We start from the raw sequence: 144179 nt of genomic DNA on the forward strand, positions 1-144179 counted from the left end.
CAGGGCGCGGGCGGCCGCAGCTCCCGGTGGCGGTGGTGGCGGCGGCGGCAGGAGAAGCGACACGTAGAGGGGCGGCACACCCGGTTCCCGGTGCATCGCCTGCCCTGAGAGGCCCCAGAGGACCCGGCCTTGGGTTCGGTGCGCTGGGGTTTCTGCCTACCTTCGTCTGTGACCATGGACCACCTAGTCAAGGCGGAGGAGCCTCCGTTTCTCGCCTCTCGGTCTTTCCGTTCCCTACTTTCTTTACCTTGGGCGAGACAGGGATGCTGGTGTGTGTGGGTGACGGGGTGGGGGGCCCCTTTTACCCAGATCTCTGCTTTATGCGCCACCTCACCCTCAGCAGAGTATGTGGCTGTCCCTTCCCAAAGTCTGAGGATGTGCAGAAGGCGGATTCCTGGTGCCTGGGACTTTGGCATTCATTTAGGGGTGCCGGGGGCGCGCGCGCGTGCTCGTCCACAGCAGTTGTGAATGGACTTGAATTGCCTAAAAGAAGAATGAATGAGATGTAAAAGTAAATGATCTTCCTGCTTCTCAAAGATCCCGGGAGGGCAGAAACTAATGAACAGTCTGGATCCTCACGCCGAGGGATGCGCCTCTGGATGGACTTAGCCCTTGCTGGCATCTGAGCGGTGCTGGGCAGGTGCTCAGCGCGCCTGCGCATCCCAGGCCGCCTCTGTTCTCCCTCTAGTTGGCACGTACTGGTTGGTGATCCGCTGCTTTCCGCCTGGTGACTGGAGCCGAGCCCAGAAGTCCCATCTCCTGGAGGCTTGCGGTTGTTTTATTCACAGTGTTACTGCCAGGAAGTCATTTTCATCTTCTGTAACCGGACTCGACTCAGGGAGCTTAAAGAGCTTGACCTTCTTTCTCTCAAAACTGACTGACTGTTGCCCCCACCTGGAAGACACTGAAAGCTATTTACACAGAGTTTAAACTATAGGCTTCCTTTTTTTCCCGTGACTTACCCCCCCACCCCCACACTCTCACATTTCACTTAAAAATAATTTATTTTTGAATATATAGATCTGGAAGTTTTGCACATTAAGATCTCTAGAAGCTGTTTTGAGCGTTTCATTTCTGTCTTACCTCTGATCCAAACACATTTCAGAACAAGAAGCAGAAAACCAAGGTGTGTTAGTAATTCAGTCAAGATTTTATACTGTGAAACAACAACTTTCAACTCTGTGAAAACATAGAATAATGCCCAAAGATGAAACTGAAAAGTGTCTCTGCCTCTGATGATTATCCAGAAAATGTACATTTATCATATTTTGAGTTTGGCTTTCTGCTATCATGGAAATCACTGAAATGTCCACACCCAGTGGGGGGGGGGAATACATATCGACCTGATTTTTGAGACTAAAGGGAATGATTTGTGAGTGTATACTTCACATGATGTAGTTGCCTTTTTAAAAGAAAAACGTGGCTCTAAATGTATTTTGTATGGAAACAAGTGTCTTATTCCATCTTTTGAAAGTTGGAAAAAGATAGTTTTCATGCTTTGAAGAAAATCAGAGATGTCATTGGGGGGGAGGTGTTGTTTTTCCTCATGTATTATGTCGTCTGCATGATGCCTTGACACCCTCCTAGTAACTGAACTTGAGTGAAGCATTTATATGTATCATATGAGTGAAATAATTTATTGGCCATCCATAAGTAGCGTGGCTACAACTTAGGAACCACAATATGGTGTGTTAGATGTCTTAGTTGTCTTAATAAAAATAGGAAGTGTTTATAGAAAATAAGCCACACTGGGTTTGGTACAATTTTATTTCATGGTGGAATTGCTCCAAGCAATTTGCACAGCCTTTCTTTTCCTTGAATACACATTTTCATCCAAGTCCCAACTGCACATTTTGAATGAGAAGTAACTCCCATTCTAGAGTGTGGCTGGTTAAGATGAGCATTTTGTGTGTATTTTTGAGCTTTTTTTTTTTTAAGAAATTTTCCTATTTTTTTTAAATGTGTGTGGGTGCATGTATGTCTATGTAGCATGCATGATCCTGGTGCCCATGGAAGCCAGAAGAAGGCTTTGGAACCCCTGGAACTGGAGTTGTGAGAAGCCATTGGTGTCACCATGGGGGTATTGGGAATTTAACCCTGGTCCTCCAGTGCTCTAACCACTGAGCCTCTGGCCCAGCCTCTGTTTCTGAGCTTTAATAAGACTCCCTGAAGACTCGCTGAGAACTGTTGTAGTATTCTGGAGAGAGAAGAGTGTAGTCCCTGTAGCTGTAACATCCACAAAGACTCCATGCTGACATCACATCACTCTTGGTTTCTGTGAGCTGTGTCAAGTCCCAAATAAGAGTCACATTCCAGAGATGAGTTGCGATTTGTTTATACCCCAAACAACTTGTGTTGCTTTTATATTTATTTATATGTTTTATTCACCCTTCCCCTCCTCCCATGCCTCCATTCTGTTTGTAATCACTGTGACCAAAACGCATCTATACACTTATATCTGTGTATGTGCAGATGTATATATATGGCATGCGCACACTAGGAACAGACCTTGGCTTTGCGGATGTGGCCATGCGTACACAAACATGTGTTTGCTATTTCATTCCCTTCAACTGGCAGCCCCGAAGTCTGCCCAGAGTTTCTTGGGGGCCAGCTTGTTTCTTACTTACAGTTTATTTATGCTCCACAGAAGTGAACCAATGATGTAGGATGAACTGTTCCTCACACAGAAGGAATGCGTCTTTGAGTTGCCCCCATCACAATGAGAGCCACATTTTTGCTTCTTTCATGGATTACGCATGTAGATTTCCTGTGAAAGTTGAGTTAAAATCGTTGGAAAAATCAAATAGGTACCGTTAGAGGCTCCATACTTAGACGTATTTTTCACCTTGGCTGACCTTGCTTTGGTTGCTAGTTCCTAACTTTGTCACCAGAAATGGAGTGGCAGCAAAATGAGGTGGCAGAAATGTGTGTCTGCTCCTCCAACATTCAGATGTGTGAACCCTCTCCCATTTGATTTAACCATACACCTCTTGCTATTTTTATATTTATACACATCCTTTATCCCCCCTTTCTTTACCTCCAGTGCAGAGATTGTTTGTAATTACTATAGCAAATTCCATCTCCACATGCATATGTGTTGTGTATATGAAAATCTCTCTCTCTCTCTCTCTCTCTCTCTCTCTCTCTCTCTCTTCGTTTTTCAAGACAGACTGTATAACAGCCCTGGAATTTGCTTTGTACACTAGTCTGGCCTCTAATTCACAGAAATACAGCCTCCTGAGTGCTGGAATTAAAGAAAGGTGTGCACCACCATGCCTGGCTTGGGTATGTCTTAAATATGCACACTAGTAACAGAACTTGGATTCCATATGTGGAAAGGTCTGGCATGTAAGCATCTTAGAAAAAGCAGGGGTTTGGAAAGTCATTGGTGGAATAATATCTGAACTGTCTAGAGGGCTTCTGGGATAATGGGAGGCAAGTTCCCATCTTCCCATGACAATTTTCCCCTCAGCATTTGTTTTTGTTTTTCCAGACAGCGTTTCTCTTTGTTGCCTTGGCTCTCCTAGGACTTGCTGTGTAGACCAGGCTGGCCTCAAACTCAGAAAGATTCACCTGCCTCTGCCTCCCCAGTGCTGGGATCAAAGGAGTGTTCCACCATTGCCCAGCTTCCCCTCAGCATTTTAGAGGACAGTGACTCAATCCTGGATAAGAAGGTCCAGTTAATCTCTATGTGGTCTGCCTTGCACAGCCTCTCAGGAACTTGGGGATCCCATCACTCCACTTGTGCCTAAGTGTAAGGCTGCAGATTCCCCTAAATTTCAAGCGAAAGCATTTATCCTGAGAGCAAGAGGTTGGATGCCTGCTTGCCCCCACCCAACACTACCTGATTTGACAAGCAGGATCCATCTCCAGAAAGCACATTCACACCTGCAGCCAGGAGATACCTTCTGAAGATCACTTTCTCCTTATTTGGAAAGATGTTGGGGAATCATTTGACCTCTTTCAACTTCAGACTCTTCCTCTGTAAAATGAGAAGGAAAGTTCATCAGTGACCCACCTCTGCAGGCAGGCAGGAGGATTTGTGTTCACAGGAGGACTAACAGCTAAAATGCTGCAGCTTCCTGCACCCACGTTACCGCTTTCATTCAAGAATTTAATGTCCCTTTCGCAGAGAGTGCTGTCATGTCTACTATCTGTCCCCACATACCGGACCACTGTCTGCCCTTCCCGAGGTTTAAAATTGCCTACAGAAGTCTTGTTTGTTTGCCCCGTTGGGTGAGGGGGGAGTGCCATTGTTTGTAACCAGAATGTAAAGTCAAGGACAGAAATCTCGTTTTTCTGGTCTTCCCACAAAGCCTTGGTGAGTTCTCCACACAGAGTAAGAGGCTGATAAATACAGTGTTGAGTTGGCAGAAGGAAAACTCTGAAATAAATTTTGGACAACTTGGCTTCTCGACTCAATCTGTCAGTAACTTCTGAGATTTGAGGGCCATAGGTAAGGGGGGGGGGCTTTCCTCTGCTTTATAAGGATTTTTTTTAAGGGTGGAAAAACTAAGGGCCAAGGATTAGCACAGTTGGTGCAAAGAAGGCATAGGTCTGATCCCCAGCGGTGCCTAAAACTGAGCATGACGGTGCATGGTGCCCTCCCGTCATGCCAGCCCTGCCTGAGGAGGGGGAGGCAGACCGATCCCGAGTTCAAGTCACCCTCAGCTCTATAACCCGGGCTACACAAGAAACCCTGTCTCAAAACAAAACAAATGCATAAGAAATATATTTACAAAAAGCACTCGGAGTCCTGAGGGAGAATGAGACCCTGCAGGGGACCTCACACTGCCTAGTCAACAACGGAACCACAGTGAAGACAACTGGCTTCTGTTTCTAAGAGTTTCTGCATTGTGACATTTAGGATATGTTTATGAGCATGTTTGTACTGTGCTTTCTATAGCGAGTGGCAGAAGGGTCCCCCACAACACCAAGAATCAGTTCTGTTACATTGCGCATTACCTGATACTCCCTGTTTTATGAACTCTCAATCCTGTTCACTAACCTGCAAATTTTATGGATTTCTGTAGCTTCCGCCATCTGATTACTCTGATGCGACCCAACTTGTACTCTCTCACACAACTTAATTCCTAATTGTTAATATCTGTTTACTGCTAGTAAACAGATTGGTAGTATCTTTATGTTTCTGCTTTCACACAAACGAGTAGATTCAAATCGTGGGCATGCATCTTTGTTAAATATACATCTCTCTTCCTTTGAAGTCCTGTTTTATTGGGGATCTTAGCGTGTGGCTTAAAAGGCTCCTATTATTCCAGCAGCCACTGTCTCATCCCTTAGATGAGTATTAGAAACAACTGGACTGGACCTTAGTTTGCAGTTCCGTGGATGAATCAAGTGCAGCGGAGGTTTTATCCGTAATTCACCAGGTCTCTTGATTGTCTGTGTAAGATAAGGCTTGTAAGGACTACCCCGTCCCTATTCCCTTCCATCAATTTTGATTCCGAGGTATCTGCTCTCTTAAGCAGACCTAAAATTTGCCAAAGAGAAGCAATTTTGTTTCCATGATAAATTTGCAACCACTCCTGATCATAAGACATTTGGGGAAGTGAGTGTTTATAATCCAATCACCAAGAATATTCCTAGGAGCTTCGGAAGAATGCGGGCATTTCCTTTACAAAAACAGTTGTCTTTGCATGTAAAATTGGATTATCTTTGGTTTAGAAATGCCAATTTCTAGGGGGTCCAGCGTGTGTGGGAGGGGCTGGAATGAGAAGAGACGGGGTGGAAAAATCTTCCTAACGTATAATATTTCAAAACAAATCCCAACATAAGCATAAGAAAGTGTCTCATCTGTGCAGAAAGACACTTTATTTCAACAGCTTTTTCAGAAACCATGGACTGTGGTCCCCGCCGGCACTGAGTAGTTTCCATCACCTATAAATTAATATTTCTTTTTTGTTTGCTTGTTTGTTTTTCCAAGACAGGGTTTCTCTGTGTATAAATTAATATTTCTATTGTGTGCTCGTTGACAAAATAATTTTTCAATCGAACTTGAGGGGTCGAGAGGGTGTTACATCTACCCTTACGGTTTCGGGGGGGCGGGGGGGGGAATTATAATTCCCAGTGAGAATTATAAAGCTTTTGTCTGGGGAAAACTATTGGAGGAGCAGACTCAGCAAGGAAGATGATTTGTCTGCAAAGGCCTATTTCTTATGAGACACACAGAGCGAATTTATATCTTATGGGAGCCTTTGGGCAGCATCTCCACGCAGGCCCAGCTGTACCTGGCGGGCTGGGAGAAGTATGCGGAAGCGCCCTCCCTCGGAGACCGCTGTTGATTGGCCGGGGCCGGGAGGGGGGCGGTGAGGTAGTATTTCTAAAAGGCGCCCCAGGTGATTTTCTAAGCTGTTAAAATTGAGAGCCATATATTTCACACCTTAATGAAACGCCACTGTCTCCCTAATCTCACTTTAATGAACTCGACCCGGCTACTTTTGTTTTGTTTTAAATAGAAATTCCTTGAAGGAGATGGGCAGTTAGTTTTTGGATTTAGGAAGTGGTTATGCTTCGGAACTAGAGGAAGGCTATTTAATAGTTGAACCCTTGCTTTGGCTCCTCTCTCTCTCTCTCTCTCTCTCTCTCTCTCTCTCTCTCTCTCTCTCTCTCTCTCTCTCTCGTGCTGTGATTATCCTAACCTAGGTGCAGTGCCTTCTAAATTCAGACTTTTCTGCGAACTTTCTTCCTACCCCGGTCATGGTGTCTGTGGTCTCAGACACTCAAGGAAACTGAGGCAGGAGGATTGCCTGCGTCCAGGAGTTGGCGACCAACCTGAGCAATCTAGTTTATTTGCTATAAACAAGCAAAGATTGGGAGCAATTTCTTAATAACAAGGGAAGTCTTTCGGATGTGAGCAGACTCCAACGACCTGTGTAGTTGAGGCCAGGGCAGCTGAGGGCTAGCTACATTTAGCTCCTCTGTTGTTGGGGACAGGTGCCGATTTTGGCTCTGGCTTCGGTGTCAGAGCTTGCTTGCTGAGTCTTGAAATAATCACTGGGAGGGCTGTTAAGTTCCTTTATCAAGTTGCTTATGCACATTAATTCCATGCCCTTGGAACCAGGTGTAAATAGATTTGCCCTGACACAGATCCACCTTCAGTCCTGAGAAGCAAGGCAAGCCTTGATTTTTCTACCTTTGAGTGCAGTCACCTGCTGGGCCTCTGGATGAGGGAGAGCATGTAGAGGCTGGCTCAGGGATCCACAGGCGTCTTCTACCATCGGAAGACCTGGGGGCAGCTGTTGCGGTGAGGATGGAGAGGGTGGAGAGTGGGAGAGGAGGGCAGTTGCTGCCTTAGAGTCAGCAGGAAAGAATACAGTATCCTGGGGCTGGGGTCTTCTCTATCGCCCCACTGGTCTTAGAAGAATCCTTGACATACTTGGAGGCAGACTGGAATCTGCAACGCCCCCTTTCCAGCCCAGGTACATATGCGTTCGAGATCCAGAAAGGAGAGGACCAGGAGAACTCCAAGTCTCAAAGGTACAGTCCAGAAATGCGTGAAGGGAGCCGGCAGTCTCAATATATGACCTTTTCTGCAGAGATAAAAGGGGAAGGGGAGGGAGAGGAGGAGAGGGGAGGAGGGGGAAAGGAGGGGGAGGGGGAGGAGGGGAGAGAAGAGGAGAAAGAAAAAAAGAATGAGAGGAGAGGAGAGGGAGGGAGGGAAAGAGAGAGACAGAGAGAGAGAGAGAAGGCATCTCACTAGCCCTGGCTCACTTGTTTACTACTTTATGCTGGTCTACAGGTCACGTCACAGCCACCACACCAGATTTTATTCGGTGCTGAGGGTCGAACCCAGGCCTTCCTACCGGCCAAGCAAGTAATTTACCATTTAAGCCCTGTGTCTGTGTCTTATCCACTCTCCCAGCCCTGTGTCTGTGTCTTATCCACTCAGGCAACCGCGTGGCTAAGATGATTGGTTTAGTCTCTCCCTGCCTCGGCTGGCGGTGATAGCCCAGGCTTTCTGCCTGCTAAAGCCTCGAGCTCTCCCACAGCCACACCTAGACGCTTTTTGTGTAACCTTGGTTTTCAGACCCAGGTCTCTCCGGTGACATTTCCCGACTTCAGGGTCTGAAGAGTATTATTATTTACGATGGACCAGATGGAGTTGTTGTTGTTTGTTTGTTTGTTTTGTTTTTTGAGACAGGGTTTCTCGGTGTAGTTTTGGTGCCAGTCCTGTATCTCACTCACTCTGTAGATCAGGCTGGCCTCGAACTCACAGAGATCCGCCTGGCTCTGCCTCCCGAGTGTTGGGATTAAAAGCTTGTGCCACCGCCGCCAGGCGACCAGATGGAGTTTTTAACACCCCTGGATTCCCACCAGCTCTCCAGCAAGTTCTCTGTCTATTTGAACTAGCACAGGTACCTAGAGCAGGAGTGAGATGCGCAAGGGGTCGTTTTCCCCTTGCTGGGCAGGGATCTAGGGTTGTGGAATTGCTGCCACCTGTGGCTGGGGAACCAGCCCTTGGTGAGTGCCCAGCTTCAGGTTTGTGTCTGCCGCCTGATAACTGACCACGAAAGGAGGATTGTGGAGCACATCGGTAATTCTAGCACTCGGGAAGCACGGGCATAAGGATGGCTGCAGGTTCGAAGCCAGGCTGACCTACAAGTTCACAAGGTATGAGGTCCGGTGTCTGTCACCTGGGAGCGCAGTGGGGGATACGGTTGGGAACCTTAGGGTTTCCGTTTGTAAATCACTCCTCGACCCCCAAAGGGGTCGCGCCTTCCGGCGCCTTCGTGCTGGCGCCTAGGACCACGGTCCTCTCAGCCCCACAGTCCAACCATGCCACCCGGCTAGACCGGGATGCAGAAGCAGGTGGGGAGGTGGCGGTTAGCAGGGAAGGCAGCAGGTGCTCAGCACCAACGAAGACCTCAGGAAGCCCCATCCAGCGCCTTCCAAAACCAGTGCTGTTCGCTGCAGGGAGGCCGGAAGACGCGAAGTCTTTGAAGTCTTTCTGCAAATAGTCTTGTGCCTATTATGTGTCTCACCTGCCTACAAGGAGTCTCGCTAGAATTCTCAAATCCATCTTGGCTAAAACGGGGTCCCCAGGGAAACAGAAACGCTTGTGTAAAATAAACAAAAAGTTTGTAGTGGCTTTACACCAGGAGATGTGTTTTCAAAGGTTACTGGCGCCCTCCCTCCCTCTCTCCCTCTCCCTTTCCCTCTCTTTCTCTCTCTTTTCTGAGACAGGGTTTCTCTGTGTAGTTTTGGTGCCTGACCTGGATCTCGCTCTGTAGACCAGGCTGGCCTCAAACTCAAAGAGATCCGCCTGCCTCTGCCTCCCGAGTGCTGGGATTAAAAGCATGCACTACCGCCGCCCAACGCTTTCTCAAAGCATCAAAGGCAACCTTTGGCAGAGGGTGATATCCTATGTTTGGGATCCTAGTAGTAGAAAGACTGAGGCAAGAGGTTGGTGAGTTCTAGGCCAGCTTGGGATACAGAGTGAGTCCCTGTCTACAAACAAACAAACAAACAACTAAATAAATGTGCTGAAAATTATTAACAGAACAAGGCAAACAAGGAAAAAAATGACAATTTTAGGTAGCTTCCTGATCTCAACTCTTATGGATTTTATTTGATTGGAAATTGAGGATTTCTGGCTGCAGAGATCAGCAACTAAGGTTGTTCTGAGCTCAAAATAGTACCCAAGTTTCCTAGCTGTGTGTCTTTGGGCAGGCTTATTAGCATCTCTGTGCTCTTCATCATCACTTAACAGGCTGTTTTGAGCTGTAAGTGAATTGAGAACATTGCCAGCTTAATCGATGCAACCACTAAACATATTAGTCTTATTATCTAACTAGTATTGTCAGTACATACAGATTCCTGTTGTAGAGTATTATTTTAAGGTGTGTTACTTTTGTTTATGTTGCCTTTGTTTAACTCTATGAAGCTGTGCTACTGTGCCTGTCTAAAACACCTGATGGTCTAATAAAGAGCTGAACAGCCAAGAGCAAGGCAGGAGAAAGGATGGGGGGGGGCTGGCAGGCGGGGAGAATAGATTGAAGGAGAAATCTGGGAGGGGAAGAATAAGTGGCCAGAAAAGAAGGAGGACTTCGGGGGCCAGCCACCCATCCACACAGCAAGCCACGTAGTAGAGTAAGACTTACAGAAGTGAGAGAATGGGAAAAGCCAGAGACAAAAGGTAGATGGAATAATTTAAGTTAAGGAAAGCTGGCAAGAAACAAGTCAAGCTAAGGCCAGACATTTATAATTAAGAATAAGCCTCCATATGTGATTTATTTGAAAGTTGGGTGGTGAGCCCCCCAAAAGAGCAAAACAACAACAGGTTCCCCCAATTCTACTGAGATGGTTAATTTGTTCGATAGAGTGGGGAACTTCAGGCTGTCTAAGCTCTTAGGCTGTCAATGCCAGGATCTGGACATATCCTTTGAGTTTCATAGAATAAGACAGAGGCTGAGACTGGATGACAGAGAAGAAGGCAGAAGAGGTGGCATACCAGGTTGTGGTACTGGAAAGGAGATGATGATGTTTTCTTCTGGAGTCCCCATTCTGACACTTATGTAATGTCTATTTTGTTATTTTATTTATTTTGACTCTTGACTTTTGTTGTTGAGACAGGGTTCTGTGTAGCCTAGGTTAACCTCAAACTTAATATGAAGCCTAGGTTAGCCCTGAGCTCCTGATCCTACTGGCTCAGTCTCCCTGGTGCTAGAATTATAGGCATGTGCCACTAGGCTGGGGCTCTATAACTTCCCCAAGGATAGATGTTATTCACATGTTTTTGGCATGCTATTCACATGCCCTCATTTTTCCCAAGAGCCTTGCATTTCATAATTTGAGATGGTACCATCCACGCTCTATCTAGCTTTTTTTTTTTTAAACAAAGGAATTTCTCAATCTCGAGAGTGAAACAAATTGAATTATTAAGTCAATGCTAAGTGAAGGATCTGAGGGCACAGTAATGTGGACTGTCATGTTTTCCTTCTAGAAGGTCCTTTCACCTCAGAGGTCTTGCTGTCCCCAGCTGTGCATTCCTTGGGCATGCAGGAGTGGTGTAAGGACTCAGTTCCTATCTCCAGACACTGGTGTGTTCTTTTAGTCATTCTGTCCTGCTGAGTGTGATCCCTCCAGGCTCTTCCCCTCTCAGTTGGGAATCATCATCATCATCATCATCATCATCATCATCATCATCATCATCGTAGCTTTGAGCTAGAAAAGGTCTTGCTTTCTCCTTCTCGGCCTGATCTGACATTCTGCTCCTGAAAGCCCCTGGGACTGGCTTCTGTTTTCCTGGGTCCCCTAAGGAAACCACACGGTTTGCTCTGCTCTTCTGACCTTTGGATCTATAAGCTCGGCCCCTTTGGATGATCTTGTTCAGAGACAGCCCTTTCTGTGACAAGGGGTGACATTCTGTGGGCCTCTCGTGACAGGGCTGCTGGTCCCTCTGAGAGTATCTCCAGCTCTGGAGATCTTACAGTGATTCTCTTTCCACGTGGAACTGCTTCAGTTTTCTGTTCTTCCTGCAGACATCTGGTCAAGGTATTGGGACACTTTGGTTCATCCATTGTTGGAGACAGATGAGAGTGGTCCCCTTTAGGGGAGCAGCTACTGTCCTAAGGACTCACAGCCTCTTTTCAAGCTGCCAATGTCAGCTCTACTTCCTCCTCCTTGGTCCCAAACTCCCAAGGCTTTTCAAGGATGCTCTGATGCCAACGCCTTCCTGTTAATAACTTGCAGAGTCCTATGTGCAGTGTTCTTCCTTCTGTATTTTTCCTTGTGTCTTTTCTGCTTGCCTCAAAAATACACAAGTGTGTGTGTGTGTGTGTGTGTGTGTGTGTGTGTGTGTGTGTGTGATGGCTGGCTCCTTAGAACCTCCATCTCCTCTGATTTTCTGGAGAGAATTTTCTGCTGTGTAGTGGATGAGAGCAACAGGTCCAGGGGAGTGAGGACCTGAACACTGTGTTTCATCTTCTGTCAAATAAAAACTCCATTTGCAGTCAGTGGTGGCCAAGATGAGGAACGAGGATACCCAAATGTTGTGACTGCCTTTGGTCCCAGAGGTGACCTGTGAACAAAGGAACAGGATCTCTTCTTAAGGACTTTCCAGTGAAGTAAAGAAAGGGACAGCAGCCCAAGTGTGACCTGGCCAATGAAGTGGCAGGGAAGAGGAAGGGACTCTTGGCATGACCAAAGGGGGAGCGGGGAGTGCTAGCTCTGGTTACTTCCCTCGCCCCCCATCCTGTCCTAGTCTTCTTCCCCACCCCCCTCCAGCTTTTCCAGCCAGTGGCTGCTCCAAGCAGGCCACAGGGTGTGTTTCTCTATGAGACACAGGTACCCAAGACTATGGGCCAGGGTGGGGCACCTCCCTGCAGGCCCTCTAAAGAGAACTAGACTTTTCTGCTTCCAGAAGAAGCTCCAAAAGGAATATCAGGCTAAAAGAGCACAAGGAATGGAGTAAGGCTGGCTAAGCAATCCTCTAGGGCAGGGATACACTGAGGGGTGTACTTCCAAAGCTGAGCAAAGCCAAGGAAGTCAACTAGGAACGGATGAAGTGTCCCTCAGGGTACAGGAAGAGGGATTTGCAGGTCATACATCATCCACTGAGGCCTTAGAGGTCATTATTGTGGGTTTGAGCCCTGAAACCCCCCCACACCTTTTAATTCTTACAGAAGTGGGGAAATTTCAGTCTAGACTCAAGATACCAGGAGGGCATGACTTGCTAGGGTAGTGTTGGACAGATGGGGTTCGAGTGGGGGTGGGCAAGGATAGGCCAAGATGCCAATTCCAGAGGAGTGGTCACCCCAATTACTTGCCAGGGCATCCTTCCATAAGTACCTAGAGGCTCTGCATCCCAGGAGCAGAGTGCCATAGGGGTGAAGAACCTGGAATTATCTCCCACCACACCCCCACCCCTGCCCCATTTCCAGCCAGCTTTTCCACTGGTTGCCTGGAAGCTGAGACCTTTCTCTCTGCCAAGAACTGGAGTGTCTCTGCCTCAGCACAGGCACCTGGCCCGGGTGCTATGTCCTTAGGGGATCAGAAGGCATTGAATGCTTGAACATCTAAAAACCCCACCGCTTCACTATTTAGGGAAGATCTCATAGATGTTATGGGGAGGCAGACTGGACTAGGTCTTTACTTCCTACCAAGAGGGACTAAGATGATCTGAAACTCCCAGGATCGCAGCTCTGCCAGAGTTTAGGCCTTGGAAGATTTTTATCAGGCTCTCCTGGCACACCAGGAAGTTGGAAGACAACCGGGAGTTGCAGGAGCCAAGAGAGGACTCGGGTGGAGGGTTTGGGCCAGGAAACGTTCCCGAACTAGTTGTGCAAACAAGCGCATACCCAAATAAGGGATGTTCTTGGGTGGAGGCTTTTCCCTAGCTGGTCGGGTGGCGGGAGCCAGGGGCAAAGAGGACTCGGGTTTGTAGGATGGCCTGGTCGCTACCCCACCGGAGCTGAGCTGACAGCCGCTGCTGCGGGGACAACCCAGAAAGATAAAAGCAGTGGTGACATTTCGGCTCCTCCAAATGTGCTCTGGGAAAGGATCTGGCGTGCATGGTACTTTCGCTTTGGGCGTGATTGATGCGAGCCGCGCTCTGAGGGCTGAGTAATTAATAAAGATTACACTCGTTTTGTCGGAATGTCTCTCTTAATTAATGGAGAAGGGGGGGGGTCGCTGAGGGTGATTTATTTGCATTGGGAATGCTCGCTAAGCAGTGCGAGCTGCGAGCTCCGTGTTGGAGGAGGCCAGAAGCACTCAAGACTAATTGGCAATCTGTGGGTGAGGGGTTCTTGTAGGGATCGGTGTACACCCCACCTTCATTTCTTTGCCCTGCTGTCTAGGAGGTTCCATTCCCGGAACTCAACTCCAACTCCTCTCCAGGCCCTCTGCTCCAGAGGAGCCTTCCTTTCTTCAGAAGAGGTAGTTGGGTTGGGAGGGCACTCGCCAGCTCCCTGCGGATGGCAGTAGCCTCTGAGCTGCCTCTGACCCACCCAGAGGGCACAGCTTGATTCCTACCCCTCACCCCGGATCATGTACTCCTGGTTTCCCCCAGGTTTTTGGTAGGTGTTCTGGGAGCCGAGGGCCAAGGAGGGCCAGCGCTGGCTCTCTGTTTCTAAGGCCAAGGTTTACACGGAAACTCACCCCCTGTATATTAGCGGGTCTGTGCTTCTTGGTATACGGGTGTGATAAGTTCACTCCCACACACCCGTCATTACAGTCCCTCTCCACCAGCCCAGGAGAAAAAGTGTCCTCCTCCACTATAGCCTGGCTGCTTAAAAACGCTCTCTCGTTGGCTCCTCTTGACTTTCCCACTCCCTTCGCAGTGGAATAAGCCGGTACTTCCAGCTCCGAGGAAGGTGGGGGAAGGTGGGGGTGACAGAGTGGCCCCTAGAAGGGCGGCAGAGCCAGGAAGCAGCTTCAAAGGTTTCGGTAACGACTCTTCGGCCTTTATTTATGTCCCTATTAATACAATATCCATCATATGCAGATATCGATCTTTATCCTTTAAACTGATACGCTGAGAATCAATTAGCCATGCAGATTACATTTCCTACGTATCCGAATGTTAATCTTTCAGACTCAGGGCCGGTGATATATATTTTTGCAGCCAGATAGTATTAGATTTCGTTTGGAAAAGAAAAGAAGAAAAGAAGAAAGGCTCTCTGGCGCGCATTCCTCTTGGGGCTACTTGTCTTGACTCTTGGCTCTATGCTGGGAATTGGAATACTCCCCGTGAAGGGTGTTTTTTTTTTTTTTTTTCTTCCCTCTTCTCAAGAAGGGGCAAACCTTCCACAGTGACTTTAGTGAGTTGCCACCATGCGGACCCAGGACAGCTATCTGCAAGATGACTTTGAGAGGGCCTTGCCGGTGGCGTCTGCACAGCAGTTGCACGCGCTAAATTCTGGCGTCTCTCTGGCTGCTTCTTCGTTTCGTTGTCCGAAATGGTCAGTTTTCATCTGTTCAGAGTTACCCTCGTGATTCTCCTGTTTCCCAAGCAGCTTGGGATTTAAAATAATTCTGCTCCCACTCTCGCCTAGAGAAAAAAAAAATTGTATTTTTAAAGGAGATGAGCATTTTCCTTTGACGGGGGGGGGGGCAGGGGTGAGGGTGTGGAGAAAAAGTTAGAGAAGGAGAAACTGGTTTAGAGTCTAGGAAGGAACTTAGCACTTAAGTCATTTAAGTCATGTCCAGCGATTCCACCACGACAGAGTGATTCTGGGTCAGAGCGGGTTGTTGTTGTTGTTGTTGTTTGTTTGTTTGTTTTTCTCGATCCATCTTTCTTTTCCTCTATTTTTTTCTTCCTTCTTTTTCGGTATCTCCCCACTCCACTCTTCTTCTCTCCCCTCCCTTATCCTCTTCTATCCACCCTCTTCACCATAAGAAAGTCTTAGGATCCTGAAAACAGCAGTCCCTCCCTGCCTAGCTAAGTTGCCTAGTCCGCCTCCGAGCGCACTCTCCAGCTGTGAGTCTGTTCCAGGCAGGTGCACGTGGCAGCTTCCGGTTGTCCCCCTCCTAGCTCCAGGCCTGCTCCCCGCAAGGCTTTAGCTAGATCGAATCCAGCTTAGAGGCTGAAAACCCTGCTTCTTCCACCTGTTGAGATTCCTTGGCTCAGGTGGCTGCAGCGGCTCCCGCTTTAAAACCCAGAGTCTCGGGGAGCTGGGCAAGATCGCGGCCAGCCGGCCTCCAGCTGCTGTGACTCCCCTGTGACTGGCGTCCAGGCTCGGCAGGGACACCCTGCCCGTGAACGTTGGTTTTTGAGTTTTCTTTCTTCTTGCTCCTATTAATCAACTGAACCTCATCCCTCCGATTGAAATCATCCGGCACAAAAAATCTCCTGTGGGTCGTCGAAGGGATCAGACCCAGAGGAGCGGTGTCACCCCTCTGCCCTGATGCCAGCACCGAGATGACTCAGAAACAAGTCTGCACTCGTTCCAGCGCAAAGGCCTGTTACCTCGCCCGCCACATCACCACCGCTTTCCTACTCCACCGCCCTGTCAGCCCCTAAAGCAGGATTCACAGTGCGGGCACTTAGGTCCAGTCTCCCTGGGACAGGAGTTCCCGGGAGGATCATTTGTCTACCTTCCTGTTCCAGTCAGCAGTCCTTAGAAAGTTTGTAGACCTCGCTTCTCTGACTCACTCCTCCGAACTACTCTCGCCAGAACTCAACCTCTCTGCCTGCCTCCACACAAAGGCGACCCGGGCTGCTCCGGGTACTAGTCAGGCAGTCCTCAGGCTAAGGAAAGCCCTTCCGCCTTACCCCCTAACCACAGACACACCAGAGCCAGACCTCCGCTCACAGGCAGTCACGGAACTGGCTCTTTTAGAGATCAAGTCCTCCTCCTCAGTTTACGCCCATCAACGCGTGCAGCTAGGATTAATGTATTATTATCATTACTATTATTATCATTATGATTATTTTGCAAGACTCCTCCGGCAGCGGCAGATCACCATCGTGTTTATATAAAGATGAATCTTGCAAATGAGCTTCTGTAAGACTAGAGAGTCGCAGGTTCTGCTCTTCTGTTGGCTTTCAATTTTGTTTAAAAAGTTTTCTCTTCCTCTCCTCTTTTCCTTTTTCCTCTTCCTTTACTCTTTCTTTCCAACAAACCATATGTTCTTTATTGCGAACTCGCTCTAAGTTCCCCCCAAGGACCCCTCTGCTACAGGGGCATGGCAGGGGCAAACCCGTGGTGGCTCACCCAGACATTTCAATGCGGGCGCCCAGATCTGCATCTTGTTTCTAAATCCAAGCTCACCCTGCCTGATTTTTTTTTTTTGATGGAGAGAAGAGAGGCGCCAACGCTTTTGACAAGCGACTGTGGAACTGGGGCGCAAAATGACCGACCTTGATGCTGTGGTGGCCGCGCTGCTGCGCGGATTTAAACCCACACGTTCTCCAAGTAGGTAACACTGTTGGTCAGGAAGCCCGTGACCCGGAATCTAGAGTTTTATTTTACTCCTTGTTGTAGGACTGTGGGTTCCTCGGCGGTTGTCCCACTGTATCCTGCCGCCCAGCGGTGCAGTGAAGCAACCTCTACCTCCCCACCCTCGTGGGCCGGTCCCTGCCTCAGCGACTCTCCCACCAGACCCAGCAGAAAGATCCCCCCCCCCCCCCCGAGGCCTTCACCACCACTTGCCTCCTCCGCTCTCTCTCTTTTAACATTATTTTACATAGATTATAATTCTGGGTTAAGACTTTCATCCTCCTTAGAATCCTAGATCATCTCTGGGAGGCCTGGGGAAGCTCCTGCGTGGAGAACCCCGCCCTCCAGGCCATGGCCCCCAAATGAGGAGGCTGCCTAGAGAAAAGTGTTGCCAAGCTGGGGCAGAAAGCCACTCCAGGCCTTTGGGATGTAGATTCCCAGATCCACACCAGCTCGCGAACTAAGAGCTGTGCGTAGTCCACTCAGGCTTGAACTGTCAGTCTAATCTGTTACCGGAAACATCTCTAAAGTGTGTGTGTGTGTGTAGAGAGAGGGGGATACAGGAGTCAACCACAACGTTCCCTTCTTCATCCCCACATGTTGCAAGGGTTAAATTATACTATTTTTGTCCTCAAGACTCAAATGTCATTTTACAAAAATGTGTGAATGGCAGGGTTGGATGCCAGGATCATTCCCAGGATTGTTGCAGGCACTTCCCTGGACACACTGGAGGTTGGCCATGCCCCTGAGGAACAGCGCTGCTGTCCAAACCTGGGTTCTCCCTCCTAGATCTACCGCTGGCACTCGTTTGTCTAATTAGTGGCTGTACTGTGGCCATATTGAGCACCTGGACTTGGTAGCCCAGCGGCTTCTAGCTGAGGCAAGCGCTGTGGGTGGAGACTCTTGACACAGGTTGTTGGGATGGGTGGTTTCAGCTTCCAGCCACACTGGGCAGAGAGACAGAGAGAGAGAGAGAGAGAGAGAGAGAGAGAGAGAGAGAGAGAGAGAGAGAGAGAGAGAGGTCAAGCCTTCTAAATGTCTGGGAACCAGGAATTGTCAGAACCCGTGGTGATAACTTGTTGTGGGCTTCTTCCAAGTCTGGTTTGCCTGGTTTGGTTTGGCAGGGTAGGTGCCACGGTCAGAAGATCCTCAGCCAATGTCACCCACCACCTTGGCCTTCACCATGGAGTTTTAGAAATGGTCCAGCTGCTGCATCCACTCAGTGCCCCCAGGACCTCTGGGGCCTTCTGGGCAGAGATGAGTTGGCCTTATCCTTTAGTTAGCATGTGAAACGGAGAGTGCTGGGCACGGGAGGAAAGGAACTCAGTCATTGCCCCTACCCTTACCTCATCTCCTCTGCCTCTGAGTATACATTTTCCTAGCAGGTGGTAAGTACTATTGAAGTACTATGAAGGTGCTGTTGAACTGGCACCCGTGAGCTGTTCAGCTGGCAATACTTCCGTGGAAGTGTCCCAGAGGACTCTCCGAACCCAGAAAGGAATCTGCAGCGACTTATTACAAACAAGTTACCATTCCTGGCTCTCCAGCAGGATCAGACCCTCTGGAGAACTGAAGCATACCACTAAAGCCTTGAACTAAAAAAAAAAACAGAGGAGACTCGGCCCCAGAGGGCTCTAACCCTCAAGGAGGGATCCCTTTTCACGGAGTGTGCAGCCTGAATTTATACCCTCTTGAAGTTCACCTTGGGTCCCTCATCCTCCCGCGGATTAAAGCCGACCTTACAAAGAGCAAAACCCGGCTCTGCTCAGCTATGGAGAGGGGGGGGGGGGAAACTTGGGAAAGTCTGGCTCCTCAGTTGCTATGGGTGTGCTGAGCTTCAGCAAACACGTACTCAGAACTTGAAGGACCCCAGTCCTGAAAAGGGGAGTGAGAAAGTTGTGTGCCCTGACAAACTGAATCATTTAATATAAAACTTGGTTAAGCAGGACTCCCGGCAAACAGCTTCTGGGCTTTCCACTGTGAACTCAAATGCTCCTCCCCCAAGTGTGGGTGGGTGGGGGTGGGGGTGTCCAGACATTTTCTGGAGTCCCCAGAGGCCTGTCTCGCCTGCTCCCAGGGTCAAGGAAGCCTTTTGACTTGAAGGGGAGCACAGAGCTACCCAGCTTTTCCCACTGGGAGTGAACTCTTAAAGGGCCAGCTCATAGACTTTGAACAGTTACCCGTACCTCCCACCCCCCACCCCCCACCCCCACAACCACCAATCTTGCCTCTTGAGTTTGCCTTAATTAGGGGGTGGGCAAGTAGGATTGGGGGCCTGAGTTCACGTCAAAACTGTCAAAGGAGATGGGCGTAGAGGGCCATAGAGAGAGGGGTGGAGGACTCAGGGGCAGGAAAAATTCAAATATCATAAAAGGAAAAAGGGGGAACTTGAAGCCCAGAAGTCATTGTTTCCTTTATTTCAAAGGGAAAAAACCTGCCTGATTCTCATCCTTTTGATTGATTAAGGCCCTGAATACCTCTCGGCCCCAGAGTGACAGTCCCTGAATAGACTCGAGGGAATAAAGAGCGGTGCAGAACGCGGGCCTGGCACTCGGGGGTGTAAAGGAGACGAGTTCGCTGGCACTTACCAAGTTATAAATAAAAGGCCATGCACAATGGTACCTTCTCTAAGGACAGACAGTCTTTACAACACTCCTGGCGTCATATCCTGCTGGGGACACTTCAGCTCCTAGCCAAGACTTTGCTCCTTTTATTTTTTTTTTTTTCCAGCAGTTTAGTCTGAATGCCATAATAAATTCCTGAGAACAAACGCCGCAGCCGGGCAAAAAAACCTCAACATATAGATGCATGTGCATCAGGGATCGATCTGTATGTGAGATTTAGAGTCCCCGCTTCCCAGAAGGGCTTTTAAACCGAGAAAAGGAGCCGAATCCCCCATCCCAGCTTGCAACTTCTAGTCCAGGGGGGCCTTGCCACGTCTGTCTATGTCTAAGGCTACCCCACCTATCCTTCAGTCCCTTTCTTTCAGACTAAGAAAGACAAAGGGACCTTCTGGGAGCATCCTGGACTCTCCTCTACAGGAGCCGGTCGGAGAGGCTCCCACAGCGAGCCCAGGCCCAGCGCAGACCAGGGAAAGGAAAACTAAACACATCCGGGACTCCTTATGCCTTTTTTCCCAGTTCCCCCGCCCTCATCCCCGGGTTAGCAGCCATGGAGAGAGGTCCGCTGGTGAAAAGCAGAGACAGAGAGAATAAAGAGACAGATAGCGCGAGCCTCTCAGGGAGAGACACGGAAAGATTGGGACAGGCAGACAGGAGCGGTAAACCAGAGATCAGAGGGACGCACACGTAGAGTGACAGACACAGCGAGCCCTTCTCCATCCTCAGCCGCTCTCATCACCCAGGCTGCCTCTTCCAGTTTCAACCTGTCTACGCTTCTCTCTCTCAGGTCGGGGGGGGGGGGCGGGGCGGGGAAGGGGCACAGAGCTGGTCCCCCTCCGGGTCGGTGGAGGCCTGGGCACCGTCAGGGATGGGAAGAGAAAGTAGCCTCCGTCGCCCAATCAGCGCGTGTCTTCGCCACCCGGGACGGTCTCCTCGTCGGCCAATCGCAGCTCAGGGCTCCTGACCGAAGCTTTGGGTGAAAGAACTAATAAATGCTCCCTAGTCCGGATCCCTGCACTCGGTGTCACTACGGGAGGAGACTCGGGCCGCGCTCCCGCCTCGTCGTTACCACCCTCCCGCCCCCATCTTCCTGGCGCCTTGAGCACCCTTGCCCGTGGCCCCAGCTGAGGGGCCTGTCTGCCAGACTCGCACCAAACTTGTCCGCCTTGGGCTTAGGATCCTTCATTCTAGGAACTTCTCTGGAGCGGGTGGACCAGGAGCTAGCAGCGCGCCCCCCCCCGCCCCCGCTCCCCCGCGCCCCGCCTCCCTCTCGTGCTTTCTTTTTTTTGGGGGGGAGGAGCTCTCCGCGATCTGGAGAGTTCCCGAGGGTCACCCGCCGCCGCATTGCGCTCGCTTTTCCGTCTCGCCTTCACCTGGATATAATTTGCGAGCGAAGCTGCCCCCAGGATGACCACGCTGGCCGGCGCTGTGCCCAGGATGATGCGGCCCGGCCCGGGGCAGAATTACCCACGCAGCGGCTTCCCGCTGGAAGGTATGTTAGGGCCTCAGCCCATCCGGATCCCGGGGCTTGGGATTGGCTGCCGCACCCGGTTCCAGGTCTCCAGGGCCTGGAGTCGCGCGGCGTTCCCGGGAGCCTCCTCCACCACACTTCCCATCCTAAGGAGCAATAGTGGGGACGGGGGTCTCGTGGAGGGGAGAGAAGCCGCATTTCGCTTTCAGACTGCAAACGCAGCACCGTACTCTCTGCAAACCCTCAGAGCTGGCCCGGCCTGCTCGGGCCGGTTCCACTTTTTGGAGTTGCTGTCGTGATAAAGGTGGATAAGCTTCGCAGCCACGGAAGCAAAATTCTGTTCACCCAAAGTTGCTACGAAATTGTCCCGGCTGCGCCCACTTTTGAAAACAACAACAACAATAACAACCAAAAAACAAACAACAACAACAACAACAACAAAAATCCCCAAACTCCTGTTAGTTCGGCAAGAATTTTCCTGCTGCGGAAAACTGAGGTGGTCCGTCCTAATTGGCAGTTTTAGTATGGAGTAATTAAATTCCAATCGACTCAAGAGGCATCTCAAAGTTTCTAAATATGTTTGGGAATGCCTTTTGGTTTGCTTGAAGGTTCTGGGAAATTTCTCGGGGAGGTAGCTACTACTGCAAACCCAAACCCTCCCAAACAGTTTGGGAAGTAAGGGCACAGTCCTTCGACCTTGGTCCAGAGGAGAACGAACCGTGGCTGTGGTAATCATAGCCAGGCTCGGGGCGCCGCCGCCGCCGCCGTCGTTTTTATTTCTGAGATGTAACAGGTGATACGCGCGCGCTGTCACCTGTGTCTCCTTTCCGGATGCTCCCCGACCCTTGCCTACTACGCTCTGATCCGGAAACAGTAAAGGCTGTCAGCTTGCTCCAGACTCAGCCGGATTTTGTGGCAGTTACCGCAAGACATTTTAGGCACCAGCCTAGTTCTCCCTGTAACTTGCAGCACCCCCTCTCCCCCCCCCCCCCAAAAAAAGAGAAAATACAGCTTTCTCTACAGCAAGTTATCTTATTGCAATTACTCAATTTCCAAAAGATTATATGCCCCTGCAGTGGGTAATTATTTAAACAATCATAACAGTCAGGGTCGGGGCTGGGGGAGTCGAAAGCCTGGTAGTTGGTATTGGACTGTCACGGGCGGGGGGTGAGGGGGGGGAGTGTTGGCCGGAAGGATGCAGAATTAGGTTCTTTCTGATGCTTTTTATTCTTCCTAAATGACTTTTGCCTGGGCTCCGTCCTTTGCATTCTCTTCCCAGTGTCCACCCCCCTCGGCCAGGGCCGGGTCAACCAGCTCGGAGGAGTATTTATCAACGGCAGGCCTCTGCCCAACCATATTCGCCACAAGATCGTGGAGATGGCCCACCACGGTATTCGGCCTTGCGTCATCTCTCGCCAGCTGCGCGTGTCCCACGGTTGCGTCTCTAAGATCCTGTGCAGGTACCAGGAGACAGGCTCCATCCGCCCTGGTGCCATTGGAGGCAGCAAGCCCAAGGTGAGCCTGGGGCCTGGTTTCATGGACTTGGGGCCTGTGGTCAGCTGGTGAGGAGTGGGCACGGCCTAGCCGGGAGCTAGGGACTTACTTCCCAAGGGAAGTATTTTTCATACCGAGGAAGGAGGGTTTTTGTGTGTGTAGAACTCAGTTGTTATGGTTACTAGTGGTCCTTGAACACTGGAAAAAGGCTAGGCATTTTTTTTTAATGCCTGGGAACCTTGAACCCTCATCAAATTCTTTTGATAAACACCTAAAGCAATCCCACCCGTGGCCGATTATCCCCGAGAGTCTTCTCACTGCTCCATCCTAGAATGAAGCTAAAAAATCCCAATTTGGTCCTTGAAGAGTTTCTTTCCCAGCTTTGACACACACACACACACCCCCTTCCAGTGCAAATTGTTTTTTGAGAAGTCAAAAGTCAGGGCTATTAGTTTTCTTTATAATAAGCCTCTTGACTCCATTTTATAAAGCAGTTGGGTGAGATCCTTAAATTATGTTAGTTTTCTTTAATAAGCAAGAAAGCCCTGCTGGTTAGGGAGTGGGAGGGGATTATACGGGGCCTGCCTTCTCTTTGGGTTATGTAGAGAAGTCAGTATGATTTTCTAGTTGCCAGGGGTGGGGGGCAAAACCAGACACTGAAGACTCCCAAACACAGTCCCCCTCCTTCCCCATTTTCTCTCTTAACCTGAGAATCTTAGGAGACAGTTTTATTCCAGTGGGTGAAAGAGTCATTCTTTCAAGTTATGTATGTTTGTCTAATTAAACAACAACAATAACAACAACAACAACAGTAACAGCACAACCTAGATACAAGGCCTTTGAAATCCCAACCTAATCCTTCTGTAGCACAGATCTGACCTCTTTGGAACTGACCTAATTTCATTTTTCTGTGCTTCTTTCAAGCATTCTCTTTTTAGTTTCGTTTTTGTGTGGATTCGGTGGGGTTTCTAGTGATCAGAAAGCACAGCCCTCATCTCCAAACTTATAATTTTTTTCTTAATTTCATCTGGTCACCCCCCCCCAGCATCTTCAGGCAGGTGGAGGGTCTCCAGGCTGCCCCGAATGGGATAATTTCCCGTCTGCTCCTTTCTAAACTGAATTAAAGTCATTTGGCTAAGCAGAGGGATATTCCCAGAGAATACGGGAAGGAGCATCCAACAGACCATGACGTGTGGGCACCCCATCTGGCTCACAATACTGGGTACCAACGCACCACCCGCCTCTTCTCTTAAAGCAGGTGACGACGCCTGACGTGGAGAAAAAAATTGAGGAATACAAAAGAGAGAACCCGGGCATGTTCAGCTGGGAAATCCGAGACAAATTACTCAAGGACGCTGTCTGTGATCGGAACACTGTGCCCTCAGGTACTGGGTCCATCAACTTTTCCCGGAGGCACCGACCGTCAGTCTCGTACTCCAAAGGGCCAGCCCAGTCATAAAATCACCCCAATGATCCATCGTGGCTATTGGGAGGCTGCCCTGAAATATTTACAAGCCAGACATTCTTCATGTTTTATGGAGCACTGGGTGAACTGCTGGTCCCCAGGGTGGCGGCTTGGGGGACGACCCGAAGTTTCCCCGCAAACGGATTTCTGCTAAGGAGGCTGGGACTGGGGCGGAAACGCAGGGCACAGGCCAAATGAGTATTAGTATTTGATGTTTCCTTCTAAAAGAGAAACAAATGTTTTGGTAACTTCCACTGAAGGGAGATCCAAGCCGCACTGGTGGAGAGTTGGCTGGGGGCAGTAAAGGGGTGAAAATTCGGCAGGACGCAATTTTCCCGGGAGTTTCAGGATCCATCCAGTATCCTGGCAGCTTGGGAGAGGTCCAGGGAAAGAAGGACCAGTGCTGGGCCTCCGCGCGGGAAGAGTTTGTTTTTAATTAAAAGGAAACTCCTTTTTTTCCCCTCTGTAAGAACGATATATTTCAGAGCATGGATTTGTTTACCAGACTGGAATCTGGAAAAAATAAATCGGAGAGAGTGCGTTTTCTTTTGATTTTTTACAATAGGGAATGATTCTGCAGTTGAAATTTAAACCCTTTTTATTCTCAAAACAAGTTGATTTGCAGGCGACAGGCCCTCTGTGGTTCTTCTTCCCAGGATTTTGGGGTCCAGTGTCTTCGGGTGGGGAGGGAACACTGTGAAGGGTGAGCTGGTGGCAGAAGTCTCTTAGGGTGTTCAGAGGCTGCTAGCCAACAGCTTCTCGGAGAGGGACAGAGGTAACATTCCTCGTTTATGAATTGGAGGTGCTGCGAGATTTCTAGTTTCCAGTTCCAGTCTAAGTAATTAAAACTCCACGGAAGTGTGAGGGGTTTTTTAAGACCCGAGAGAATGCACAAGGACCAGGATGCCACCAGATAGATGCTGGATGCAGCAATGAGCCTCTCCCAGGAGCAGGAAGCGGGTTGAGTGCCTCGGCTGGGCCCTTGAGGTCTCTTTTGGGATCATCCCCGACGCCTCTCAATCATGTGCGCTCCCTTCCTCCTCTTATCCCCAGTGAGTTCCATCAGCCGAATCCTGAGGAGTAAATTTGGAAAAGGAGAAGAGGAGGAGGCGGATCTAGAGAGGAAGGAAGCCGAGGAAAGCGAGAAAAAGGCAAAACACAGCATCGACGGCATCCTGAGCGAGCGAGGTAAGTGGCCCCATGGAGCCGTGCGCTCCACGGAGAGGGCGCTGGTTCTAAGACTTGTGGGTCTGCGCAACCGCAGACCACCGGCTCTGGCTTGTCTCAAAGCTTACCTCCGGCCTCGGTCACAGCTACCGCTCCTGGGGAGGACATTCAAGTGAAAGACCAGAGAGGTACTTGATATTAAAAATCCGGGACCTCATACACGCCCAGCAAGGGCTGTACTCTTGAGCCACACTCCGATAATACTAACTCTTTAAGTTATCGTGAGTTTTATTCTCCATCCTGTCTAGTTTCTTGGAGTAGAGAAATCTGAAATGCGTTGCAGGTGGACACTTTCCAGATGGAAACTAAATTTCTCTGAAAAAAAAAATTATATGGGCTGAGAATAGGGGAGTAGTTAGTGAAGTCTGAGGATCTTGAAGTAGTTTTTACACTCTGGGAACCACTGTGCGTGTGGGAGAGAATTAATGAGACTGTGATTCTTCTGGACACTGGGAGCCTAAAATTGTCCCACCTCTGCTGCCTTATACACGCGTGTGTTCGCGCACGTGTGTACATAAGCTGGCTACTTTTCATTTGTTTTCAAGTGGGATGAAGTATAACCTGTATGTGTCTGGCAACCGATGGTGCCCAAGTAGTGGGTTATAGGGATCTGGGTCAAAGGGATCTGTGTTCTTGAGCCCCCCCCCCCAGTGCCGGCCATCACCCTCTGTCCCCCCAGGGGTACAGACCACCCACTCCTTGTTGGCTGCGACCTGTCAGCACCAAAAAGAAAAATCTCCCTCCAGGGGATGGAGAATTACAGGCTGCTCCCTTATTACCTGCTTGGAGTTATCTTCAAAAATAAAGGTTTACAGAAAGAAAGAAATCCTTTCTACCAGGGCTTTCTGAGATGATCTAGAAGAAAGATGATTCTAGCATACAGATTGTTCTCTCTCTGTCTCTGTCTCTGTCTCTGTCTCTGTCTCTCTCTCTCTCTCTCTCTCTCTCTTAAACCTTCATTGTGTATCCTTGAGACAACTGCTGGCCTTCTAGGAAAGCTCCTTTGCAAACCAATACAAAAGCTGTACCCTCGATATTTAGAGTTGGGTGTTAGCAACCAAGTGCCTGACTTCTAATGAACCGGAAGCCCAGATGCTTTAGGGCACCCATATAATCAAGAGAAGGCACCCCGAATAGAAGGAGGAGGTTGATCAGGGAGATGGCCCATGCTGTTACTTCTGTGCTTACAGCAGGGGCTCGTGTGAAGTCTGTGTAAGCCTGGACAAATGCTTTTCTGGTCACCTCTGGTTTATCTTCCATCCCTAGCTGCAGGCTAGAGGTGCTAGGGTAAAAGAAGGGCAGAGAGCTGAGGACCCAGACTTCTCCCAGGCCCAATGGGATCCTAAAGCAGAGGCTAGTAGGTCCTCTAGTTATGGGAGAGGCCTTGCGGGGGAGGGGGGGATCCACAGTGTTGCTACTTGTTGCTAGAAGTGGCAGCCAGGCAGACCAGCGGCTCCCTGCTCCCTCGCTCCCTCGCAGCCCAGCCGCAACAACCAAGGCCCTGGAGACAAAACGTCCCAAATGAGCTGGTCAAACATTTGTACAACTTTTCCAGCGTTTACAAAGAAGGCCTTCTCTACACAATCTACACTTGGAGATGAACTTGGGAGACAAAGCCTGGAGAGTCCATTGAAACTCACACTTTAGCTTGGCCCAGACAAAGCTCCAGCTCCGAGCAGCTTGATGTGAACAAAGGAAGGCAGCCTTTTTATAATTCAAGGAGAAAAGAAGAGAAAACAGCCCCACAAAGGGCCCAGAATAGACATTATGGGCTTGCAATGAGGGATGAATTATTCAATGAGCCGCAGTAGCTGCTCAGCCAGGAAGTTTTATGGACTCTCCAGCGTGGAAAAAGTGGCCATTTCACCTACAAAATGTTTCTAGTCTTTTGGGTCGCCTGGCTGGGCCGGCTGCCATTCAAGGGCAATTGCTACCATTTTTAAAAATCAGAGTGTTTCCCCCAGTGGGGGCTGTGTCCTTGAAACACACACACACACACACACACACACACACACACACACACACACACCACACGCCCCTCCCTCAGAGGCTGAAGTCTAATTTAATTTGGGGTTGTCAAGGAAGATGCAGCCTGGGTCCCTTCAGTGCCTCCAGCTTCCTTTCCGGATGAACCCTGGAGGGCAAGAGGGGCCCAGAGAAAGGATAGAGTGAGATGCAGTTTGAAGTCTAGAAACCTCAAATATTCCCCTCTGTTGTTCGGGCATCAAAAGTCTCCGGCGGTCCCACTTGTAAAATAGAATGGATGTTGAGAAAGGGCTCTCTGAGTCCTGGCAAAGGGGAGGGAAAAACTGGCGGAGGAGGGCCTTTCGGGTGTCCCCACCACTGCTGTGTGCCCTTGCCAGATGGGCCTGGTACCTGCTGCTGAGACTGACTTTCCTGGACACAAATTTGGCCTGGGGTCTGCTTGGCAGACGCTTGGATGCGGGGAGAAAGGCACCCAGACAGAGGTCAGAGCCACGCTCTTTTGTTCAAGATCTTGTCCCTTTTTCTAAACGGTTCCTTTGGCCTTCCCCAAGTTTCCTTCTCCCTCGTCCAATCCAAGAGCTGCTCAGCCGGTGCAGCGGTGCATCCAGCCCTGCGCTCCCAGGGAACCCTAGGTTCTCTGTACCCCTGCTGAGTCCATCCTTCCTGCTCCAGGATATTTGGTGAAAGAAGAAGGGAGAGCGGCCGGGGACCTTCCACCGCAGTCCTTGGTTAGAAGTGCGGACACGGAGCAGGCGCAGCCGGACCTGCGGAGTCCGAGCTCAGGCACCCCGGGCTGCGGGAGCTCAATGGGCGCTTCTGTTCCTCCGCCGGCTCAGCAGAGCGGGCCCGCGGGCGCCGCCACAATAGCCCGGGCCCCCGCTGCTGCGCCCTGCGCCAAAGCGCCGCGCCGCCCCTCCCCGCTCCGGCCGGCCCGCAGCTTAGCTCGCCCGGCTGCAGCCGACTCAATTGCCTCCTTTATGTCCTCTCACTTTCATCTAGACACAGCCCGCCTCCCCCTTCTTCTCCTCTTTTTTTTTTTTCCTCCCTCCCTAGCCTGAGGCTCACATTAGTGAAATTTCTGCAACCTCCCCCCATTTTTTCCCCCTTATTTTAAAGAAAGCCCTTAACACAAAAGCGGTGACTAATCGATGAAACTGCTCCTTCATCATCCTCTCCTCCTTCTCCTCCTCCCCTCCTTCTTCCCCCCCCTTACCCTCTGCCTCTTCCTCCTCTTCCTCCTCCTCCCAACCCCCCTCCCTTTCTCTCAGCAGGGTGACGCTTTTCCTGTTTGTGAGTTTTGGGCAACATTTTTGCTTTGTGCCGTAATGGAATTACCGGACAGACGGGGACTGTAGATGGGACACGCGACGGCAAGACTTTCCGCTTAAATATTTAGATGTAACGTTACAATTACCGACTTGTTGCCGTGGCTTTGAAGTGGCCGTGCGGGAGCGAGCGCAGGGGGAAAGAGGCCAGATTGCCAAACTGATGTTTTGATTGGGACTGGAGACACACTTTCACCGGACTTCTCCCCCCTTTAAAAATAAAATCTTAAATAAGCACGGGAGGTTTGCAACAATCACAGGGATGAAACAGAGAAATCTGGCACAGGATGGCTGGCAGCCTATATTCCCTTCACATTTCTTCAATGTGTGAAAAAAAAAATCAGCCTTTTTTTTTTTTTTTGATTTTCAGAAAATGCAAGTGTCAGAGTTTTTCTTGAGACCGTTTTGTGGATAAGCTCATGCTCTTTTCTAAAATTAATAACAAATGACGTCAGATTAAAAATGTATGTCTATAAAGACCAAAGCGCGGGGGCGGGGGGGGGGGGCGGGGGGCAGGTAAAGTTCTTGGAATATTTCGTTCCCAGTAGATTGTTTGGGAGGCACTTTCGAATGAAGGGAGTCATGCTGTGAAAAGCAAAGCCATTTGCTTCTTCCGTGTTGGTGGAGACGGGAATTGTTGGTGTCCGGTTGGTTGGTGTGGTGTGGAGGCACAGGCTGAGCCTTCCCACAGATATAAATAACGGGAGCGGAGGATCACAGGTTTCTGGACCCAGATCTTCTATTACTGGTCACTTCCTGACCATTCTCAAGTCCATTTGCCAGGACAGGAGTCTACTCTCAACATCGTATTTAAAGTTTTGAAGGCTGTGCAATTCTACTCAAGGAAAGTGTCTCTCTCATTAAAAAAAAAAAAAAATATTGTCAATGACAGTGGGCCACTACACTGCAGTAGCGTTCCTTAGCCAGAATAAGGGAGACTCTGTCCCTTAGCACTTTCTTTTCCCCCTTGTTTGACTGGGGTAACTAACTGCTGTATGCTTGCTTCCTAGCTTTATTGAAAACATGCAGATTTTCTAATTAATGCTTGAAATCATATGTTTATTTTGGGGTTTGATGTGATTGTTGATAGCACCGGAACAGGAGGTAGGGGCTTCCAGTGTGTAATAATTACTGAAGGGTCATTTAAGAGTCCCCAGGGTTGAGTCATAAAACCCACCCGGGGCGGTGATGCGGAACCAGAAAGTGTGCCTCGGTGCAGGCAAGTGGAATACACAGAAATCAATCAAGTGAACAGGAGCGTTGCCCTAGCAGTTTCAACATCCATGGATATTCTCAGGACAGGACAAAAATCCTTCCTAATCATGAGATTAAATGTTCAAGTTATACAGAAATAAATGGCCAGCAGAATGAAAAGCTCAGTGATGAGTTGCCTGGCCTGGGACCCAGAAAGTTTCAGTTCAGTGGAACCCTATGACAGGTAACTTATTTATTCACTCCAGTAAATGAAGATTAAGGAACTATTAAGACCAAGAACCCACCATGTAACTTACCAGCCACTAAATGCCAATTAAGCAGTCAGCTTCGTGTCTTATCTCACTGGCTGCTCTAGGGTTGTTTTACAACTAGGAATTAAAATCTGAAAGGGGAGTTTTCTGCAGCTCTGGCCAAATATTGATTAAGTAGCCGTTTGTTGGTGCCATTACCATCCATTGAGAGGCCGGGAGCTCAGTCCCTCAGTGGCCACCTTCTTTTGTGAGGGCTTCTTAACCACACAGATCAAAGCAGGATCATTTCAATTTATCTGTCTTGGAAAATCCTCCTTTTCCTCTGAAATCTCTAAGGAGGAACTGACCAAATTCCCCTTCAAGAAATAGGAACTGAAACTGGTTTCGTATTGTTGTCTCACAGAGAAGGCTCATGGGGTGTTTTTTCAATTATCCTGTGGCGATTTCATGTTCAGAACTGAGGCTGAGATAGTGATTTTATCAAGTTGGTTCTCCTTTGGGGTGTGTGGGGGGGAGGGGCGCGACTATCTGTTAGGGGAAATTTTCTAAATATGAATTTGCCACTATAATTGCCTCCCAGGCTGGAATGTTATGCAGAAAAGATATCAGATTTTTTATCTGTAAAATTAGATGGAGAATAAATAATACAGAAGACTGTGAGATGTAGTGGCCACATCTATGTGTGGCGTTTCCATAATTTTGCACTTATTTTTAAATCCCTGTCATACAGGAGTAGATATGTGTTTGTGTGCACAACGTGTGTCAACAGGGTTTATTTGCAAACTGGTCACTGAGAATTAAGCTGGTCCTGGACTTTATAAAGGTGAACTTGTCCTGCAAAGTGTCCTTTAGAGGCATCAGAGCGGGAAGTAACAGCACAGATCTCAGTAACATTCCCAGATGTTGACTGCTAGGGAAAACACCTGAATCTCATCATGACTTCTGTAGTTGCTGATTTTTAGATCAACTATTAGGTTTTTGTTTGTTTAAGAATTTAGTATATTTGTATTGGTTTTTCCTTTCTTTAAGATGGCAAAACGTTCTTTCCAGGGCTCTTTTGGAAATATACCATTTCTGTGCTTAATTTGCAAATTCCAACAAATTACTCTGAGGTTCTCCTATTTATGCCAGAGTCAGGCTTGGGATATTTCCCTGTATATCATGTATGCGCCACTGTATGAGGTTTTGTGAACTCCCTTGCCATGTGCATTTTGATTCTAAATTATGATTTTATGAGGGTTTACTTTTTTATTATTTACCTTTTCTTTTTCATTATTAAGGTGTACCTTGACATGCGGGTACTAAGTTAATGCTGGCTATATTTATCTTTTAAATATTTTTAAAATCTTTGTGTCAGAATCCCCTATGTTAACTCATAATTAATGAATTCATTAATAATCTACCTACGTTCCAATACCCACTAGTATAACAGAGCAGTAATCTATCGTTATAATATATAGTATGACTGTCTGAAATAAATTAGGCGGCAAGCTAGAGTCAGTTAAGTATGTGATGATGATTTGCCTTTCCTGGGTCAGGTGCTTAATTATTCAATTCATAGTTCACATGTACATACATTTATTTTTTTTTTATACACATGCCAAGTTAAGGAAACTTTTCCCTCTTGATTGTTAGGCTGTGTGCTCAAACATTGCCAGGGAGACAGTAGATCCCAGATCCAAGTTGGGCCAGATCTTATTACCAAGGCAAGCTTGCTGATCTAAGAATGATTGCCTCTGTCTGGGGAGCTACGGCCTCAATACTCTCTTATATACTGTTTTATTAAAAATCCTGCAGCAACATTTACAATGTCGTAAACTTTGCAATGTGTCCTACGCAGAGAGAGAAAGCGAAAGGGAGCTTGGACTTTGCCGGTCTCTCTGCAGATGAACAGTGGTTCTCAACCTTCCTAATGCTGAGACCCTTTATATCGCGATGACCCCCAACCATCAAATTATTTTCATCGCTACTTCATAACTATAATTTTTGCTGCTGTTATGAATCATAATGTAAATATCTGCTATGCAGGATATCTGATATGGGACCCCTGTGAAAAGGTTGTTCCACCCCAAAAGGTTCACGACCCACAGACTGAGAACCACTGCATTAGGAAATGGCCCTTGTTGAAGGGAGACGAGAAAACGGAGCTGAAGACAATCACACAGGTTTTATGAATTCTTACCTTTGGGTTCCTGCTTTCCTTTGTTCCTGGTAAAAAGGAACAGATCATTTCTGCTGCGTAAATGGCCACTTCTCTTTTTTAAAAAGAAGAAATTACATCGCAATAAGGAGCATCTGTGTAAAATTTAGAATTTGATTTGATACACTTTTCTCCTAAAAGGGAAAATGTTGAGAAGGCAAATGAGTTTACATGGCAAATAGCAAAAAAGTTTACAGCGTTTAAAATTCTGCTGCAGGATTTTAAATAAAGCAAAAGAAAGGAACACACATCCCCTTTGGGCCAAAGCAACTTGATCTAAGTCATCTGAGTTTTTATGTCCTCCATCTACTGCAGTGGCAAATGCTCTTCTCGGCAGAGGCTAGAACTCACGACAGGCAAAACCAATCTACTGTGTGGCTATGTCCTTAAACCCATTTAATAGTTTACTGGCTAAACTTTCTTATGGACTTTTAGCTGTTTAGTTTTATTGTGTCTATAACAGCATATTAATAGCAATTCTCAATTCTAGGGGCCAACTCTTCTTGTTCTGGATCCAACCCAACACATTCCACTCAGAAATAGCCGGTTAAAATGCTTTTCAATGAGCAAGGGAACCTCTCCCGCACTGACCAACAAGGTTGAGGGAGGAGGGTTGCAACCGTATCTTCAGTGTGCACCATTCATAAGATCACAGTAAAAATTCAAAATGTATAGATTTGTGGAAACTTCAGTGTAGACCTTTAACAAATAAACTCAGTAAGTATGGCTATAGAAAGAGCGGCAGCATTAGATCTGCTTGGTCTTATACCATTGACTAGACACCACAAGTCAATTAGGGTAGACTAGCTAAGAACAGAAAATTAATTACTTTGCAGTTTGTATTACGGCATGGAAATGGTTCCATTTATTTTTGTTTTTATAGTGAACTTTGATACAGTCACACATTTGCACTTCAGCAGAAAGTCAGCATTTTTATTTTGTGATTTTTTTATGAGTGACATAGATATATTAAAATACAGCAGTCCATATCTCTCTTACTTCTTAGCCTAAAGTTCTAGAATAAACATGGAGTTTGTTTGTTTATTTAATTGCTCTGATGCTAGGGACTAAACCTGGGGATCTACAATGCCTTCTATTACTCAGCGTATCTCCCTCGAGTCTCAAACACATATCCTGAAATTGAGTATTCAAATGTGTCATTATCATTAAGAAAATTGTATCCAAAAAGTAAGTGTGTTGGTCTCTCTCAATTTTCACAGCTGAGCTTAATTTGAACTAAAGAAAATTAATTGGTGTGATTTATTTTATTGCAAAGAAAGTGGGAGACTGGACTGGACAGCTTCCTGGTTGAAGTTGTTGGAGCATTGAGTGTTTTTGTCCTGTCTGGTTCAGTGTTTTCCTGTACGTTTTTGTGCTCCAAAAGAACACAATACCCAAAGTAAAAGTGGCCAGTGCTTGCCTTACGGATGAGTCTCTGAGATTGAGACCAAGCACTATTCAGGTGCGACCTCTTGGGCTTCATTTTTGATACTTTTAAGATGAAGTGGGTCATACCAGTTTTCAAGGGTTCTGTGAGGATAAGATGAGAAAGTCCTTGTATGCAAATTATATCCATCCTAGCAAAACTCAAAGTCCTGGTGGAGTAGGGGGCCCAAACTCTGAACACTCTGAGAAAGTGACCAGCCCACAGACTAGCAGATGGGCTCTGCCCAAGGGCAGATAAAAGCTTAATTCAAGGCTTAGCAGCAACAATGAAGACCAAACACACACACCCTTCACACACAGCATACACATAAGTACTCCACACTCTCCACTTTCCGCATGTCAGAAACTCGACTCCATAAGCAGCTACTTAATATAACCACTTCACTGATTTCATAGGTATGGAAACATGATAAAATTCTAAAACTTTCACCAAATGTCAAAGAACATTTCTTAACTCCTCTTTCTTCCCAGGCTGTTGATTTTTCTCTGTTAGATGAACTGGTCGTTTGCAAACTTTTATTTGTTTGTTTATTTTGCTGGGTCAAAGATGGGCAAACTGCTCCATGAAAACTGATCTCGGCGTGTTTTCGCTCCTGCACCTCTGAAAACTTGTTCATTTGGTGGAGTTCCCCACCATTTCTCGTGACACCCCTGCTTCAGCCTGCCCATTCTTAAATGTCCTTGCAGTTTTGCATGTGGGGTTACATGCGTTCTCAGTTCTTTGTGAATGATTCTTCTTAAAACTGGAGCTTGGAAGTGTTGAGGAAACTTTCTAAAGTGGCCATCTTAAGCTGGAGGATAAATCACAGTGACCTTTTAATTTAATTTCCTTCCACTCAGCCCCACCCCCACCCCCAAAATGGGGGTGAGTCTGTGTGCGTGCACGTGTGTGCAAGTCCTTGTGTGTCCTGCATTACTGGCATGCGCTGTGAGTGAAGCGAAAGTGGCTTGCTCATGAGGCTCTGGGGACCCAGAACTCCTGCTCCTCTCGCTGGCTTGAGCTGGTTGACAGTGCAGCCCCTGGCTGCGTGGAAGGTTGTTTGCTTATCCCCGCATGCCCTGCTCTGACCTGTCTCAGAGATAGGTCAAGCTGGGGCACGGCTGGTTTATGCAGCTGTTGTGGCCTGGGCGTCACAGCAGGCAGTCTCTCTGCTCCTTGGCTGGCCAGGCCCCAGTAAACTGACAAAAACTTACTGGAGAGCAGGCCACCTTCCTTCTGGATGCCTCCTAACCACTCCGCCCCCGTCCCCACCCCCCACCCCCAAAGGCTTTCAGATGCGAGGGGACTTCTGGGTTCTGCGGGCCAACTCTCAGTTCCGTGGACAGGCTGAGGATCACAATCTCGACAAGTCAACACTTCAAATGACAGAGCGTCCCAGCCAATTTTAGTTTTCGAACCCCCGTATCTATTTTTGGGTGTATAAAACGCTTGCTTGGTACAAAGCTCAAAAGCTGTGAATGGAAGCCGGGTAACACGTTTCCTTTCCCTGTATACTAGGTATCCATCAGTACCTTGTTTTTCGGGAAACTGTGCACAAACATGCAATTAACTCCCACCCCCTGGATCTATGTACACAATCTTTTCACCTCTTGTAGACATGGCAATATTGTGTCTGCTATTCTGTACTTCATTTTTTTTTAAATTTTTTATTTTAAACTCTACGTTACGTCTCAGCAATCACTCTTCACCAGGGCTTTCTCAGCCCCGTTTGTATAGCTGTGTAGTAGTCCGTTATATTGACAGAGGGTGATTTATTTTACATTTAAAATGTTTCTCATGTAACAGCACCATTTGGCACAGATGTGAGTTTATTTATAAAATAAAGGGGGTGGCATTTGCAATTTTGAAAGCTTTGCTGGAATTTGGGTTCTACGTGGAGAGCAAATGGTGGAGGAGCTGGACAGTTGTAAGGCGGGAGAGTGTTTGCCTTGTGGGGGGACCCTGAGGTAGGCAGACAAGACACTTGCCTCTCTCCCAGTCTGTGAGTGGGAGCTTTGAAATGACTGCTGAGAGGTGTTCCACTAACAATGAATGCCTTCTAGAATCTTCTCCAATATTCTATTGTTTTTCCAAATGGAACATCTTCTAACTCTAAGCCAATTTTTCCCTGTCTACTTACTGATTCCTTTTAAAATTCCTTTTTTTTGTTTAACATTTATTTAATTTTACTCCTATCTAAAACAGTCTCCTAGTGTTAAGCTTTTTTGCTTACTTTTATTTCGTACTGGAGATATTATGAGAAGTTTATATAATTTAGAAGCAACTTATTCTAACCATTAAGTTATAAGAGAGAAATTGTCTTCCAAAGACCCCCAAGCTGGGTTCGAACTAGTAAGTCATAGAACATACTGTTGTGTTCTGACCTTAAGATGCGCTGACTTGGGGTTTCTGCACTTGGTAATGGCTGACTTGTAATGTTGCACATTTTAAGGGAGTATGTATCCCTTCCCTTCTACCCCACAAAAGACTTGTTATATTTTTCCACATACCTTACCTCTCTCAACTCATTTTGGCCTATTTCCCCTTAAATCCGATGCTTGGGAACGCAGTTGCTGAGACCCAGCTTACCTAAATGGAGAGACAGAGTCTGAACCAAGCCAGAAAGAACCGTGTTCCAACTATCCAAGAAAGCCAAGTCACCCCTAACCCCAGAGACAGGGAGAGATGATAGCAATACATATTACCCCTCCTAGGAACAGCCCATTCGGCGGCCCTGGGAGAAAGAAAGGGCTAGGGATTGACTTCTTAACCTGAAAGCCTTAACCCGTGAAAACAAACACCGAAAAGAAAAACAAGACTTCTCTCTTGACTCTTCTTGTTGCTATCCCAAGATGCTCAGCACAGGGTCTGTCCGCACGAGGCAGAAAGGTGTGCGTTCTGTAAGCCTAGAGAGACGCTGCTTGCTTCCTGGATCGCCTTTCTGCTTTCCCTTTGCCTGGCCTGTGAGATCTGAAGTGGCCAGTGAGGCAATGTAAACAGGCATGGTGTTAAGAACAGCTGTGGAGAGCTGGGAAGAATCAATCAAAAGCAGCCTTTCCCCCCTCCCAGCCCCGTGCATAATTTGGATTGACTCAGGCCGGCAAAGTGTGGCTTCTCATTCCTACCTGTAAGAGTATCCGGTTCCTTACATAGTAGGGAAGGTCTAGGGGTGGTTAATCCCGAAAGGAAGATCCTGATGTGTTTTCGTGTTGCTGCGATGTTGTTCTCAGTAGAAATTTATACCATATATCGTAAATTGTTTCAGGGCCACCATGTGCAGAGGGACAGAACTCTGGATATATGACACAGCTTCACAGTGCTTTTATTTGTAGGTAAAGAGATGGCAAATAGAGTCAGTCTCTAGGGGACTAGCTTCATAACCCCGAGCAGATGTCTTTTGCAAGAGTTACTTTTTTTTTTAAAGTTTCTATTATTATTTTATGAATATGAGTGTTTTTGCCTGCATGCATATATGTGTACTGCATATGTGCCTGGTGCCTATAGAGGCCAGAAAAAGGCTCCTAGTGGTCTGGGACTGGAGTTGAGGATGGTAGTGAACCAACATGTGGACGCTGGGAACCGAAGCCATGTCCTATCAAGAACAAGTGCTCTTAAGCACTGAGCCATCTCTCTAGCCCTGGGAGAGACAGTCTTTCACTTTGTGTGTGTGTGTGTGTGTGTGTGTGTGTGTGTGTGTGTGTGTGTGTTGTACACGTTGCATGTATGTGAGTGTTCAGGTGCCTGCTCCCATGCATGTGCACATGGAAGCCAGAGCAGGACATACGTGTCTTCTATTACACTCTACCCATTTCCTTGGGACAGATTCTCTCATCCAACCAGAAGCTTACCATTTAGACTGGTCAACAAGCTCTTAGGGTTCACCCGTTGTCTCTGTCCCTCAGTGCTGGGGCTATAGGCATACATAGCCATGTCTGACTTTTTAAAAATATATAGGTACTGGGGATTCGAACTCAGGTCCTCATGCTCATAAAGCAAGAGCTAAGCCATCACTAAGCCATCTCTGTACCCCTATTCTTCAAGTTCTTGAAAATAGGAAGTGACTCCTAAATCCATTTGGGAGGCGGTACACCTCCATTTTTCATTTCCTAATTCCTAAATAGGTGCGATCTCAGTGCTTGGAACTGCCGACTCTGTTTTGGAATGTTTAGGGCCTTCTGATATCCTCTCAGACTGTTTCTAAAAGGCCTGGCAATCCATTCCGGGAAGGAGAGCAGATGAAGTGGTGGGATCCTCACAATGCCTGGGGTGGACCAGTCATCTGCCAAGGCAAAATAGGACTTGGGAGCTCATCCAGCATGGATGCCTTCCAGGTGGTGGATTGCTTGGTTTGGTGCAGACAGGACACATCCATGGCATTTGTCTGTGCACAACACACGTTTATTACAAAGCAGTAGAAAGGCAACTTCTATAGTTTCTTACTTGAAGCCAATGTCTGCTTGTGGTCACTGGTCCTGCCAAGCTCTAAATACTTGCTGAGTGTTCGTCTGGGAGAAGAGGGCAAATGGACAACTTGGGATCGAATGTCAGGTCAGAAATCCCAAAGAACCAGACTTCAGTGTGCCCAGGCGAACTAGAGGGATACCCCAGTATTGGGAAATTTGATGGTAGGTGGCGGATGTTGCTCCAGTAGAAGATCAGCATGGCAACTCAAACTCTTCACCTGATGGGGATGAGTGTTGAGGCTTTTCTCAGCTTACTCAGTGAAGGTTGCTTCTTTGTGTCTTCCTCTTGCCTGTGCTGATCTTTTTTTGGGCATCCTTGAAGACAAAATCAGTGGATCCTTGGGAGGTAGGAGTTACCATAAGCAGTCAGGAGAGTAGGGGGATATAGTTCTTGCACGCGTCAGAGAAGGTTCTTATTCCTTAACCAGCATATCTCCTGTCATCTGTCGCTCTCCAAACTAAACCAGGCTTAGTTTGGAATGGAGAGCCAGCATATACCTTGGTCAGACAGGAGAGAAATCATTTCCTTGTTAACAAATAGTACACAGAACTGAACTTTTTCTGCATCTTCGTTGGATCACTTTCATTATTTTAGTCAATGACTACCATTTAACATCTAGTTTAATGATTTTTTTCTCCTGAAATGAATCCTTTCTATTTTCTAGAAGTGAAAACCCACATGAAAACCATGAGGAAAGATAATCCCTATCTTTCACACCGACATTTCTGTACATGGAACATCCTTTCGGAAAAACCTTAGGAAAAAGAAAACCAACTGTCACTCAGATGGTCCTTTATAGGAAATGATGTCCCCACAAGAAGCTTAGCTTTTTCACTGGCATGTTTGAGAACCCCCCCTGCCCTCCAATCTTCTTACCTAAGACGTTTGAAAATTCTTTCCTCTCGGGGGCTGGAGAGATGGCTCAGAGGTTAAGAGCACTGACTGCTCTTCCAGAGGTCCTGAGTTCAATTCCCAGCAACCACATGGTGGCTCACAACCATCTGTAATGAGATCTGGTGCCCTCTTCTGACCTGCAGACATACATGCAGGCAGAACACTGTATACATAATAAATAAATCTTTAAAAAAAAAAGAAAAAAAAAAAAGAAAATTCTTTCCTTTCTTCCACTTGCTTGTGGGTTGGGTAGGGGGAGTGATCAGTTTCCGGGCTGGTCCTTTCTCCCTTCTCTCCCTTCCTTTACTCCCATCTGCCTTTTCCTGTGAAGCCCTACCACACACATACACTGCCACTTAGCTTGCCCCTGTTCATACAGAAGAAACTCAAGAACTTCAACTCTCAGAGCTGCTGTCACTTTGCAAAGGATCTTGGGACTGGCCAATTTATTATAGAGGAAAGGTGAGATTATGGGTGTCCATGGAGGCAAGCCGCTGGAGGAGGCAAGGAACAGGTTTCTGATGCCCCTCCCATCAGCCCCCAGCAGATCCCATCTTGAATATGTGCAGACTGGATCAGTTCAGCCAGGAGAGCATTCCTTGATGATGAAGAGGACCAGAAGGCAGGGTGTCCCACTGAGCTATCCAAGAGGAGGTGAAACCAAGTTGGCCCCCAAGAATTCTCCACTCCAGGTGCTCTATCTCCTACTTCTTCTGTCGCAAGGAAGGGCCTTGGTTTTGGTGTTTGGGGCTCCTTGGCAAATAATGAACCAGAGAAGAGCACGCAGGTTCTTTTTGGCTCAGAGCCATAGATCAGGAATGCATGTGTGGGGCTCATCTTATCTCCGAGCTGAAAGCTTTTCCTAGGCAGCCAAAGGGATCTGAGCTCTCATACTTTCAATGGCTTCAGGACACTTGTCAGAGGTCTGAGGAAATGCATCTGCCCTCCTCCAGAGGACTCTTAAGATGTAAGGGATATTCTTCTTGGCTGCGGGCTCAAATCCCTAAAACCTCTAGAATCTAGAGTCTAGATGTTGGGTTATGCAGTGCTGGGGGCTTTATGCCTCCTAGGCAGTCATCCTACTGACTGAACCACACCCCCAGGTTCCAGAGAACCTTGAGAACCTCAGGAGCTCATCGCTTTGAAGGGCACAAGCCAAAAGGCTCTGAATTGAACAGCTGGGCTTTATTTTGTCTATTTTTAGTTTATGTACTATTAAATTTAATGTAGGCTCCTATTGGATCTTTGAGTTGGTACTTAGATTTTATTGGTATTACATGAATATTGGGTTATGTCAGTGGATATAAGACTCTTAAAAGCAGTCTACCTCCGTTAGGTGGGACTTGCGTCCAAAGTGGGTTCTTTCTATGTTTTTTTGGTGTTGTTGTTGTTTGTTTGAGACATGGTTTTATGTAGCCTAATTTCCTTAGATTTTTCGCAAATGATGCAAAAACTAAGACATGATGGGTCTCCTTCTCAAGATGGGCCTCTGAGTCTCAAATGCTGCATCTGCTGCCATCTGTCTTCAGCAGGGGTGGGGTGAGACGGCAAGCATCTGTGTGTGACATGAGAACATGGGCCCAGTGACACAGGAGAACAGATTAATCTCAGTGCTGATGCTCTGGTCCCCTCCATGTGTGCTTGGGACCCTTGAGCTTCCATTACGGCTCTATCGCGTGCCTTGTGTTGTTAACTCAGGGGGCCAAAGTGTGAGTCAGACAACTTATCCATATGCCTTTCCACTACGTAGCATCTTTGGCACTCACAGAGAACCCCTCAAAAATGTCTGGGACTGACACCTTAACAAGTAGATGAAGTGTCTTCACTCACTGGAGAAGAGCAGGCAGGCAGAGCTCTGCTTTGGCAGGGCCTTAGTTCCTCGGTTGTCAACGTGGCACGAAGCACTATGTAGATGCTTCTAGTAAGTTCCGGGAAATAGTTCTGCAGCCAGCTTGCTGCTGTGACTCTCTGGCCCCTAGTTTCTTGTCCTTTTGGAGCATGCAAATACAAAGCAAAGTGAAAGGCAAAGGCTTCGACTCTGGCAGGTAGTGGTGGCGCGGCCATGTCCCTACAGCAGAAATTCTAGTAGCTCCAGGCAGCTGCTCTAGGAAACAGTGGGGCCACAAGGAGTCCGTCCCAGCCTTCAGGACAAGGGTGGACAGACCATGACTCAATGTCTTAGGCAAGTGACTGTCCTGCCTTGTTTTGTCTTTGGGATGGGGGCAGGATGGCTTTAGGTACCAGAGGATGGTGGGTAGGATCAGAAGCCTAGAAAGCACATCTGTGTATGCTCCTACAGGTAGTCAGACAGCCCTGCCCTTTCCCTACAAGGGATGTGTGTTTTCTTGTTCTTACTGACAAAGCTTAGGCTTATAGAAGAGGCTGGGAAAGTATGGGGTGTTCTTTTGAGGCTGTGTACAGTTCTGTATTTATATAAAAAGGTTACTGCCTTCTGCAGAACGCTAGTGATTTCTTCCTGTTTCCAGAGAGGGACACAGAGATCATAGACCAAATCAGTATTTGAAATGATCTTGAAATAGAGAAAGGGAAGAGGGAGGGAGGAAGGGAGGGAGGGAGGGAGGGAGAATATATTAGACAAGGGTGCACTTCACTTACTCTGACTGATTCCACACACTATTTTAAGTGTAGGTTAAGTAAGTGACTAACTGCCTCATGTCTGGCACTGAACAGTTGTCAGAAACAGAATTAGGTAAGGAAATTTATTTTTCTTTTTCTCCTATTTTTTTCTTTTCTTATTTTGCCTTGAGTTGACACATAAATATACATCCAAAAATTCTTTGAAAATCTTATTTGAGTCAATGAACATTTTCTATACAAAACAATTTGAGAAAAAAATTTTGTAAAGTTTAAACAAGAAGTCGATTAAAATCAGGAAACTGTATTTTCTTTCTCTTTCTTTCTTCTTTCTTTCTTTCTTTCTTTCTTTCTTTCTTTCTTTCTTTCTTTCTCCCTCTTTCTTGAGACTTGCTGTGAGCATTTTAGAAACGTGGAAAGAATGGAAGACCTTTTCCTTTTCCACTGAAAACAACACAAGGTACAATGTCATGGTCTATCAAGAGGAGATTTTATTAAGTTTTTTTCCCCCTTCACCTTTTTACTGTTTTGTTTTTATGGAAATTGATTTCAACAGCTGACATTTAGCATATGGACTTTTAAGCTGTATGTTTTGAAAATGGACAGAAATTCATTCATGTATTTGAATCCTTCACTGCGAAAGCTGAATGATAAAATTAACAACACACGGGGCATTCTGAAATTTTAATATTTACACGCAAAACTTTTTAATGTATCAAATATCTCTGGTTCAAATTTTGTCATAGCTTTCTTTATCTTAAGTAGGTTTGTGGAAACACATGTAAGCGAATGTTGCCGTGTTTACTAATCTTTTGAAACCGAATTCTATATATAGAAGGAGACTACTAGGAGGAAAAAATATACCCCTTGTACAACCAAGATAATAAGCACTACCGTTTACCATATGAAAGAGTTTATTTCTATTTTTCTTACTGATTATCCCATACTAGGATCAAATATATTGCAATTTTGAGCTCTGAATTGCAAATTAAAAAAATTTTATTTGATAAGAGTGAAAAGCAGCGCTCAACCTTTAGATTAAAGAAGAAATCTGATCTTAGCCACTTCTAGCCAATGCTTGGCTCTTTTTTTTTTTTTTTAAGTAACTCCATACAAATCAAAACAATCAAATGTATTGAACTCCCTTTTCTGATCTACAAGCGAGCCTCTGCCTTACGCTGACACAGGGACCAGCTTCCAACAGGTTGTTGGGAGTTATATTTGTGAGAGTTAGGCACAAATTTGTGTAATATAGTTTGAATAGCAAGATAACCAGATAACTTTTAAAACGGCAGCATTCATAACACTGTGCCAAGTCTGGGGTGGTGCACAGTACTTGATCTGAGTATTTGATTTCCTTGACGTTTTTTTTTTTTTTTTTTTTGCCCATGTTTTCTTAGGGAAGTGCTAGTTGAGAGTCGAAGAAGAGTTGTTATTCTGTTTAACTATATAAAAACATTAAAACATTTTAGGGAATGCAAAAATACATATGTTTCAAATTAAAATATTGAGACATCTTGGATATTTTAATAACATTTCCACTCTAAAGTAGCAAAAGCAGACCTTTTCTTTCTTTTCTTCTTTTTACCCCTTCCTTTAGACAGGAGTTACATTCTGATTTAAGCAGTGTCCACATGTGGGGGGAAGACTTGGACTCCACAGTGGTGAAGCGCTTGGTACCTTCTTTGCTGTTAAAGGAATTTTTTTTTTTTTTTTTACTTTATAGGGAGGATGTACTTTGAAAGTTATTTTTGCAACAAATTATAAATGCAAATATAATTTTTTACCCACTAAAGAAGTCAGCAAATGTTAAAGTAAGAATGTTGGATGACATACTCTGGAAAAAAAAATATATATACACACACACACACACACACACACACACACATTTCACCAAGGTGATTCATATTAATCATTTGTAAAGATTTTTGTTCAACAGTTCATTTTGAGTATTAGGGACCTGGAAAAAATGGACCAGCAGAGCAGAACCCATGGTGGCCAACACTTATTCTAAATGTTCTCCAAACACCGAGGGACTCTGTATATTTTGTCTCCCGAGCCTTTTTGTGAAATAGATTTCTCACATCACATTTAAAAGTCCTTCTCCACAGGAACTAAATAAACACCAGACTCTGAATTCACTTGCAGGGCAAAGAACAGTTTAGATTGACTTCTGGTAGAAGATGGGAACCGCTTAACGAGAGAAATAAGTCAGGCAGCAAATTTTGAAGACATCCCAGCACCTGCTTTGACTTATTGAAGTCACATTTTTCTTCTGCTGTAGTCCCAAGACATGTTAAACTACCTAAGAGGGTAATAGGTTTCTCACGAGACACCCAAACAAACAAACAAACAAGGAAAGAAAAAGAAATGGTCCAGAAATGCTTCAACTATACAGCAGCCGTCTTTGCTAGGCTCTGCATGCCTTTAACCACAAAGGAATATTAGTTTTATGAGAATGAGTTGACTTAAAGGCTAGGGTGGATCAGGAGCTGATTTTTGGCATTCCTTCATTTTTCCCTTCACATTCTTTTGTTCACTTGACATTCAGCTTTTCATACATCAGCTTTGCAGGCACCTCTGATGTGATCACCGGACAGTCTGTTCAAGGAAGCTTGAAGAGTTTCTCTAACCAGCAGCCAGAGGTTTAATTACTTAGTATCCATCCTGCCTACCTCAGGCAGCTGAAGAAATAGCTGTTGGCATCAAGGTACTGATGAACTTATGTTCTCTGGTTGTTAAGGGGGCAAGGGAAAGTTCTTGGTGATTAAAGAGAAAGACAAAAAAAAAAAAAAGAAAGAAAGAAAGGAAAAGAAAAGAAAAAAGAAAGCCCTCCCCACAACACATCAGTCATGTGGTTATTATTACTGTTTGAAATTAAAAAGAATCATAACCTAATAGTTGTGTGCCGTGCGTGTGTCTCCTGTAGAGGATGCACAGGTTGAAGAAGTTATTTTGTTTATTAATTCTGCTTCCATGTCCTGCCTGGCTGGCTCAAGAGAGAGGAAAGAGAGGTGTAATTTTAAGCACACCCTGATTTGTTCTTATTACATAACAAAGGTCCATTTCTTTATCATGTTATCATTCCGTTAATAAAAATTAGCTACAATAACAGCATCAACTTTAAAACCCCTCCAAAGTCCAGGGGATTTTCTTTCACAATGAACATGAATACTGTTCAGAAATACAAACAGTCGGAGGATAACTTTAGGTCTGAAAGAGAAACCTGGCGAGGGTAATTGAATAAGCCTGGGTCCCCTGACCGTGTCATGGTGAAGGCAGTCAACATGTCATAATTAGGTTTATTGAGGGCCATTCCAACAATCTGCTTCTATTCTTCCTTCCTTATTGTCCACAGCTAGGCAAATAGCCAAGGGACAAAGGAACCAAGTGCTGACAAAACATGAAAGAGGGAAAAGATTTAGCTGCTTTTATCAAAGAAACTGAGAAGGACTTTGTGTAAATAAAATAAGTGGCCGGCCATCCTGCATTTAGGCAATGCCGTTTTCATTAGAATTAATTCTTGACATATTGGAATAGTTCCAAGGAAGGATTTCTACTTCTGACAAGTTTAATTTGTAAATTAAAAACAGTTGGTTAAACATGAGCCTCCATCAACAAAACTTAACCAAAGCCATACATGGTAGAGGCCTAAGCAGGTGAAAGAGAGAATGGCTTTGAAAACAGTCTTTCTCCCAAATTATGCAAATTCTTACTATTTCATAACAAATGTTGTCCATTGAAGCCTACAGCAGGATACCTGCTCCCGGAGCTCTGCAGAGACTCACCGTTTTCTTCCCCTGTAAACCTCTTTAGTTGACGGAAGAGCTACTCCAGGCTTGGACAACCCTCCAGTGCTTGGATGAAGTGGTGGAAGGGTTAGAGGAGGAGGGCTTACATTCTAAAAGGAGCAGGTCGGTACAGCTTCAGCTAGTGTGTAGACTCCTGGTCATTCTGTCGTTGTTTGCAATGGAAGCCGAGGGACTGTTCTGAATGTGCCTCTGCATCCTAACGGGAACGAACCCCGGGGGAATTACTGTGCAGTAGTAGCTTGAATATTCATCAGATCCCAGGTCAGTGCTGTCTGTTAGGGCACGGGCAAGGACTGAGACCCAGGAATGTGGAGAGAGCAAAGTCCATATTACAAGAGGTCCAGGGAGTGCCTGGACAAGGCTTGCATTGAAGTCTCAGAAAGTCTTTTACTCCAGCAGCAGCTACTTGTGAAGTCCAAACCGTTTCTGCTGCGTGATTATGGCTTGCAGGTTGAGCCAGGAGTAGGGGTGAGGGTGCAGGGCGGGGGCGTGTGTGGTAATTTCCCATGGTGCTTCAGAAGCGCTTTTTCCAAGCTGCAAATTGGAAGCCAGCTGGAGAAGACACAGCCATCACCACGAATGATTTGTCCTTTGGAAGAATAAGGTTTACTTGAGTATCAAATGGCCCTCAATTTTATTGATAGTTACATCAGAAATAAATGGATGATTTGGGTGGCTTCCTGGAGTGGGCTACTCAGGTTTACAAACTTTAAATTGTTATTTCATTTGACATTAAATCCTGTTGCCCCAATCCCTCTGCACTTGAAATTAAAGTGAAAAAAGCTATTTTCTCAAAGAATCAAAATGATGTCGGATACTGGATATGATACTTTTAAGAAATACAGAGCCCCAGGACTGAGGATGTAGCTCAACTGGTAGAATGCTTGCCTAACCTGTGTGTGTGCATGGGTTTGGTCCCCAGCACCAAATAAATGGGTTTGGTGGTACATGGCTGAAATCCCAGCACTTAGGAGGTAGATGCAAGATGACCAGGGCTTCAAATTTATTCTTACTTACATTTTGGGCCAACCTGGGCTACATGAGGCCATCTAAAAAAAGAAAAAGATGACAATGACAAGGAGGAGGAGGAGGAAAAGGAGGAGGAGGAGGAGGAGAAGGAGGAGGAGGAGGAGGAGGAGGAGGAAGAAGAAGAAGAAGAAGAAGAAGAAGAAGAAGAAGAAGAAGAAGAAGAAGAAGAAGAAGAAGCAGCAGCAGCAAGTGCCCAGACAGATGTAAGTTCTAATCAACAGCAACTTGGAATCACCATTATCAATGGCCATATCATGTATACATGACATGGGCAAGCATTCAATATGTGGTCCAAATACTTTTCTTGTGTCTCATTAAGTTGGATTTGCAGTGCTTTTGAGTCTGTGCCACTTGTGGATTTTGGTAGAGAAACCACAGAACATTGAGCTGCCAGCTTTTGCTTTTGTGTTAGTGGAACTCTGACTCTGTGAGCATCTGGGCTTGAGACTGGTTTCTGTCCTGCTTCATCCTCTGACTCCCTGTGTGATCAGGAGAAAGTCACTGCCCCTTCTGAGCTGGACTCTCAGAGGAGGGAGATGGCAGTGTTCGCCCCCCCTGTCCCCAGACATTATTGTGAAGTGTTGGTGACCATAGACACGTGACAAACTCCAAACAAATATAGAGTTACTATTTACTTGAGATCTGCTGTTCCTTTCGGCCTTTATTGAGGGAAAGTTTGCTCCCTGACTGATTGATTTACCTTCATACTTTCTCAGAGCCCAGTTTAACAGAGGTTGAGTAGATCTTCCCCTGGTAAGTTCAAAATACACTGGACTAATTCTGTATCCTGCAAGGATGGGAGCTTGTAGCTGGGGCTGGCAGTACTCTGTTTTAAAGCAGTACACTGGTGCACAGCCTGCAGAACACTGGGAGGAGTAGCCTTTGAGAGGCTGGAGTTGTGCAAAATAAGTCTTTTGATTTGTACAATGTTTTGATGCTTGTTGGCTCATATCAAAAGATTGGAAGGCCCAGCAGGGCAGGAAGGAGTTTCTTGGGATGAAGTTGGAAACTTGTACAGATTGGCTGACTCTCTGACATTTATTTGCTGCCCTTTCTCACTCTATTTTGGCAACTTTGAACCAGATAGACAAGCTCATGGAAAATAGAGCCACTAAGGAAGAGATGCCTTTGATTTCTCCTAAGATAAGTGAGCTCTCTTTTTCTCTCTCTCCTCTCCTTTTGCATAATGCTGGCAAGCTGGTGTGCCGGAATTTAAAATTGGCAAGGTGCTTTTGGGGATGGATGGAAGCATCAGAACAAGGTCTTTCCTTGTGCATCATTGAGAGTCCCATAAACTCTTTTTCCAAGGCATCCAGGGAAGGGACAAAGGTCTAGGCCTTGGTCAGTCTCAGTGTTATGTCTACAAGAGGCCAACTCGAGTGTAGCTGGGTCTCCAGGATGCTGGTCCAAGCTGTGGCTAAGATGGTAATTCCCCGGGACTGAATTCCTTCCTTAATCACCAATGTCTTTAGAAGGAGAATGAGGGAGGGGAAGGCTGGCTTACTATTTCACTCTGTAATCATGATGATTTGAGCTGAATTTTACCTTACATTGACCTTTGGGGCTGTGGGTTCGCTCATGCCTTGTGTAGTTACGGCTACAGTGTAACAGGGGATAAGGATGACAGTGGCCACTGACGGCTGATTTCTTGGGAAGAAATGTAAAGTATGGCCCAGGTAGACAGACAGGCAGACAGACAGACAGAATAAGTTTTAGTATTTTAGGCTTCAATAAAGTTCTCTATCTAAAAGAATCAAACGTGAATAATTTAAGCACAATTGCTTATATCAAAAGTCACTCGATTTTGGACCTTGGGATATTTGTTATTAAAAAGTAATATTTTCTCAAGATTTTAAGGTCATAAATTTATTTTCCCTCTGTGTTACTCATGGCCCAGCATTTCAGAGTGACAATACTTTCAGGCCTGTTTCTTGGAATTTCAATGTTGATATATAAGATTAAAAATGGTGGCTGGATTTGCTAATGAATTGTAGCTTTTCCTTTCTTTCCTTTGAATGGATCCGTGAGAGGGGATTGCAGTTTGGGATTTCAGCTTATTATTTATTTTGTGTTGTCTCTGTTTGCAGACTTTTTTTTTTTTAATTTGTTTACTCTTGTTTGTTTGAACTAATCACTACTTAAGGAAAAAAAAAATCCTCTCAGCCTCCCCTTCACCAAGCCTTTAGCCATGGTGACCATTCAGGCATAAAAACGTGCTTATCTGCAAGTGAATGGCAGTTCTTTGCTTCATTAAAGCCCCTTTCTCTTCTGGCACTCGCATTGTGACCCTTTGATAGTAATTCAAAGGCCAATTAAAGAATGCGGCCCATCTTTGAAGTAAGGCATTCAGGGCAAGGGTAGGGACGAACCTGGGCCTCTGATGGACTGCACATTCAACAGGCCCTTTTCAAGGCAGTTTGAAGAGAGTCAAAGAAAATGGGCAGGAGAAGGTCAAAGAGAAAAAAGGGGCTAAAGAAACAGTCTGTATTTGTTCGGAGTATTAGCCAAGCAAACTGCAAATAGCAACAAAATGAAACAGTTAATAGAGCAGCTAGACAGAGCCATGTCAATCACTTAACTTGAACAGCCTTAGGCTTACGAGGCTCCTTCCACTGCGTTACCTAATTATCTTGGGAAAGGCAGTAGCTGGAAGTAATGGTATTGTGTGTCTTTCTGCTTACTGCCCAGAAGAGGTGATAAATACCCACTACTCTATAATTATGCAACATATATACATAAAGGAGTGGGTGGGGGTGGGAGGGCGCCACGGCCGAGGAGGCATTGAAGTCCCTAGTCATAGGTCCGAGGATGGCACATTCAAATGTTAGCAGGCTGGAGGAGAGCTTAACTCATCGCATCTGGAGCTGGATGAAATATATACCATCTCTGCTGCAATAATCCTTAAAGGCAAACACCTTTATCCATCTAGAAAAGTTCTTTCTGAAAGAAAAAAAAAAATAGCCGTGTTCCAATCATAGAACGGACTTGGTGAATACATCCTTTCTGCCATTGTGGCAAAGAGGTGTGTTGTGAAGTTGAAGACTCGGTTCTGAGCATCCCTCACTGTGCCTGGCTTTGGGGACAGGCAGCTGGAGAGCCCTTCCGGCATGTGAACAAGGTTGCATGTGCGATCTAGAGATGGGGGTGGGGAAAAGGAGGGCTGAGGCCCTGATTGAGATCTGATTGGTTAGGATGGATATTTTTGCATTCCACTTTTATTGGTCATTATGACGAACAAAAGAACAGCACCAACCCAGCATTGCCTTGGAAGTGTGAGCAAACGAACAGAGTTCCAAAAATGATTTCCAGACTTCCCCAGGGGTGTATGGGTAAGACAGGGGCAAAAGCTGGAGTGCCCCTACAAATGTCTGCAGATAAGTCGAGTGTGTTTCTGTAATTGCAAACCGCAGCGTCTTTTAAAGAGGCCCCTGCAGACTCTGCTCAGATGTCTAGCCGCCTGGCTGTTGAGGACTTGCTGTTTGATGTCACATTTGTGCATAATGGGTTTTGTTTGGAGGGACAGTAACAGAACAGAGGGATCTGTTATGCAGCTTTTGATGGGCTGTACCAAAATGTAGCTATTAATATGAAAGCCCCTGTCTTTGCATGTATGTCTGTTACCAAAGTATATATAACCCGATGGTCTGTGTGTTCACCCACCCACTGTATGCAAGAGTTTGAAATGTTCCTTTTAAAAAAAAAAAACAAAATATTCCCAATTTTAGGGCTGTTCAGTGCGCATTGACTATTGAATAATGAAAACAAGTTATATAATTTTTATACCTCAGCTGCTTTTTTAGGATTGGCCGATAAATGATCCCTCCCTCCCAGTTCTGCACAACCAAGGAACAGGGCTAGAAGGTGTGACTGTTGAGGTAACAGTTTACAGACCTGTAGCTGCAGAACCAGTCTTGGGGGAAGAGTGCATAAAGTAGCCTAAGTAATTACAAATGCTGAACAAGAAGGTGTAAAATAAGGGGAAATAAAACTGGAAGGCATAGGATAAGCTAGGATAGTTTCATCACTAGTGAGCATGGAAACCTCCTTGTTTAGAAGAATACATCTATTTATTTATTTGTTATTAATTAATTAATTTATTGAGTCAGGGTCTCACTATGTAGCCCCGACTGTCCTGGAACTCACTATGGTAGACCAGACTGGCCTCACAGAGATCTATCTATCTCTGCCTACTGAGTGCTGGGACTAAAGGCATGTGCCACCACGCCTGGCTTACTTTTTTTTAAAATAGTAATAAATTTTTTTTTTTTTTAAATTTGTGTTTTAAAAACATAGAGCTCATTTTGGTGTTTTTTTTTTTTTTTTTTTTTTTTTTTTTTTTTTTTTTTTTTTTCCCTTCACGCCTCCCACCCGACCTCCAGCAGTTCTGGGCATGAGACTCAGGATTGTGAGCATGCCAAGCAAGTACTCCGAGCTATATTTCCAGCCCCCCGCCCCATGTCCTCCCGCTACCCCTTTTCCCCCTGTTTTAAAGGGTGACTAAGGATCATCACATCTGGAAAGATGGGAAACGCCCATCACCGCAGCACCCTGAAAGTGCTCATGCACCACGGTTGTCGCCATCAGCAATGTGGGAGGCAGGGCGTAGCTCCCCAGAGTCACCCTCTGTTCCTCCACCACCTTCTCCGCCTCTGTGTCATTTCCCCCGAACAAACCAACACTGTTTCTTGTGAGGAGGGGGATCTAGGAAGAACCCTTCCTTTCTCTTCCCTGATGTATTTACCCTCCTCCCCCAACTGTTGTCTGGAAGAGAGAGACCGAGGTCAGACGGCCTTGCGATTTGTTCTGCCTGTGCTTAGGTGAGTTTGGGGAGAAAGTGGCCACATCTGGCTCACAGAGGACACTTCCGGCCGCTGTGCACGCAGTTCCTGCCATCCACAGCTTCAGCGTCACGGGTTCTCATAGGTTTTAAACAAGGCAAGCCAATTCTCCCATTCCCTAAATGGCTCACTGGAAGTGCATGAGAAAGTTCTGGACATCGGTATGCCCTCGGGGGTTTTATGATTTTAGTAGGTCTCGCAAATCGGAGTGGGAGAGGGTCTTCTCTATCTTCTGGCGGCCCTTCTGGTGCCAAGTGACAGCAGTAACAGTGCAGACAGGTTCTTGTTCACAGCCAAGGATACAGAAGACAGACAGGCTGACGACCGCATCTGGTGAACGGCAGAGTGAGGTGGGATGCAGAAGGCAGAGCTGCCTAATTATAGAACGCCCACCACTCACGGTCACATGACACAATTGCCTGGTGGCTTCTGGGAGGACAGTTGGAATTAAGAAAGCCCTTTGGAAGGGCTGTTGGAGGGAGTATACCTGAAGCCTTTGTAGCTGGTCTACGAAGTGGAAAAATTGCTAGTATTTGCCTGAAAAGTTAAGCGAAAGACCCTGAGACAAGTGCCCAGGGCCACGGAGTGCCAATCAGCAATGCCAGGTTAACTTTTCAGGGAAAGGCCTCAGGGGTGGGTTGATTTCTGGAGAAGCTAATAAAGCATCAACCTGGAGGCTCTTGAACACGTGAGTCTCCGAGAGTGCTAAGAGTTTGCTTGGTGCTGTGGAATGTTCTAGATGGAAAGGAGGAACCAGGATGTGGACAGGATGTGTTTCAGAGTGAGCATTCCTAATAGCTCATCTCAAGAGATGCACAAAAGCAGCTCGAAAACTTTGCTGTGCCTTTTCTCCTATTTTAAAGAAATACTCACTTTTCTTTCTTTTTTAAAAACATGAGAGAGAAGGGAGGGAGGGAGGGAGGGAGGAAGAGATAGAGAAAGAGAGAAAGAGAGAATATGAATTTGTATTTGTGCTGCACATATGCCTGGGAGTACATCTGGAGGTCGGAGGACAACTTGTGGGAATCAGTTCTCCCTTTCCACCGTGTCAGTTCTTGGGACGGAACTCTGGGAGTCAGGTTTGACTGCCAGCCCCTTTTCCTTCCAAACCATCTTGCAGGCCCCCAAATACTCACTTTTTGAACCTGACTTATATTATTGAATCTATGTTAATTTTAGAGTTCTCCCGAATTTTACAAGCATCTAGCCAAATAACTCTTGGCTCTCCCAGGAGCTGTCCCTAGCACTTGGAGATCTGCCTTGCCTGGATTATTGAGGCAGCTTCTGATGGGTGACTGGGTTGGTTGGTTGACTGTGGTTTTCTCAAAGGCGTTAATGGAGAGTTCTAGCCGACATGTTGGATTCTGTGTGTGTGTGAATGACTCAGATCTACCGTGCTATTTGGGAGTTATTTGAAACTCCATTTGCTGAGTGTTGTAATACTCAGTATCTTGAAAGAAGGCAAAAACCTTACTGTGAGCATTAGCTAGTGATGCACAGCAGGAAAGCACAGAACCTAGAGAATCAGGGTTTAGCTTAAAACAAGGGTAGTGGAAGCTGTGATTCAAGGAGAGACCCGGCCCAGATGCCAGCCCTGCTGTGTTAGCAAAGGTGGAGGACAGCCCACCAACCCACTGGACAGCCTGAAAACCTGCTCCATGCCAGAGAGAATAAGGATGAATGAGCTTTGTTTCCTTCCCAGGGCCTGGAGCCCAGAGGGAAAGGCAATCACATGAGCATCTCATGGTAGCTTCCATGGTTCGGTACTTTCAGAGCCCCAGGCACCGTGGGAGTCCAGGGCAACCCCCTACTCCCACCCCAGCTAGATCCGGAGAATGGAGAAGAGATCTCAGACCTCAGTGGGTGAAGAGGATGGTCAGGATTAAACCAGCCCAAGAAAGGCTAATGAGGAAAGTCCTTACAGACTGAGAGAACAGCATGGGCAAAGGTACAGAGCAGTGGTCTCCTGGGCTGTGTGGGAAATGTGGGAAACTAGACAGCAAGGAGGCTGGTCCACAGGTTTCTTAATTTTCAGAGGCAAAGTAAGTTCCTCCATTTGGATTGTGTTCTGTTCTGTTACATACTCTAAAACACACTCGCACTTCCAAAAAAACTGGACCTGCAACTTTAAACATTTGTGATTAAACAAGTGCTATTTGAAAAGAAAAAGAAAACTCACAAGCACACACATGGACAATTTAATTTACATTTGCGGTGCTGAGTCTTGAACCTAGGAAAGTGTCAGGCTAGTGCTCTACCACTGAGCTGCATTCCAACTCTCCTTCTACTCCTCTTACTGTGGCCAGGGTTTGTCTAAGTTGCTCAGATTAGCTTTGAACTGGAGATTCTCCCATCTCAGCCTCTAGGGTAGCTTAGATTACAGGTCCACACCGCCAGACTTAGTTCTTTTCATTTTTAAAAACTAGGACAAGAGCATCTCCCACTGCAGGGAGATTGCAAACGTTGTTGGGTGGGAGACCCTCTGGAATTTGACAACTTAACTCTTTGCCTTGCCTTGTGCTGTGTTCAAGGTGTTAATCTGACCACTGGGGTCACAAATTATTATTAATTTTTGTTAATTACTGTCTTGTCGTGGCTTTGAATTGATCTTTGGAAATGATCATGGTGAAAATGACTTTTTGGATTATGTCGTATTATAGTGAAATTCGTATAGCATTAGGCGTTTGAAAATGAACAATGGGCTGCAGATGTAGCTCAGGTGGTAGAGAGTTTGCCTGGCATTAACAGAGCCCTGGTTCAGTCTCCAGCACTGTATAAACTGTGCATGGGGCCATATGCCTGCAATCTCACATCGAGGAGGTAGAGGTAGGAGAATTATGAGTTTGAGGCCAGCCTGGGTTGCAAGACTGTGTCTCAAAAAACAAAACAAAACAACAACAAAAAAACCCCCAAACCAAAACCCTCAACAATTTCCAGTCATTTTGTATATTCACAGTGCTGTACACTGTGAGTTCTATCAAGTCCAAAATATTTTTATTACTTTGTTTGTTTGTTTGTTTTAAGACAGGGTTTCTCTGTGTAGTTTTGGTGCCTGTCCTGGATCTCGCTCTGTAGACCAGGCTGGCCTCGAACTCACAGAGATCCACCTGGCTCTGCCTCTTGAGTGCTGGGATTAAAGGTGTGCGCCACGGCCACCCGGCTTTATTACTCTTAAACAAAGCCTTGCATCATTAATCAGTTGTTTCCCAATCCCCTACTGGTCCCAGACAAGTATCAGTCTGTGTTTGTTCTTAGGAACTTAACTACCCTGATGATCTCACAGAAATAGAACCAGACAGCGTGGGGTCCTTCATGATCAGTGTGATGTTTCAGCCATTCACTCCTGTTGAGGCCTCTATCAGCCCTTCATTACTTTTTATGCCTGAGTGCTATTCCATTGGATAGTATTTATAGATTCTAAACTGATCATCCATTTATCTGTGGGTGAGCTGTTTCTACTTTTGGGTTAGTATGAATGTTGTTGCTATGAACACATGTATACATGTATGCTTAAAAAAAAACTTAATCTATATGAATTCCAGGAGTCACTGTCAACAGTTCCATCCCGTTGATCCCTGAGAAATGGCTTATTTTGTTATTTTGTTCTAAAAATGTGGTATGAAGTAAGTCATAGTATATATGACGTTCCAAGACTCACTTCCAATCCTCAGTACAACTGCCTTGGGATTTGTCCAAGTTGTTCCTGTATTAACATTCCACCCTTTTGATTGCTGGCTCGCATTCTGTGCACTGGGGATGTGCCCCAGACTGTGTCTCTCTTCTGACCAGCTGAAGAGCATGTGAGTTATCTCCAGTTTGGGGTCATTGCGAGCAAACCGAATATACGTCTTAGGAGAAAAAGCCTCCAGTTACGCGTTAACTGTTAAAAACTTCTGAATGTTTTTAACTAGCTGGGCCGTTTGCCTTTTACCGGTAACACACGGGAGCCGGGAGTTCACTGTGTCAGTACCAAGCCCTGCTCTCAGAAGTTTTAACCATGACCAGTCTAACACGCATGTGGTGGTATCTGGTTGTGGTTGTTGTTCATGGTTCCTAGTGAGTCCCAGGGCAACATATCTCCTGTGCTATCCTCCTGTCTCCTGAGTTTTCTTTGGTGAAACCATATTCTATGTTTTGGCTCTTTTTATTGTGTTTTTATTTTTATTTTTTTGAGACACAGTCTCATGTTTCCCATGACGGCATCCAACTCGCTATATGCCCAAGGCTGACCTTGAACTCATGATCCTCTGGCCTCTGCCTCCCCAGTGTTGGGGTTTCAACTGTGCACCCTTGTGCTCAGCTCTTTTGCTCATGTAAAAACTGTCTGTGTTGCTGAGTTCTCTTGTGTTCTCACTATAAGTATGCTTTGCAAGTGTTTTCTCTTAGTCTCTACCTTGTTTTTACGTCCTTTGAACAAAAAGATAAATTCAAAGGCCAGCAAGATGCCTCAGTGGGTAAAGATGCTTGTGGCACAAGTAAGCTGACCTGGGGTTGCTCCTTGAAGCCCATGTAAAGTTAGAAGGAGAGAACTAACTCCACAAAGTTGTCCCCTGTCCACCACACGTTTGGTGGCTTGTGTCTCCCCCACATTATGTACATACATACATAATAATAATCATCATTAAAATTTAGAAAACACATGCAACTTTCATTTTGATAAAGTCTAACTTGTTGACTTTTGACTTATGGGCTGTGGTTTTATGTGTCTAAGCATCTTTTCCCCTAGCCCTGGCTCAGACGGATTTTCGTGCACAACACAGATTTCAGGTCCGTGATGTACTGCAGTCGACTGCTGCTGCATGCAGTTAGGCCGAGGGCAGAGTCTGTCTATGCATTTTTGTGTGTGGCTGTTTACTCGTTCCAACGCCGTGTGTAGAAAGTGCTTTCCTTGCCTCACGGACTCATTCTTGCACTTTTGTCCAAATCAACTGGCTTTGCTTGTGTGAATTTGCGTCTGAGCTCTGTGTTCTGCTCCGTGGGCTCACTTCTGTCTGTCTCTGGAAATATGACTCTTCTCACTTTTCTTCTTGTTTGAAAATGTGTGTGTGCGTGTATGTGTGCAAGTGTGTGCATACACATTGCTCAGGTGTGTGACTGCCCGTGGAAGCCAGAGAAACTTGCCAGGTAGGCTAGGATGGGCGGCCACTGAGCCTCAGAAATCTCCCTATCTCCGGCTCCCTGGCACTGGGGTTACAAGAAACTGCCGCCACATCCAGCTAGTGGTTACAAGAAACTGCCACCACATCCAGCTGTTTTGCATGAGTCCCGCCAATGGGACTAAGGTCCTCTTGTCTGCATGGCCAACATTTTCCTAACTGAGCCACCTTTCCAGCCCTCTATATTCATCGTTTTCAAAATTGCTTTATAGCTATTTGGAGTGTTTTTGCTTTTCTGCATATGTCTTAGAGTTAGTTTGTTTGTGTTTACAAAAGGTCTTCTGTGCACAGTTGTTTTAATTCGTTAATTTTGCCCTGCTGGGGAATCAAACCCAGGGCCTTGCACATGCTAGGCAAATGCTCCACTACTGAGCCCCAGCCCACAGTGTATGCATTCATTTTCAAATGTTGTGTGTGTAGGGGGGCTGGGGCTAGTTGTGCTACAGTATATGTGTGGAAGTCAGAGGGCAACTCTCCAGAGTTGGTTCTCTCCTTCTACTATGTGGGGTTCCAGGGATCAAACTCGGATCATCAAACTTGGCAGCAAGTGTCTTTACCTGCTGAGCTATCTCACTGGCCCCACAGTTTACTTTTTAGAAAGATGTGCTATTTTGCTTTCAAAGAGTTTGGAAATCTTTGAATTTGTGTGCTGATAAAATGAATATATTTCTATCATCTACAAAATTAATAAAATTATCTACCAAATTGGGGGTGTCATTCTATTACAAATATTTTCCCCCATGTAACCGCTCTCTTTTAGCAAAATGTTGGGCTGTAAGTCCCAGAGGCGGGGCAAAGCCAGGCTATCTACACCAGAGAGAAACCTCGGATTACCACGCGTGTTTAACCCGCTCTACTCATTCGTCATGCAGCACTCAAAGTCACCCTCTGAGAACAAGGAAGGCATACACCAAACGTTTAATGTGCATTCATAAAGAACAGGCCAGCTTGCTCGTGGCTTTTATACCATTTATTTAATTTATAAAGTTTTAAGCACTTGGACCCTCAAAAGCATTTGCAAATGGGCAATGTTCTAGGGTTTCAGGGCCCCGTTCTGACTCAGGATGGAAAAGCTCACATCTCGGGAACTCATGGAGGGAACGGGAAGGTAGGATGTTTCGGTTTCTTCCTGCTTAAGTCAAGGAAGAAACCCAGCTGCTGTTCTGCCTCAGAGGAGGCCCGCTAGAGAGATGGCCCAGTCATCCTTTTCCTCTGTCTGGAGCATCGTGCCCAACATTCTGCACAAACGACACATGTGCTAGATAAGATTCCTTTTTTCAAACCCTCTGCCCAAGGAATTTGGTAAACTTGACCAGTCATTAAAGCGTAGCAAGACAGAGTTAGTGTGAGAGTTAAGAAAAGAAGCTTAAGTTATTATCAAGAATTCAACAAGTTACTCTCAAATTTGAGAAATGCCCCCGAGGAAACTCTTGGCCTGTGGAAGCAGAGTGTCAGTTGCTATGGACACATCTGGACAGGCTGCTGAGGACAGGCTGGTCTGGCAGGGTGGTGGCTTGTTGCTGTCATTTTGGATACTTAAAACTGTACATTGAAATGAGCATCTAAGGCTAAAATTGATTTGTTATAAATTTAAGAATTCTGGCCTGAAACTGCTCTACATTAGAAAGGATGCAATGCTGAATATATCTGGATGAAACCTAAGCCCTTTTTAATTATACAAATTTATACAAAGTATAATTCAATTTATACAAAGTATAGATGATTTTTTGTGGGTTTTTTGTGATTTGAGTATTGCTTTGCTAGAAATAAATTTTTCATCCTTCAACTGTGACCTTAGGGTGTTGAAATAAAGGTATGTGCAAAGGAGGAGTGATTATTTGGTCTCCTCTCCTCTCCTCTCCTCTCCCCTCCCCTCCCCTGCCCTCCCCTCCCCTGTCCTCCCCTCCCCTCCCCTCCCCTCCCATCCTCTTTCTCCCTTTAATTTTTTTTTTGAGACAGGATTTCTCTGTGTAGCCCTGGCTGTCCTGGAACTTGCTTTGTAGACCAGGCTGGCCTCGAACTCAGAGATCTGCCTGCCTCTGCCTCCCGAGTGCTGGGATTAAAGCTGTGCACCACTACACTTACCTTGTTTGATTTCTTTACTGAAGGGCGTGTAGAAAAAGAATTCATATTCTGCTGCGAGCTGCCATGTTTTCCTCTCTTAAGGCTCCATGTAGTCCTTATTTCTTGTGTAGAGCTGCTGATGGAATGCAGAAGGATGCTGCTTTCCCTACTTTAAGCTCAAGGAAGTGAGGATGAGAGAGGATGGTGATTAGCCAGAGGTTAGGTAGGGGGCTGGCAGGGACAGAGTGCTGGAGACAGTCTCACACTCCACTCTGAAACAGAGAGTGACTCTCCACAAAGAAAGAGAATGGATAGACGGCTTCCAACCGCTGCCCTTTTCACACTAGAGCAAAACACAGTGGAAATTTTTAATTTTCCCCCGCCGCCGCCGCCGCCACTTGTAAAATAAAAGGAAAAAAAAATAAAATTGCTGACATCTATAGACTTAGTGCTGGGTTTGAAATACTCCAAAAAATATGACCACTTGCAATTTTTCTTCTTTCTCAACTTAATTTCTCTGTTTGGACCAGCAGTTCGAAGTGTTTTATTTTGATGTTTTTAGCAGCTCTTGATTGGTATAGCACTGTGTTTGGTCTTTACGCTGGCTAGATCACATATTACCTGCAATGTGCTTATTTGTTTTGCACAAACTCTTGGCTTTTACCTTTTGATCTGGATATAAAACAGGCAGAAACAATGTGATCCCTGCCACTAATCAAACATGAGTCCAGGAATTAGGACTTTCCACCTCAGAATGTATCAGGAAGTGGGGAATGGGCTTATTCAAACAATGATGTTCTGTTGGACAAGTTAAGTTCATTGCTTCCAGGTACTGTGTGTGCTTGCCGTGTGTGTGTGTGTGTGTGTGTGTGTGTGTGTGTGTGTGTGTGTGTGTGTATTTGTTTCTAACTAGTCAGAATATGCTTTTTTTGTTACAAGAAGTCATTCTTGGAAATTAGATCTGAACGGCTGTCAATGAGGTAAAATATAGAATGCATTTTGTATAGAAAACTTAATATGTTAAGACTGATTAAAAACCCAAACAGGAGCCGCAGATCTCAATCCTTGGGAATCCTCAGTTTGAGACTTTCATAGCTGTTGTTAAATCAGGGCTATGCAGTCAATTTCAGATGTGATTTAAGTCTAGAGAATGGGAGTGAGTGTGTGTGTGTGTGTGTGTGTGTGTGTGTGTGTGTGTGTGGCGAGGGGGATCTCAGCATTACTAGAAAAGTGATACTTTTAAAAGAACCGAGTTTCGGATCCACAGATTTAGAAAGACGTGCTCAGTGCCCGGTAAAACTCATATTAAAGAAATTCTTCATCGGCCCCATGTACTGTCTCACTGCGGACAAATGCAGGGTTGAAGAAGCAAGTCCAGAGGGTAAAGGCTTGCTGGCTTGCCAAGGAAGGAGAGGGGAGGGACACTGAAGCATGTCAGTTTCCTGATTCCGGGGTCAAGCTGTTCTTCAAAGGAACAAGGCTCCGTCAGAAAAAGTACAATTATCAAACACCCGGGTCAAAGTTTATCTCTAGGTCAATGAAAACGAGTGTGTACGTATGGAAGGGGGTGGGGTGGGATCGTTCCAGCTCTGAATGTAAGCTCTGTGTTGAAATAAATTTGCAGCCAAGTATTCAGGTTAGAAAAACCCAAATTTCCCTATCAGGCTTATTAAATATTATTTAATAATATTCAGATAGAAAACACAAATTACCTTACGAGGTTTGTTAAATATTATTTAATAATAAAAACAAAAATGTTCTCATGTATAATAATCTAATAAGAGGCAATAAAAATAAAATTTCACATGCATTATATAATTTAACCCTCACCACAAGGCTGAAGTAAATAGTATTCCTATTTTACAGATGAAATTATTCAGACTTGGAAGCATGACTACCTCTTCTAAGGTTGCAGTAAAAAGGAAAAAAAATATACTGGTATATTGTTCTTTCCAACATGATAGTTCCCTCCTTAAAAAAAAAAATCCCCCCAAACTAAAAGCTGAGTGGTGTGTTATGAATTAATCCTAACGCAGATTTTGTTTCGCCTAGAGCTGTGCTTGACAGTACTCCTGAACATCAAGTCAGGTTGAGGACGGAAGGGGGATTTCTAGAATATTCTTCCCCCTTCCAGTAGTTCTTTCTTTTCTCTCAGCACTATCCCCTCATCTGGAGGTTCCCACAGTGGTGGGCAGGGGCACCGTGAGCGGCCATGAGTGACGAAGGGGTTGCCAGGGACCAGAGGCGAAGCCCCTCCCTCCTGCCCATCACAAAACGGCCCACCTTGGACGTCTGATAGCTGCGCTGTTCGCAGAATCAGAGGGCCTTCCCATCCTCGTTCTTCCCGTTTTCCTTAGCTTTGGTGTGTATTACTGGGCTGTCATGAGAGGTTGCTTCAGCTTGCTCTTCTCTTCACGAAATGAAAGGCAGTTTTGAAGCACTGTCCGGAAAATGGGCGTTTCCTTAGTGGGTGCCGCGGAGAATAAAATCTCTGTGGTGAAGATGATTAAAAACAAAAAGTTACTTTCAAAACACGTTGTGAACTGTTGGGTTCTACATTTTCCAGTCACTGTTGAGGAAGCAAAATAATAATAATAATAATAATAATAATAATAATAATAATAATAATAATAAATAGTTTTTCAGTTTTTTTTTTTTTTTTTTTTTGGAGACAGGATCTCTCTGTGTAGTCCTGGCTGTCCTGGAACTCACTCTGTAGACCAGGCTGCCTTCAAACTCACAGAGATCCACCTGTCTCTGCTTCCCGAGTGCTGGGATTAAATGTATGGGCCACCACACCTGGCTAAGGAAAATGATTATTTTAGCACAGAGCCATGTATAAGACATTAAAATGTATTGCCTATTCATGTCCAGCTCTAGGAATTGAAAGCAAATGACAGACTACTTGGTGAGTTGCCATGGTGATTTCAGCCTCAAGTTTCAAGAGTTTCTTGTGTGCCCAGAGTGAGCTGGTCACTTAGAGACATTTAAGCAAAGTGTAGACAGTTTAAAAGTATACTAAAGAAAAAGGCATACTCCACCTTACCATGTTTTCTTACCATAAAAGAACCTGTGGTATGGATGCCTGGGGGAATATTTTCCATTGCACTCTTTGTATTTACTATCTCAAATTAGTTTTAGTAAACAAAATTATTTTGCAACTGCAGGGTGCATTTGAGTGATGCAGACTGAGCCGGTTTAGAGTCATGTGGGCTGGCCATATGTGTCTTTTGAGGAGTAGAATAGGTTTGGGGACAGCCTGTGAAATTTCAAAGCAGGAAACCATTTCTTCAGTGACTGCTGTTTGCCTCAAAGTCAGGTTAGTTTTCTTAAAAACAGGCTGTGTGGGGAAGCGTGGCATTCGCTATACCACAGTCATTTCCATTTGAAGATTTTTTTTTCTTTTAGAAAGAGGAAATTTAAAAAACATTGTTAGTCTAAAAATCACTGTTAAACAGTATTTAATTTTATATTCATGAGAAAATGAGACTTTCAGGCTACTAGTAAAGAGAAGTTAATTCCTTGCAGTAGAAAAATCAAAGAGTCTCTTGGGTTGAAGGACTTGGAGGGGGTTAGGGGGTCTTTGTGCCTGAGGGATTGTCTCTGTGGGAGTGGAGAGGGAGAGGGAAGGATCAGGAAGAGCCAGGCCTTCTCAGTGTGAGCCTGGGGGATGAAGGAAGGACTGCAGGGTCTCTGGCTAGAGGTTGAAGGCAATCCTCCTCAGCATCAAGAAATGATGGAGTGGTCAGGGAGCGAGTCACAGAGCCTCACGGGAGGTTGGGGGGAGGGAATAATGCTTTTCTGTGAACACAAAAAGTCCTCTTAGCAAACCCTGAAAACCTTTTGGAGGATCTGATGGCCAGTGTGTGTACCTCCTTGGAATGTGACAAGGACTGGGTCTGGTACAAGCCAAAGAGAATCAACTGCACCTACTAGAAGGGGGCACTAACAACTGCAGGTAAAGAACATGCTTGGCATGCTACTGTTATTCCAGTACAAGTTTTCTGAGTGCATGCTGGTGCCCGCTGTAAGACAGCTTAAGCTGATCGTGGCTGGACAGCTACAGTCTGATGGATTCAGCCTAGGACTAAACTCAATCACACTTGGCCAGCCTGTGACTTGTGACCCCTAGCCCGACACCTTCTAGCCCTGATTCAGAGTTTGGTCCTACCTGCAGCTTGATACAAAATCTAGGTAGGCCAGTGCCTCAAGAACTGCAGGGACCTATGAGTTGTACAAGAGACCATGAGTGTGTGTATGTGTGTGTATAAGATGCTCAGAACATCATCATGGTAGACGCTAGGTAAGCACTAGCAGGAGCATATATTCTTCTCTGAGGTCCTTGTTTAAAAATACTGTTTCTAGGGGTCAGAGAGGGAGGGCAATCCCTCAGTTGATTAAGGTACTTTCCTCCAAACCCAATGACCTGAGTTCAATCCCCAGGATCCACATGGTGGAAGGGAAGGAGAGAATCAACTCTCACAAGTTGCCTTGTGACTTTTACATATGTGACGTATCACATGTGCCCCCACTTACTCCAACACACAAAATAAGTGACCAGTAAATAGATATTATGTAGAGGTAGCAGATCACTAATGCTCTCAAATTCACCCGCTAGCAGCCCCAGGAAACCACATACCTCGTTCTCTTGTATCATGAGTAAAAATGGTGGAGATGTCAGTTTAGGGAAAGATCCAAGAGGAGTCAGAGCAGATGACTGTAGGAAAGTTAGGCTTCCAAAGGCCTTCTGGGTCACCCAAGAGATGCTGAGTTCCAGCCCCTAGGGTGACATTATATGTCTGAAACACTGGATGATGCTGATTGTAGGAAAAGCATGTCCAAACTCACACCACAAAACTAATGTAATTGTCAGTTTAGAAATGAGTGCAACAGCAAGCCCTCACTCCCTCTGAGGCAAATAATATCTACATATGCAAGATGGAATCAGAAATTTGAGTACTCTCTGGTTCTCTATCCACCAGGTCTGGCTGAAAACTTAAAACTCCCCATTAGGGGGAAAAACCATTTGCAATTGGTGTTTCCTGGAAATTGGCTGCTGGAATTAAAAAAAAAAAAGATATTGATGATACTATGGGCTGTCTTCTGCTCAAATTTTTATGTCACTGCTCTGCACAGAACAGGATATAAAAGAGGAATGAAGTAAGGAAATTGGTGAACAGATGAATTTGAATTCAGAGAAAAATTTCACAATGGAGTCAATGAACAGCTCAACCTTTCCCTGCTCCAGTCTTTTGGGGATGAAAAAATATGTGCTTTAAGTTGTATCTCATATATGTTGCTGTGTCCTGCCCCCTGGACTCTGGGTATAGCCTGGAGAGCTTGTTTTCTTGACGTTTTGGATTGTGTCTCATCTAGGTCACTCATGTATGTAGAATCTTGGTTAGCATATAGTTGCAGATCCTAAATCATACCCTAAAATGTTGATAGGGTTCGACAAAGTTAAATTACTAACGTCAACCCAGAACATATACTTGGTACTTCAATTCTATAATTTACTTTTATTTTATATCTGTGGTACTCGGCATTTTTCAAAGGCTATTCCTAACCCAGGAAAGCAATTTCTCACGATTACCAGTGGGTTGTTATTACTCTTCAGAGCTGAGGAATCTGGGAGCCATGTAGTTTAGGCAACTTGCCCAGCTGACTGTCTGGGTTGAGAATAGACTCCTGGGAAGAGTCACTGTTCTTTCTTGCTTACTTCCTCTAGCTTTCTTGTTTAGTGGAGAGGTAAATTTGCTGGCCTGATGGTGGTTGTTTGGTTAGACATGATGGAAGTACTGGATGGAGTACTCTGAAGTATCAGGGTGTAGGGTTAAGGAGGGAGGTGACAGCTCTAGTCTGGTATTTCTGGGGGTGTAGCTCATGGTCTCTGTCAAAGGTCAGTGAATTTATGGCCCTGAGCTCCAGGATAATCCAAGGTTTAGATGCAAAGAAGCTAGCATGAAGTCGAAGGAATCACAGCACCGCAGACCCCACATCACCAAGAGATCTATCTATTGTTGAGCTGAAAGGCTCCTGATCTTCATCCTCCTTGTGAACTGAACGACAGTACCAATCTTGGCTATAATCTCTTTAAGAATTAAGTTTTGTACCTGCTTAATTAAATTGAGTAACACCACAGGACTTAACCCCTTATGGGAGAAAAGTCCAAGCTGACTCTAATTTCTTTTCTGCTCGGACACAAGCAACAGCAGGGCCAGGGATGTTTACCCTCTATGCTTACTGGAGGAAGTATGGGGCTTGCGTTATGCCGGTGATGAGGGAGTGTGAGCCCATGTGTTGCCTGCTGTGGGATGATGGCAGCACAGATGGGCGACTGCAGTGACAGGGAGTGTGAATGACTCTGGGATTCACAGATATCTATGAAAGAGAGATTCATTATCACTTTTTTACTCCCATTGTACAATAACTGTATAACTATATGAGTCTCATTGTTTACATCTCTAAAATGAGGGATGATCATAATGTTGGCTTGAAGATTATGTGAAGGCACGTAGTGAAGGTGTCTGGCATGATTCATGGAGCTTAGTAAGGACCTAAAATATTGCCATCCTATAGACTAAGCAAATGCTTTCCATCAAGGCCTATAGAGTGAATATTTTGGACACTCTTGTCTCTGGTCTCTTAGAGCTACATAGCTCTACTGCTGTAGCACGTGGCCATGAAAAATGCACATATGAACAGTTGTGGCTGTCTGTCAGGGGACTTTATTTTTAACGGGCACTAAGCTCTGATAGATTAATGTTATTTTTTCTTGACAGTTTAAATACGTAAGAACCATCCTTGGGTGACATGTCATAACAGGAAGTGGGTCATGTTTGTCTGACCTGTGGCATACACGTTAACCTGTTGAATTCGAAAGTATTATTTAGTTTTCCGGTGGCATATTCATGTTCAGGGTGATGGCTGTCAGAGTTCTGTTGGTCACCTCTGACTTCATACTACAGCGAGCTCAGAAAGCTCCAGGGAGCTCATATGGTCACCCATGGCCTTCCTCCTTCCTGCCATTCTCCACAAGGGACACCTCTGAGGACGGTGAAAAGGTTGGAGTAGATGTCTGGGACGTAGCACTCTCAGGGGGGCCAGGCACCTCAGGATTTCTGTGGTAAATGTATTTCATTCAGATAGCAACATTGTAGAGCTGCAAAGATATGTGAAAATGGGTTCTCTACCAGCTTAGATGTGTGAGGTGTGGAGACACAGCTCCTGTCAGTCATCTGGGGCCAATCTGTGTGAGGTGCCTGACACTTAATCTAAGGAATGAGAAGAAAGCCACACTTTCAGATGCAAGTCAAGGAGACGTAGAACGTCACATTTAATAAGTGTAATTCTAGAGCCCTGTGTTAGAATTAGCCAACCACTGAAACAAGAGTAATGTTTTCTCTTGTAACTTCCTAGTTGCCCCATTTCCTCCTTGTCAGTTTCTAGGGTATTCTGTCTGGACTGTGTCTGATGGTATTTTTTCATAATTACTTCCCAAGTTCATGTGGTGTGAGTATTTCTCAATCAAGATGGTTGTGAAGGGGTTGGCATTCACAGCATTTCACTAGTGTTGACCACAGGCACTTTCGCACCAGGGCATCCTGCATGCTGAGTACCTGCTCTACCAGTGAAGCAAATCCCCAGTTTTAAATTTATTTTCAAGTTTAGGGGGATGATAACATTTAGCGTTTAGATACACAAGAATTATATGTACTGGCTAACGTGTTGAAGATACTCTGTTATTACAAAAGGAACATATATTTATTATAGAAAAAAATACAACCACAAATGGGGCATTTCAACTCTCTCTCTCTCTCTCTCTCTCTCTCTCTCTCTCTCTCTCCTTCTTTCCTTCCTTCCTTCCTCCCTCCCTCCTTCTCCTTTCCTTTCCTTCAGAGATATTATATTGCTATGTTACCCATGATAGCTCTGAGCCCCTGAGGTCAAACAACCCTCTTGCCTCAGCCTGGTTAGTCCCTGTGGCTGTGGGTATATGCCAGATTGCACGGCTGAGCTATGTTTCCAGGAAGGCCCAAGGAGCACTGAGAAAGTTTGCTAGGAGGAACCAGGCCCACATGGGGGTTATTCCAGAAAAGTCCTGTTATACCTCTGAGTTCCTTACACTGTTCCTAATTCCCCCATCTTTTTGTAAGGCTGCATAGGCAATGTGGCTTCCCAGATGTCATTAGTTCTAGGAGTTGTCCACGGCTTATGTGGTTTCATTATTCATGGGCTAAGGTAGTGGCCACCTCCGAGATTTGATTTTAGTAGATCAGCAGAAGAAACATTCCCTATGAAAGGCTCTAGGACACTTATGATCATGACTACTGGGTACCTTACCTGTATCTGTCCTTTGGTGGTGGAGTCCAGGAGAGCATGGCTGGCATTCTTGTTGTTTAGGAACATTTTACACTATGTTCATGGCACAGGGAATTGATTTACTTGGGGACTGTATGGTTTACCAGAGGTTCAAGGACAGAGGTGGAATTACTATGAAGAGAATGTCAAGGCTGGAGAGATGGCTCAGTGGGTAAGAGCACTGGCTGTTCCTCAAGAGGACCTGAGTTCAATTCCCAGCACCCACCCAGTAACTGCCTGTAACTGCAGTCCCAGGGAATCCAATGCCCTCTTCTGGCCTCTTTGGGCACCAGTTACACACGTGGTGGTGCACAGACATACATGCAGACGAAACATCCATGCACATAAGTAAATGCATTTAAAAGAAAAAAAAAAAGATTTTCCTGGGCCGAGGTTCCTTCTGGACTCATGGGAAGGCCTTTCTCAATGTGCTACGTTGTCTTGGACCTCTGGACAGTATGCCAGAGGAACCTAGTTTTGTTACCTTTGAATTGTTTTGCTATTTATTTAGTGACAGGGTTCTGCTAGCTCAGCCAGGTGAGACTGAGCCAGATGCTAATTTTTGCCTCCTTGAAAAGGGATCCATAAATCATAAAAGCTTCAGGCCCCCACAAAATATGGACCCCTTTCTGATACCAGATTGGAACTTTCTCAACCTCTTTTGAAAAAGGAGAAGAAATACATCTTTGTTGACAGATAGGTAGTATCCTAGAGGTTGAAGCAAAAACCATCCTTAAGACCCAAAACTGAGGACAAGAATAAGACAAGGAACAATTTACTCAGGGGACAGTTGCTAGGTTGGGGGAGAAGTGATTCCATTGATGTCTTCCTGTATTAAAAGAAAGAAATAAAAAAAAAAAACAAAACCTTAAGTTAATTAGAAGAGCTCATTCACTCCAGTGATTTTTTTTTTTTTTTTTTAACAAGGTCTCATAACTCAGGCCGGCCTCAAACTTGCTAGGTAGCCTAGTACGACCTTGAACTCCTGATCCTTCTGTTTCTGCCTCCCAGATGCTGAGATGACAGGCGTGCACCACCACATTTGGCCCCTCGTGCTTGTATTTTCTATCCTGTGTGAAGGTTCATGCAACTCCGCTTTAGTTTAGAACTAAATGATGTTTGTTGACTTTTCCCCCCAGTGCCCACTATGATCACTAACAGCAGTCTGGGTGTGGTGGTGATGGGGAAGCATCTTTTGTGAATGTTATAGTTTAGGAGGAAACACCTTCATATTTCCCCCTCATTGGTAACTACTGAAACTGAGAAGAGTATCCTTAAATGTAACCTGGGCTGCCTCTAAAATTAACTGGAACCCTATGAAAGATTGGAGTAGAAAGCACTTGAATGACTTTATCTTCTTTTCTGATGACATATGATACCATCAGCCGGTCTCTCTTCTGGGAATTCACTGGCACTGTCCAGTCAAAACAACCAGGGAACTCGGATCTGCATAGTCATTTCTCCCAGAATGACCTTGGATTTCTCTTTCTTGTTTGCAAAACTATTCAATGGTAAGCAAGGACCCCAGCTCCCTTCAAACCTGCTCTTAGGGAGGCAGTGTTCTTTGCTTTCTTTTGACTGGTCTCTAAAGCTCTGAGTTGCTCTGCCAGCCCCTGACTGTTTGACTCTTGAAAATGAAACTGGTACCCCTGGGACACACAGCCAGCCCTGTACAAATTCAAGGAAGTGGCCAATCAGAGAAACGAACCTGGTCGCATCAAGGGTTGACATGTAAGTTTTAGTCACAGTTCAATAAGGAAGGAAAGTTGGCAGACATATGGGAAGTACTGATGTTCTTGGCAGTGCAGGTAAGGGAGACAGGGAGAACATGGATCGTGGGAGGAAGGGAGGGAAAGAGGGGAGGAGAGTGGGGGAGGGGAGGATGGGGGGCGGGCCTTTAATGGCTGGTTGGTTCAGATAAGACTTTGTGGATCCAGGCTTTCAGGGCTACACATGGCATTGTGTAAAGGTAGGCAGAAAAAAATTCTGGGCTAGGGAGACAGTGAAGGAGGTTAGGAGCCAAGATGTAACCAAGCCTGGGTCTTTTGGACAGTCACACATGGGCTTCTGGAAGTCGGTTTGTTCTGTTCCGCTGATAAATTAAAACCATACCGAAGTTTTTTTCTACATGTGCAATTTTATTGTAATTACAAGTCCTCTATATTTTAAAGCTTATATACTCATATATTAATTTTTAGTCCTTATACAATTGGTTATTAATGATTATTATTTGACCATAGGTGGGATTTGAATAAAAACAAAAAGAAAAAAAAAAAGAAAACTTGTGGCTGATACAAAGTAATAAATGGATCCCAAATCATTTCTGCCTGTGTTTTGAGCGAAGATAGTTTATTTCTGTAGCTCTAACATCTAGCTGACTTGATGAGACTTTGGGCAAGTCTTTTTTAAGTACGCCAAGGATCAGCTTCATTTTAAAAACCAAGGTGAGAATTTCTAGCCCACAAAGCTGTATGAAGATCTAACGGGGAGTGATGCTTTGGATATCAGAAGTAAAAAATAGCCTTACGCATAAAGATTAGTTCTTAAAATGACTGGAATGTTAGTGATTCGGGGCCCAATGGAGTGCAATGTACTTTATTTCGTTAAGTTTTGTGGTGTGTGTGTGTGTGTGTGTGTGTGTGTGTGTGCATGCATGCATGCATGCATGTGCATGCGCGCGTGCGCACGATGGGGATTCTTTGGTGGGAGGAGTTAGTTTCTACTGCTGATTGGGAAATAGAAGTCAATGCCCCAAAAGGTCGGAGGAAAATAGTGATTTGACCGTGAGGGAAAGTGGGAGCAACTAGGGATTAGAATCAGAAGGTCTAGGCGGGAGACTTAACTCTGCCACCGATGAGCCAGGACAGAGGGATTTCTCTCAACCCACCAATCCTCCGTGTTGTGCTTTTATTTATCCTTTTGAAGAGTTCTTGACAAGCCAACTTGAAGTGATTCTGAAAGTTCCAAGGCAAGCGGCCTTCAGGATGAAACAGGAGTGTCTTGAGACGGCAGTGGCCAGCCCCTGGTTTTCGGCCTGCCATTTAATTATGTTGCTAATTATCATCGGGGGGGCCCCCACTGTCTCCCTTCACCTCAGTTGGCTTTCTTCACCAGCCCGTGGGCACGGGCTCACACACAGGCATTCACACACTCTTCCTGTTCTGGCTCCTTCTTGAAGAAGAAAACATCTGAAGAGTGTTCCTCCCACTTAATTGCAGCCTGCTAGAAATGGGGGGTGGGTGGGGGTGGGGAAGGATGGCCATTATTAACAGCCACCTCTGATGACTCAGGCTTTTGGCAAGTGTTCTTAAAGCTGTGGCCAATGTGTGGGGAGGGTGGAAGGAGAGCTGAGTAAGACCGGAGTCAGTGTTTGCTTGGATGGACTCCATACCTGCATTATATAAACGTATTTATCGTGGCCCTCATATGGGAATAAGAACATAGTCCACTGCTACACTGGCTGCAGCTGTAGGTGACGGGGGTGGGGGTGGGGTGGGGTGGTGTGGGGTGGTGTATGAAAACAGTGCCTCAGAGCCTCAGAGCTTCAAAACTCAGGTTAAAATTTCAGTATTAACAGCCACCGGACACTTCTTGGGTTATTACTAAAATAACAAAGACACGTTCTTTGGTTGGTTGCTGGAAGATTTGTGTTTGTTTCATAACATACTCCCTGTCCAGAAAGTTTTAGAAACTTATGTTATTAATAATATACCCAAAACAGAAGAGTAGGATGAAGCACGGTAGTTTAGTCTTCTGACAGTATCTAAACGTGGCTCTGTTACCCCTCCACCCACTCATCCATCTATATAATTTAATCGTCTAGTTTAAAATCAATACTGGTTGTTTTCGATGCTGCTACTGCTGTTTCTAATTTTCAGAGGACACTACCTGGATTGTCTTCTGTAACACTTTTTGTTAATAGTGTGGAAAGAGAAACAGTGAAACATGTAATTTATAATTTTGCTTGAGATGCTCTTTGTTTTTTTTTTTTTTTGTTGTTGTTATTGTTCCCCCACACCCCGCCCCTTTTTCTGTGTAGTCCTGGCTATCCTGTAACTTGCTCTGTAGATCAGGCTGGCCTCAAAATCACAGAGATGAGCCTGTCTCTGTCTCCCGAGTGCTGGATTACAGGCGTGTACCAACTGCTTGGGAGACTCTCTTACTAGAAGTGAAGTGGGAGACAGTTGGAAGGTGAATAATAAGACTAGACTATAAAAGGACACCACTCAGCAGTGCCTTGAATGCTGGCTTCTTCCTGACACACCCCTGGGTGACTGTCCTCAAGTCACTGGAGGCCGTGTGTGGGAAGGATGGGTAGGACTATTTTAGGACCGTGATACGTCAGACTCTCATAGAAACCCTAGTTCTTTGGAACATGCTAACCCAAAAGAGCTGTTTCTCAGAATCCGATGGAGAAAAAAAAATGGCTGTGGTCAGTCTACTGACTCCAAAATCGCTTACTGCCTTATTAATTATTATTATTATTATTATTATTATTATTATTATTATTTACCAGAAAGAAAAATTGACTCTTCTTTCCCCACCTCTCTGTTCCTCTTCCACTTTCTCTCCCCCTTCTCTTCTTTCTCTTTTTGCCTCCCTTCCTCCCTTCTTCTCTCCCTCACTTTTTTCTTCCTTCCCTCTCTCCCCTTCTTACTTCCTGCTTCCATGCTTTTTTCCCCTCATTTCCTTCTGGTTCTACAGGATGTTTCCCCAAAAAGCATCAGAGATGGAAATGAACTTGCCAGTATATCCCTCTAAAAAGTCTTGACGCCGCCCCACTTTCTAGAGTTGGGGACCTGACCTAGTCACAGTGGCTGTGGTGTCTAGTCAGAGCAATCAGATAGAAATGGTTCAAAACTGTGCTTCATTTTGCCCTGTTGCTGTTTTAATAGACTTAAGGTGAACACTTGTCTCAAACAAAATAAAACAAAGCACACTCAAAACCAAAAATAACAGCAAGCTGCCTGAGATAAAAATAGTAACACCGCCACCACCAAAACCTAAAACTCCTCCCCGTAAAGACCAAAACAAATATCACATAAAAGGAACTGGAGCTAGTTTGTTTTAGGTTGCCCTGTTTGCTTTTCATTGAGTTTAGGCTTTCTTAAGGGGGATCTGGGCAATGGGACTTACTCTTTTGTCTAGCTTCATTCATATTGGACCCTGAAGTGCAGATGTCTGGCCCAGGCCAGGTGGATTTGAGAAAGCTTGGCTTCCATTTTGGATTTGTGAATGGATTAGGTCTAAGATGAGCTGGGCTTTGGTGGACACACAGATGGGTTGATGATGGCCAGGTGTTCAGAAGGGAAATGGCACTGGATTGGACGATGACTTATTTCACAAACTTGGGAGCTTCTAACATGCTATCAAAGTTCTGTCTTCATTTTTCTCTGTCTTGGATTTAGGGAAGGTCTTTCTTCATGCTGTTTTTTCCACTCCTCAAGGGAGTAAGGGAAGGCATCAGAAATGGGGTGAGAGTGTCAAGAGGGGGATGAGGGACTGACTGGCTGGGGATTCACCCCCTGGGCAACTTGTTTACGTGTATTTTTTGTTTGTATTTTCACAAACTCTCCAAACTCTCCATTCTTGATAGCCGGACTTTGAAACTGGTGCTCTGAACCCTATCTTCCTGTCAAGAACACTAGTTCAGAGGGCTAAGAAGCTACATCCATGTCGGACCAGAGGAGGCTCAGTGAGCATTTGAACTACTCTGGCTGTGTCCTGGAGTGGTAACTTTGCCACCACAACATGGAGCCTCCCTCACTGGGAGCTTTGGCTTCACCTAGCCTGTTGCCTGGAGACAAAGGGAGGACAGTGTGTCAAAGCAGCCATCCTTCTTTGAACTGGTTACAAGTCCTCCACTTTATCCGTTTAGTAGTCTAATTGGTTTGCCTGGTCTTCTAAAGTGCCCTTTGGTGAGCTATGGCAGCTGTGTGAAAACCCACCTCTTAACCCTCACTGAACAGGACACTTTCCGGAGATGCAGGAGGGGACCACTGCATCTCTTTTCGGATGTGTTATCCCTCCCTCTCTGCCCCTTGGGAAGTGCTTCCCTTCCAGAACCCAGGCAGGATTTCAGATGATGACCTGGATGTTATATATTAATTCCTCTGCCATCGAGGATTAATCTGAGTCCTTCTCCGCTTCCTCCAGGAAAAAGAAAAAGTTTCCTTTTTCATTTATGCTCGGTTATTGCCTCTTGCTGTCTTCCAACAAGCAATAATTGACCCAGATAAGATTCGGATTTTCAAAACAAGCTTCCTGCGCCTACTGCCCTTTCTTCTTTACAGAACCCAAGAGAAAACGAAAAGCAGAGAGCCAATCTTAAAATGCCATATGGGATGTGTCAGTTACAGCAAGGGCACATTATTTTGATCTCTATATTAAAGATCTTAGGCTCACAAAATATAAAGCGCTGTTATTTAATAAACAATGTATCTAAGTTTTTCAGCCTTGAGAGGACTGTTTCATCTCTGTTGCCCCAGGGCATGACTCTGCTTTCTCTTTGGCCCCAGGGAAGGGTGCTAGGAAAGGTATTTCACTTTTTGAGTTTAGATGCCATAAATTATTCATATTCACATCCCTGGTACTAAGGCTATCAGCCACATCGTAAACATCCGATAAATGTTTGTTGAGTGATGTGTGATTTTGGGGGGTGTTTGCTCTCAGAAGGGGATGGCCTCGGGGACTTCTTATAAGGATTCCCCAGTTTTGTCAAAGCTGAACTTTGCAGTTTAGTTCGCTTACTTATTATCTTCTTACTTTGCACAGCTCTCTGGCACACAAAGCTCGAGTAGTATTTAACTTTCCTCTTAAGTCTGTCTTTCTTCTAGTTTTCAAACATCTTGTGTCATGCTAATCCTGGCCAAGCTTACGTGTGGATCAGGCTGTGTGGGGTTTTGTGTGCCTTTGGGTCGTCTTGTCTTAATAAGGGTTGGCAAAAGCATTCTTTTGTTTTCTACCCCCTGAAAGGTTCTGCGTGTAACTTGTTACCTAGTCTATATATGGAGCCTCCATTTATTTGTTGGCTTGAGAGGGATCCGTGCACACAATGGCGAAAGGTATTTGATAGTGGAAAATCCGAATGAAGGCCAGGCTCTTTGTTGGTCTGCCCTTGGCCTTACTGAACACACTGTGTCTCATTTAAAGTTCTGTAAACATAACTCAGGTTTAATGTTCATAGTCAGAGGTCTTTCTTAGTAACTGTACTCAACACAATTTTCACACACACACACACACACACACACACACACACACACACACCAACCCCTGCTAAACTTACCCCTCACCCTTTCCTGTTCATGTTTTCACAACTGATTTTCCAGGGGTCACTAAGTTCTGAGTCAAGATCTGTGGACCAGGAAGGGAGAAAAATGATGACGTTGGCCCTAGGTATTTGTGTGTGTGTGTGTGTGTGTGTGTGTGTGTGTGTGTGTGTGTGTGTGTAACTCCTTCCTGACAAAGCTAAGCAGGTCGTACATTAAGATGGCCCAGGTTTTCACCCCAGACCTCATCTTTTTCTCATCTGTGGCTTTCGGGTAACAAAGATGAAGGAAGGTGGGGGCAGAGGATCTGGCTGTGAGCACGGCAAGGTAGGACCAGATATCAAGAAGCCAGTTTGCCCATCTCTGTGAAGAAACAGTCACAAAAAAAGGTTTTGAGATCCATGCTCTGCCTCTGGTTAACCCGTTTACAGTGATCTATGGCTTCAGAGGTAAATTGTCCTACATGGCAAGGAATGAACCACACTTGCACTGAAAAAATGTGGTTTCAATTCGGCCGCAGTAACAAAAACAAGAGCTAAATCCCCCTTTGAAACTGGTCCTTGGCAACACGGCTTTTCTTTTCCTATGGTGGGGAAATTATATATATATATTTATCTAAAGGAAGAAGGTACATTTGGGAAAGGGATGCATCTAAAAGCGACTGTTTCCTCTTCCATCATCAGTGAAGTTAATGGTTATCAATCCAAAATGAGAACATTTCTAATATCCAGCCGTTTTGAAAAAAGATGGTGTCAGTGGATTCCAGGTACATGGCAGCTGGACGGAGCATGGCTTTATGTTTAACGTCAGGGAGTTTAGTGTTTCACTTGTGACACCTTAGACATTTATTCGTGAGAGACTGAAAATGCCTGCCGTTCCAATGATTTGCGGTGTGCGTTCCCCCGATTCCCAAATAAATTCTGTTGACTATCTAGGGGTTGTCACGTTTTAGTCAGCAATAACCGCATCAAGCTGTGCTGACAAAATGTCCCGACATAATTGTTAATAAGCATTATCATTTTAAGCATGAAACAGTTTAGCTAATGATTTATCTCTTTACAACGCAGCACTCGGGGCAGCTGTACGCGTCGTCTCTTTAGCAAATCAAGTAATTTCTTTAACAAAATGTTAAGCACAGATGGGCCATAAGCTGTCAGTTAACTATTCTTGTGTCTGCATCTGCTGGCTTTCAATGCACTGTTTTAAGCATCCAGCCAGTCACTTAGCTGCGGCTCAGTGAAAAGCTGAACCTACTCTGATTGGCAAATAAAATGTTCATTTGTCTCTTCTTCCTATTGTTTTGTTTTGGTAACACATGTCAGCAGCTCAATTACCCAGTTCATTAACAGCTCCCAAAGGACACGATGGCCAGCCTGTGATAAGAGGGCAATTGTGGCCCATATGGCCAATAATGGCCTCTTTCTTGGCAATTGTAAACAGAAGTCACTTGGCCCTTTGCCTTTCAGAAGTACTGTTTTCCTGTTCTCCCGTCGGCGTGCAAATTACCTTTCTTAGCTAGAGCTAGCTAGCTGTTCTTAAGGAGGCTGGATACCCCTCCTCGTCACAGCCCCAGCTCTCAGTTTTAATTATGACTGACTTTTAAGCTCTTGAGGGGAAAGTTCTTATCGTGGGAGACTATTCTTAGAAAGCTGTTAGCCAATTAATTGGTTAACTAATCAGTTTTCCTAATTGAATAGCAACACATTTTTTTCTTGGGGGATTTAGTCTCGTTTTTCTCTTCGAAAGGCTCTACTGGCAGTTACCATGGAGTTTTAAAACCTTCTTCTTCTTCTTCTTTTTTTTTTTTTTTAGCATATAGAAGTCATTTGTGGGTGTGTGTGGAGGGAATATTCTGCTGTGAGATAGTTGGATCATGTTGCTAAAGGAATTCTTTACACATACACACACACACACACACACACACACACACACACACACACACATCCCATATCCCTCAAGACAAAGGATTTCAGAAGCCATTGGGTTAATTTGGGTCAGGGTCAGTGTCTCCTAAACCAGTCAAGAACTTCTCCTTGCTTGAAAGCAAGTGCTTACACAGGTACAGGTTGACCAGTTATCACTCCCTTCAGCAAAATGTCAGCTTAAGAGCATTTCCAATGATTAAAAATAACGACTAGCAGAGACCCACAGATGTGTGAATGAATGGACGGGGGGCATAAATCTTTCTATCCGATAGCGCTGTGACGGAGGAAGCCGTTTGAGTGGCTGATGGGCAGGTGTGAGCTGATGGTGGAGACTGCCACCTAGAGAAAGGTGTCTCAGGTGCCTCAGATGGTTGCAGGTGTGCTTGGAGTTGTGCAGCTCAGAGCCTCTAAGGCACGTGGCCATCCTGCTAGTCTATTTGCTGGCCCTTATCTTAAATAAACACCCAAGGGCTCATGTTGTGCGTTTGAAATCTCTCCCCGTGAGAGGAGCAGAGGCCCTCCTGGGCTCATGCGCATCCGGCCATATTCATAAGCAATCTGTACTCTCCTCCCAGGGCAGCGGGCACTGAGGGAGTTGTTGAGTGTCAGGGTCTATTTGTGTTATTTTGATTAGCCCCAACCTGGCAGGAGCTTATTTTCCTTCTAATGACCTCATGCTGTGAGGCGACAGCTTCCGAAGGGAAGTGCTTGGGTTTGAAGGGAAGGGAATCCAGGAACATTTCTGCAAGCCAAAAGATCAGGGACCGGGCAGGACCTGGGTAGGTAAGGAAATACAGGGTCTTAATTAGATTTATTGTTCTTGAAAGCATCTGTATCTTTCCTTGAGAAAGCCCTTCACAGCCCTGTCAGAAACGCCCCCGCCCCACATGGCAAATTTGCTAAGATTTTTTTTTTTTTGTTATCACATTTGGGATGAAAGTAATAAATGAAATTAAAAACAAAACAAAACAACCATTACTCCCCACACCTAAACTGTTGATTAGATTTTAAAATCATCTCTCTTTGTCTATTGCCTAAGAAAATTGCAGTTACTCATGAAGGGGGCCTGGCTGGGAAGAGGAATGGGGCTATGTGGGGGGGGGGAGGGGGTCAAGAGGGTAATGGGGAGTGAAAATAATCAAAATACATTATATTAATGTGTGGAAATATATTCAAACCCATTATTATGTATAACTAATATAAACTAAGAAAAACTTTGGAAAATCAGTCATTTGAATCTCAGTCTGGGATAAGAATTCTGGAAAGGATGATTTATTATTGCTTTGTGGCTTGTTAAATCATATACTGGTTCTAGCTCTATCTCAGGGATTTGTGGCAAATCTTTGGTTTGTTCCTGACAGAGGTATGATTCTTTTTATTTTCTTGACATATGTACAGTTTAAAAACAACGTGCTGGTTTACTTTGTAGCTTGTGAATTAATGTGGAAGAGACGCCTGCAGGTGCCTGCCGAAGTCTCTTGAACTGGCTTGGATTAACCCCTACTGTGCCTCCATTTCAAACTCCCCCTCCTCCCTTCTCTAGGAAAAAAAAAAAAAAAGAAAAAAAGAAAAACACTCAACCTCCTCTTTCTCATCCACTCTGGCTTTCTTTGTGTCTCCCGCACCCCGCCAGGCAGGTGTCAGGACCCTGAATGAGGGTAAATGCCCCGTTGATGGATTCCACAGATGGAGCGTGGAAATCGCTAGAATAGGACTCAGCCACAGGCCATTTCTTGGGATCCAACAAAAGCCTCCAAATAAGTCAACAAAAATCTCAAAGATCACAAAGGGGAAATGTCATTTGTCATTTACTCTGGGTCCATGAGGGAGTATCAGTCTTGCATCGTTCCTGACTTTCACCCGAGTAAACACGGGAGAGGTCATTCACGTCTTTCTCAGTGTAAAGGGGGCTACTTCAGATCTGAAAACGGCTTGCTGGTCCACTGAACGGTAAAACTCACAGGCACAGGAGACCCTGCTATCAGCCAAGGGGGTTTTAGCAAAGTTAGAGCCAGTCTGCTAAAGACTTTTCAGAATATACCTTAGTCACCTTCAGACACTGTGTGAAATGATTCAGGGAGGATTCTTGTTTTTATCTTGTCCTTCATCAGTGGAGTAGAAAGGAGACCAGTTTTGTCCTCAAAGGAAGACTGCTGGGGTCTAGTCTGGGGCCATCTTAGGGAAATAAAGGATGACTAGGAAGTTGGGCCTCCAGAGATGCCCCCACCTTCTGCCTTGTCTGTAAATCCCATTGTATTATATCTAGGGCAAACCTGGAGTTTAAATGGCCGTCATGTTTTGAGTCTTTAATTATTCAAATAAAAGGGCTTGCTGAGAAGGATGACAGTGTGCCAAATGCATGCCTGTGAATTACGTTGTTTCTTCATTTTTTCCCCTTGTCTCCCATCTCTGAATTATATTTGTCTGGAAACCAATAATTACAGAATTCCACGTGACTAAATCCCTATAAAATTGAGGCAAGATTTCATGTATAATAGTGTTAACTAGGGTGAAATATTTCCCGAGGCTACAGAAGAGGTCACAAGGGGCTAAGGGACAAAGACACACTCTCTAATTCTGTAATTCCGTCTTTAATTAAACTTCATGGTTAGGCCACTGGTGGTAATACTTTCTCCTTCTCTTCCCAGTTTGATTTGTTTCTGAAGGGAGAATTTGTCTTCCTGTGGGATGTGACAGAAGTCTTATTCCTTCATTCTTTTTAGGAACGACACCCATTTCCCCAAGTGCAATCTTAAAAGTTACCGTGACATCGACAGGATAACTGAGAATTTGCCGCTGAAAACGTAGAATTAGCTGGTGGTAGACAAAGACACAGTGGATTTATAATAATACTAAGTTGAAATACCCAATTGCCCTGAGAGGTGTTCGGCTTCCCCAAAGCCCTGCTGTTTATTTGTTCGTTTGTTTTTCTGACTGACTTATAGCTATCCCTATATATTTCCAATTCCTTATTCTTTGACTTTCCTTTTGAAAGACTGTTCAGCTCTTGATAGCCTTTCACCAAGTACATTGTAATAATAATAATAATAGTAATAATAATAAACCCTCCTGAAGACTGTAATAAAGATATAAAATGAATAATCCCTTCAGCTGGTTGTGGCTAGTGCTGGGTTCTAAGCTGCCTCTGGAGTTAGGCCCAGTTAATGGTTTGTGATGTTCTTAAAGGAGACTGCAAGGTTAAACGATTTTAATTTTCTTACGTCTCTTCAGTATCTTGGCAAAATGAGCTTGCGTCTTAAGAACTTTATTGTTTAAAAAAAAAAAACTAGACCTTGACCGTGTACAGAACTCAACACCGTTCTACTGACTTGAACTCCATCAGGAAGGAAGATCTTCGGTGGAGACTCTCAGTGCAGCGGTCGGTCCCTTTTCTGTGAACTTTGGTTTGTTTCGGGCAGTGTTTGAAAATTTGAGCGAAATGGTAACAAAAGTGGCCATCAGCTAAATGATTGACATCTGAATTCCTATTTTGGTTCTTTTCTGCTGTGTCTCTTCAAAAGGACAGAGTACGTGTGCGTGTGTGTACTATTTAGAGTACAGCAAGTGAAAAGAGACAGAGAAAAGCATGTCTTCTGAAGTCACACAAGCCTGGGCCAAGTCTTCAGCTGTGTGAGCTGAATAACTCTGGGGTTTTGCTATGTCCAAAATGGGTAGGCCTTTGCTTCGAAATGAGAGAGGGAGGAAGAGAGAGAGAGAGAGAGAGAGAGAGAGAGAGAGAGAGAGAGAGAGAGAGAGAGAGAGAGAGAGAGAGAGAATTTCATTATCTTAAAAACTTTGATCCATGGCTCCTTGAGACATTGCACTTAAGTGAAGCCAAAGTCAGAGAATGGATTGTGGAGAGATATTGAAAACAGGTTAAAAAAAAAAATTCACAGATAACGTTCAAGGTTGGGATAAAAAAAATCTGTGAGTTGTGTTACAGTTAAATCCATAGCATTTCCATTTCAGGCCATGCAATGTATACTGATGTGTATTTTTTTTTTTTTTTTTTTTGGTTTTTCGAGACAGGGTTTCTCTGTGTAGCTTTGTGCCTTTCCTGGAACTCACTTGGTAGCCCAGGCTGGCCTCGAACTCACAGAGATCCGCCTGGCTCTGCCTCCCGAGTGCTGGGATTAAAGGCGTGCGCCACCACCGCCCGGCCTGATGTGTATTTTTTAATGAGAGCTATTCTGAAATTTGAACTTTGAAAACAATCTCTTTATCTTCATAGAGCAAATTTTGCATGTGAAGATACCAGTGAGATCATATAGAATTTCTACAGCCTAGCAAGTTTTTGCTGAGACATCTACCTGTCTAGTCCCCAAGTCACAGCATCAGGCATTCTATTCAGGAAAACAAACAAACAAACAAAAAAACAACCCTATAATTTCTTTCTATCAAGCTGCAGTAAAAGGGATTGTTTTCCTTTCCATATTATATGTAGGACATATTGTATCCAGTTTCTTCTACTAGCTTGAATAATACAGAATATGGATAATACATGAACCACAAGGAAATGGTGGTCTCTGTGTGCTGAAAAACTGGAACTTAAAATTGAGATTTGCTCTTGATGAAAAATGAATGATCCAACTCACTCAATTATTGGGAATTAGGTTCTGTACAAATATTAAGTTTCACCTCTATTCAGTGATAGGAGAAAAAGTAGTGTTTTCATCTTAGAAAAAGCTAGATTTTCCTAGCTGGTCAATTAACCTTGGATTGCTGACTATACATATTTTAAAGCCCACATCCTTTTGGGGTTTACAGATGGGGAGAAGTTACAATTAGCTTGTAAAATTGTGGCTTTGTATTGCCAAAAATGATCAGTTGGTTCAAATAATTTTCCAGTAGAGAAATCAAGGAAATGATTTCCTCTCAGTTGCCTGAAATGCTGCTATCTAGAACTTTCCACTGTTTATGAGTGTTTAGTTTAGAAGCAAAAGTAGTGATTTGTTAGCTCATTAAAGAATTTTATTTGTGGTAGAAAAGGTTGTCCTGTTGAATTACAAAAATTCCGAGTCTTTTTATTTGCTTACTTGAGGTGATTTCTCAAAACACACACACACACACACACACACACACACACACACACACACACACACACACAGAGACATGCACACACACAAAGACACACACACATACACAAAAGACACACAGACACACACAAGCACACAGACACAGACACACACACCACAGTTTTTTTTTTGAGAAAAATTGATAATTATTCCCAAGATACCTACAAGTGTACAAATGCTTAGAAAACTTCAGTGCTAGAAAAAAAATTGAAAATTTGCTGTGTACTTTTATTCATTCATCTTGCAATTATTAAGCACCTACTGTGTGCCAAGTCCCCAGTATAAGCAAGTCAGGGAGAAGGCCTTGACCACACAGAGTTTATTTTCTGGGGATATTGATCGTTAGGTAAAACATGGTGGTCTTGACCCTCAGGATTAATTTTTGTTGGTACTTATAAATCCAACCAGGCTTTTTCTTCAGAAACCAGAGATGATTTTGATTGATTGACTTGACAGTGCATGGCACATCATATTTACTTGGGAGAGTTTAATAACCCCAGAAAGTCCCCAAGGAAACATGAAAATTTCCACATACCTTTATCCTAATGGGATCATAGGAACAGAATGTGGTCACGAGGGTTTAGAAGTCTCACAGGCAAAGGGAGGCTCTGGAAAGACCTTTGTCTCTGTTGAACCTTTCACCTACATTCACTGTGGAAAGAGAAATCAGAGCAACAGAAATCTGGAATGGGACAGGAAAATGGTCTGTGGAAATGAATGGTTTCCTTGGGGAGGGGGAGGCGGGAGAATAAGCGATTTGTTTCTCCAGGAGTGTAGCATTTACAATTTAAACATACATAGAAAAAAGTGACGATTGTGGATAAAGTGTGGCAGGAAGTATTTCATATGCTTGGAATTTTGAGAGGGAAAAGAGATAATATGGAATATTTGCTAGAAGTTGTTCTTTGATTGTCCAACATCTGTCACGTTATCACCTGAGATTTTGTCAGAGATGCAAATTCGAAGGTCCCAGATCCAGCTACTGAATCCTAAAACGCCAACCCTTGTTTCTCTGAGGCCTCTGAGGGATTCTGCTGGTTCACGTGCCTGAGAATCACTGCTCTAAAACTATGGACAAATCATTGCTTTGCTCTTTAGCTTACTTTTATCAAATAGATGTTCATATAGGTTGTATTGGAAGTTGCTGAACTTTATAATGTAACACATTTTATTTTGCATGTTCCCTTAAAATAGTCTCATTGTTAAAGGAAGTCAGTTTTTAAAGTTAATACCTAAAATAGAATCTATCTCAAATGAGATAATTTTATATTAAATTAGGTGAGGGTAAGTTAAAAAAACATGTACATGACGTAACACACACACAGTGTACTGTATATGTATGCTTTGCTTTTATGTGAAGTATATTTGTTTCCAGGTGTCTTCTCCGTAATTTGTCATATTGGGTGGCTAATCTACTGCTTCCTCATTTCCAATCTTTAGGTGTGCATCAAATATAGAAGTATTAAAATAATAGAACACTTACAATGACACCTAGGGATTCACTTCACCTTTTGGGAAGTTTATAACTTGTAGTAAAATACAGTGAAGTTTTAATCTCTGTAGGGCAGAAGTCGTTTTTTGATCTTAAGAAATTAGAAGTGCTGGGGACAGGGAGAGGGCTCCCAGGCCTGACCACCTGAGTGTGATCTCCAGGACACACATGGTAGAAGGAGAAAACGGACTCCCGGAAGTTGTCCTCTGTCTTCCTTATGTGTGTTGTTACCCCAGCACCCCATTGTCCACCCTCAAATATGTAAATAATAAAAAAAATAAAAGAGAGTTTAGATCAATAGCTTGGAATGATAGCATACACTTATGATCCCAACTGTCTGGAGGCTGAAGCAGGAAGATTATGAATTTGATGCCAGCTTGGACTGCACATTGAGTTTGAAGGTAGCCTTGGCTAAGTAGTTGAACCCTGGTGCCAAAACAACAACAACAACAATTAGAAGTATAGAACACATTGTGTTTTCTCACTGCTTGTCTGTTTTCTCACCTACCAGTCTGAGTTGCAAATAAATTACTTAGATGTTTGCAAAAATTCTTTTTGTTGTTTGTATATATGATGTGTGTGTGTATGTATGTGTGTGTGTGTATTTGCACACTTACATGTCAGGTGCGTATGTGGAGGTCAGAGAACAACTTTGTAGAGTCAGTTCTCTCCTTTCATGTTTACTTGGGTCTTGGGGATCAAACTGAGGTTGTCAGGCTTATGTGGCAAGTGTCTTTAGCCATTGGGCCATCTTGACACCCCTCCCTTGAGGGTGACATGAAGCATTTTCCATTTTCTGGCTGGTGTGCCCATTTGCTGCAGCACATCTCAGTCCCTTCTCTGAAGGACCCCCAGATCTTTGGGGGAGGTTTTAGGGTGTGTTTGAACGTTCTCAGGAGCAAAGCCACTGTGGCCCCTCCTCATGTCTCAGACTCTGTCCCTGACAGCCATGGACAACTCTCTGTCCATTACCCCAGGGTCTGGTTAAGGGCACCCCTCCTGCCTAGTGCCCTGGCCTTGCATGTCTTTGAATGACAGAAACCACTCTCTATACATTAACAGATGCTCTGTTATGGAAATGACTAATCTGCTGTGGAGGCGCTAATACTTTAGTGGAAACAAGGAGAACCATGTACCATCTCCTTTCTCCATCAAATGACGGCCTGGAAATGGCACCATGGTGTCCCATCTCAAGCCCTTCTTACAACTTCCTCTTCTTTTTTTTTTTTTAAAGAATTCAGATTCTGCTTTTATGGGAGAAGTGGATTGTTCATTCCATTTCTATCTCATTCTCTGGTCCTCACTTCTTTTCTAGCCATCCACATACTAAATTATAAAGCTTACCCCGCCCCCCACTCACATTAATATAAAAAAGATACGGGCTGCTTGGGGAGAAGTCACGGTAGGGTCAGCTTCAGGGGTCTTTGGTCCTGTGCAGTCATGCAGGACCCTGAGAGGGTCTAAGCACTGGGTAATGCTCTCTTGAAATGTGCCGATAACTTTTGAACAAGGGGGCCGACCCTTCTCTTCGTTTGCCTGGGCTCCTGCAGGCAGGCAGCTAATCCAGACTGCTACTCCGTCTCAGCAGAGGCTCCGACTTTGAACTTCACTCTAGGGATGGTTCACCAGACAGTGTCTCCCTTTTGGATTAGTTCTTGAGAATATCATTAATGAAACAGAAATTCCTCCTTAGAGCAGTTCCCAGTTTCTGGTGATGAGAGATACTGATTTATAGTACTAGCGGAGTCTACAGTATATGGGAATCCTGCAAGAGTTTACCATTACTCATTATTTTTTAGATCCTACATCAAGTGTAAAAATATTTTTAGTCACACCGTTTTCCAGCATAAAGGTTATTAGTATATTATTTTAAAATTAAAATTTAAAGTCAGCACACAAAATAATGGGTTTTGTTATGGCATTTTCATAATGTATGTTGTTACCTCTCATTTGTTCTCCTCCATCATTAGTAAGAATTTATCAGAAAAACAAACTAAAGCTGGGTATAGTGGCACACATCTGAAATCCAGCGGTTGGGAGATTGAGGCAAGATTTTGAGTTCAAGGCCAGCCGGGGCCTATGTAGGGAGGACCATGTTTCACTTATTACACAGAACAAATACTAAGCACGGGGCTGTGGAAAGGGAATAAGACTAATCTTTGTTTTCTAAGAGCTCAGAATAACAGATACCCAGGGCAAACATTTCTGGGGCCGGGGGGTGGGATGGGGTTGCTGCAGGGAGACAGAGTAGGGAAGGTCCTAAGTATCATTTAATAGCCCTGTAGCACTATATGGAGGGGCTCGGTGTCCCATGAGAAGACATCCAGGCACTGTGGCTGGGGAGCCTTGCTTTTTGATTTAATTTCACCAAGTTTTTCCTTTTCCCTCCTGTGCTTTTAGCCTCAGCGCCGCAATCAGACGAAGGCTCGGACATTGACTCTGAACCTGACCTACCGCTGAAGAGGAAGCAGCGCAGGAGTAGGACCACCTTCACGGCGGAGCAGCTGGAGGAACTGGAGCGTGCTTTCGAGAGAACCCACTACCCAGACATCTACACCAGGGAGGAGCTGGCCCAGAGGGCAAAGCTTACAGAGGCCCGAGTGCAGGTACTGATGCCCAGACATCGGATTCTTTCTCAGATCCAGGGAGAACCTCCCCATCCTCTTGAGCAACGCTTTTATTGTTTGTTTGGGGGTGGAGTCTCACTGATAGGGACTCATAAGACTCCTGCCTCAGCCTCCTGAGCGCTGGGTTTATAGATGTATAGTACAGCACACAGATGAAAAGTGTTTGAAACCAAGAAAACCACATTAGCGATAGTGCTTATAGTGAATGCGTATCTGCAGGTTTGGTGATTGCTATGAGGTTATGTTTATGGCACACAGAATTCTAGGATCATGTGCACTTATCATTCTCAGATCCCCACCGTGTACCAGAGACCAAATGACTGTTGAGGTAGCTCCCTGTTAATAACAAACATACTTTGAGTGGTTATTTTGCAGGAGGCACTATTTTAAATCTTATATTTGGTTGTCAACTTGACAACCAAAATCAGATATTGGAAGAGGGATGTGTCCATTTGAGGAACTGCCTCCATCAGATTGGCCTATGGGTATGTCTGTGGGGCATTTTCTTGATTGCTAATTGATGTAGGGAGTCTAGGCACTGGGTGGTGCCATTGTGGAGGCCCACAAAGGTTTCCTAGTGAGAGCTGAGCTTGCTTTACCAGCAGAGCTGCATTAGAGGATTGCTTGACCATGTGCATGGTTACTAGATGATTGGAAGGGTCTACACTTGGCTGAGTTAGGGAGGATGTTTTTTGCTCCACCTCTTGGCATTCCTATAAATAGCCCTTTAGAAGAGACAGAAGGGGCCGGTGGATAAGGATCCAGGCTCTCCTGAGGCTATCCTGTGTTTCTGTTTCTCTCTCCCTCTATCCTTCTACCTAATATCTCTTATTCCTCTCTCCTCAAGAGTACCTTGTTATAAAATGTGAGAGCCAGTCTCCCAGCTGGTCTCCCACATGCCATCTGATGGCACGTGGTCCTAGGTAGTTCAAGAAAACAGGTTGAGCATAAGCCAGAGGGATCAAGCCAATGAGCAGTGTTCCTCCATGGTCTCAGCTTTGGCTCCTGCCTCCAGGTTCATGCCTTGGCTTCTTTGGATGGATGATGGACTGTAAAGCATAACATGAAATACTTTCTTTCCTTCCCAAGTGGCTGTTGGCCATGTTTATTATAGCAACAGAAAGAAAACTAAGACATTCAGGTTCAATTTTTTACATGGCTCTGTGTGTGTGTGTGTGTGTGTGTGTGTGTGTGTGTGTGTGTGTGTGTGTGTGTATGTGTGTGTGTGTGACATGTGTAGGTCAGAGGACAACTTGTGGGAGTCAGTTTATCCTTCCTCCATGTGGGTTCTAGGAATTGAACTTAGATCAAGCTTGATTTCAAGGACCTTTAACCAGCTGAGCCATTTCTCAAGCCCTGAATTACCTTTTGAACACTTAGGAGGGCTTCTAGAAAAGGCTATTTAAGTTAACATGTCTCTCTTGAGTGTACAATAATGCTTTCATAACCAGTGGTGAACTTCCACTTCAATTTTTGGGTACATTACACAAGACTAAGGGATTTCCAGAACTCCTTATCATCCAGAAGCCGAGTTTCTCTATCTGGAAATGCCACATGACACAGCTAGCATTTCATACTCAAAGTCAGGCTGGTACTTTGACAGTGAGCTGCTCAGTTGTTGACATGGTCCCTTATCAACACTTTTACCTGTCTACTACATTACCTTGTCTATTGAAGAAACAGCTTCTTCCAGAGGCAGAGTCTAGAGAGAAGAGTTACTTTATTCAGCCTTCCATATGGTTTGTCATACTAGAGCAGTCAAGGGCTGGAGAGATGGGCTAGTGGTTCTCTCCAGGACCTGCTGCAGTCTAATAAGGATAATGAAGTCACCATACAAATAACCACAAACAAACAAAGGAGATGTGTCAGGTGCCAATAGAAATGCGTTGCACAGGTGGAGAAAAGAAAAGATGAGATCTTGGAAGAAAGAAGAAAAATGTAGGCCAAGTATTTATCGATCAGAGATGGGGAGGGGAACATACTCATCCCAGGGCACAGCAAAGGGGCAAAGTTTGAAGCGCCTGGGCTGCATGTGAGATCATCACTCAGTTTTCCATCCAGACACTCTGGAGAGATCCAGGACTGGTCCCTTCTGGTTAGAGCATGAACCGAGGAAGGGTAGGGGAAGGAGGAGTGCAGAGCCAGGCCCAGGACATCCTGTGAAGGCTTAGCTCTCATCCTACCTGGTTCACGTTTGTAAAGAGCGCTGGGGATTGTGGCAGGAAGCAGATCACGGTGTTGGCAAGGACGGGATGATGGTGAAAGTATTCTGAGGGAGAAGGCAGGCAGCTGTGGTGTAAGCTGGAGGTGGGTTGGAAGGGTCAAGAGAAGAGCCATAGACATGCCAGGCTTCTTGAGACTGACAATTTAACATGGGAAGTACTGAATTGGGGAGATTGCTCAATGGTTAAGGCACTTACTGAGCAAGCATGAGGTCCAGAGCCAGGATCCCCAGAACTCATGTAGATGCTGTTGGGCATGACTGCATGTCTGTAATTTCAGCCTCAGAGGGAGGAGACAAGGCATCACCAGAGAAAGCTGGCTAACACTAGACTAGTCCTATTGACCAGCTTTGGGTTTGATTGATGGATGAGGTAGAGAAGATCAAAGATGATTCCTAACATCAACCTTGGACTTTCACATGTACAGGAAGGAACACAGGTGCATGGGCTTCTTCTCCATGTGAACTACACAGACAGACAGACAGACAGACAGACAGACAGACACACACACACACACACACACACACACACACTGGAAAAAAAAAGGGACAGTTGAATTCTTCTACCCATTTCACTGGGACAGAGTGCTTCTCTCCACACAGGACAGAAGCCATCTTCGTTAGCCATGGACCAGGATTCTTTTACTCTGTATCCTAGTGAAATGGGTTGAGGGCATCAATAGTTCTCTTATGCTGTAATGCTATAACCACCGATATAACATACATAAAAGGCCATATCACATCTATTTTGCTTCTGCTGGAGTCCTGTGATTGCCCGGTTTAAGTGCAAAGTGAGGTCCAGTGATTTCCCAGTGAATGTCCACCCTATTGCAAGACTGTTGTACTTCATGGCTGGCCAAGCCTGTGTACTGATGGGTTCCAAAGACCGATCCATAATCAGCTCTGAATGCCGTATGAGTAAGAACTAACCTTTAGAATGATGAGACGAAGGAGAATGAAAATCTGAAGTGTGTTTGTCATTGCTTCCTCTCATTCTTGCCTTTGTCAAAATGAAGGGGGGCAGAGGCAGCTTCAAACTCACGTAACTTGTACAGTACCCAACATTCTCATCTGGCCCAATGAAGGCTAGAGCCCAATAATAACAGCCTACTAACTTTCAGAGGACATGGGATCAAACCAATAAAGAGTGGTTCATATTTTCTATATGGTCACCACCCCTCCAAAGCAGGGCCCTCATTAATGTAACAGCTGTCTTAATGTGGCTTTAACCCGGTGACTCTTTACATTCCTTATGGCTTCTTTAGTTCCCTTGAGACACATCATGTCTTGCACCAGGCTATGATCTACAGCCTAACAAATTCCCTAGAACAACCAGCATATGGATCTTTTACTTAACCCAGCAGGAAAAAAAAAAGGGAGTAGTTAATCACTGATTAAAATGCCAGCAGAAAATGCTGGCGTCCTCGGGAAGAGATGGGAAAGCGGTAGCTAAGTCAACCCACTTGGAATGACAGCCAGAGAGTGTGAGTTACTTTAATTTGGGGGCACCTGGGAAAAACCAAACCTCAAACCCTCAAAGCCCAAACCACGTCTACATTCCATGTTTCACCCCTTTGAGGAAAAATATTTCCAGTCTCTTCTGGATAGAGATGAAATTAAAGCTATAAAAACAAAGGTCTCTGTCAGGTTGAATAGAGATTCATTTGGACACTTGTGTTTCTCGCTGCCAAATCTGAGCGCACAGCAAGCTAAGGTTCTCTGTGGTGCAGCAAAGGCTCCATCTAGAAATACTGTCAGAAGAAGAGGAAGAAGGAAAGAGAAATCAGGTAAAAAGACAAAGACAGACTAGTTGCTGAATCTTTGGGGGGTTGTTCAAAAGCAAATAATGAGAGCATGAAGGTTTTATTGAGACAGAAGTACTTGCAAATATTTACAGCATGCAAACATTTAGTAAGTATTTCATCTTAGAATAAAGTAGGCTAGTTTCTTACTGTCAAGAGGGGAGGAGACACAAAGGACAGTGACCTGTGGAAAGAGCATTTGACCAGGAGATAGGAGGTATAGTGTTTGGTCCCAGTTTGCCAAGAGTGTTCTGTTGAGCTTGAACTTTAGTTTCATTTTTTTTTCTTTTTTCTTTTTTTAAAGTATGGGGTCAATTATACCAGGTGATCTCAGCCTGGATTCAAGGACCACCAGGGTAATCATGGATAGATTTCAGAAGATCTGGGCAACGTGAGATGTACTTGTGTGTGTGTGTGTGTGTGTGTGTGTGTGTGTGTGTGTGTGTGTGTGTGTGTGTGTCTGTCTGTCTGTCTGTCTGTTTACACAAGTTTTACCTGGGGACAGTGTCTCTGGATTTCAGATTTTCAAATATCATCTTTCCCTTATCCCCAAACTGAAAACTACTAGGAGGAGCTGGAGAGATGGTTCAATGGTTATGAGCACTTGATACCCTTGCAGAGGACCCTGGTTCAATTCTCAACACCTACATGGCAGCTCATAACCATCTGTAATTCCAGTCCCAGGTGATTCAATACCCTCTTCTGGCTTCCTTGGGCACCAGGCATACATATAATACACAAATACACAGGCAGGAAAAACACCCCCGCACATAAATAAAATAAAATAAGAAAAAGGAAACAAAAACTATTAGGTAGCACCATCCCTCAGGACCTTTTGCACTAGAAGTCTGGGATTCTCAGGAAAGCCCAAAGGCATCTTAAAGTCACCTAACATCGCTCTACAGTTTAGAAAGTAGGCTAGGTACAGAAAACCCTGACTCCAGAATGGAATGAAATTATAGTCCCCTGCCACTCCATAGGACCCTGCTCTTGATGTGTCTTGCATGTGTCCACAGACCTGTGACGCACGTGTGAGAACCTGGCTGCCCTCCTCTGCCTGCTCTCCCTCCATGCAAGGGCTAAGGCTGGGTAGCAGCAATGCTGGGAGGGAGGGCTGGGGAGAGCAGGGCGTTGGAAGAGGCAGGAGATGGAGTGAATGAGAGGGTCCGGAGGAAGCAGCAGTATGTCCTGACGTTACCTCCTTGGCCTGTACTCTCCCTGGCCGGCTAGCAGTACACATCACAGAAGAGAGTGTTCAGCGAAGCATTTTACAATCCTGTGGAATTCTCTTTCAGAGGATCGAGTGTTATGTTTTCCTTCCCATTTTTTTTTTTTTTCAAATTGCATTTGAAATAACCCATCTGGAATAATGTAGGTTAGGCTGCCTGTGAGGGCCAACCAAAAAATGTGAACAAGTAATTTATTGATGGGTAAAATTAGGCTCACACCACGGGACAATTAGCACTAATCCATGAAACTTGGAAGCAAATTTGACCTAAGCCACCATTCAAGCCAAGCTGGCTCTCAATTATTTGAGGTGTTCCGCGGGCACTTCTCTGTTTACTCATTGCCACAAAAGGCTCTGGCTGTTGATTGCAGAGCGAAGGAGGCTTTAATGAGGTTTTCTCAGGAACGTCCACGCGAGCTTTTCATTTAATACCTCGTATTTATTGGACACTTAATATCTCCTACACATCCTTTTAAGTGCGTTGCCACATTGTCTTCTTAAATGATCCCGGAAGTGTCTTGCAGTAGTTTTGTGTAGTTCTCATTTGGCAAACGAGAGAACAGAACTCCACAGACACTAAGAAAAGCAGTCAAGGTCAAAGCAGTGGCAGGTAGGGAGCTAGGGTTTGACTTTCCACTGCTCAACGTGGTGCCTAGCTGAGTAAAGAGCATTTTCACCGTGGAAGTACTAATTCTCCCCACCCCGAGTTCTGCAGGGTTGAGTTTGAACAAGTTGGTCACTTCACTCATAGAGGGAAATTTTGTGAAAATTGTATTCATATTTCGAGACCCATTATCCTTTTCTCATCATGGTTATCATGATATTATAGAGAACTTTTGAATGGTTTGAATTTTACCCCACGTAACTGGCGGATATTATAATATTGTAGAAATCCACTTGGAGGTCACTTTTTTTTTTTTTAAGAAATGTAACTATCACTTTATTGATGGACTCAATGGCAAAATGAAAAGACTTTGGGCAGGTGAAAATGAGCCAGGCTGCTATTCATCAGTTGAAATAAGAACTTGCTTTGGGGTCTATTTAACATATTTGATATTATACAGACAACTACAGGCAGTTAACTATATATGACAGTAGACCATCAAGCAATGCACGCCTCCTGCCCTCACTTGCTCAACATGTTAGCAGTGACGGGAAAGCCAGAAAAGGTGCCGTGGAGAGAGTAAAATTACATTGACTTAGAGATCATAGACTCACACTTAACAGATACGTAGCTGACTTTGTCAACCTTGTTCTTTCTGCCTTGTTGGCAAAGACATTCTTGGGACATCAAAAGCCAGTTTGTTTCTGTTGCTATGGTTATTCTTTTCAAAATATGGAGATATTTCTTCAAAAACATACTTTTTTTTAAATGTGTGTGAGTGTTTGGCCTACCTGAGTGTCTGTGTACCACATGAGTATCCAGTGCATGAGGAGCCCAGAAAAGGGGTTTGGATCACCTAACAACTGTAGCAGCTGCAGACAGTTGAGAGACATCAACACGGGTCCTGTGGAAGAGCAGCCAGTGCTCTTAACTGCTTAGCCCCTAACATCCCTTCAGCCCCTAACAAGGAAACATTTCTAAGAATTGTAACCAAGTCATAAAGTCTCTCAGCCTGTTGGGTTTGGACCCATTCTGTATCCTACATTCACATGATATAACAGATTATGTGTTGATTACCTGTTAGGGATTGATAATTCAATGCTGAGTTATAAGAGGTATCTGAGCAGAGGGATTTTTTTTTTCTTCAGTTAAGTATAGGGTGATGACAACATTCCAATATCCCATGTATGGTCGACAAAGGTATTTAAAATAAAGGCCATTTCAAGGGCAGCTTTTCTTTTTCCAACTGGAAATTGAAGATGCTTCCCGAGATTCAAAACACGAGGCAAAGGCTAAATCCCATTTTCAGCATTAGTAATGTGTCTGGCAGGCATGGGTGGGGCTAGAAGCACCGAGATTGGCCTTAGCTAGATCATTAAAACCCTCTGACGAAATGGCCGGAGACAAGCAGCTCGTTCCTCACTGGGCCTGGTTTTCTCTAGAACAGCGCTCTGGATATTGGGAGCTTCAGCTGAAACATTAGGATGATTTCCTTTGGGAACCATGAACTTCCTGGTGAAAGTTTTTTTTTTTTTTTTTTTTTTTTAGTAAAGGTTTGCATCTCAACTATTTTTACTGATTTTTTTTTTATTGTAATGCTTGAGTTTGAACCTGAGACCTCTTACATGCTAGGAAAATTCTTTACCACTGAGGTATACACCTAGCTCCTTCCTGTCAGTTTTTTTTTTTTTTTTTTTTTTTTTACATTGTAGCTATAGAAGGTACCATGCAATAAACATTTTAAAATAAACCCCTCATGGGTTTATGCTACTTCTCAAATACTTAGTCGTATCAGTTTGGAAAAATAAAATGAGCACAAACTTCAAATCCTTAGCCACTTTGTTTAGATTCTGTTTTTTGAAGGTAATTGTGAAAAGTGGTGGTGTTTGTTCATTATTTGAGCAAAGAAACTTCTACTTTTCTCTTTTTAGGGGGCGGGGAGGGGATAGGGTTTCTCTGCGTAACAGTTTTGGCTGTCCCAGAACTCACTTTGTAGACCAAGCTGGCCTTGAACTCACAGAGACCCACCTGCTCCTGTCTCCCTGAGACTAAAGGCGTGGCTTTAGACTTCTACTTTTCAACCTTGGTCTGTGGTATTGGTAGAATGTTTTTTGAAGGAAGCAGTGGTGTCCTGAGCTTCTTGGGGAGCTCAGGCAGAGCCAACTCTGGTCAATTCAAGCTGGCTTGTTTATCTAAAGCTTATAGAAGGCAGTGGGTAGAGAACTAGGCAACATGCTTAAGCAACCTCCAAGTACAGGTTTCTGAGTGCTTCATGGAGGGGTCACTGGAATTCAGGATCATGAATACGTGAATGAAGTCATCTTAGGACATCTAGGAGTTTACTTTTCCCAGGGTAGCACAGAAATCTGGAATTCTGTGGCATGTAGTTGATTTTATATAAGTGATGGACCAACCTTTTCTGAACCAGAGGGTCTTTTAAACTTTGTTGTGTAAAGTTTGACTGCAGTGGGTGGGGGATAGGGTAAGTACCTTCAGGCATGAATTCTCACCCCTAGACTCTTCCAATAACATGGATGATGCCAAGCTCTTCCTTGATTTTCTTCCCACGATGCCTTTGGGAGTCATACTAGTTTAGACTCCCAAGGAGAAACATAACCAAATGCAGGCTTGAAATAGAATGTTCATGGTTCCGCTACACCAGGCGGTGATTTATTAAGCCAAGTGAAGCTCAAACTCAATTATTTATCAACACGGGAAAATACTGGATTGCCTTCTTTTCCTCTTGGAAACATAAGGAGTATTAAAAGGTAATATTTGGGACTAGTGAGATGGCTCAGTGTGTAAAGGTACCACCAAGCCTGATCATGACCTGAGTTCAACCCCTGGAACCTATATAGTGGAGGGAATGGACTCTTGCAAATTATCTCCCATGTACATTCTAGGCAAGGACTTTCCCTGTTGGATTCTTTTTTCTTAGCCAAGCTGATCACATCTTTCTACTCTCTACTGTGGCCTCTATTTAGAGATATAATCCTTGTGACAATTACATCCAACTTTTAAAATGAGCTGTCCCAACCTAAAGTTTTTCTGATTCCTTGATTTCCTAACATGGAGCTTCTGTGTCCTGTGAGAAATTCTTTTGGGCTCCATAAAGGAGGTTGCCTGAAGGCCAAGCTCCCATCTCATCTCCTCCTAACCTTCAACCTTAAATGCTATGTGTTTCTCCATGTTACGTTTCAGTGAGCTTTCTATAAAGATGATAATACTTTGGATTGATAGAATTTACCACACCACAAGAGAAGACTCCTATGTGTGCACCCTGGAAAATTTACTCCAAGTTTTACATCTTAATGATGCAGATTTAAATCACAGTTGGGCAAGATCTTGAAGTGTATTAAAAACCTGCATAACACCATTCAACATGTTAGACATTCAGTTATATTTCTGGTTGGTATCTTTTTCTCTTCTCCATTGACACACAAGAAGATTGGGATTTTGAATTACTGGAAGACGAATTATTTTCCAACAGATTTTTCTGAACATAGGTGATTAGCATAGTGTTCAACATAGAGTATTACAGGGCATAACACAGGTACCAAAAGAAACGATTTTCACTGCAAAATGCTTTCCTTTTTTTCTTTGGGGATCTTCATCAGCAGCTATTCTAATTGAAATCAGAGTGATGTTTCACACTTTGAAAAAGGTAGTAAAATGACTCTACTTGGATGAATTTATGTTCAGCTCATGTGACTCTCTAGAACAGTGGTTCTCAACATGTGGGTCGTGACGACTCTGGGGGGTTCAAATGATCCTTTCATAGGGTTTGCCATCAGAAAGCACAGATATTTACACTACGATTCACAACGATAGCAAAATTACAGTTATGGAGTCTCAATGAGATAATCTTATGGTTGAGGGTCACCACAACATGAGGAACTGTATTAAAGGGTTGCAGTATTAAGAAGGTAGAGAACCACTGCTCTAGGGCCTATACTTACACTGATTATAGCCATACAGAAATAGACTGGTATGAATATAAAGCCTAAGGCTTCGAGTATGCAATTGGCAAGGTCAAATTTAGGACATGTACCCTATGTGTGAATGTTGGTGTGTTGGGGGTGTCCAAGTGCCTCATGGACTTCCTGGAAGGCTGTGATATGAGGGTGCAATGGCATTGAGGACAGCAGTAAAGAACGCTCACTGTTCTGAATCCTGTTTAGTAGTCCCTGCCCAGGGTCATTACCAGCTTTACTGATGCAAGTCCACATAGGGTCCCTGCAGCCCCTTTCCTGACCCCTGACATTTAACTCTCCTTTCTCCCCAACATATGACAGAAGACAGGGGGCTCTTGCCTGTATTTGCCCTGTCAGTAAGGGCCCTTTAATCTGTTTTAGCATGAAAAATTCATTAAGAATGTACTATTATTTCATCAGTGAAATCCTCAAATTTTAAATTAAATCCATAGGTCTGGTTCAGCAACCGCCGTGCAAGATGGAGGAAGCAAGCTGGGGCCAATCAACTGATGGCTTTCAACCATCTCATTCCGGGGGGATTCCCTCCCACCGCCATGCCGACCTTGCCAACATACCAGCTGTCGGAGACCTCTTACCAGCCCACGTCTATTCCGCAAGGTATCTAGGAAGATAAACAGGGTGATAAGGATGCAGCTCCCGATTGCTTCCCATTGGCTGTTTTACACTGTGAATTCTGCCTGTTATGCTGACATTGATGCTGTTGGTGTGCCAATCATATGACGTCAGCTTTTCCTGTGCATATGTGCCATGTCTCAGAAGTAGCTTGTGCTATATCTGAAGCTCTTTAGATAAAATGTGCTGTGTTGTAACACTATTTCATTGTTTAAAAACAATGCAACTTTCCCAAAGAAACATGGGATTTTTTCCCTGCTTTTGTTAAAACCTGAGCACTGTATTTATATCCCTGGTTGCAATCAACTGAGGTTCTAGGATCATAACTTGTTGCAACAGTAATTCAGGGAATGTGAGCTTTGATAAAGTTGTAATTTGTTATGGCAAGAGGGAAATGGGATAATGTTAAATTGTAAGAATGTTATTTCGGGCCTGTGGAAGACAGTGTTTGCAATGCTCTGAACTCTGATGTTCTGTTCATGCATTGGTGCTTTAAAAGTACATTTGATGGGCTAGAGAGATGGCTCAGTGGTTAAGAGCACTGACTGCTCTTCCAGAGGACCTGGGTTCAATTCCCAGCACCCACATGGCAGCTTACAGCTGTCTGTTACTCCAAGATCTGACGCAGTCACAAAACAATGCACATAAAATACAAATAAATAAACTATTTTTTTTTAAAAGAGTACATTTGATGAGAAATTTGGTACCTGTAGTGATTCCATTGTGTTCACTACCCAAATTGGCTTGTTAGTCTTGCCAATGTGGTATCTGTGCTCATATTCTAGGTGAGTGTGAACTGGGAGTTTATACGTAGTTATGTGCTTAGACATATGCCAAGGTAGATGTAACTGTATTTGTTGTGTGACTCTACAGCTGATCAGTAGGAAGTGCACTTGGAGTTCTCGTAGTATCTGACCAAATGGGTCACTACTAATGGGAACTTCTGCACTGCACTCGGTCTGCTGGTCTACCAGAGAGCATCATGGTTGAGCCTCTTTCTCCTTTCAGCCGTCTCAGATCCCAGCAGCACCGTTCACAGACCTCAACCGCTTCCACCGAGCACTGTACACCAAAGCACTATTCCTTCGAACCCAGACAGCAGCTCTGCCTACTGCCTCCCCAGCACCAGGCATGGATTTTCAAGCTATACAGACAGCTTTGTGCCTCCGTCGGGGCCCTCCAACCCCATGAACCCCGCCATTGGCAATGGCCTTTCACCTCAGGTCAGTTCTGTGTTTCTAGACAGATGATTTGCCGTTACCAGAACCAAATCATCAATTCCCCGAGGCAGCGGTATAATGAATTGCCAAATGTAAACCATAATGTATTCTTTATACAAGCCACATGATTTCAGTTTTCGAGTTTCCTTTCTTTCTTCCCTTTCTACTGGAGGCATCAAACATTGTAGCCTAGACTTACAATTCAAGTGACTTCGAATGCAATCATGGGCACTCTGTGTTTATAGTCAGCTGTCAAGGCACTTGTCATATGTCTTCCCTGTCCTTAGCTCTGAGCTTTGGTTGAAAGCCTTACAAACTTGCCAGGCTTTCTTTCCTTTCAGTTTTTGTTTGTTTGTCTGTTTCAAATGGCATTTGCTCGGCTGACAGAATTTTGAGGGAGAATCCTCATCAGAAAACACCAAAAGCTCTGCCATAACCATTGGAGAGGAAGCAGAAAAGCTGTGGAGAGAGAGAAGGGGAAGTGAAGAGGGGGAGGGGAAGGGGAAAGGAGAAGGAGAAGGAAGCAGGGAGCGAGAGAGAGAGAGAGAGAGAGAGAGAGAGAGAGAGAGAGAGAGAGAGAGAGAGAGAGAGAGACCCAGCTGAGGACTGCAGAATCTGGAATGAATGAGGTATAGGAACACAAATTAGGAGAATTGCTAGTCTTTGGGACTATATAAATATTTGGACGTTGTAATTGTTTTTGTAATTTACATTGGACTATGAGCTTTTCTTGGGGGATTGCACTAATAAATTGCCCTGATAATTGCATGTCAGAAGGATGGTTAAATTTCCTACATGTGGCATCTGTCTGAACTTGACGTTATTAGCAGTTGTTTAAATACAGATAGCTTGATTTTATTAGAGGGAGAGAGAGAGAGAGAGAGAGAGAGAGAGAGAGAGAGAGAGAGAGAGAGAGAGAGAGAGAGAGAGAGCGCAGTTGGCCCAGGTGGCGAGGAGAGCCACCCACTAAATTTGGAGAAATGTCACAAAGGGATGGCAATCTATAATTGCAATCGAGGATCTCTTTGGGGCTCAGAGTGAGAGTTTTAACAGCTTTCTCTTTCCTCTACCTCTCTTTTCTTCTTGGTGGGTAGGAAAACAGAGAGAGGCTCAGAATGACACAAATAGAAAATGAAAAGACAATTATACCCAATTACACACTAATCACGGGCTATCACCGCTGCCTAAGCACCGAGAGGGTATTCTAATAGGCAGAAAATGAGATTTTAATGGCACAAAGGGTGGCCAAAATAACGACTCATATATCTTTGCCTTCCCTGGCTTCTTCAACTTGTGGTGTACGTCTTCGGAGAGGAGCGCTCGGGCTCTGTGTAATGGTGATAACTCCTAGCAGCTGAGAAGTTCAAAGCCACAGGAGTTGAAAAGACTGGGATGGTAAAGGCAATGAAATAAACATTTCTGCCTCAAGGCAAGAGTTCATAAATCCTTTTTTGTAACAGTAAATGTAATTAAGTTTTATAGATTCCTATAGCACATCCTGGGCTTAAAAAAAAAAAAGAAGAAGAAGAAGAAGTGAGAGGTGGGTTTTAAACCTTAGCAGGAAAATAACAACATGAAAACAATGGAGGCCTTCCTACAGGACTTTTAGCCCCTTTGATTTCCAAGTCCTGGCATTTGGGGATGCGATTTTACAGTGACAGTGACAGTGACAGGCTCCTGCTGGAACAGCCAGCTTTGTAGCACTCAGATTCCTTGTGTAGAAACTTCTTCCAGACTTTAGAAGCAGCATGGAAAGGTTCTGCAAGTTTTATCATCAGTCACTTGGAGGCCAGAAAACAGCTTCTTAGTTTTCACTCATTTTATTTATTTTTATGTGCACTGATGTTTTGCCTGCATGTATGTCTGTGTAGGGTGTCAGATTCCCCTGGAACAGGAGTTACAGGCAGGCGTGAGCTGCATGTGGGTGCTGGGAATTGAACCTGGGTCCTCTGGAAGAGCAGCCAGTGCTCTTAACCTCTGAGCCATCTGTCCAGTCCCACAGAGAACAGTTTTTTGTTTGTTTTTTTTTTGTTTTTTTTTTTTTTGTTTTTTTTTAATGGATGGATTTGGTTGAAAGTTTCCATGGGAGCTGCTTCTGTGAGAGGCAGGATTCCATCAGAAGGTCTTCCAACCTTGCTCTCTTAGGTTGTAATGAAAATAACATGAATTCAAATTCTGTATGTGAAATGGTTAGTTTCTTGCATGCAATGGTCTGGGAATAATGTTATAACAGTAGTACCTAAGTGGATGCATTAGAAATTGATCTTCCAGCCATTGAAGGTCACCTTCAAGAAAACTGTCAGTGACTTCAGAGTTGGTGCCAGGGTGGGGTCATTTCACATCTAGCAATGGAAAACTCTCACAGGCAACTTCCCACCTGTATTTCTTTATTTCATTTGACGTACTATATCAGTTCCATACTTATGTTTGTGAATAAGCAGTGTCTTTTGTGTTTCCACTGTAGAGCACCAGTAGGGTTCCATGCTGTCCTAGTTCTTACAGCATTCCCAAAGAGTCAGAAAAGAGAGAGTACTGTCTCTCGGACAAAGTTGAAGATGGGACAGGGAGTGTGTGGATCTGCATGGTCCAAGCATATCTATAAAATAATGGAGGAGAAAATTGGGGCTAGAACTCAGATTTCTACAACCCTTTGGATGGATTGCTTCTCAGCAATGCCCCTTGAGATTTTGGTTGTCTGGCTTTAATAGAACTTAGTATAAAGGAAGTTATGGCAAACCCAGTTCTAACAACTTGGTTCAGCTGTACCTGAGCGGAAATGAGAAGACAGTGATGGTCCCAAAGTGTCAGATTTACGGAGACCCCATTATTGACACATGGACTGGATCATGGGATCCGAAGAACAGAACTGGTGTGACTGTCACTTCTCTGATTCGCCACTGGCCCTCCCCCCTCCTCCCCTCTGTCTTGTCACCTTTGAGCAGGCACTTCAGTGGCAGGACCAGAGGTTGGAACCCACCATTAGTGTAAGGGGTTCGACTTAGAATCTGGGATTCCTGGCTGCTTGGCTTAGGATCTAGTCTATAGTTGAGTGGAAAGAAAGCACACTTCAAAACAAAGTGGAGACAAGATTTTAGTCACATTTGAAAATAACCATAGAGACTAGTTTTCTAAGCTTTTAGTTTTTCAGTGAATTTAGTTTTTGGTTTTAGATTTATTCATTTTATTTTATGTGCATGAGTGTTTTGCCTGCATGGCTGGATGTGCACCATGTGCATTCCTGGTGTCTGCATAGGGCAGAAAAGGGTGTTGGATCTCCTGGAACTGGAGTCACAGACATTGGTGAGTCACCATGTGGATGCTGGAAGACAAACCCAGGTCCCCTGCAAGAACAGTCAGTGCTCATAACTGCTGAGCCTTCTCTCCAGCCCCTGAATTTATGTTTTAAGTTTAAGTTAATTTAGAATTTTTTTTGATAAGCCTGACTGATTTTCATTCATCTTTTAATTTCTGACAGTGTTATAAACATTCCATGCTGACGGTAGGGAAGTTTTTTTCAGGACAACCACTCATGACATTTTTGTACATTGACTCTGGGCTCTTTTTACATCTTTAGTTTTTCTGAAAATTAAGATAGATTATAGTGTATAGATTTTTCCATCTGATGGTATGTTCTTTTGAATTATTGTGGCCAATTCATTGTAGCTCTCTTCTGTAGAGTCTGTTTGGCATATTTAAAATATTTGTGTATTTTATTTGACTTTTTCTCTAGTATCACTGACGTTGGCACATTGCTGACTATTCAAACTGGCAGGGAATAAAATGTATGAGAACCAATGCATAATGAGATTTTCTAGTCTTTTATTTGTTTTTCATTTCATTGCTTTTTTTTTTCCCCTCTTGACACAAGGTCTCACTCTATACCAGGTGGGCCTAGGATTTGTAGCAATCTTTCTCCCTCAGTCTTCCATTGCTGGAAATATAGGTGTGAGCCACTGTGATTGGTTGATTTCTAGTTTTTTGATAAGGAACTGATGGACAGACATATCATTTGCCAAATGATACCCACTCTCTCTCTATCTGCCCTCCCCTTGTTATTCTTCTTGGAACATGAGTCCCACATTTTTGTTACAAGTCTCTGCCACCGCCCTTGACCTGCTTGTCCTGTGAGCCCGGTCAAATGGTCTCACAAATGGAGGGCTGGCCTCCCCTTTGCTAGCAAAGGTTGGATCTGTCAGGACACTGGAGGCAAGGTTCTCAGAGATGGACGGGGGCAGGGCAGGTTCAAACCTCAATATTTCCTACCTTCTGAATAGCTGTCTGACATATTTAACCTTTCCAGGAGATAGAGCTCAGAATGAGGCTCCAGTATGCCCCAAGAAGACCACCCAACTCACCCTAGTGAGGAGTTTCCCTGGTAGCAGAAACCTTCGGACAATACAGACCTCATATACACACAGATCGTTGATATCCTTTCACTTCCAGTCTTCAGTATCTTAATGCACATGTGGTCGAGACAGAGGACACTGACTTGGAAGTTGGATTGCAAGGAAATGTTACCACACGCTCAAGACATGAGGCTCATTAACATGTGGCCCATGTTCTTTTAATTAACTTTCCTTTGCATGAAATACTACCCTGAGTGCTTCCCCACCCCCAAAACACACATAGCCAACACCCTCAACACGGGCAATTAGATTAACAAACTTGCATAATTTCATGCCCCACCTCCACCTATTTCTACAAACTTTGCAGGATTTGTCGACAGCTTCCAACAAGCTCTTGAGTGAAATGCCCTATCACTGGGTTACAGGGGGTCTGGGGAAATTCTCGATGCTCTGTCATCTATGAAAATGGGCCAACTTGGCAGCATTTAGGGTTCATCAACAATTGCAAATGATTCTTCAAATGTTTTGGGTTTGGTAAAACCTAAAACACATTTTTGCCAAGTACTTTTTCGCCTTAATTTTTCAAACTGTGTATTTTAGGGAACATTTGATCCATATGGTTTTGATTCATTTACTCTTGTATCATTGAGGTTTTTTTCTTTCCTATGGAGCCATTTGATGTGCAAGAGGCTTTCCTACACTCAGTTTAAAGCCCCTCTTTTTTAAAAGGAGGAAGTCCTGTTTGCAGCTCAGAGGCCATTCATTTTGAGACCCACTCAATTCAGCAACACTTAAACCTACATTTGGTATAAATCTGGGTCATTATGAGCACATTTTATGTTTAGAACAGACAGGCAGGGTTTCATTCTTGCTCATGAGTGAAACCAATGACAAAATAAGAAAATAGGCTTAAATTACAAAAAAGAAAAGAAGAAAAGAAAAAGAAAAGATTTTGTTTTAGAGAACTTTTAACTGTTAGTAACAAATCCTGAGGTCAAAGCTACACACAGAGGCTGCCTTTCAAATTTTGTGCAGGTCTTGGGGAAGATGTAATCAAATAACCGTTACACCTGTCCTGTTTCACGCCTAATCTACCAAGAGGGAAAAATTCTCGTAAAGAATTGTAAAGCAGCTTGACAATGCTTGAACGTCCTCTTGGCACTCAGCGCTTCCGGAAGAGAGGGTCGGTCTGTGGAGCTCATCAGATCTGTTGATCATCCATCTCAGTCTGGTTGAATTATCACACACTTTGTAGTGTTGAGATCCCAGGCCTGAAACGTAACCAGAAAGAGTGGCTGGGTCTCCACGCTAATGAGATGGCAACAGACAGTATAAGATGCCAGCATTGACTTCCGCTCTGATTCACAGTTCACAAAAGAAAGCCTTTACCTCAAATACCCATCTAGTTGCTTTTAAAGAAGAGTATTAAAGCTGAGATTATTAGTGTGTAATGTATGTAAATTGCATATTTGGTGTCAGCTATGCTTATTAGGCGGTTTCTCCATTTCATGCATATATGTATTAGACTCTCCTGGTCCCATTTCAAATTAGATTTCAATCGCGCGATACCGTTTCTTTTGACAAACATTGGTTAATGCTGAAACTTACTAAGGTGAAGCAGCTAAGTGTTAATATGTATACATTAAAGTCGAGACCGTTTTTGATTTTGCTTGTATTTTTTTTTTTTTTTTTTTGACCACCGAGTTAATCATGATCTCACAGTCTTTAGAAGCAGGGCAGGATGGTGGTGGCTTGTTCATTAAGATCTAAGGAAGAACTTGCCACAGACGAGCTTAGTATACGGATGGACGATGATGGCCATTAAAACAAACTATTAAAGATAGTTACAATGGGTTGCTTTTCTGTTTCATCTGTGTTAATGGAAATCTTTATTATCATGCATGGATATTTCTTTGTGTCCCTCCACTTTTGTGGTGTTATTTCAGGTAAACACAGGAAGGTTTGATTTGGTGGTATAATCAGCTCTCGTTTCAAGAGAGCTGTCATGCCCCTCCCCGCCCCGGGACATTTTGGGTACACACTATTTGAGAAGCTATTTGAGGCTAGTATTATTAATAAGCCATTTGTTTCGCACATTTGACGCACAGATCCCATACCCTCAGCTCACCTTTTATTGCCTTGAAGAACCAGACAAGCAGGTGGTCTGCTATACTAACTCAGTTCCCAAAGGAGCCACTTCCTTCCTTCACACTTTCCAGAAACTCATCCGTGGAAGAAAGAGGGGTGATTTTGATTAAAGAGATTTGTTGGGTGTCAAACAAAGCTGGGATGGAGACACGTTCCGGATGAAAGGGGCTGTCTCCCCAAAGCCCCCACCTCTTTCTGGTTCTTTTCCAAAGCGGCCCATGAGCCCATTCCCAGGGCTTGAGGAGCCCCATGTGTTTACGAAGTACTCAAGGCATGTTTATGATCATAAATGAGCCTGTTCCAGCTACATCAGAAGAGCTCTGGGTCATTTGTATATTTCCAACAGGCCGTATTCTGCTGAGGGATGAGGGGCTTCTGCTTCATAGTGAATACCCTTCTGTTAATTCCTTTGTTGAATCCACACAGGCTGCCACTGACCTGGTGCCTTGAGTTTTGCTCTACAGGCTGAGGTCTCTACCCTTGAAAACGTGAGGACACCCTGGCTTATGAGGACTCTAGTTGTGACCCCTTGACTTATGTGTATTTGGAGACTTGTGAGAGCAACAACGAGTTGGCCCAAATCTCCTTTTCATACACAGAGAGGGCACAGCAGCCAGTGACAGCATCAGCATCCTGAAGAGAGCCACAGGCAAACCTATTCTGCTGAGTTCTTTTTTGTGTGTCTGCCGAGTTGATTTAAATAGCAATTCTGTCAGCTCTGTCATTCTGTACATCAGACAACTTAGACAACGGCCTGTGGTCTTTTAGGCTCATTTGAATTCCTCCAGCCACTGAAGAGGAAAAGAAAAATTGAGTGTGATTGCTTCGTTTATAACTAAGCTACTAGAATAAAAAGTTTGTCCTTGTAGTCAGCAGTATCCAGAAGAGCCAGGCTAGGTTCTCATACAAGGCCTGTGGTCTGAATCAACTCTTTATATGCGGTTGGAATGCGATGTAAAGCTTTTAATTTATTACTGCATTTGCAAAATGGCAATATCTAGAGAAATCTGAATACTTGCATATTTATTCAATTATGGGCTGAATGTATGCTCTGTGCTGCAAACACAGAAGACTTGATTCAGTCATTAGTTATGTACTGTTTTTTGTTTTTTGTTTTTTTTCCTCTCTCTCTCCTCCAAAGAATCTGTCTGGGTTTCATCAGAGGTGTATATTTTTCAGTGTAGAGTACAATATTTAAAAATTACTCTTGGCATTCAGCTTGGGGTTGGCAAACTGGAATTTCTGAGACTTCTGGTTGCAGTGTCCCAATGACGAATGGAAGAGGTATCTAGCTAGGAGACCTTTTAAGATGGCACCATTGGAAAAGCATATTTATATTTCTATCTCTCTCTTTCTAAATATATTTATGAGGTACTGTGTGGCCCTTCAATACAAATAGAGAATGTGTAGTACTTAGATTAGGGTAACTGGTTTTCTGACATTCCAACATACCATTTCTTTGAATCAGGGACATCTAGCTTTGAAATATTCAGTTATTTGTTGACAACCATAATCACCCTACTGTGCTCTAGAACATTCTGTTACTTTTTATATCAAATTGGACCTGTGGACCCATAATCCATCCTGTCCGCACCCCTGTGCCTCCCCGCCCTTTCTCCCATACCTTTCTGAAAATGCCATTCTTTCTGTTCTTTTTACTTTTTAGATGAACTTTTGAGCTTCCACAGGTAATTGAGAATGTGGGGAGTCAGGTTTCTTTCACTTAATGTAGGAGATTGTGCGTTCTGGAGATGGGCAGACGGCTCAGTTGGTAAAGTGCTTGCTGTTCAAGCATGTGGACCCGAGTTAAGAGCTAGGCAATACAGCACATGTCTGTTGCTCCAGTGCTGAGAAAGTGGAGACTAGAGGGTCACTGGGGTTTGCAGGCCATCCAGACAGCCTAGTTCAATCTGTGAGCTTCAGGTCCACGAGTGACCATGTCTCAAAAATAAGGTGGAGAGTGACCAAGGAAGACACTCTATATCAACCTCTGGTCTCTACATGCAGGAGAATACACATGTATCCACACACCTGTGTGCATTCATATATGGTGTGCTTTGTGGAGCCACAAGTTAGTATTTCTAGACTGCAGGGAATTTTTTTTTTCTTTCGTCATGTGTAGTGTAGGGGTAAGTTTCTTGGGTTCCACCTGGTCCCCCGGTCCCGCCCTGCCCCGCAGTCCTGCAGCCGCTTACAAAATAACCACTCAGAGGCTTAATATTATTTACAAACTGCATGGCCTATGGCAGGCTTCTTGCTAGCTAGCTCTTTCATCTTAAATTAACCCATTTCTATTAATCTATGTTTTGCCACATTGCCATGGCATTACCGATCTGCTGGCATCTTGCTGCTCCTTGGGTGGCTGCTAGATGTCTCTCCCTCCTTTCCTTTCTTCTCTCCGTATCTCTGCTTCAATTTCCCACCTGCCTCTAAGCTGCCTTGCCATAGGCCAGAACAGCTTTATTTCTTAGCCAATGGGAGCAACACATATTCACAGCATACAGAAAGACATCTCACAGCAGTCATGAGACACTGTGCAGCCAATCCTTAGTGCTGAACTAACAGAGGTTTCTTTTAAAGAAATAATGGTTCTTTTTTTTTCCTTTCTCACAAAATACTCATGTGCCATTGAAACAGCTTGCACTTGCAAAGTTCTACTTAATCTATTATAATCTGAGATTCATACATGGCCCCTGTGGAGCTGTTCCCTTCCCTGGTTGCCTTTGTGGAAAACTTCCCACTCAGGGTCAACTCTTCTCTGATTCTCAGGCGGGATTTCTTATTTTAGCCTCTCTGAATGCCACATGACTTTATTTATAACTTGTTGAATACCAAACTAACAATGTTTAAGGGAACATTTCCTAGGAAGTAATGAATGATTGATATCACAGGTGAAGACCCAACTCATGGTCCATTTATCTTTAAAATGGTTCACTTTTGCACAGGTGGATAAGTGTTTTTAGTTAATGTTGGATGTGGCCTCTACCTCCATATGTTCTCAGTCCTCTATATAAGAACTTGGGGGTGGGTGGGAGGATGACTACTTTTAAAGAAAAGGCTAAAAACTGTCTACTAATGTTTAGTTAGGGCAGATAAAGAGAAAAAGGGAAGAGAGAGGTCCTTGTTAGTCACTTGGCTGTGGTTTGGGTGTAATTCCCTGATTGAAACAGAACCCAAGATTAAAACCACTAGATTTCAAACCATCCTCCATCTTGTCTGAACTCTGGGTGGAAGGAAGTATTTTAGGGAAAAGGGAATGCACTATATCCCACTTCCTTTCTCTGAGAAGCTGGGATTGGACTCATTGCAAGGAGGCAGTGAGGGTTTCTAGTTTATTGGAAGTTATTTGTGAGTCTCAGATTGAGCTGTGTATGCAGTTAGGGTGAGCTGAAGTTTGCCTGGGTAGATGCTTATCAGGGTGGGTCTGCCCTGCACTTCCTTAAATGCAGGTTTAGTTTATAGGAAATTAGAGAGACATTCCAAAATGCCATCTCATTAAAGCACTGAAGGATGCCCAAGCATAGAGATTTTCCTTTCTAGAGTCAGAATTCTAAGTCCCAAAGGGTCAATTAGCATTTAGCAAACATATCCCGAAGCAGTCACGGACTAAAGCTGATATATGTTTGATTTTCCACAGTCGTGTTCTCAGACAGGTTGCTGAAGTGGTCATGGGTTTGAGTACACACTCTTTAGAGGGCTACTGTGATTGTGAGAAAGTTCCTGAAAGGAGAGGAGTTAACAGCAGGTAATGCCATTCCTCGTGGAAAGGGCTGGAGACTCCGCTGTAAGTGATGAATGAGGGTGTCTGACCCACATCTGTTTTGCATTAGAATGGAACATTGCCCTGACATCCTCAGGAACATTTGTCAAGATTCCCTGGACAGAGCTTCTGTAAATTACATGCTGCGAATGTGTCAGGGTCAGATAAGAGGATATCATTAACTTCCCAAGTTTACTCAGGGCTCTGTCAGTCCACCGTAATATGCTATGGGCCAACAATTTTTCCTTGAGCTATTTTGTTATATTTTTCATTCATAGAAGGAAAAAAAGAGTGTGCCTTATCCCCCAATATTGAAGTGTTCCTTTCTCATAAATCATATTAATTATAGACATGGTCCCAAAGCATATTAACTGCAGGCATGCGTAAATGAATTAAAACATATGAGAATTTTATTATGTCCATGGTGGGTCTGAGTATCTGTTGTGTTTAACAAGCTGACTTTTTCATGTAGGTAGACCGAATTTCTTCTTAATGGAATTTATTTACTTTTTTGATGATAGGTAGCCATGGCATGACAGTTCATCATTGGCTAGAAGTAAGCTAGAATCATACATAGGCATATATGTGTTTGTATGTACCTCTTACAAGTCATTTCTAGGCGATTTGCCTCGATTTATATATATATATATTTTTTTTGAGACAGGGTTTCTCTGTGTACCTTTGCACCTTTCCTGGAACTCACTTGGTAGCCCAGGCTGGCCTCGAACTCACAGAGATCCGCCTGGCTCTGCCTCCCAAGTGCTGGGATTAAAGGCGTGCGCCGCCGCCGCCGCCGCCGCCGCCGCCGCCGCCGCCGCCGCCGCCACCGCCGCCGCCCAGCTTTCGATTTATATTTCATTCATTAGTTCTTAAAGAAATTTGCTTGGCTGAGGAGATAGCTCAGCATACGTGAGGCTCTAGATTTGATCCCTAGCCTTTCAAAATCAAAACAACAATAAAAACCAAAGGTAATATAATAATAATAATAATAATAATAATAACAGTAAAAAGTTCATGGCTGTCAAGCTAATCACTTAGCTCTGCTGAGTAACAGGTACTGAAAAGAATTCAGAAACTGGATGTGATTTCTGTGTTTGGTTTTAGGACAGAAGTTCAAGTTTACTCGGGACGGTTCTTACCGTGCACTTTGCAAATGAAATTTGGAAGTCTGCGCAGCACGGGAGCCACACGTGTCTGGCACTCATTCTCCTTTTCACTCAGCATTAAACATTGCTACTTGTAACATGTGAGCTAAAATTTAAAAAATAGGACTTCCTTGGCTAGGCAGGTTGCTTGCTTCTCTCTCTGGTTGTGTGAAAGTCCTCCTGGCCCTTTGCCTAACTCTCCTGATGGGTGAGAAGGTCACCACACAGACCTCAAGAGAAACTCCTGCCTGTAGGCAACTTCCCTCTTTCTTACAGCTTTCAAACAGACAGGACCCCAAATCTAATTATTTAGATGCTAATCAATTGCAGAATCATTCCTAAGGCATTTGAATCTGAAGACGTTTTCAGAGACCTGTGCATTGTTTAAAATTGAAGTTTTTCAGCCTCAGAGGTATACTTGCTAAGATTTAACCATTAATGGATTCCAGGGATACCTGCGTTGACAAAAGATGATCAATAGAAACTTGATTTTTTTTTTTGTTTGTTTGTTTTTGGTTTGACTTTGGAAATAAATCACTTCTTAAAAATGTGTAGTTAGTAGACTTTTGGAGGGAAGGACAGAAGAATTAACAAATTCACTAACTGAACAGCCCTGTGCATCATATCATATACAACCAATTCACTAAAGCTTTTTTTTTTTTAAATTAACTTAATGTGTGTTGTTAGGTGCTAAGTCAGAAGAATATCTGATTACTTGAGAATAAGAAGGAGGAGGAAGACACGAACATGGATTCCTCCTAAGGCGAAAAGAAGCGCCTCTGCATACGCCCTAATTTGCTTAGTCATTTTAGATTTCTGATAAGCTCAGCACTTTTGAGGGAGGGACAGCAAAGCCATAATGTTTGTGCCAAGGCAAATATTTTCCAGACACATCGTTTGAAATGTAAATCTTAATTTGGCTCACAGTTTTTTTTTTTATCTTTTATATTTAATCTTACAATAGGGAAATTAATTCAAGAGAAATGTGGCATGAAGCCGTTGTAAAGAGTTGGTCTCTCCTGAACCATGTAATCTTCCAATCAAGATGTAAACAACCCATTCAGAATCCTGAAACTTGAGAATGAGCTGAAAGAGATCTTCAGAAAATGTCTCTAATAGAGCGGTGATGGGAGAGCGGGCGGAAGTTGTGTGAGCACAGAACTGCGAGGTTTTGGATTTGTTTTTAAAGGTCACCTGTGAAACAGGTTGGAGGTAGAGCCCAGGCAACACTGGAGGGGCCATTCAGAAATGTGCTTAATGGAGTGTTTTGTTCAGATAACCCTGATTAGGCGTTTTATGTAACTGGACTTAAAGAGTTGTGGGCCAGTGGGATGGCTCAAAGAGTAAAGATGCTTGCCACCAGGGCCGATGCCCTGAATTTCGTCCCCAGATTGGACATGGTGCAAGGAGATAATTGACTCCTGCAAGTTGTCCTCTGACCTCCACAGCCATGCTGTGGCACACTCCCATCACCCCGCGCCATACATATGCATGTTCTTGCATGCACATTGCACACACATACAAATATAATGTGTATTTGTATATATGGGTCCCCAAACAGTCAAATAGACCCTCATCTTTGCCCAATGGGATAGAACCTTTATTTATTTAAGGAAACCCCTCTTCCTCCTTGTTAATCTCCCTCGCTTACCTGTCATTTCCTAAAAATGTGGTGAGTATCTGGGAGGCAGAATGGAGCAGCTTTGAAATTGTTTTCTTTGAAATTATTTTTGAAAACAAAGCAATTGTCCTCCCCCTGCCTATATATATATATATATTTTTTTTTAAAAAGCCAGCCTTGTAGTAGACATAGATTATTAATGGTAAAAGGGAGGAGTATAGGAACTTTTTACAACAAATGAAGATTTTATTTTCGGCTTTGAACAAGCAATTGCTGTAGGAAAAGCATGATGGGAGAAACAGTGGCGATGTTCTTAGACAGACTAGCACTGCATGGCATTCCATGATCGTGCTGGGGAGGGCTAAGACGCTTATTTACTAACTTCTTGTGCATAAGAAGATGTTTCCGTAGTTTCCTTTGAACCACATGAAGCATAAAATAGCTTTTAAAGAAACATACTTAAAAGCGTAATAGGACCCTTCCACAGAGATTTGAGGTTTTTGAATTATGTCAAGGGAAAGTAATGCCGTTCCCAGCGATATGTTCACCTCCCCGACAGATTTCTTTTTTAATTTAATTTTGTTTTTTTGTTTTTTGTTTTTTTAGACAGGGTTTTTCTGTGTAGCTTTTAGATCCTGTCCTGGAACTTTCTCTGTAGACCAGGCTGGCCTCAAACTCACAGAGATCCACCTGCCTCTGCCTCCCAAGTGCAGGGATTAAAGGCATGCAATACCACCTCCCGGCCTTTTTAAATTTTTAAATGACATGTTATTAAAGTGGTATATTTACATTTTTTTCATTATGAATTATTGAGACAGCCAGGTGGTGGCGGCACACACGTTTAATCCCAGCACTCGGAAGACAGAGGCAGGCAGATCTCTCTGAGTTTGAGGCCAGCCTGGTCTACAGAGTAAGTTCCAGGACAGCCAAGGTTACACAGAGAAATTGTCTCAAAAAACCAAAACACACATACACACATATACAGAGACAGACAGACACATAGACACAGACAACACACACACAGACACACACAGACACACACACACACACACACACACACACACACACACACACGCACAAATTATTGAGACAAATAACATGATAATGATTTATTAGTCTTTCTTTCCTCCTTCTCCTGACTCACCCTCCTCTTGGTTTTCCTTCTTCTCTTTGGAGAATGGGTTCTCTAGGTAGCTCAGGCTGCCTTGAATCTCACAGTCTTCCTGCCTCAGCCTTCCGAGAGCCAGGATTTTAGGCCTGTGTCACCACGCTTTGCTCTCCAGTCCTTAAGACATGAGGACCACAGTGTCACAACGCATTCTGTGGGGCTGCATCAGGAGATGAAAGGGACCGGGGACAACTGGTTTTAAGTTCTCTTTCTTCCTTCACACCAGTAACGGGGCTGTCTGTTCTCGTCATCGGGTCAGCTCATCAAGATGTACTTCCTGAGTTGAAAGGAGTGTGCTTGCTAAGTACCGAGTAATCGTTACTCTTTCTTCCAGATAGGTCTCACATATCCCAGGCTGCTCTCAAACTCACTGTGTGGCCGAGATAGCCTTAAACTCCTGATTCTTCTGCCTCCACCTCCCAAGTGCTGGGATTACAGGCTTGTGTCTACGACACCCAGCTGTAAATTATATTTTAAAGACTTTAAAAAACACACACTCCTAATTTGGATTGAAATAAGGTATTTTATAAATTAGCGTATCATGAAAGTTGGTGAATTTTCCAAGGACACACTGTAAAATTATCTATACAGACTTGATGGAAGGAGGGGGAGGGAAGGAGGGGAAAGAGGAAGAGGAAGAAGAGGAGGAGGATCCCTGGAGGTAGTAGGCATCCAGGAAATAATTTAAATACATACAAATACATGTATCTTGGTTACATACAAAACTTTCAAATGAAATTAACTTGTCAACGGTGTTGGGCAGGATCCCACCAGAGGCCATGCTCTAGTGACGATCTTCCTGTAGCTGTGATCTTATTGATTCGTACTTCATTTTGTTAAGGTCACTTGCTTGCAATCCCCAATAAAACTATGCTTGGCTACTGATGACTAAACTTTCTGTTAGTGTTTTTTTTTTTTTTTTTCACACTTTGCTATATAGCTCCAACAAATTTAGATCCCTCAGATGGTTGTCAAAATTTGGATTTACTGTGCTGCTTTGCCTGTTCTCATCTGCCTTCTATGAGTTCCTATCAGTCATTGAAAGGAAGGCAGGGAGCGGAGTGACCTTTTGGGTGGAGAAAAAGGCAGTAAGCACCTCTCTGGGATGGTGCCTTGTGGCTCACTGAAGATGGATCTGTTTAAAACTTTGTTAGGATTTTGTTTACTTCTAAGGTTGTGCAAACTTTCCCCCAAGGAAGTTATGGGATCTTGTTTTCCAATCAGAGTAAGAAAGCTTTATGGGGGTGTATGACTAGCTTCCTACACCACTGTGGTGGAGCCCTTCCATCCAGGAGCCTGTTGACTGCCTGTAAATGGAACTTAGCGCTTAGCGCAGAGGACTGCGGTCTGGGATTATTTCTGCAGGACCTCGATGGACTGCTGTGCAGCTGTGGGGTGACTCACTTAAATGCTTTTTTAGGAGGACTGTCTTTCTTTGTGTATGTGGGTTTCTTCACCCACTAGTAGACTTCTTCTGCAGTTGCCTTTTGGGGAAAGTCACTTTCTCTCGTGTGTGTGTGGACATTTTCTAGTTTTCAATTAATTACCCCCTGACAGTCCATGTTGAAAGGGTCAGCGCATGCGAGTTTGGGAAAAGCTTCCTGGGTCTGATCTGAGAGGTTTTGTCCTGTGATGACTGTTTGTTAAGGTGTCCTATTCTCTGGGGTCATTTATAGCCCTAAAACACCCCACGTGTGTCCTTTCTAACACTTCTTATGTGGAAACTGTGAGTCTGAGAAGGAAGACGTGGATAGGATTTGCTTTGGCTTTTTGAGACAGGATCTTGCATTGTAGCAAAGTTCAGCCTCCAACTCGGGGCAAAATCCTTTCGCCTCAGCTTCTGAGTACTTGCACTGTAGACCCTAGCCGCCATGCCTGCCTGCCTGAAGAATGTTTGGCCATTTGTTTGGTACCACTTGCTTAAGCAGCGTGGGGCAGGAAGGCAGCAGGTGTCCTGGCTCTCATGTCTCACAAATCAAAGTGGAAAAGTGAGACTGTGTAGTGGGCATAATGAGGGAAACACAAGGCATCACGGGGAACACTCGGGAGGGGGAATGATCTCTAGTTGCTGACTGATGGACCAAAGAGAAGATGCTTTGAAAGGGAACAGGATGAAAAAAAAAAATGAAGGTTTCAGGATACGTATACAAAAATTTGGCTTAGATTTATTTGGTTTTTATTTTTTCTAGTGCTGGGGATGGGATGTGGGTCAAAGTCAGGGATTTCTCCATGTCAGACAAACACTTTACCACAGAGTTACGTCTCCAGCCCTATCTTCTAATTCACACACACACACACACACACACACACACACACACACACACACAGAGGTACATACACATACACACATTATATACATGTACACAACGCATATATATGCACGAACACATATGTATATGCATGCGCATAAATCCCTTAATCCAATCCCCAGAAACGCACATGCACACATATGTACAGGCACACACATGCACACATGTGCAAGCACTCTCTCTCTCTCTCTCTTTCTCTCTCTCACACACACACACACACACACACACACACACACACACACAAAATCACTTGGGTATCCAGATGTATTATATTAGGAGCTGTTCTGTATAGATTGATATAATGTCTCCGTCTCTCTGTCGCTTCTTTTCTTTGAAATTACAGTCTGATGCTATCACAGCGGACGTGGGGTAATCTCCCCTTCTCTGTCTTCCTCTTCTCCTTCCTTCTCTTCCTTCTCCCTCCCCTTCCTTTTTTCTGAAACTGCAGTCAGATGTTATCGTTGGGTGAGGTCATGTGGCTGCCACTTTGAATCGAGGTCAAAGTCCTCAGAACGGCTGGCTCCTCAGCAGATTCCTAAAGACATAAAAGTTGGCCTTTCCAGGTCTCGCGATGGCTCTGGGCTGCCATCCGTTTCTGCCCACACTTTAACTTCTTCCAATCTGCCTGTTATTGCAGGTAATGGGACTTCTGACCAACCACGGTGGGGTACCGCACCAGCCTCAGACTGACTACGCTCTCTCCCCTCTCACTGGGGGACTGGAACCCACGACCACGGTGTCAGCCAGCTGCAGTCAGAGACTGGAACACATGAAGAATGTGGACAGTCTGCCCACTTCTCAGCCCTATTGTCCTCCGACCTATAGCACCACAGGCTACAGTATGGACCCTGTCACAGGCTACCAGTATGGGCAGTATGGACAAAGTAAGCCTTGGACGTTCTAGGGGGTAGTTCCTCCTGGAAGGGAGAGAGATCACCTCTTGTCTGAGAAAGGGGAACTGGAAGCATGATTAAGCCTTTCATCCCAGTATCAGTTCTGTGGCAAAGCCAGCTGATTGCTACAGCACAGGCTCCCTGGTGTAATTATTTTCTTAACTGATGTCAATAACATCTTGCAGTTATTAATTGCTGGGACGTAAAGCCGGATTGTCAGTAGGTAAAACACAGAGGTTGGCCAAAATGAAATAACCTCTGGCATTAGAAACACATGTTCTTAATGAGGTCAGCGCCAGGATCATATGGGGATAAGCCCGGGACACAGAGTTGTGTCAAACTTGTCTCAGGAATAAAAATATTAGTCTCGATCCTTTGATACCGTGGTATTAAATATGACATTGTCAGCCTGTAGCTGATCTTGCCCCTAACTGTGAATTGTCCCAGCATGACCTAAAAAGCTGCGTGTGTTTCCTTACAGGTGCCTTTCATTATCTCAAGCCAGATATTGCGTAAGTGAACTGTCCACTTGGAGCTAAACTGGCCCTGTTTCCGGCCTCCACAGACTAGACATGAAGAATCTTCTCAGAAAAACAAAAAACAAAAAAACAAAAAACAAAAACAACAAAAAAAACCAAACAAAAATAAATAAATAAAATAAAATAAAAAAAAGTCAGCCTTTGGGGGAGGTGGAGACAAAAGAGATTGATTTTCTTTCTCCAGTAGTTGGTTTCAGGTTCTTTGAACATAGTGGACAAAAAGCAGTGGAGATGAGAAAGACCCACAGCTACAAAATGCACCAGTTAAAGGCAGCGACATAAGCTGGCTGCACATCAAAATGTTCCCAACTCTTCGTTTTGATCAAGACGCTAAAACATTCCGTGTGTGTGTGTGTGTGTGTGTGTGTGTGTGTGTGTGTGTGTGTGTGTGTGTGAGAGAGAGAGAGAGAGAGAGAGAGAGAGAGAGAGAGAGAGAGAGAGAGAGAGAGAGATGGACTGGTCTGAGCAAGCAGAATGTTCCCATATATCACAGTTGGATTCTTGAAATCAAACAGGTTTGATGTCCAAGGCTGACCAAGTTTATCACATTCACATGCTTACATCATGAATCGGGAATGGAGGAATCTTTGACTTTGGCACACTGGAAACTGATAGGAAAACCAACACCACCTTTTTATAGGGAGCTAGACTAGATGTGAAGGATCTCCCCAGTAAATTATTACCACACCCTCGTTTGTAATCTAGTTGTCAATCAATGTCCCAGACATGTCCTGTAAAAGGGTGTGGGATAATGAGGAATATCGTGTTTTTCTGCTGTGGGGATAAATGGATGGCGTTTCATTCATACCCAAGACACATTCGTTTAGAAGCCAGTCTGAGTGGGGGGAAGGGCATGATGGAGAAGACGTGACACCGGTCACATATCTGCTTCTCAGCGTGCAATACTGTGTACCTCACAGCTGCTTTGGCACTGGCCAAGGTGAGAGAAATGAAATCAGAACTATATTTTTGCAGGTGTTCTTATTTTTGCAGCCCGTAACTCATCATGGTAGAATGCAGCAATGTTGGCTCTTTGCCAAACCACCAATGCCCCGACCTGCTTGCTCCTTTTGCCCAGAGATCATGTCCGAGAATTATGCTTTCTACAGTGACGCCGTTTACACTCGTCCCTTATCTACGAAAGGCAGGGCAAGAACAGAAATGTCCACGTGGCTCTCGTGTACTTTTAAATTATACAATGGTACCCAATATTAAAGGATGATCGGGAACAGAGGTTTACATACATTTTTTTTGTGGTGACATTTAGGATGTCAATAAATCTGTGTTTTGAAATGTTAAGAGGAAGAAGGTGGGAGGTGCTGTTATTTATTTCTTTCTGTTCCTGGAACCATGAATGAGGTAGGCACCAATACATTCCCTTTAGACTTAAGAAAAATGAGGTAGTTCGTTAGTGGGACTAGAAATAGAACTGAGTTATTTTATATGTTGGGCAAGGGTGATGGAACAGGAGACATAGTATCTTTGTGTTGCAGCCTCAACCAACAATGATGTGTTGTAAAAATGTCTTTCATGTAAAAAGTGCAGTAAATATTTACTATTTATAATGAATAAACAGTTAATGAAAATGTGCCCAACATTGCTTTTTTTGGGAAACTGGCGACTGCAGAATGAACGAGAAAGGGCCAAGGGGAATATGACGGAGCAATCATCCTGTTGGTCCCTTGGACAAGGGACTGTGACATGGACAAAAGAGTTTCATATAAACACAAGATGCTGGCTTAAACATACTCTGCAGGACTGATTTTACAATGTCAGGGATATGGAATCTAGAAACTCCCCTGCCCCACCTGTCCACCATTTTTGGTTCACTCAGAGGCATTTGGAAGTGTGTCCCCCAGTGCACCAGGCTCTGTCTTCACCCCCTAATTCCTCTGCATTGCACATTCTATTGGAAAGATATTTGGCAGCTCCTTTCAGCCTTGGAAGGAAATGGCACCGCCTACTTCCTTCCTTGTTTTCCTTTCCTTCTCCTTCCTCAGCATTCCCCTCTTCTCCTCCTGTCCTCACTCCATCCCACACTTATTTCACGAGAGTCTAGATTTGTCAGCCATAACACTAGACACTGGCGTTATGACGGCACAGAGTGATGAGGCAGAGGTGTGAGTGTGTTGTCTCAATACATCCTGATGATTGTTACTATGAGGGGATGAATTATAATGCCCATGGAAGCTCTGGTATTAAATTAGTCCTCCCAGTGTCTCATGTGATGTCATTTCACGTGTGCAATAGCCATATATGGCCAGAAATTGCTGTATTGGGTACCATTTCTGTAGAACATTCTGGAAATTCATTGCAGAGCGAGAGTTCTGTGGGTCAGTTGACCTAAAGCATGTAGAATTTTAAGCATCCCAAAGATTTGATAAACAGTGGGTAAAAATGTCCAAATTAAAAAAAAATTCCTATTCTCTTTTTAGCTTCTGCTTGTCCTTCTGATCCACCATATTGCTCTTTTTCTGACAATTATCTTTTTAAAAAAATAATGCAGTCATAGGAAAGGATAATAATTGTCACGGAATGCTTAACTTTTATCAGTTCTTACAGAAATTCTGTGAGGTAGACGTCATTAGCTCTACTTTACAGGTGAGTGGATCCATGCCCACAGCTGTTAAGTAGTTGGGCCAGTACCACATGTAAGAACAGCAGACACAGAGCTCAGTGTCTACCAAACATCGTGGTAGAAGCTACCTAAATTTACTTCTCCAAATGCTGACTCAAATACCTACTTCATTATGTCAACCTACTCTTGTGCCAAACCTAAGTTGAAAACAGGCATCAAAAAAAGTAATTCATTCTCCAACGCATAAGTGACGTGCCACCAGGACCTGGATTTCACAACAGAAGTTGCTCTTCCCAGAGGCCTCTCTTGTCTGTCTCCGGACCCTGGGACCTGCCATGTGTGGCCCAGCCCTCTTTGTGATATATGTCTTTATGCCCCTCTCTTATTTCTGTATGTCTTCGAAGCTATTGCTCTGTTGGCAGTTCTCATGTTCAAAGTCGCTATAGATCTTTCTTCCCCTGATTTTTTGCTCTCATCTAATCAATCTCCAGGAAAAGGAACACCTGACTTCTCCCCTGGCCTGGGGTCCCTACTCTCATCTTCTGGGACAAGCCACCGAGAGGGCTTTGAACCTTTGACATTTAACCAAGCTTGACCCTGCTTATTTGTGACGTCCCCCCTTGATCATATCACCATCCACACGTATTTGAAAGGCTATAAGTGAAAAGTATAAATCAGAATTAAAGACTGTCAGATTGTCATCCTGTAGTCAGCTCAATGAGTCATAAGCAGCTTCACTAGGAATGGGCATCATATTTCACAAATATATTATTCCTCTAATGAACTCAATCTGGAGGTGTATTTAAACACACACACACACACACACACACACACACACACACACACACACCCCAATATTTAAGCACAGTTGAAAGGGATGCTATTTATGCTGGCACACAGAAACAAGGCTATGAACAAGGCCACTGGTTCACAGTTGTGAGTTTAGACATGGAGGAGAGGATGGGTGAGTGAGTGATCTGTGTGGATAAGGCATGGAAGAATCTGTTCTCACATTGCCTCAGTTAGAGTCAAAATTAGTACATAGGACCAGAAACAGGGTTTTTATAGAAGGAAACTGACTCTGGGGATAATGCACCTCAGTTATTCTGAGTGAGTTCTTTTGGTGTTCAACCATTCACACACAATTATGCAGAGCTAGTTCCAAACAAGAAAAAGCACTAGTACCAGGAGGCAGAGTTTACCATGGACTCTAGTCGCAGACAAACATTGATGGACATGAAGGTTAGCGTTGGATGAGAAGTAGGAGGGAGAGATAGGGTTTGTCTGGGACTTCTCACTGAACAGCGATGATCTAAGCCACACTTACCTTTTCCATAGAGCCCTCTCAGTGTTATTGATCACTGCATTCCAGAAGCTCAGCACCAAGTCTCACCTACAACAGGTACCCTAAACCCACTTGTTGAATAAATGAGTCAAAAATGAAGAGTGACTTTCTTGTTCAGTCTCCTCTCAATCTCTAAACAAGGGGGCATTTGTCTTCTGCAGGACCAAAGGCTCAAGGTTCGATTGGTACTAGGACCAATGGAAGAAGTGGGAGACAGGGTGCTTAATGAGCCAGTAAATGCCCTATTACAGTATTTCTGATGGACATTGAGGGTCCTAAGATGGAATTTGTTGGATTAACCACTGGGAAGTTTAGAACTTAAGTGGTTCTATTCAGACCTGGTGGTATAGTAATCTGTGGAATTGAAAGATAGATTGACAGACAGACAGACAGACAGATAGACAGACAGACACACACAGAAAGAGAGAGAGAGAGAGAGAGAGAGAGAGAGAGAGAGAGAGAGGGGGGGGGTCCTTAGGCCCATCTTTGACCACAGTGAAGCCTCGAAGCATCTCCCACATCTGATCAGGTACATTTACCCTGGCACACCTGATGCAGGAAAGTCACTTTGGAATATGGAGACACGTGAAAGTCACTTTGGAATATGGAGACACGTGAGTCTTACCTTCCCCATTGGGCCCTCATCCTCATTTCTCCTCTTAAGCCAGAGAGCAGGATCTGGAGATTCAAACGGTCCAATGATGATGCCTGAGAAGAGTGGTAGAGTTGAATGGCTGAAGGAGCCAGTCTCTTTGGTGCTGTGCTTTCACACCTCAGCCTTTTTGGCAAGAGGCTTACAAAGTTTGTTCATTAGACCTGAGTCCTGCTTAGCTTCTTCTCCTTGAGGTGTGGGGGCATCTTGTTCAAGAACGTTCTTGTAACCCCATGGTATTCTGGAGAGCTCTGAGTACACAGTTGTCCTGTTCATCTGGCTCCCCAACTCCATGTAGCCCAGGACTCATGGAGTACCTGAGCCTCAGAAAGGGTCTCGCCCGTGCTGCATCATTTTACTATTTGAGTGCTATGAGAGACAGACAGTGATTTCTATTTCCCAATTATTGATCAATACATTGTATATTTATTGAGCTCCTAGTCAATGCTGGGGGGTGGGGCTTCAATACAAACAGGGCAGTTCCTGCTGTCAGAAGACTCCAGGGTAGAATGAGCCAGGTCGGTAAAAACACTTGGGACACAAAGTAATATATAAGCAATAACTTATATGGGGACCCAACAAGAAGCTAAAACTCCATCAGACACTGGAATGCTTTTCAGAGAAACTGTTCTTGAGGCTGGATCTCTAAGAGTAGATCAGAAATGACTTGGGCAGGTACAGGGGCAAAGGGCAGGCTCTGTTTTTAGATCAGGCCAGCTTCTGCATCTCCAGACAAAAGAAGCCAGGGAAATCAGACAGAGGCTGAGCTTTCCACACTCGCTAGGAAGGGGAGTCTACAGCCAGAGTGCTGTGAAAATTCACAGCGGCTCAGACTCTGAGGATCTCAGATCAGGTAAAGTGGGGTGCCTCTTTCCTAATGAATCTACAGAACACTTTGACCTTAAGGGCAGACGGTGGGACAGGAGGAAGGAACACATATATATGTATGTGTTGTCCTTATCACCATCCTAAGCTGAGATGTAGCACTGGCTCACCATGGGCCAGTGGCACTTTCATTGATGAAGGGCTCTGCTGGAGGTCTCCAAGCTGCATCATGCTACCCTTGGCATTTCCTTGCAACAATGCAATGTACTCCCTCACCGCTTGCTCCAGACTGAGCAGCACAAGTCCATAAGCTATTCTTACCAATTATCTAGTTGTGGAGACTTGCCTGTCAACCTTTATACTCAATCTTGCTGAGTTAAGGGCAAGTCTGTCTGTTTTCCTTTCCTTCCTTCCTTCCTTCCTTCCTTCCTTCCTTCCTTCCTTCCTTCCTTCCTTTCTTTCTTTCTTTCTTTCTTCCTTTCTTTCTTCCTTTCGTTCTCTCTCTCTCTCATTTATTTTTTGAGGTCTAACTTTACACTCTTCTTTGGAGCAAATTGTACATGTCCTCACTGCATACACACGATAGCAGTCTCTAGCTTGTATAATAGAAGAGGAAAGTCAAGGGCAGGTAGTTGTATATAGAGATAACAAGAAGTAGCTTTGGATAGTGAAAGCTTGCTTTCTTCCTTAGTTGCTTTATATTTCAGATTATATTAACTTCGGAGATGTCAATCCCTTCCTTCTGGGCTTGGAAGCATAGACTTCCATGGAAGAGTAGATATCTGCTCGTGAGGGCTAATCCATTTCTAGAAACACAGGTGCAATCTGAGAGCCTCTGTGGACGTATTTGAGCCTGGGAACTATGGCTATTAGTCAGGGTCCTATTAACAAAACACAGATTTGGGCAAAAAAAAAAAAAAACTTGAATTGGACATCTCAATAAATAAAGAGATTATTCACAAATTTTAAGGGGTGCATGGGAACCATAAAGGGTTGTGTAGCAACCTGGTCACAACAGGACAGTGATTGAAACTAGGGAGGGTGGGCAAGGGAGGGAGGAAGAGAGGGAGGGATGAAGCGATGGGGGAGTCATCTCTAAAGGAGGGATGCAGGCATCTTAAGGAGGCCTCAAGAAGAGGGATCCAGGTGCTGAAGAGAGGGCTCAGCAGATAAGAGTACTGGCTACTCTTCTAGAGGTCCTAGGTTCAATTCCTAGCACTTGCAACCGTCTTTAACAGTAGTCCCATGGGATCTGATGCCCTCTGCTGGTGTGCAGACCTACTTGCAGACAAAACATCCACAAAAATAAAATAAATAAATACATCTTTAAAAAATGTTCACAACATTAAAAAGAAGACGAGGAGGAGGAAGAAGATGAAGAGGAAGAAGAGGATGATGAGGAGGAAGGATCCAGGGGAAAGAAATTCCCACCCAAAGTTCTTGCTCTCTTTATTGGCTGGATCTGGTTAGAACTAGAAGGCACAGGAATCAAACATGTTATCCCACAGCAGTGTCCTACAGAAAGAGTGGGGGAGTGAGGGGGAAAGGCCTGGTTTCGGATTGAAGTCTTCTGCTTCGCAGTCTGAATGTGTTTGTTCCTCTCTCTCCAAATCCTTTCATTTTCAATTTTATTATGGCAATTGTCAAATCGCTGGAGTTCTTTCTTCAATGGAAGAAGATTGTTGCCGTTTACACATGGCTATTGTGCAGCCCATGTGTAATTCTTTAGAACTTATTATTTATTTGTTCTTTTGATTAGCATATGAAATACTTAGGTTTAGGTTCCATTATGGGATTTTCAAACATACTCTGCTTTCGGGTGGCCTTCCTTCCCCTTCTCCCCATCTCCCTGCTTCCCATACCCTTCAACCATGTAGTCTCTGTTCCACTTTTGTATTTGTATTACATGTTTTCTATTACCCCCTTCTCCCACTCACGGTCGGTCCCATTTCTATTTTTATGACCTATATAGCCACAATCACACCCACAAACATATATAAACATTAAGAGACAGGATATGCCTATGAGAGAGAACTCCAGATACGGCACAGTATACTTTCAGTATAGTATATGTGTTTTCTGTTGCCATCCATCTAAACATTAAGTCCTGTACTATGTGCTTTAGTGTTTAAGGCTTTCTGATATTGTGATATAAATGGTCTCTTGAAATTGAAAAAAAGCACAAAAGGCATTTATTTAGGACTTTGGTTAATTCAATACATCTGTTTTAGGTTCCAGATGTTGGAGAGGGGAAAAAAAACCCCACATGATAATTCTTATATTCAAACAGCTCTGATCTATGGATGAATTTATAATATAATTTGTAAGACTATTTGATGAAAGCTAAATTTTAGTCTACTTTTGTACTAAGAGTGAAGAAAGGACTCTCTCTCTCTCTCTCTCTCTCTCTCTCTCTCTCTCTCTCTCTCTCTCACACACACACACACACACACACACACACACACACACACACACACAAATACAGTGAAACATGATTATATAGAAAATACTGAGCCTGTTTAATAAAATCAGGTTTGTAAAAATCACAAAAGCAAACACTAATAAATGAAGTTATGTAATAATTACATTTTAGAGGAGTCTGTATCTGTCCATAAGGGCATATAGACATTTCTATTTACCAATACATCCCTAATTGGTAGCTTAAATTACTTTATATTTGATCATTATAAGGCTTCTTTCTTCACAAAAAGCTCCATCAATTTGACTTTATTTCAATTATAAGAAAACAATGACCACAAGTCTGCATTGCAGCTCACGTGTAGAATCTAGCATAAGGAAGAGGCTTGCATATGTTTGAGACCAGCCTGACCTACCAGAGAGTTCCAAGCCAAGTCTACACAGTGAGACCCTGTCTCAGGAATGCCAAAACTAAAACTAAACCTAAAAATTAAGCAAAGATGAGAGTCTCACTTCGGAGAAAGCTTAACAATGTTATTCTATTCATGTTAGGGACACCGAGAGGCTTTTTTTTTTTTTCTTTTCATTCTTTGGCAAAGTATACTCATGAATTTTCAGGAGTGTGTGTGTGTGTGTGTGTGTGTGTGTGTGTGTGTGTGTGTGTGATGTTCATGGATGTGCATGCATATGTACATGCACATGTGTGCAGAATCCAGAGGGCAATGTCTTCTTCAGTAACTCTCCACTTTATTCTTTGAGACAGGGTCTCTCACTAAATCTGGAGCTCACCCCTTGGCTAGGCTGGTTGGCCAGTGAGTTCCAGGGATCTACTTGTGTCTGCCTCCCCTGTACTGACATTAGGGACATGAGCCATCTCACTTCACTTTTTAGTGGGTTCTGGGAAGTTGAACTTGGGCCTTCATGTGCACGCATCGAGTACTTTACCTACTGATCCGTCGCCCCAGAGCTCACACTTCAAATGTCTTGTTTGTTTTTCATGGAAACACTTGGGAAGAAGCAAAATTGCTACTCCCGACTGATCTTGCATCACAGTCTCATTTCTCTATGTACCCACCATAATTTTTAATAGTTTGGGTGATTTTTCATGATTTACTCTAAATGAGCAGGCTTTTATGTGTTTTGTTTCTTTTGTTTGCTCACAACTGTGTGTTCTGCTCACAATGTCCAAAGCAGGAAACAGTAATTTCTTAAACCCCAAACCCAGCATGTGCACAAGAGTGCGCACGCACGCATGCACGCACGCATGCACGCACGCACGTGCACCCTGCTATATGTGTATAAATGTGTATTTTTGTTTAGGTTCCCATCTCAGCCATTTCTTTCTTTCCTTCTTTGTCTTTACTCTCACGTTGAATGCTAGAAGTGAATGGTAACCTGAAGTTCAACGATAGCACAATGTTTCCCCAGGCATTTTCGTATTGGTAGACTCTCTATAAAACCACAGATCAGTTAGACTGTATCTCCAGTCAGCTCTAAATAAGTGCTTACTGGTGTTGACTTTTACTCACCTTGCTTATGCTTGTAAAAGAAACTGGCTTTCTGAGTTTCATGAGGGATTGTGTACCTTTACTTACTGCTTTACTAGAACACAGTGTCAGTTTTTAGGGTAGTTTCTGCTAGCTGTGATTGCTCAGTCTTAACATTATCCACAGCCCCACTTCCACTGCAGAAGAGGAAATGGGGAAAGGGGTGGGGATGGAGGTAAGCCATGATGATGGTAGAAAGCGATGTCCAAACTGCACTGGAATCACAGATGTATTAGCATCAGTTGTCCATTTGACATGGCGGTGGAGGTGTTCTGATGGAGATATATGGCGGATGTCACTACTTATAGCAAGAGATCCCGTAGGACGGTCAACTGCCTTATGGGTTCACATATCAATTCTGCGTATGCAGTTAGGATGGCATCTTCTTGGAGTTTCAATATCATTTGATTTCTAACTAAATGTGAACCTTAAGAGTCCACGATACGCCGAGCGGTGGTGGCGCATGCCTTTAATCCCAGCACTCAGGAGGCAGAGGCAGGCGGATCTCTGTGAGTTCAAGGCCAGCCTGGGCTACCAAGTGAGTTCCAGGAAAGGCGCAAAGCTACACAGAGAAACCCTGTCTCGAAAAACCAAAAAAAAAAAAAAAAAAAAAAAAAAAAAAGAGTCCACGATATAGTGGCTCAGGAGTGGGCCTTTCCTTTACTCCAGTAAGCGGATGATAGAATAATGAACATACAAGTGAGTTAATATTTAAAGACTACCTGGAGAGATCTTGAGTGTGACCTGGAGAACATGATCCAAAAAGGTACAGAGAGGCAGGTTGGATGGTGACAGGTGAGATGCCACAGCAAGCTTCCTGGGCTTTGAGAACCACCTTTGGGGGAGCCTTTGGTAGGACCAGACTATCACCGAGTGCTGGACCAGGTTGCTAGAGCTCAATTCCAATTGTAAACATGAAAGCTTTGCCACTGAAGCTTTTTTTTTTTTTTTTTTTAAAGTGTACAGTGTTCTGCCTGCAGGTATCCTTGCAGGCCAGAAGAGAGCACCAGATCTCATTACAGATGGCTGTGAGCCACCATGTGGTTGCTGGGAATTGAACTCAGGACCTCTGGAAGAACAGTCAGTGTTCTTAACCTCTGAGCCATCTCTCCAGCTCTGCCACTGAAGCATTCTAAGGAGACTGATGATAGATTCAGATTTAGGAAATGACTCCCATCTTATGCTTCAGCTGTACGATGCTCCCGATGGGCTCATGTGTTTGACCCCTCAGTCCCCAGTTGATGGATTTGTTTTGGGGGATCTGAGAGCCTTTAGGAGGTGTGTCCTAGCTGGAGGAAGGAGGTGTAGGGGAGGAGAGGAGACCCATGGATTACAGTCCAGTCCCTCCACTTCTTAGTCTGTGGAGATACAGCCGACGGCTCCACACTCCTGCCCCTAGGGAGAGGAGTTGTTCCCATCACCATGCTTCCTCACTGTCATGGTCTGGACCCTCATGTCACAGCTTTATCAACTGGACACAAACCTGAGCATGCCTGGGGAGAGGGAATTGCATGTGAGGAATGGCCCCTATCACACTGGTCTGTGGGCAGAGCTGGGGGCGCATTTCCTTGATTGTCGGTTGATGCAGGAGACCCCAGGTTTGGTTGCAAAGCCAACTCTGGGCAAGTGGGGCCAGGATCTGTGAGAAAGGCAGAGAAGCAAACCAGGAGAGACAAGCAGTCAGCCGCTCTCCTTTGTGGAAGCTCCCTGGCTTCCCTTGATGACCTACTGTAACATGTAAGTCAAGTAAATCCTTTCCTCCCCAAAGATGCTCAAATGTCACAGCGATGGAAACTCAGACTAGGATGCCTTAGAAACTGTGAGCCTAGAGGAACACTTCCTCTCTTGGTTACTGGTTGTCAGGTATTTGGTTGTAAGGATGTGAAACCGTATACTCCAACTACATTATGTTATTATTATTATTATTATTATTATTATTGTTATTATTATTTTATGTGCATTGGTGTTTTGCTATTGATGTTGGGTCCCCTGGAACTGGAGTTACAGACAGTTGTGAGCTGCCATGTGGGTGCTGGGAGTTGAACCCAGGTCCTCTGGAAGAGCAGTCGGTGCTTTTAACCTCCAGCCGCCCAATATAGCACATTATAGCATGCTTCTGTAAATAGTAACTTCCTCATGCTGCTGAAGGGACTGTATATACAATCTCCACACCTTGGGAGCAACTCAGACATGTACTAATACTGAATGATCCTAGAGGACGTTTCAACAAACTCCCTAAAGCCACCTGACAAGCTCCATTGGTTGAGAAGATGGCATCTCCTGAGCCCCTTCCCTTCTCCGCAGTCTTAAAGACATTATCTTCCTAACCCCCGTGTCTGTTCCCATTTCCTAATCCTTCATACATTATAGTTAAGAAAAATAACAAACAGAGGAAAACTCAGAGTACCCGAGTGAGGTTGATGGACCCTGCTCCACAGGACATAGGTGCCTGTAATGTGGAATTTAAGTCACCGAGAAGAGTGCAGTCCATGGGTTTAATTGAAGTCAGGTCAAGGCAGTCAGAGAGTCAAGGCAGGAAACTATTATAGTAGTTTAAAAAAAGACAAGGAGGGCTCAGACAAGGACAGCAGGGCAAGGAGAAGGACTTGGGAGATATGGAGAGGTGAACTGGTGAGCGGCCGTGTTGGTAGGTTGGCTATGCAGAGCGAGGACAAAGAAGAACCCAGAATAGTTTTCTGTGTTCTCACTTGGGCAGTGGACTTGATGGTGAATTTACATTATAGAAAACAGATGGAAAAGAAGATAGAACAAGGGCATTGTTCTCTTGGTGGTATTTCATAGGGATATTGAAGCAACTTGGGGATTCCCCAGGGAAGTGGTCTGATAGGTGATGAGATTAACATACCTGAAGCCATATTTGTTCATCTCATATCTAATATGAGACATCCAATGCCTGGCCTGAGAGATCTAGTTGTCAGATGCCTGGAGAAACAAAGCAAGTATTTCCTGACTCTCAGAAGACGGCAGAGGCATATCCATCGTCTTAGGGAGAGGGGGATGGGTTGGTGCATGGATGATGGCCGTGGTTTGAATTGCGTCGTTCAGGAAGATATGTACCAATTCTGTTCCCTGATATTTGCAACTGTAACCTTACTGTGGAAAGAGTCTTTATAAATGTCACTAGGATGTTTTGGCAGCAGACTTGGCTTCTGGCTTCTGAAGCTGGCATGGATAAAGATAGCTACAAACGAGTAAGGGATGAGCCTGTAGTTAGCATTGCTGAGTGACGGATGGAAAAGAATAGGGAACCAAGAGAGGAAATTGAGATCCGTTTGCTGGATCAAGGAAGGTTTGCAGGGAAGGAGAAGAAAGGAGCCTAGGAAACAGATTTCCTAGACAGAGGTGTGGCATGTGTGGTGGCTGGATTTGAGATGCTGTTTTCCTCGTTTGAGTTACCGAACTCAGGACCTTGTTTCTGGTGTGTTTGAAGCTGACCAAACTGTTATGCCAGGTCTCCCTGGAGGCCACAGTCTGGAGCTTGCATTTGATTTTATGTGAGATGGGAAATTGACAGCTTCCAAGTAGAAAAGAGGCATCTGTCTTCCATCCTTCATGGGCGATAGCGGGGGAAGGCAGGATTGGAAATACCAGGCAGTTGGCACTAGGGGACTTGACTGGCACGTGTTGGCTTTAGCATCAGCCAGACATGGGTTTGCATTCTGATTTATCTGTTGTTAACTGACATATTCTGTTAGCCAGTAGCTTCTATGAGCTGCCACTTTTCAAATCAAGTAGAAATTGAGAGGGTAATCTCATCTACTAGGTTGGTAAGGTTAGTTGGGATAGTTTGGTGTATTTCAAAAGAGTTCTAGAACATCTAGTAAGATTTAAAAAAATGTTGATTTTCTTTTCTTTTTCATTGGGTAAAACTAAAGGGAGATACCATACTTATTTTCTTAAAATTTATTTATTTATTTAACATCCCAACCACAGTTTCCCCTTCTTCCTCTCCTTTCATCTCCTCCCCTCCACCTCTTCTCTGCCCTCAATCCATTCCTCTTCTGTTTCTGTTCAGAAAGGGGCAGGCCTCCCATGGGTATCAACAAAGTCGATACCATGCTTCTTAATGAGGAAGAGTGTGGGGCATAGAGGCCCATATGCTGGTGACATCAAGATAGAAAAGATCTCTTGGCATTCACTCAAAAATGGCAAAACTTACTTCTTCATAATAAAATATTAAAATTGGAAGATGTGCAAATCTAGAAATATGAAAAAATTCTCTTAAGAAAGAACCATGACCCATACAGAACTACTGAGATTCTGGTTGTCTTCCCTTCATTACACATGGGGCAGTGATGTCTGATATTACCTACTTGTTAGGCATGCTGAAAGAAAAATGGAGGCCCTGTTTGTGAAATGTTTTGTAATAGGAACTTAAATACTGGGATCCTCCTTTGGACTGGTTAGTCATCCAGAGTCTCAAACCCTTGGCCCTATTAGGGTAGGGGAACAAAGCCACATTTACTAACATAACTTATACAGCTGAAGAAACACTGCCTTAGAGTAAAATGCATGCTATGCTAAACTATCACTTGGGGAGAATGTGGACTATGGCACTCTGTTAACATCAGGCCCTGTCATTATCCATTTGAGTAGTTACTGGCTTCTTCTTGTATAAGCAGTTCAAAGTGGGTTTCTGAAGATGTTCAGGCATTGAAGGAGTTAGCTTGGAGTTGGCACAGCATCGTGTAAAACTGCATTGCCCAAAGGACTGATATCATCCCACAGGAAATCAACATCTGGACATCAATGTGTTTCAGTCTTTGGAAATACAGTGTATATTATCCAGTTTCTCAGTCTGTGTCACAAAATAGGAAAGAAGTTCAGAGAAGACACATCCCACTTGACCTTTGCAGAATGATTTAATGAAGTTAGTTTCATACAGAGCTATGTGGACGAGCAATTGCTGATAAAAACAGGCTTGTAGCTGGTCCCTTTCAGATCCTCTGTCCTTTGCAAGTGCTTTGAGGACTTATTAACTCTTTAATGTTTTCATAGTTGGTGGCATTTGGCCCTGGGGCCATATTGACAGCTCTGGAGTTGGGTTGTTACAATGAAGATTCTAAATTTCCTAGGTTTTCATCCCCTTTCAGCGCTCCTCTTGATATCTTGGTCTGTATAATTAGGCAAATATGTTTTCAATTGCTTTTTTGTGTGTACATATTTCACCCCTTTTACTGTTATCTTGATGGATGTTTCATGGGATAACTTTTCAATTGGGGGGCCTCCTCTGCTTACAGAGGTGCCAACTTTTGCTTCTGTATCCACTTAGGCCTCTATCGTTTCCATCTGCAGGTGTAACTGAATATGACCCTCCGCTTTCTGGAGGCAGCCTGGGCCTCCTGGGTTTTCTGAGAACTCTATTATCCCACCATTTCACCCACGGTTACTTGCTCTTTTATGGTGTTATTCTGATTTAAAATGAAATATAGACCTACTTGCAAAAACAGAGACTACAAGGAAGTTTAAAGAAACCTTTTTGTGGTTTAGAGCCAACGGGAGAGTTGCAATCCACTGCTGCAAGGATTTTTTTTTTCCCCAGAGGCCCCTTTGGCCTTCCAGGCCCATCATGCATCTGGCTCCTCCCAGCGATATCACGAGCCTTGGATTGTGTGGGAGCACTGCATCCTTACCTGTTATATTTATTCTTACTAATTTATTTGCTTATGTGAGAGTAAGATCTCATCTGACACATTTTTAAAGAGTATTTATTTTTAATGTGTGTGTGTGAGTGTGTCTGAATTTCTATGTATATATGTGCACCACATGCATTTAAGAGCACACTGTTGTTGGAAGAGAGCACCAGATCCCTTGGAACTGGAGTTACAGGAGGTTGTGAGCTGCCTTGTGAGTGCTGGGACATGAACCTGGATCTTCTACAAGAACAGTAAGTGCTCTTAGCCACGGAGACATTCTCCCCAGCTCCTTGTCTATCATATTTAATGGTACTTCCTCTGTGTTTATAACTGCAAAGAACATATTAGGTGCTCGGTCAATACTTGTTTAATGAATAAATAAATTCATCATTTTAAAGCACATTAAGTGTTTAGAAATGTGAAAAAGTTTTAATACAATTTCTGTGTTGTATTTCTCTTTATTACCAGAATTAATTCCATCATCCAAGATGTCTGGGCTTTGCTACCACAATAAACAACCCAGCATCGTAGTGGTTCTAGACAACAAAAGATCTTCTGCCACCATCTCTACATGTACGATGCTTCTAGGACAGTTATGCTCATCATAGTGACTGGGTCTCCTGGCTGGTGAAGCTTTATGTTAACATCTGTATTTCAGTGTGACTGGGGTAGGAAGAGGGAATGTAGTAGGTTGGGTACGAGTTCTTAAAACTTCAGCCCAGACATGCCACAGAGCAAGCACATCTGCTTGCCTTTTATAGACCAAAGCAAATCCCACAGGCTGAAAGGGGGAAATGCATCCCCAGGACGCAGTGGGGAGAATCTGGATTTACATGAGCAGTAGCACTGTGGACTACCATATGGCTTAAGAGCACATTTGGGAAATTATGAAAAGTAACTTCATTTTATAGTGTTGACCTGTTTTACCTGCCCACAAGGAGCCCTATACCGGGCTCTGCTCAACATGGTCTCTTCATATGCAAAGAGATGTGGCATGTATGTTAGCTATAACTGTATGTAAACCCCCCCCCCCCCCGCCTTTTTTTGCTACTCCAATAGAATACTAAGTAAATGCTAATCTTTTTGGTTTTGGTTGTTGGGTTGTTTGATTTCTGCACAGTGCATGTGGGAGAACTTTCTGTATTACAGCCATAGTTCTTCTATGTTAGTGTTTATCTACAAAATGTACTATACTTCATATGGCCATTTGCTTCCTGAGAGAGAAGCAGGGTGCTGGTGATCTCTTCCTTTGATACACAAGGCAGACAGCACAGGACACTTAGATGGAGCTGTTGTGGTATAATGTAACGAGAACTGGCTTGGCTTGGCTTCAGAAAGATCCTCTTTGTAATCCAAAATCCCACTGATTAGCCGAATAAGCAACTCATTAAGCCTCAGGAGCCTTGGTTTTTCTCAGTGATAAAATGGAGTCATTAGTTCATCCCTCCTTGGGTTGCCAAGGAGAACTGAATGAGCACATTTTTCTTACAACCTAATGGCTGTTTGATAAATGTGCTGTGTGAATGTTTCAAGGGATTGAATTTGAACATAGGGCTTGTCACATGAGGCTTGTTATGGTAGGAAACAGTAGTTAGCAAGTACTCAAGTGTATGGAAGCATAGAGTTCCTTTCATGTCTCCCTGTACTTCCATCTTTCTTAAGATTTAGTTGTAAGTTTTAATGATGTCTATTTGTGTGTATCTGTGTGTGGGCATGCACACATGAGTGCAGTGTGTTCAGAGTTCAAAAGGAGGCATCTGATCCCCTAGAGCTGGAGTTACAGTTGGCTGAGGCTGCCTGATGTGGATGCTGAGAGAAGAACTCAGGTCCTCTGTAAGAGTGTGTGCCCTTAACCACTGAGCGATCTTTCCAGCTTCCTTCGTTACTTTTTCTATGTTTGCTGAACCCAAGTTTTAAAGAAGAAAATGGTGCTTTATTAATTTCATGATCTTAAAATACTAAGGTATAAAAATATGAGTGGAGAGGTATGGGCATAAAAGTACAAAATTATTCCATCACGATGGCCCCTGGGTACATACACACACACACACACACACACACACACACACACACACACACATAATGGAAGGAGTGGTGTGAAATATATCTGGGCCTAGCATTAGCTTATGATTTAAGGTTTAACATGATCATTTCCACTTCCTAATCCATGACTGAAAATTACCCGCTGGAAATTCAAATGGGAAGCTGATGAGCAAGTACCGAGTATTCTTTACCAATACTTGTATTCATCCTGTTTTTTGCTGTCGTTTTCATATACACTATGGTAATTGGCTATAGGTTTTCATTTCTGCAGATTTTGCTAACTGTATGTACGGCATCCTTTTCAATGTCTTTTTTTTTTCTACCCTATTCTATATTTTCAATCTATTCTGTTCCATTCTGTGGTGATATTTTATTTGTGCTGAAATGTGGTGATATTTTATTTGTATGTTAATAAATAAAGTTTGCCTGGAGATCAGAGGAAATAGCAAGCCGTTTTAAGTAAACATAAAAGTCAGGCGGTGGTAGCACACGCCCTTAATCCCTATCCCTTGGCAGGCAGGGTCTCTGTGTGTTCAAGGCCATACTAGGGAACAGAGCCAAGCGTGGTGACACACGCCTTTAATCCCAGGACCAACCATAGAGACCTGGAGGTCTGTACAGACAGGCAGTGACAAGGAAGTGAGGTAGCTGGGCTAACAGCCAATGAGAGGGCAGAAGAGCAAGGCAATAAAAGCCTGGGTAGACAGGAAGTCGTGGCATTTGGCAGCTGCAGAGCTGGAGAGGTAAGGTGGCTGGTGGCTATTCCTACTTCCCTGATCTCTAAAGTTTTCATAATCTATATTTGACTCCGTGTTTTTTATTTAATGAGACCGCTTAGAAATTTGTCTACACCATTCCACTAATTTTTCATTAAAAGAACTCTGGTCATGATCCTTGTATTAATTTTATGACCCATTAAATGGGCAGAGATACATGGTTTGAAAAATATTGCCCTCAAATTTTTCTTTCTGTTCTGACCTCTGTTAGGTAGCTATGAAGATTATGGCATGGCTCGCATTTGCATATCTACCAGGATGACATACTTTGCTTTTGTTTATACCTCATTGACCAGAGCAAGCTGCACAGTCAGTGTGACATGGGCCCTAAACTCTCCAGGCAGGAGCCAATAAAGCATTGTAAACTTACTGTGTGTCAAACAGAAGTCTTTTTTTTTTTTCTATCTTTGTGACAAATTGTTTCTAAGTGGATTTTTCCCATCACTTGTCCAACTGAGCTGGTCCCTGACTCTTCTGTCACATTCCACACACACGTTAGCATTATGTCCTACTGACTCGGCATTAAAATGTGTGGCTCCAGTCTAATAAGTGCTTATCACTTCCGCGCTTGCGTTCCACTGGAGCCAGAACCCTGTCTTTCTCAGCTTTCCCCTTAGTGTTTTCTGGAAGGAATTGGCTTCCACTCTTGCCCCTGTCCCCTCCCAGTCTGTTTCTGACACAGCAGCCAGAGTGATCCTTTTAAATGTAGGTTGCATCTCCTAAGTCAGTGCTTTAGTAGATGTGTGTGACTTTCTCACCCAGACTGTGCTCTTGTGATCTGTATGTATATGTTGAGTGGTGGATGCATGCACGCCAAGGTACACGCCGAGTCTGTAGTGCAACAGGAGTTTTCTTATTCTAAGTTACGGTATCAGCAAATGCTATTTCATCTCAACAGGCCCCGGCCTGTCTGTCTTTTGTTCTAGCCTCTCTAGCCGCACTGGCTTCTTCACTATTTCTTAAGACTCTAAGCACCTTCATCTACCTCAAGGCCTTTGCATGCTTTCTCTTGTGTTATGGGGCATTGAACCTAGGGCCTCCCTCATGATAGGTGTGTGCTCGGCCACTGAGCGGTCTTCCCAGCTGTTTACATTCTTTCCATGTTTGTCCTTCCTAAAACATTCGTTCCCCAGATAGTCTGCAACTTTATTTTTCCTGGTTGGCATGAAAGCCTTCACTCATTCCTTTCTTTTTATCATCCTCAAAGACCCTATGGGTTTGTTGAAAAATATTAAATTCTAGAACAAAGGATTGTTAAATATATGGATGGGGAAAGTGTATATACATTGTATCCTTTTGGTTCTTTATTATACATAGAATATTCAACCTATTCTACTATCACCAAACCCAAAAGAAAAAAGATGTGAGCCTGCACATTTCTGTCTAGCCACCCGAAATTAAGGGTATCCATCCATTCACTTACATACATATAAGCACACCCAACATGTCACTCTTTAGTATTTTACTTACTAATGCATTGTATACATCTTGATACACAGTGTTGCAAAGATTGGCTCCTCATTTTCCCTTGTGCTGTTTGTCATTGGACGTGAACAGATCGTGGTCACCTCTTTGTCCTTGCATGTTGGTGCCTCCATTTCCACAGGGCAGGTTTCCCTGGAAGTGGAATTGCTGTGGACAGCAAGTTTAGTTTCATCAGACTTGTCTTCTTGAGGTGTCTTCTTCCTCTCTTGAGCATGTGGCCACAGTGACGGACTCCCCCAGCTATTCCATGGAGGGCGCACAAGATGGGCACGGCGGGAGGTAAAGTAACTGTTTGTTTATGGAGACAGTTGCAGAAGCAGGCAGCCTGCCCCTTTGGGCTGCTGACAAAGGGGAGCAATTAGTACAAAATTCACGTGCTTTTTCTGGATGGTACTCTGCTTTCAGAGACAATCTGAATACAAATAAAGACACCTGTGAGTCGGTACCAAGTTTTGGATCTTTTATAGCTGAAGGAGCAAATGAGATGCTGTTCAGGTCTACTCAAAGTCCCATGAAACGGGATGGTGAGTTCACACACATCTGAAAGCTCCACAGAGATCATGTTAAGTATATATATTGGAGCATCTAAATGGTAGAGTCAGGGGGTCTTTTGAAAAAATAATTCCAGAAGACAATTTAGCACCAAATCTAGACTTTTATTGAACTTCTTTTAGCTTCCTGAAGTGCAGTAGTTTCTCATTTTTTTCTATTATTTTTTCTTCTTCCATGAGTTGCTATTTTACTGTTTTTTTTTTCTTTTTAGTGCCTCTAAGTTATGTGATTTTTCTTATTGTTTTTCAAGCAGCAAATACTTGGTCATCAAAAAGATTGACTGCTAAAAAAGAAAACAAAAAAATTTACTTTCAGATGGACTGGAGTGAAAAATAGAACCAAGTCAGACCCCAAAGAAAATATGTGAATCCAGGAAAAAAACCCATAAAGAAAAAACACAAGAAATGGGACTCTCATTAGTAGTGGGGCATTTGGCTAGCATGCATGCAGCCCTGGATTATAGCCCCAGCACCCCCAGAATCCCATACTCACAAATTAAAAAAAAAATGGAGAAAGAGAAAGTTTCTGTTAATTCACCACAAATGACCTAAACACCACATACAACGCTTAAGAGAGGCTATCTTCCACTCAAAGATGTGCCTCATTAATTTTACCAGGTTGGTTAATAAATATAAGCCACATCACGTTGTGTATCTTGAAGAGAATTTTAATCTAGTGCCTCACATCAAAAGAGTATAGTAAGAAAAGCCCAAAGGTTGTGATATCTAAAAGCCACCATTAAATGACTAAGGCTCGGCTATCCGGTTTTATCTTATTATCAGAGATCTAACCTCAGAACCCAGGGCACTGATCCCATGAATTCAAGAGGAAGGGGGCGTCTCAGGACTTTATTATTCCTCACTATAGTCTCCCAGACTGGTTGTGTTGTGCTTTGTTTTCCCTCCACGAGCAAGTGAGTAACTGGGTTCTAGAAGGCAGAGGGGGTGCCGCACACAACAGGGGACTCCCAGTAACTATTGTTTCTATCTGATTTTGCTCAAATTCATCAGGGAAAATTAACCTTGGCAGCTTATTCAGTGACTAAATCTTGATATTTTTCTGGCTTAATTCATAACATAACTGTAAGCTATTGCCCTGTGTTTATATTTCCCATCCATTTCTCACATTTCCAAAGCATGCCGATATGTGATCCGGGCAGTTTAGCTACCATAATTGGCATTTTTCTTGGGCCGAAAGGAAACAAACTCCTCTTCCACCATACTTTTTTAATTTCTGAAAAACAACAAGTAACATGGTTAATCCCCCTTTTTGATCTTTTTCCCTTTTGAATTTTCCTTATATTCTTTCCCTCTTTTAATCTTTTACTCTCTTTTTAATCTTACTATTCTGCCCCACCCTATTTATTTGGCTTCTCATTATGTATTGCTTTAAAAGAATTGGTCCAGTCTATGGAAGTCGGTCTTTAGAGTCTGTTCAAAGACCCATTATCCACATTTAGAGGCCTTGCTTTTTCTTTAAAGAATTTCATTGTGGCATTTGCAAACTGCCTTTCACAGTATTAATAGAATGTAAATCTTTCTGACAAAAATAATGTAATTAGATTGTTTCTTGCAATAAGAAGTTTTTTAAAAAGAGTTTTCATCTTCTGCAGACATGAGTAAGACAGAAGGTTATCTTAAACTCTGTAAAATTAACAATGTATTTAACAGTTCACGTAGTTTTTCATTCAGAAGTGTCTATATACGCATCTTTCTTTAGGGGTTGTTGCCAGACTTTGTGATGGTAAGGGTGAGGGCAGACCAGCCTAGTTTCAGATGCCAGCATTTTAAAGAGCTGATCTTTACATCCTTCTCATATGATTTTGAGATTCACATCATGGGATGGTCATACAATTTAGAAGACTTTTAGCCCTAATAGCTAGTGGTCTGGGAAGAACGAAGAACCAGAGAAGTTATACATGAAAATGTATATTCAGGCTCCTCACATAACTTGAAAGTCTTCTTATTTTACAGTGAGTTGCCCATTTCTTTTATAAGGCACATTTTCAAAACATATCCTACAATATTTGGCTGCTGGTCTAATATTACCCATTTCTCTTTCATCTCTCTTTTTACTACAAACCCTTAATGACAAATGCAGGCGGGTCAGTGATACTGGTTTACCTTGCTCTAGCATGTGAATTAGTCATCAGACAATCAGTTCAAGGGTCAGGCTTAGAGAAACAGTACCAAGTGAACGACACACAGGTCACAGAAGTGCGCTCCACTTCAAAGGGGGCATGCTTGGCCACGAGGACCAGGGTCACAGGCAGGAACAGCTGGGATTGTCGTTCTCTCAAAGATGGAGGGTGTGTGTGCTTTGAGTGTGTTTGTCGCTGTGATAGGGTTTCACTTCTGTGGAAAACAACAATTAACTTTGGAATGGCTTTGCTGGTAAAACACAATAATAAGTTAGGATCTATGGGAGACCAGGCATCTAATAGCAAGCGAGGGGGTCATGATTTAGAACAAACTACTGGGAGCCCCCAAACCAAAACCAAACTGAATCAACCAACTGGACAAAAATCCCAGAAGTAAAAACCAAAAACTAAGAGAAAGGAAGCAAACACCAAATCCTGACATTTCTCCATGCTGCCAACTTGCACAGGACTGTGGGGGGATTTTAGCATCTGAACTACTAATGACAGGCTCGCCTTCCCTTGTGAGTAAAGTTAGACTATGAGCTTGCCTGTTCAGGAGCTAAAATCAAAATAGGAAATTTTGAGTGTATTTTGAAGATTTTAGAACATGGTTTTTGTACTTCCTATTTTTTCCCCCAGGGAAAAAGCATACAAGATGAGAATTTTCTTTGAAAATTATCTACATGTACCACTAATTGGTCATTTTAAACTTTATCATTTTTCTGGTAAAACATTTGGAGTTAAGCCTGCGTGTTACTCTTATTATTAAAACACGCTTCAAGTAAGGTCGCAAAGAACATTCGAATGTGTTTTTGGTCTGCAGGGAATTTTTAGTTTCAGTTTGAAAATTGAAACTTTGTCTTAGTGTTCTTGTGGTATAGGAGTATACCCTTATCCCCAGTCAAGTAGATAGGATTCAGTGAGTCAGAAGCAAACGTCTCACAAGGAAAGATGCTCAGATAAAGCGACTCTTAGTCCTGAGGGAGGCTACACCGTGCATAAGAAAACTAGACCCTGGAATCTCTCAGTACTTCTACTAAACTACTGGAAAGAAAATGGGAAAGTCGAGTTTAAAAAAAAATGTAGCAGAAGAGAGAAAACCCCAAATCCAAACCATATGATGATGTCTTATTTCTCCGTTCACTTTGTCATGTTGCTTCACTCTTCCCAGCACCAAAGTGTCTCGTTGGGTTAGGGTTGCTCTGAGAAAGCCATTTCAAAGAAAGCTATGTTTTAAACTGGGAGTCTAATAAGAATAAGCACTGGAGCAAGCATGTGACCCGTTCATGGCAAAGAACGACTGCTTTGAGGAGGAAGGGATTCTTTGAACTCTGAAACAAAAAATATGGGTGCTAAGGACGCGCTGAAGTCCCTTGCTTATTTTCAGGGGATGCAAACACCTTACTTAGCCAAGTCCAGCCTGATAAGGAAAAATTATTGTCTACATGCAGGTGGTATCTGAAGCCAAAGAAACAAAGATGAACTTAAAAAGCCAAACAAAGATGGGTTTGATTTACTTTCTCTGGCCCATTAGCAGTGGCCTGGCCTATGTGGTTTCCCCCTTGATTTTGTTAAGTTTTGGAGAAACTTTGGAGAAGACTGGATTGGAACTAACATACCACTAATTTATCATGGGGCACTGGTAATATTTCTTTTGGATTATGTTCTTTTAAATTACAGGCAGGAGATGAGGGGAAAACAACTTAAACCAGGAGTGTGAATCGTTCGAAGGAATTTGTCACTTCTGATATTATCTGGCCTCAAAGACCATGGATCCTTTCTGCTTTCAGTGGGAATTAACTCAGAGAAACTGTGCAGAACAGCAAGCCATGTTTTAACCTTCCTATGAGCGAATACCACTGAATATGGAAATGGATCAACTCCTTCCTTGTCTCTCTTCTCCCCCCAATTGAATTCATATGCAATGGGAAAATTATTAGCTCAACATCTGCAGAACATAATTACAGTGCTGTGTTCTAGCCTTTCATGGAAAGTAAGGAGTTGAAGGCTGTTGAAGGCTGACATTTTTCCTTTCCCTGATTTGGAAATATTCATGAATCTTCTAACACAAGAGCTGCCCTGATTTTCATTGGTTGTCATTTAATGAAACAAGTTATTCTTATGAATATACAAAAGTATATTTTCAATACAAATTAAGCCAATGCAAAGGCACAATATATTTAATATGTATTTATTCACAGTGTCTTTAATTTTTTTGGCTTAATTATTTCAGTGGAGTAAATGTTTATGTCCCTTCAAAATTCACATTGAAGTCCTAAGGTAACAGTATTAAAATGTAGGGAAGTGTTTTGGCCTAAAGGACAGACCTTCATGGCAGGACTAATATCCTTACTAAAGAGACTCCAGAGAGAAGCCCCACCCCCTCACAGTGGGATGACGTCTGTCAATCAATTCAGGGTGTTGATGTTCTCGTCTTGGACTTCATACCCTTCAGGACATTAAGAAACACTCGTTATTTAAAACAAGTCAGCTAACTGCATTTTTGTTATAATTTCCCAAATGTACCAAGACAATGACTTCTTTGAGACTGGCGACCAGTCAAGAGATCCTCTATGGTTGTTTTGAACATAACTTGTTTGCATGTCAGTCTTAAAGGAATTGTGAAAAATCACACTTGGTCTCAACAAACCTTAAATTTATAAATATAGATGACTCCCCTTCCTGTCTGTGAAACTATCCTTATCTCTTTTATTGTTTGGGTCCAGCTTTACCACAACTGGACCATATATATACCACACACACACACACACACACACACACACACACACACACACACACACACAATGTTTGCTAGTTATTTACTGTGAGTCAGATACTCTCTTAGGATCCAGAGAGACAGAGATGTGAAACAGACATTATCGTTCTTGTGAAGTCTGCATGCTAATGCAGGAAACAGACAAGACGTGGTTGCCAGGTTGAGTTACAAAGATGGGAAGAAAGATACAGGACAAGATTAGGCTGGCAGGGCCGCTGCAAAGGAGTGGTTAGACCTAGTGCGCCTGCGTAGGTGAGGTATGAGCTGCTTGAATGGAAAGGGTAGGTATGGCTAGGTGATGGTCTGGTGGAAGAAGATGCTAGACAAAAGGGTCAGAAGCCATGGAAAGGGGAAGAACAGAATAAAGACAGGCAGAGGGTAAGGGAAGAGACAATAATAGGCTGTGAGTTTGGAAAAATCCAGCTCATACGAGGCTTTGTGGACCAATCAGAACATTGGGTTGTATTCAAGGAAGGCGCTGGAGCATTCTGGCTTTTGGAAGGCAGCTGTGCTCACCCCTGTATCGTCAACAAAGCACCCCTTTCGGTTTTTGTTTCTAAGAGGTTGTTCTGTGGAAAAGTGCTGGTGACTGAGAGAGAGAGAGAGAGAGAGAGAGAGAGAGAGAGAGAGAGAGAGAACCACTGTCCAGCTTCAGCACGGGCAGAAGTTTTTCAAGCAGCTCTGTTCAGTCAGTCATCTCTGGATCAGTTCTGCCCACAGCCCCAAATTCAGCTTAGTTAATTTTAGTGTGAGCTGGAGAACTGTACACAGCCATCCACATTATCGACCAGTCTTATTTTAGTGCATAGTTGATTATTCCTTTAGTGCAATACACTATAATGAGTTAGATTTTTCAGTGTATCTTAGATACTCGTATTTCAGGTGTGGAGAATTCATCTGGAGAAGGAGGAGGCAAGACAGACGTATAAAACTAAGATAAGCTGTGATGGGTGAATAGCCGATGACTAACTCATGCATCATTTGCATCAGTTTATTGTTACAGAAAAAGACACTGCAAACATCGGTTAGTCCTGTTATTTTTATTAGTGCAGGAAAAATTCCCAGGGAAAATAATAGTAAAAGCTGTTGGCAAAAGCTTCCTGCACTGTTCTGTTTGTCATAAAGAGTGCAGGAGACAGGGCTTAGTCATAAAGAGTGCAGGAGACAGGTCTTAGTATCATTACCAGTGTTACCGAGTCCAGGAGAGATTGAAAAGGCTGGCAGGATGTTCAGTTAAAGTGTTTGCCGAGCAAGCCTGGTGATCTGAGTCCAGTTTCCTGAACTCATGGTGTAAGGAAAGAACAGACTTCTGAAAGTTGTCCTGTGGCATGTGTATGTGTACACACACACACACACACACACACACACACACACACACACACACTTACATAAAAATTATAGAAAGAAATGAAGACATTTACTTCTAACCAGATGTGGTGGTGCACGCCTTTAATCCCAGCACTCAGGAGGCAGAGGCAGGTGGATCTCTGAGTTTGAGGCCAGCCTGGGCTACAGAGTGAGTTCCAGGGCTACACAGAGAAACCCTGTCTTGAAAACCAATAAAATAATGAAAGGAACTTACTTCTAACACTCACATATGTATTTATAAATACACAAAATAAATACATGTGTGCACATAACATGCAGCATATACACATACATAACATACATATTTACACATATTAATAATGCTGTGAATCCATAGTGAAAATTTCAAATCAAGTTTAGAAATAAAGGCACTTGCTGTCATAGCTGAGGACCTGAGTTCTGTCCCAGAACCCACAGTATAAAAGATGAGTACCAACTCCCAAAAGTTGTTCTCTGACCATCGTATGTTCTGTGGCTCCCACATGCCCCCAAATAGATAAATGTAAAAATATATTAAGATACTGGCCATAGAGTCTTTACCATGTCCCTTAGGAACTCTTTTCCCCATGGTGCCACACCCCCAAGCCCTGCGTTCACCATCCCTTTCTTCTTTACTCAGGACCTCATTTCTGGCGGATATAGAAGACGACAGAATTAGAATCTCATAAATATTCATTTGCTTTCCCCCACATTACTCACATGAGAGTCTCATAAGAACAACACTAACGAAGCTTTTGCCAATGCTAATTACCGAAAGCAGTTATTTTTATGATTTAGATGATCCTGCCTTTAGCCCCCCCACGTTTTCACTGTGAGAACACACGGACATTTACGTGAGCATCTTTCTCACTGGATTTGGTCTTGTTAGCCTGTGTTCTGTAAGTGATAGCCCCCCCAGGCCTCAGGCTGAGGTCTCTAGTTATTTGGCTTGTCTCAAGCTTATTTCTAGTAGATTCTTTAGGAGGGGCTCATGGGATTTAGCTTCCCTCAGTTGTTGGTAACAGTTTTTCTGATCTTTTTACACTTGAAACTCAGGCTTTCAGGATATAGAGACTTAGCCCATACTCTTCCCTCCTTGGGAACATTAAATATGTTAGTCTGCTTTCTTGTCCCCAAAATGTCCCTGCTAAAAACTCTGAAGATAATCTAATTTCCTCTCTCTTGAAAGTCACATGCCTTGTGGCTCACACACCACTCAGGAGTCTTTTCCTTTAAACACTAGACATTTTACTAGGATGGACACGGCACGGTTGTTCTTACTTTGACAGTCTCACGTTCCTGGGACTCGTACAGATGCTCTGGAACAGAAAAGTTCGCAGAATTATAGTTTTAAAATATTCATTCCATCCTTGTGTTTCAGTTTTCTTCCCCAGGGCCTCGTCTATCTAAATCTTCAATTTTTTTTTTAAGTTTCTTTAGAAACCTTTAAACTTTTCACTTCATTTTCCTGATTCATGAAACATCTTCCCCTCCATTCCCTTTTATTTCTCATAAAGCGTTTTTGTTGTGTTTACTGAGTCTTGTGTTCATGTAGTTTAGTCATCGTTTCTAAAATGACTCTTTTTACTGTTCATTTTCTCTTGAATTCTGTTGCGTTTCTTCTGAGACTCCACATTGATGTTTGCTGAACTTTCATGTTGTAGGTTTTTTTATTTTTCAAATCTGTGTTTTGATCTGCTGGGAATGACAGCCTTGTTTCTTCTTTTTTCCTTGGGGCAGTTTTACGTGGGGTCTTATCTTTGTGCTATGGCATTATTCGTTTTTGAGTGACTTTAGCTTTCCTGAAATCTTAAGCGATACTAGTTCAGAGAGCACACCAGCATCCCAAACCCTTTAGTGTTCTACACGTTGAATACAACGGCGACTCTTTTTGTACTTTCTGGAATTTTCTCTCCCACCCCACTTGTACCTGAAGACTTTCTTTCTCTCATTTCTTTTGTCCCTATTCTGTCCAGTCTCATGTGGCTTCCTAGCATTTTGCTCTTTGGCATGGGCTCTGTCCTCAAGGTAGCCTGGTGGCTTCGTTTTGCAGGTGTTCAGGGGCTATTTCGGCTGTCTGGATATGGCTTGTACCAGCAGCTGGAGTATACGTGACCCTATCCAGCTATTGATTCCAAGGTTCCTTTTTAAAAATTACACCTACTTAATCAGATAATCAATTGTATGTGTGTGTGTGTGTGTGTGTGTGTGTGTGTGTGTGTGTGTGTGTGTGTGTGTACATTCCATGGTCTAGGTAAATTCAGAGGAGAACTTGTAGGGGTCGGTTCTTGCTTTCCACCAGGCACTGAAGTTGCTAGACACCTGGCCCTGAGCTGCTGATTTACACAGACTCTCGATGAGGACCAGGGGATGTTTTTCTCTGCTTGGGCTTTTCGTTTGGGTTTGGGAGATATGCTCCTGCTCCTCTTGCTTTTGTTCATGCAGGTATCCAGAAGATGCAGGGGTAGGGCACAGTGCCTACTTGGCCCTATTTATTTATATTTTGGGGGTTTATAAGGCTACAAGTTTATTTTCATTTTTGGAAATATACAATTTATATAACATGCAGTTAGAAAGTATCTAACTCAGGCCATTTAGTGTGTTTATGACGTCATGGCTACTACCTCTATCTGATACTGATGTATTTCATCACTCAGAAAGAAAACTCTGTAACCCTTCAACAGCCTTTTCCTCTTCCCACGTGACCTCTGCCTCTGGCCACCATCAACTGGTCTTCTATATCTATGGATTTATCCATTTTGGACATTTCCTATAAATGGATTTATGCAATATGTAACCTTATGTGCCTGACTTCTTTTATTTAATATTTCTAAAGGCCTTCCAATCTATAGCACATATTTTTTTTATGCATGAGTAATATTCCATTTTTGGTGTATATACCATAGTTGGTGTACGTATTGTTCAGTGGACTTTGGTTTTTCTCTCTAGTCACTCTCTTTGTTTGTGTTTAGGGATTCAGGGGGATCCTATGCTTGCTGCCACCACTTTAGCGAGCTTCTGATGTCTGCCTAAGCACTTTTACTTGAGACTTCAAAAACGAGTCATATATTGGAGGGGGAAGGAAGAGGATGGGTTAGCTTTTGGAGAGCAAAGCCCCCCACTTTCTTTGAAAGTCCTGGTGCAGTCTCCTTTAGTCTGGCTTCCAAACATGTCCTTGAACCCCTTGTAGGGTTTCCATTACTACCCACCCTTTTCCGATTCACCGCAGCCAGTTGTGGTAA

At 44.0% G+C, this 144179-nt stretch overlaps 2 protein-coding genes across 3 annotated transcripts in view; both read left to right on the plus strand.

Moving 5' to 3' along the window:
- LOC131923662 (forkhead box protein D1) overlaps positions 1-67 on the plus strand; it is a 1068-nt gene extending 1001 nt beyond the window's left edge. The window contains exon 1 of the mRNA XM_059278792.1: positions 1-67. This exon is cut by the window's left edge and continues 1001 nt beyond it. Within this exon, the coding sequence (XP_059134775.1) occupies positions 1-67 (67 nt within the window).
- Positions 68-20932: 20865 nt separating this feature from the next.
- Positions 20933-115002, plus strand: Pax3 (paired box 3). 2 transcript variants are annotated; one of them, XM_059278399.1, is made up of 10 exons: positions 20933-21017; positions 22276-22511; positions 23746-23875; positions 25009-25143; positions 84959-85164; positions 95467-95632; positions 96656-96870; positions 114002-114248; positions 114739-114769; positions 114984-115002. In XM_059278399.1, the coding sequence occupies exons 1-10, from the start codon at positions 20933-20935 to the stop codon at positions 115000-115002; spliced, it is 1470 nt and encodes a 489-aa protein (XP_059134382.1). The 2 variants fall into 2 exon arrangements, with proteins under 2 accessions (XP_059134382.1, XP_059134383.1); XM_059278400.1 differs by lacking the exon at positions 114984-115002 and having other exon boundaries at positions 23749-23875; positions 114739-114773.
- The last annotated feature ends 29177 nt before the right edge of the window (positions 115003-144179 follow it).

This window comes from Peromyscus eremicus, chromosome 13 (genome assembly GCF_949786415.1).
Source record: "Peromyscus eremicus chromosome 13, PerEre_H2_v1, whole genome shotgun sequence".
Taxonomy (NCBI): Eukaryota; Metazoa; Chordata; class Mammalia; order Rodentia; family Cricetidae; genus Peromyscus; species Peromyscus eremicus.

Bases quoted from the DNA above. Each gene is read 5' to 3' on its own strand.
- Pax3 (XM_059278399.1), top strand. From the start codon at position 20,933: ATGACCACGCTGGCCGGCGCTGTGCCCAGGATGATGCGGCCCGGCCCG. The intron at 23,876-25,008 runs GTACTGGGTCCA...TCTTATCCCCAG, and splicing joins TCGGAACACTGTGCCCTCAG to TGAGTTCCATCAGCCGAATC. The intron at 95,633-96,655 runs GTATCTAGGAAG...TTCTCCTTTCAG, and splicing joins GCCCACGTCTATTCCGCAAG to CCGTCTCAGATCCCAGCAGC.